Source organism: Aethalodelphis obliquidens, unplaced genomic scaffold (genome assembly GCF_003676395.1).
Source record: "Aethalodelphis obliquidens isolate GAN/ISIS:26980383/991018 unplaced genomic scaffold, ASM367639v1 scaffold7, whole genome shotgun sequence".
NCBI classification, from domain to species: Eukaryota; Metazoa; Chordata; class Mammalia; order Artiodactyla; family Delphinidae; genus Aethalodelphis; species Aethalodelphis obliquidens.
The window spans coordinates 32,744,220-32,887,123 of record NW_020837951.1 but is presented as its reverse complement, the minus strand read 5'-3'; the positions used below and the strand labels follow the sequence as shown (position 1 = coordinate 32,887,123).

Sequence of the window (142,904 nt, the reverse complement as noted above, 5' to 3'; positions counted from 1 at the left end):
TGTCTGAAAATGCTTCAGACACAGACCGTGGGAGGTCATCTGGCCCAGAAAACATGAATGAGCAGACCATTTCCCGATCCCACAACTCACAAAGCAGTCATTTTTAGGCACTCCAAACTTTGGGATGGCCTTTCTCAGATAGAATGGAAAAGTACAGTCTTGGAAAAATCTGTATTCCTATGAAGATTTTAAAAAGAAACAATGATTCTTTTAGTCTAAAAACTAAATGTACAACCATGAGGTAATTCCAGAGCAGAGGACCCCTGAGACACTGAGCAGCTAATCCCAGAGGAGGTCATGGTCGTGGCCACCAGAAGAGCCAATGCTAATATTTGCTTTCCTTCCCAAATAAGCAGCCATCTGAATGATTCTGAAAGTCACCCCTACCCCAGACTTGCAGATGCAGCTCCCAGCAGGCGACTGCCCAACTGATGTCTTCGTGCTGGGCCTTGCTGCGCCCACCCAGGGCTAGCCCCTCCCTCATCTGCTCTCTGTCATCTTCCTCGAAGCTGGAGCTAGCGGGTACCCTGCTTCTTCCCGTCAGAAAGCATCCATCCTCATGACCAGGCTCTTCGCTGGTGTGCAAATGTAGGACTTCCTTTGACTAACTCCGGGGGGATGGAGCAGCTGCAGGAGGAAACCTGTGACTCTGGGCCAAATCCCTGGTCCAGATCAGCCCCCTCCGGCAGCTGGGAGGAAGGTGCAGCGTGGCACAAGGAGCACAGAGTCTGGAGTCAGAGTACCCGAATCTGAATGCATGTTTCCAGAGAGATCTGTCTCCTCATCATTAATATGGGGACAACACACTAACATGGGGACCATGTGGTTGTTGCAGGGGTGGATAATATAGATGGTAAAATGCTTCAGAAATTCTTAGGCTCTATTCTAAAAAAAAGAGCAATTTTTGTTATCTTTCCTAGTGACCAGCATCCACCCCAGAAAAGGTACTAGTTAACTCCAGGGCTCTTACAAGGAAGTATACACAGGGCCATGGAACCAAGTGTCTAATTTTGCCTTTGAAATACTATTAAGAAATGATACTGTGTTTTGGTTTCAAAAAATATGTCTCGTTCCTTTAAGTGTTTAAGAGTCTAATTTGCTGTGGGCCAGGGCCTTCTCATGCCAAGACCCTTTGACAGAAAAGAGTGTGTCACCTGGCCCTAGTGCTGGTTGCTAAGCAACCTTCTGGTGCAAATGAATCACTGACAGTCTAGTCTTACCCCAGGAAGCTGGGGCAGCTGTGCCTGATGCCCAGTGACCCTGGGCTGGTCCTTTCCTCACTCCAGGCTCCAGTTTTTGCATGAGTATCAGAGCAACTCCAGGGACCCTTCCATAGCCCAAGGAACAACCACAGTGGGGGTGGGGAGGGTGTCACAAGGACAGTTACAGCCTCAAAGATATCCTGTCCTGCAGCTAATGCAAGGGAGAGAGCTGGGGATCTCCAAGGCCCCGATGCGGGGTGGATTTCTGGCATTTCACAAAAAAAGCTGGGACCTAATGTTATTCACTTAATAATCTGTCATTATTAGTAACACAGCCTTTGCCCTTGCTGTTGTCCTACCCGAAGGCTCTTCCCTGAGAGGCCGCATGGAACACTTCCTCAGCTCCTGCAAGTAGGCTGAACTCTCACCTCAAGGGGGCCACCCAACGGCCCTATTTCAAACGATGGCCTGTATCGCCCCAACTCCACTGCTCCCACACCCTCCACCTCGCCCCTGTTTGTTTTCTTCCCCACCATGGTACTTCCATCTACCGTACTATGTAACTTATTTTATTTAATATGCTTATTTCCTGTTTCTTGGCTGTCTCGCCTACAGAGGCCAGCGTCCTCAAGCGCAGGGATTAGGTCTGATTTGTTTGCTGGTGCCTAGAACAGTGCCTGGTACATAGTAGGCACTCAAGTACTTGCAGAGTAACGGAATGAATGAATGGTCAATAAAAATCCATTTTGGTAGCTTCCACTCACTGCTCTTTATGTGCCAGGCACTGGGGTATGTATTTTACAGGCATTATCTTACCACAGCTCATAGGACCTCACAAGGTAAGTGCATTTATTATGGCTGTTTTATGAAAGAGGACACTGGAGTGCTGGAGGGACAATGAATACAACAAGGTCGCCCAGCCACAAAGTGGGAGAGCTGAGCCTCAAACCCTGGTCTGCTCGATGGGGAAGTCTGCTCGTAACCATGACCCGGTCCCATCAAATAGAATGACTACGGTAACAGGGGTGAGGCAGCTGCCAGCATCTCTCACGTGCTCCCTCTGGGCTGGGATGACCTCACTTGATTGTTACAGCAGTCCTGTGAGGCAGGGGGTACTCCCGTCACCCACTTATGGATGACGAAACAGAAGCTTAGAGAACGCAGGCAGCTGGTCCAAGGTCCCTTGGCCAGCACAGGCAAGGCTGGGTGGATCCTGGTAGAGGGTGACCTTGGGCACACCCACCACTGTGTCTGCCCCGCCGCACCTTGAGGAGATGAGGGCATCGCCTTCCCAGGGTGCCAGGGCAGTCCCTAAGGAGGCACGTGGGGAGCTAAGACCCCAGAACGCCGGCTGGGGGAAATCTGAGGAAGGAGGAGAATAAGCAGTACGAGAGGCACAGCTCAGTGGCTACAGGCAGGGTGCAAGTTACAGACTGTCGACTTCTAGGGTGGAGGCCTTGAGCGAGTTGCCTGATCTCCCTCACCTGCAACATGGCTGAAGCCAACCTCCCCGGGGTGGGGGTGAGGTAAGAGTCTGCCTATTGGCAGAGCAGGGACATGAGAAGGCAGTTCCCGTCCCGATCTTGGCTACAGAGACAAACGGAACCAAAGCCTTTAAAGGAGGGCAGCAGCCTTGCGTCAAGGAAAATACCCTGTGTGAGGCTGGAGCCCTACCTTCCAACTGCAACTCTTCCCCAGGGCCTAACACTGAACTGCTATTACATTCTAGCCCAAGGGCTCACACCCCAGAGGCCAGCTTATTTTCTGCTCATGACCACCTGGTAGTTGTCATTAACCCCATTTTACACAAGAGGCAAAGGAAGGCTCAGAGAGAGTTACAAGCATGCCCAGCTCCCAGCGGCCCTACAAGTGCTCCAACTGGGCGGAGTCACATCCCCGTGCTCTTCCCATGGATTCCCTCGCCTTCTGAGTGTCACTCAGCTTCTAACCGGTATGTGACCTTTGACCAGCCTCTATTCCTCCCTGGACCTCACTTGTCCAATCTGCACAAAGTAAAGAGGTCTCCTGGCTCCAGATAGGCTTTCCTAAACTTTACTTCTTTTTCCTTTCTGTTTGGCGTTCTCTTCATTTTCGCCATCTCTCTGTTGTTACGGGGTTTTTCAACATGTTTATTTCAGAGTATTTTGACCCGACAGTGTATTTCTAATAAGCATTTCCCAAATGTGCAGCATCTTTTAATTGATGGAACTTTTTTTTAATTGACCATTTGAATTTTTTTTTAATTGAAATGTAGTTGATTTACAAAGTGATTGACAGGACTACTGCGTATTCTTTGGATGGTTCAAACCTTTCAACACTTTCAAGTCTTTTTAGCCTGTCTGTCTGATGACCTTTTCTTCCAATTTTTACCTTTCGGTCCTACGTGCTCACATGCTGCAGCCCAGCCTTACAGCCCAGGTCGTCTCAGGCCTGCCACTGAAATCAGAGCATCACAGACAGAGGGTATTGAGGCCGTGTGACTCTGCATTACACAATTCTACTGCACATGATGAACTAGAGGTTTTGAAACATATGTCTTGTAGCAGATTTGCTAAGGATTGTTTAGACATCTCTTTAAGTGCCAGAAAGATGGCAAGTTTAGACATCTCTTTAAGTGCCAGAAAGATGGCAAAAAGAAAAAAGAAACAGGATACACTAATAGGTGTTGAAAAAACACAACAGAAAAGGAGGCTAAATTTTATGTGAATTACTCTCTGGGCACTGGTCATTGGCAACTGAGGTTAGGCACACTGTTCTAGAGCAGGGGTTGCCAAACCACCTCTGTGCCTGTTTTTAGAATGATGGTTTTCCTGGTCACAACCCCACCCACTCCTTGACATATCACGTAGGCTGCTTTCATTCTAGCAGAACTGAGTGGTTACGACAGAGATTGTGTGGCCCACAAAGCCTAAAATACTATATTTATTATCTGGTCCTTTACAGAAGTGTGCTGACCCATTCTAGAAGGATCTTAGAACCTCCTGCACCAGAATCATCTGGTTAGGAAGGAGGGGCCTTGCTGTGCAGGTTTCCAGGCTCTTCTGAGAGCTACCAAATCACTCTCTGGAGGGAGGGTGGGCCAGGAACCTGCACGTGGCAGGCACCCCTGCCTGATTCTCCCCCACGGCACATCTTAAGTCCCACTACCCCGCAGGCTGCGATTTCCACATGCCCTTCTGTTTGGACACCCCTCGGCGTTTGCCATTTAAACACAATCTGGGGTCCTCTGTGAGGCCATGGCGGGACGAGGGGGTAGTTTAGCGGTGGCGCAGCCTGACCTGTCTTGGGTCTGACAGTGGTCAGCGGGTCCAGGTAGTCTGCAAGGTCCCTGTACTTGCGGTCAAGTGCGACCTCGAAGGCGGTCTTCTCCAGCACGCTGAGGTGGTCCGGGTTGGCCCCCTTCTCCACCAGCTGCTGGGCCGTGCCAAGCCTCCCGAGGAGTGCTGACAGCATCAGCGGGCTCCAGCCCACAGTGCGGGCCGCGTGGTTGGGGTCTGCACCCCACTCCATCAGCAGACGTACCACAGCCTCATGTCCGTGCTGGATTGCGGCCATCAGGGCCGTGACGTCCAGGAGCTCGTCCCTGCCGTCCCCCGCCTGCTCGCCTGAGGGTTTGTGATGGTCCACAAAGGCACCGGCTTCCAGGAGCAGCTTCACCACGCCCAGGTGGCCACCCCGAGAGGCCACGGTGAGCACACTGGCCCCCAGCCGGTTCTGGGCATTGACATCAGCCCCGTGATCCAAAAGGAGGTGTGCCACGCTCACATGTCCAAATCTGCCAGGAAGATGGACAATTAGTGACACTCAACATGGGGCAGTGATGAGGAGACAGCTCATGTAATCATTTAGTTATTAACTATTGAATCATTAACTATTAAAGTTGTAATAGCTGCTTATAATCAAAGGCCTTCTTCTGCTGCCAGGCACTGTGCTGGCCCTGCATACACACCATCACAAAGGCAAGCCACTGCCCTGTCTAGTTTCCAATCCAGCTCTGCCACCCACTAGCTGCATTACCTGGAGAAAGAATTTTAGCTTCTTCGTGCCTTCATTTCCTCATCTCTAAAATGGGGATATGATTATATCTACTTCAAGGGCTGTGGAGGATTAAATGAGTTAATATATATAAATATAAAACATACATAAAGCACCTAGAACAGTGCTTGACCAAAGGAAGCACCACATAAATGTTAGCTATTACAATTGTAATCATTTAAACATTTTACACCACACAACAGGCCAAGGTCACCCAGCTGGTGAGAGGTGGCCACAGGGTCAGAGCCCAGGTCTGTCTGAATCCTGCTGCCCTCCCGCTTTCCCCTACACCACGCTGCTTCCCACATCGCAGAGAGTTCGTGTGATTCTGCTTCAGAGCTGGGTAAGCTCCCTCTCTGTGTTCTCATTCCCCACAGGCAGGGCCCATGTCTGACTCACGTCTACCCTTCCCAGCCCCAAACACACATGCACAGAAGGTCCTTCGAGATGAGACAGCGGACCCCATGCCAAGAAGTGTGGCGTAGCTGTGGTCAGCAGAGGCGGGCGGGGGCACCTCTCGCCAGAGGCCTGCTGCCACCTTCTGGCTGGAATGTCCCCTGCTGGCGGCTGAGAATCTGATCTGGGCCAGACCCTCTCCAGGGAAGCTTGAGCGACTGCCTGGCTGGGACGCTGGGGAGACAGACACGCACCCACCAACTCTAATACCAGGAAGAGGAAAACAGATGCCTTTTCCCAGCAAAATTTCTTCCTTCGTCTGCCGCCAGAGGGCAGAAGAGTTCTGTTTTGCAGCGTTTGGGGTTGGCGCAATCTTTCTGGGCTCAGAGCTGGAAGGAGCCTTGGACTAAAAGGAAAGAACAACAAGAAGAAAGGGGCCGGCGGCGCCAGGTTTTACAAGACCATAATGCCGGCATGAGGTCTGCATCTGCGAGGCAGCTTTTACAATGAATCTCTTGTGGCGTTCCCCTCCTTTACGGAAGCGGTTTTGTGCTTCTTCTAAACCCAGGGCCTCCCTCCTCCCTGTGGAGGCAGAGCCAAGGTTGAACTCTGTTTTGAACTTACAAATACCTTCTGGGATGTGAACCTGAACAGCACCGGGTCACTCAGCCTGCGGAGCTCGGAGGGAGAGCTTGGTGAACTGGCTTCCCCAGCTGCAGGGGAACTGGGCCTGTCTGGCCTCTTCTCCAAGAGTGGACCGAATCTGGCAAAAACGTGGAGAGCTGCAACCCCAGCCTGTCTCCCTGCCCATTCTCCATAATGATATTCCGCAAACCTAAATCTCACGGCCACTCCCCCACTTCCCGAAAAGGCCTGCCAACTTTGTCAACCTTACTTCCTCCCAACTCCCACACTGTACTGCCACGCTCACCTGCACTCAGCAGTTATACTCCTCCCATGCCTCTGCCATCCTGCCTTTCTGACCAGAGTACCCTCCTGTCCTTGTCTACGGGTCTAAGCACACCCGTTATCCTGCTGCAGGATTCAGCTCAGATCTCACCTCCTCTGAGCAGCTTCCAGATCATCTCCCCACATCAGTTCAGGTGTCCCTCAATTGAACACACACAATCCCCTGTCCTCACCCCTCCTGATGTACCTGGGCCCTCCTTCTATAACTGTGTCTTCCTGTTAGACTGTGCACTCTCCAAGGACAAGACCCACAGTGGAGCTCAGTAAATTTTGTCGAATGAGTGAGTGAATGAACAGTTGGCATAACCACACAGAGGCTGGTCCCCAGACAGGCAACAGAAATGGCCGAAGAACTGGTGTATCCTCCGTTGGAGTAGATAACTTTAAAAGATTACCCTATTTAGGGACTTCCCTGGTGGTCCAGTGGTAAAGAATTCGCCTTCCAAGGCAGGGGACGCAAGTTCGATCCCTGGTCAGGGAACTAAGGTCCCACATGCCGTGGGGCAACTAAGCTCGCGCCCCACAACTACTGAGCTCTTGCGCCTCAACGAGAGAGCCCATGTGCCATAAACTACAGAGCCCATGCGCTCTGGACCCCGCACGCCACAACTAGTGACAGAAAACTCGCACGCCACAACTAGAGAGAAGCCCACACGCCGCAAACAAAGACCCCACATGCCACAACTAAGACCCAACGCAGCCAAAAATATTTTAAAAATTTAAAAAAGATTTCTCTATTTAGTTATCAAGCATGAGATAAAATCTAGCATAATCCCTGACAGCAGATAACAGATAAAAATCCTGTTTTTATCTATTGGATTTTAGTAAGCCCTGAGATAAACTGATAATGCCTATTTCACAGATGAGGAAACTGAAGATTACAATGGAAAGCAATAATCCAGAATCTCTCAATTTGGAAGCCATGGAGTCAAAACTTGAACCTAGACCCTAAAATCCCAAAGCCCACTTTTTCTGGTAAAACAAACTCACAAAGGAGGAAAAGCGCTTAATTTGAGCAGAAATGCTGACACTTGGAATGCTTTCTGAACTCGTGAGTAGCCCAAGAGGTCATTCAATTAGGCTGAAAATATAAAAGGATTCAATGAAGGCTGAGATAATTTTGTGGATGCTAAGCTTCTAATAGGTAATTACTGAAGATAGGGAAGCTCAGGGCTTTCTGAGCAGCTGCTATGATTACCAATTAATTTCAGCAATTAACACCTGTATTGAAAGACCTGGCACACACTCCCACTCTCAAAGCACTGGGCTGAGAGGCCAGCTCTGCCACGCTGGCAGGCGGAAAAGTGAAGGGCAGAAGAAGGAAAGTAAGGAAGCCAAGGGTGAAATTAGAGCCAGAGTAAACACCATATAAGCTGTCCCTTTAGTGTTTAGCAAATTTGGCAAGTGGCTTCCTTGTGGCCAACACCAAGAGGAAAATGGTGAGTTACAGGATTCATGGCTGAGAGCAGAGGCTGGGAGCATAGGCTCTGGAGCACCTGCCTAGGTGTGAATCTGACTCTGTCTCTTACTAGCTGTGTGGCCTTGGGCAAGTAACCTAACTTCTCTGAGCCTCAATTCTTTATCTGTAAAATGGGGAAGGCAACAGTACCTACTTCCTCAGATTCTGTGTGGCCTGAATGAGTTAATTCATTTGAAGTACTTAGCACAGTGCTTGACACAAACTAAGTGCTCAACAAAGGTTATCATTTTAAGAATAGGAAAAAAAACATGAATGAAACCATCTCTGATGCTAAAACACTCACAAGAGACCAAAGTGCAGTCCAGGCACAGGGCCTCTGATGGTCCTGATCCAATGACGAGCTTTGGAACACAGAGAGCTGGGAAGATAAATAGATGCTCACTTCATTGAAAGTGGTGGCTGCCAGGAGCACCATCTCTGAGGCCTATCTACTTTCAAGGAGAAAGAGCACAGGACTGGAACGTGTCGGCACACAGCCACGTGCTTGGCCGTCCTGACTCAAGGGTCAGACAAACTGTGTATCCTTTAGGAAGTCTCCCTACATATTATTCCTCAACACTGAGCTCTTGATGCAGGTTAGGCAAGCGAATGCTTGAGCACAAGCCAGCACAGACAGTCCAGATGGTCAGTATCACAAACTGATGTACAATAAATTTTAAAGTACCCAGGCCCTGTCTAGGCTCAGCTAAAGGTTGAGTCAATTCTCATCATCTCATAGGACTATCCCATTCTACCATAGTAAATTAGAGAGTATGTCATAGCTAACGCTTCCAAAATAGCACCTGTAAGATAAATGGAGGAAAAAAGAGGAACGTAATTAGTCCAGAGCCTTTCGATTTGCAAGTGACAAAGTCAGGACACTTGGACCACAAATTCCAGCTCTTTTTACAATACCAACTTGTAGAGAAGAAGGAAAATCCTCTAAAAATGTTAAATTATTAGTTAGCAGAGTTCAGCTTAATTCTTCTGAGTCTCCTGTCCCATCAAGGTTAAATTTCATTAGATGAAATTAATCAGATGACTTTGACCATCCTGCAGAACTTGGTTAGCAGCAAAAAACTGGTGATCAGGGTCTTTGAGACACCCTACAGCAAACCAGGTGCTGCAGACATAAATCTCACTCAGCAAGGCCCCCAGGGCTCACTAAGGGTTCCTCGGTTCCAGGTGGGAGTTCAGAGATTAGGTGCGCGTCAGTGGCTCCCAAACCTACCATGTGGGAGAATCGTCGCCGGGGAGCCTCGTGTCACACAGAGTCCCTGTCCCTCCCCTGGGTCTTCTGAATCACAATCCCAGAAAGGGAACTCAGGGATCTGATTTGGAAAAGCGTCCCAATGATTCTGATGTACGGCCAGGTTTGGGTGTCACTGACAAAGGTGACCAGCTATAATGTGGGAGTGGTGGGCACTACCGCAGAGGCCTGCCCAGGGCTGAGAGACCAGAGAACAGGGGGGATATCATGGCAGGCTTCCCAGAAGAAGCTAAGCTGGGAGGAAGTGGGGGCTTCACTCACTGAGGGGAGAAGGGGAAGAAGAGGTTTCCAGTACCTGGTTGTGGTGAGGACTCTGCGGCTGGACTCCCCAAATCTGCTGACTAGCTGAATGCTCATGAGCAGATTTTGTAATGTCAAATTCTCATTCATAAAGTGGAGACGAAATTTTTGGCACACAGTAAATGCTCAATAAACGTTAACTTAAAAAAACAAAAACAAAGAACATGCAGGGAGACACAAGAGAAGGCCTGGATGATATCATCTTGGCCTGAATTTAGGAAGCCAGGGGGAAAGAAGAAGAGAGGATTTGGGAAGAGGTCCGAATGTGAGAGCCTCAAATGCCATGGTAAGGGCTCTGACTAGGGGAGCTATCACAGGAGAGGCACAACCAAACATTCATTTCAGAAAGATCTGGAAGCTCTGCAGAGGATGGATTACAGAAGGCACACCTGGAAGAAGAGACAGCAGTGGGAGGCCACTTATAAATGTGTGGCCTGGACTAACGCAGAGGGGAAGAGAGATGCTAAGGCCTAGACGGGTACTTGGTTGAGGACCTACCTGGAGTTTTAAAGCCTGGAAGAGTGGATGGGGCCACTAAGAGAGACAGGGAACCTCAGAAGTAAGGCCCATAGCCCAAAAGGTTTTATGGGCACCCCAGACTGCTCCGGGCAACAAATCAAGCTTCTTAAGACAAGGAGTCCCAACACACTGATAGGTGCATAAAACACTGCGTTACCCATGTGAATGGGCAGCCCAAGTGTTACAACTGGGATGCGTTACCTAGGTGTGTTTACAGACTGAAATAAATACCCAAGGGCTAAGGAATGGTTAAGCAAACCACAAATGGTTAAGTAGTGCCCATGGATGGAATATCACACAGCAGTGGAAAACGATATATTTAACGACGGAAATAATGCAGAGTAAAAATTTTCCAGAAATACAAATTAAACTAGAACAACCATGTAACACTTGGAAATGAACTCAGAAATGAAATATAATCGGGTCACAATGAGAAGATTATGGGTAAGAATGTTGTGATTTCAACGCCTTTTAGAAAAACAAATGGCTCATACATATGGAAAGATGTTTCATTTCACTCAGTTTAACAAATGCAAGTCACGGCCACGCTGAGATATTTTTCACTCATCAGACACAAAAATTCAAAAGTTTGATAATATACTCTGTTGGAGAGGCTGCAGGAAAAAAAAGGCACTCACATACACTGCTGCCAGGAGGGTAAACTGGTTAATACTACTGTGGTCAACAGAATAATGGGCTCCCTAAAGATGTCCACATCCTAATCCCCAGAACCTGTAAATATGTTAGGTTTCGTGGCAAAGGGGAAATTAAGGTTGCAGATAGAATTAAGGTTGCTAATCAGCTGACCTTGAGATAGGGGAGATTATCCAGGTGGGCTCAGTGGAATCACAAGGGTCCTTTAAACGTGGAAGAGGGAGGCAAAGGAGGCAGAAGATGTGATGACGAAGCAGGGGTTGGAGTGATGTGATTGCTGCTGGCTTTGTAGTAAGTTGTTACAGCAGCCATAGGAAACTAATAAACCTGTATGGAGAGCAATTCGGCAATATCCATCAAAATTACAAATGACTTCTGTTCCCTCCTTGGGGAATTTCTCCAAGAAACTGGGTGGGACCTAAGTAGTTGGCTGACAGGAGTGAGAGACTTCACTGTATATCAGAGTTTCTTTATACCAGAGTTTCAAGTCCGGTTCATCCTACTTCCTGAGTACATCTCAAACTCATTGCTTTGCTCTCACACCGCCATCTCTGCTCTGGTCCAGGACACCAACACCTCTTCCTGGATTGCTGCAATCCCCTCCTAACCAGCCTTTCCGATTCTAGCTCACCCCTCCAATCCATCCTCACGGTGCAGTGAAAGTGATCTTTGAAAACATAAATCTCATTCTGTCAGTTGCTCTGCCTAGAAACTTCCATTACTTCCCAGTGTCCTTAGGATAGCTCACCTTTCGCAGCCTTGCCACGGTGCATCTCCCACTACTCCCAGGCTCTCCCAGCCACAACATCGTTCTAGCAGTCCTACCAATGCCTATTTCACTTTGGTTTCCAAACCTTTGCACGGGTCTCCTATCACCCCATTCCCACCTTCCACTTCTTCCGTCCAGGTCAATTCTTAGGTATCCTTAGGTCTCGACTTGAATACATACATCATCCTTACCAGAAACCTTCCCCCGCTTCCTGAAACTGAGTCTGCTCTCCAAAAGCTCCCCCAATTTTCCCCGTGAAAGCTGTTCCTTTACCTGGCCTACCCAATGGCATGTGAGCTGCTCCAGTGGGAACTTTACCTGGGTACCGCAGCATCCCGAACGCCAAGCTAGGGTTGGTAGGTAGGTTCTTAGAAAACCCTTGTTGCCAGAAGTAATAAATGGACATCACTAAGGTTCTAAGTCTCTAAGATTCTATTTGCTGTCTCCAGATTGTGTTTTGAAAGGCCAATGTTTCTAAGATTCGGATTTTACTTTATTAAAAAGAGCGTCCACTTCTCGTCGTATCCCAAGCTACTCAAAGTTTACCATTCCAATTCTCTCGAACCAGTCCTTCACTCTTTACCTCCCGGGGCATCTGCGGGGGGCCACCGGGCAGGTCCGGCCGCCTGAGCCCGCCCGCGCCCCGTGGGCCGCTGGACACCACCCCGGATCCCCCGGCGCCCCGGACCCCTCACCTGGCCGCCTGCATGAGCGCGCTCCAGCCGTAGTGGTTGCGGCTGTTGACCGAGGCGCCGCGTCGCAGCAGGAACCGCACCAGCTGCTCATGGCCCCCGGCCGCGGCGAACTGCAGCGCCGTGTTGCCCGCCTCGTCAGAGCAATCTACGGGCACCGGCGCTCCGGCCGCCGACCCCGCCCCGGGCCCGGACGCCTCGGGCCCCGCCGGCTCCGCGCCCGCCTCGGGCTCCGCGCCGCGCTCCGCCGGTTCCGCAGTCCCCGGCTCCAGCAGCCGCCGCGCCGTCTCCGTGTCGCCCTGATCGCAGGCGCGCAACAGCAGCTGGAAGGCCGGGGGCAATCCGCCCTCCCCCATCGCGGCCAGCGGCCCGCGTCCGTCTGCGCCGCTGAACCAGCCGGCCCCGCCCCCGGATACCGCGCGCCGGCGCCCCCTTCCGCCCGCGCGCGCGCCTACTGTGTGCCGGCCGCGTGAGGAGGGCCGGGCCGCGCGCCTACTGTGTGCCGGACGCGCGCCCAGGGCGAGGGCACGCCTCAATCGCCGGCGTCGGGGGCGGGGGTGGGGGCGGGGGCTGGACAGCGGGTTCCGGGAAGTTTCGAGCTGCGTCCGCCGCCGAGCTCCCGAGGTTACCTTTGCGTTCTGGGCGCCCGCTTGCGGCCCTCCCCGCTGCTCCGGATACTTCCCGCCGCGTGCGGAGGTCCGAGCGGCCGTCCCAGCCCTCCTCACGTTGCGAGCTCCCAACCACTGGGCCAGGGTCTGAGTCCACGGGCTCACGGGCCTGGCCTGTGGCACGCGCCGCTGACCCCTCCGGCACCCGGCACTAACCTGGCGCCTCCGAAATGGTCGTTGACTGAATTAAGGAACAGATGCGTCCACTCTGTCCTCGCAGAATGTCCTGCCGGGCCATCAGTGCCATACTTGTCTGGGACGGGCGTTAGGCCTACAATCACCTCCTGTACCTTCATCTCTTTTCGTCAGTGGTTCTTGAAGCAGCACCGTCTGGGACATTTTACAAATGAACATTTTCTCATCCCACCCAGACCTACTGAATAGGAAACCGAGTATGGAGCCCAGCCACCGGTATCTTAGCAAGTTCTCCAGGTGATTCTGAGGCACGTTAAAGTTTGAGACGCACTGTTTGATACTTAACAGCAGTGCTGTCAGCCGCGGGGAAGGGCCGAGATGATCACCCCCAATTTACAGAGGAGGCACCTGAGGCTTAAAGAGGATGTGTCTTGCTAAAGCCCACACGACTGTCGTGTGGGAGAGCTGTGACTAGGACCCAGGTCTTCTGACATATAGTCCAATTCTCTTTCTACTCTCAACAAGTATTTATTGAGTGACTACTGTGTGCCAGGCACTGTTTTAGGCCCCAGAGAAGATGCAAAATAAAATCCCTGCTGTCCTGGACCTGACAGTGGAAAGAGGCTGTAAATACACAAACAAGTAAGTAACTTGTACGTCAGATGGTGATGAGTGTTATTAAAACAATAAATAGAACATAAAAGAATCCAAGTAAATGGGTTAGAGGATGGGATGTTATTTTATAATAGGTTGGGTAGAAAAGATATCACTGAGAATGTGACATTTGCAAAGAGACCTGAAGGAATTGAGCAGTCAAGTTATGCTAACATTTGGAGAGAGTGCAATCCAGGCGGAGGGAAAGAGAAAGATTCTAACGAGAGCAGCCCTGCCAGCCAATTGCTTTACACTACGTTCTCATCGCGATAACAGACTTAACATTCTGATCTGGGGTAATTGGTTTCCACAGACTGTGAGCTATGGTCCCAAAGCCTAGCAAAAAGCTAGACATATGGTAGGTGCTAGGTCATTTAACTTGACTGTTAAATGACTAAGTCTAGTATATAGAATTATAATACAGAACAAAACTTGATGAGGGCATGAGGAAGGAATAAGGGTCATGGCTTTGGCAGATCAAAGATGGTAATGCCCTTCGGATATGGACCGGCAGGGCTGGAAGATAAGGTCTTCTAGGCGAAGGGTAAAATGAGGAAAAGTCTCGAAAGTACACAGGGTTCAGGCTGCAAAATGCTTCAGTGCTAGAGATTTATTCTGTGAGTAATGGAGAGTCATGGCAAGTGTTTGAGTGTGTGAGATTCAGTAATAGAGCTAATCATTTCGGCCATGTGGGAGGTGGCATATCTCAGAGATATTGCGGGTTCGGTTCCAGACCACTGCAATAAAGTGAGTCATGCAACTTTTTGGTTTCCCAGTGCATGTAAAATTTATGTTTACACTATACTGTAGTCTAGTAAGTGTGCAATAGTCTTTAAGAAAACAAACAAGGTAAATACCTTGTCAGATGGTGATGAATGTTATTAAAACAATAAATAGAACATAACAGAATCCAAGTAAATGGGTTAGAGGATGGGATGTTATTTTATAATAGGTTGGGTAGAAAAGATATCACTGAGAATGTGACATTTGCAAAGAGACCTGAAGGAATTGAGCAGTCAAGTTATGCTAACATTTGGAGAGAGGGCATCATCTAAGCCCTCAGCAAGTTGTAATCTTTTTGCAATAGTGACATCAAAAATTACTGATCATGGATCACCATAACAGATATAATAATAATGAAAAGTTTGAAATATTGCAAGAATTACCAAAATGTGACAGTGACACAAAGTGGGTAAATGCTGTTGGAAAAATGGTGCTGGTAGACATGCTCCCTGCAGGGTTGCCACAAACCTTCAGTCTATAAGATGCCACATCTGGGAAGCACGATAAAGGAAAGCACAATAAAACAAGGTGTGGGGAATTCCCTGGTGGTCCAGTGGTTAGGACTCCATGAGCTTCCACTGCAGCGGGCACAGGTTCAACCCCTGGTCAGAGAACTAAGATCCCGCTAGTTGCACAACCAAAATAAATAACTAATTAATTAATTAAACAAACACTGTCACTCATTTCCACATTTGGCTCTGTTCATCACAACAGAGTTGAGGATGACTTTGTTTTGAATGTCTAATGAAGACTTGGTTCCTTGAAATCCTGAGCAATTGCTTCCTTGTCTTATTGTATTTATTCAGGTGTCTTTTCTTATATTTTACTAACTAGTTGTTTCACTGTAAAAGTAATATACATGGTAAAAAAAAAAATTCCAACAATACAAATGGGCATAAAGCAAAAGCCTTTTTCCCTCCTCCTCCACTTTCCCACTTTCCCAGTCCTACTTCCCATAGGTAACCAATATTCACATTTATTTTATCTTTCCAAAAATATTTCATACATATTTAAACATGCACACCTACTTATAGGCATTAATCAAGGTTCTTGATTGCAAGCAGCAGAAATTAACCCTCTGGATAATTTAAGAAGAAAGGGGATTTAATACGAGGTTTTGTTCATAGCTCACAGATCCCACGGGGCCAGAGAACCAGCCCCGGAGGCCCCACAACCAAGAACAATGTCCCAAATCATGCCAGGCTGCACCCTATACCAGGATGGAGTCTGCACAGGCCCATTTTGGTGTCACCAGCTTCAGAGCCCAAGGCAGAGATGGGAGCATCTGAATGGCCTGGCCAGGTCATGTGTTTTGCCTGGCAGAAAGGGAGTTGGGAAAGTGCATTTCTAGCTTTTTCAGCATGTATAATGGGAGGTAGGTTCCATTGTGTGTGCTCCAGAAGGTAGGAGACTCTCCAGCATAGGAAGGGGGTTCCCATGCTGGGCAGCCAAAAAGGATAACAAATGTCTACTACAAATATTCCCTCTAGAGTGGATCTGTATTGCTTACACCTGTCCTGCCTCTCCTACTTGGGGAAGAGACACCCTCTTTCTCTTCGGGAGCCTCCTTCCCCCACTCTCAGTCCACGTGGTTCAGTGATTAGCGTATGTCCAAGCTCATTCCAATTCCTTCAGTGCAGGATTTTTTGTTAAAGGTTGTCAGCTGTCAGGACGTCATAAGCCAGGCTGGGGCTCGCTCTGCCCCCACTTGAAGACAACCTGCCTGAGAGTGAAGCCACCACACAGAAGAGCAGAGACAAGTGATAGAAAAAGATGGGATCAGAACCCCCCCACCCCCATTCTTTTTGGTTAGGTTTGTTTTGAGCAGGGGATGCAATCCAAGCCTTAACAAATGCATATTTTACTATTTTACTTTTTAAAGAAGTGGGTTCCTACTATGCATGCTATTCTGAATATTCCCCCGCCCTTTTTTCATTAAATAAATGGCTTGGGCGTCTTTCCATGAACATAGATCTACTGCATCCTTTTTTTAAAATATATATATATTTATTTTCTTTTTGGCTGTGTCGGGTCTTAGTTGTGGTGTGCAGGCTCCTTGTTGCCAGGCGCGGGCTTCTCTCTAGTTGTAGCACACGGGCTCTCGTTGTGGCCCGAGTGCTCAGTAGTTGTGGCACGTGGGCTTAGTTGCCCTGCGGCATGTGGGATCTTAGTTCCCCAACGAGGGATCGAACCGAGTCCCCTGCATTGCGATGCGGATTCTTAACCAGGGACGTCCCTACTGCATCCTCTTTAATTGTTGCATGTAACACCATTAAGCAGATGTACCGTAATTTATTTAATCATTTTTTAATGATGCACAATTAGGTTGTTTCCAGTTTTCTGCTCTTATAAAAAAAATTCTGCATTGAACAGCACTTGTAGCAGTCAGGTTCCCAGCAGGAGACGGCTGGCACATTTGGCTAAGGAAATGAGGACCATTTACTAAAGAACTAATTACAGGCACGTGGGCAGTATTTACTAAGAGTTACAAGGGATGTTGCAGTACTCAGAGGCTGGCAACAGTAGGGAGCCATCACCACCCCAGGCCTGAAGGGGGAAAGGGAGAGAGCAGTTACTGGAATTCTGCAAGAGAGAAAACTGGAGAGATCTACCTGATAGGAGTTGGGCCTTTGGTAGAGGGATGCAGCCATCCTATGGCAACCCAGTAGGAAGCAATCCCCAGAGGAATAAAAACCTCTGACCTCATCCTCCTCCTGCCCTCTGATCTCTTGTCAATGCTCCTCATTGGCCAAACATAACTGTTAGCCTGAGGTTCAGAGCCTACTGATGTGGCCCTCACAGTCAGCCTCCCAGGGAGGAGAGACTGAGCAGGGCAAACAAAGATTCCAGCACCTTGCTGCTCAAACTCTGGTCCCTGGACCAGCAGCATCAGTACATCCTGGGAGCTTCTTAGAAATACAGCATCTTGGGTCCACCCCAGACCTATTGAACCAGAATCCATTTCAGCACCATTCCCGGGTGATTTGTGTGCACAAAGGTTTGGAAGAATGGATCCAGCACATCTTTATACATAAATCTCTTCTGCAAGTGTATCTACAGTCTTATTATTTATGAATTCTCTTCCAGTATCTTTTCACTGATCCCTATGTTGGTTTGGGTCCTCTAAGAATCAAATGCCATAATGTTTTTTTTTCCTGGGAGAAATGCTTGTGTAGGATAAAGGTGGAAGGAAGAAGAAAAGGGAAGGAGAGCCTTCAGACCCAGATACAGGTCTGACAACTGGGAAAAGAGAGTGGAAAGGGAGGAGGCTTGGGTAGGAAGAGCTTCAGACTGCCCTGCAGTTCTGGGAATGACTCGACCAGGCTGATGGGGAGTCCCCAGGCAAAGGGAGTCTGCTAAGTCTTCCTGCATCAAACAGAAATGGCTGGGTTCTGGTGTCCCTCCCATGCTCGGTCACTGACTGGGAGAAACCAGAGGAACTGTAGCCTCAGCAAGAATATCACGGAGGACCCGAAGGCATAGCAGCTAGAGTCTCTTAGTCAACTGTTCTCCCTGCAGCAGTTTCTCTTGAAGGGCCATCTGAATGGTGTACCTCCATCACCGACACAATCCCTGTTCAACCAACATTAACTGAGTGCCTCCTGTGTGGCAGACATTATGTGTGTTGGATGATAGGGACACAGCCCCTGGCCCCCAGGGAATCCCACGTGATTGTGGAACAGGGTGGTCTGTGAGCTTTTGTTATCAATTCAGAGGAAGGTTTCAGAGTTTGAGGGTGTCACTGACAGCTTCATGGGAGAGCTTGACCACAAGTTGGGCAGAAAAACTGGGTGTGAGTTGGGTAGTTGTAGGAAAAGAGAGGAAACAGGTTGGAAAGGAGGGACAGGGGGATCAGAGACTGGTGCAATGGATTAGAAAGGAGGTAAGGAGGGTTTGGAAGTAAAATAATCTCTAAAGAGTATTTATTTACCTTAAAATATCTTCCTAATAAGATGATGATATGTGTTGTAAAGAGTTCCAATGTTGTAGAAATACAGAATGTAAGCTTCTTGAGATCAATGGCTCTGGGTGTTTACCATCATATCCCTTGAACCTAGTACATTGCCTGCCAAGTGGTAGGTAATCAATAAATATTCGTTGAAAAAAAATGGAATGAAAATGAAAGGGCCAAAGAATCTCACTAATCAGAAATAAATATAATATGGTTAATGGTTTGGTGAATATTTCTTTAGAGTTTTTCCTTTTTATATATTAGTGTATTTTACTCAAATAGGATCATACTATCCATACAGCTCTACAACTTGATTTTCTTGACTTAACAACGCATCTTAAACACACTTGTATGTTAAACACTTAGAATTAATGTCATTCTTGTTAATGACACTGTGGTATATTAGTGTATGGATGTGCAGTACTTCATTTTATAATCTACTATTAATGGATATCTGGGTTGTTTCCAACTTTTTGCTTTTATATACAATACTGCAGCGGACCCCGACCTTTTTGACACCAGGGACCGGTTTTGTGGAAGACAGTTTTTCCACAGACTGGGGTGGGGGGGTACAAGGAGGATGGTTCAGCCAGTAATGCCAGTGATGGGGGGCAATGGGCAGATGAAGCTTCATTTGCTTTGCTTTGCTTTGCTTTGCTCGCTGCCTGCCGCTCACCTCCTGCTGTGAGGCCTGGTTCCTAACAGGCTGAGGACCGGTACCGGTCCACGGCGGTGGGGGGGTGGGGGTGGTTGGGGACCCCTGCAATACTGCGATAAGCTTCCTGTAAGCTTGTCTCTTGAGCACTTATGAATCTATTTCTGTTAGATAAATTCCTAGATGTGAAATAGCAGAATCAAAAGGATACGAACATTAACATTTCAAATAAATGTTGCCTAATTGCTTTCCAAAAGGTTGTACCAGTTTGCATTCCTACTGACTGGATAAGAGTGCCTGTTTATTCACATCCTTGACAACACTGGAATTAATAACCTTTTTAATCTTTGCCAATCTGATAGGTGAAAAAAATATTTTGGAGTAAGTTTAGTTTGCATGCTTTTTAAGTAGAGAAGTTGAGCATATTTCGATACATTTATAGACCATTTTAGATCTCTTTTTTGTGGGAGCTGTCTTCAAATCCTTTGGTCATTTTTATTTCTGTTTGTTCTTTTTATTTCCCTGTTGATTCACATACTGGGTAAATGTCATCTGCAAATATGTCTTTCTGATTTGTCTTCTGTCTTTTGAGTTTACATTATTTGGGGCTTTACAGAATTTAAAAATTTTTATGTAGTCAAATTTATAAATCTTTTCCATAATGGTCTCTGGGTTTTTTCATCCAGTACTTTCATCATTGGATTTTCTTACTTTTCTTTTCTTACTTTGACATTTCTAGATCATTTGGAACTTATTTTGGTGTAAGGTGTAAAGTTGGCATTTAACTTTATTTTCCCAAATGTTTATCTAGTTGCCCCAATCATTAGTTGAATCAGCCATCTTTTCCCCACTAATGTTTGAAGTACCACTACCGTATAACTTATTAAGCTCTAAAAGGGATGTAATGATCCCCTGTGAAGGGAGCTAATATGACAAATCAAAAGTGCCTTCTACGGAAATCTATTTGTTGGTTGAGCAGCAGATGAGATGGTGTGGTCAAAGAACAAGTTATCTCCTCAAACTAACTAGAAACCCAAGGAGAGGACAAGTTAGTCAATTTGGGAAGAGGTATGAAAAGAATTAAGGTCCCAGCTGGATTTGCCCTCTGTGGATACCAACTTATCATCATCAATAACATTTACATAGTACTTACTCTGGGTAAGCAGAGTAACTCCTGTTACTTTACCTCTGTTAACAAACTGTTGTAGCTCCCAGGTGGTACCAATGCTGCTGGTCTAAGAACCACACTTTGAGTAGCAAAGCACTAGTCATCTTCCATTTGCCCTTGCAGAAGCTCTTTCCACCCTGCTTTGTGTCCAGGGAGGCTGTCTGTGTGGACTACATCGCTCAATCCTTCCCAAAGCCCTACTCTGGTACTGTCATTATCACCACTATTTTATACATGAGCACATTGCGTTGAAAGAGGTTAAGTGACTTGCCTAAGGCTGCACAGCAGTCTGTAATGGGGCTGGGATTTGAGCTCAGGCAAGCGGGCTGCAAGGCTGTGTTCTTACCCACGAGGCTAAGCTGTCTTTGGTCTTTGGTCTCACAGCAGCCTGCCATTGAGGTGTGTGGTAGGAAATCCTGAACTAGGGGTCAGGAGGCCTGGCCCCAGATCCTTGTTCTGCCCCTTGTATGTTGTGTGACCTTGGATAAACCACCTCACTTCTCTGAGCCCAAGTTTCCTCAGAGAAGAAACCTTGCAAGATTGTCAGTGGGTAAAGTGAGATGCTAGCAGTTTACAGCACATATAGGTGCTCAGTAAGTGACAGCTTGTATCCATTACCTGGCACTTGAACCCAGGTCTTGTAAGGCCTAATTGCATCACTCTCTTCTCTGCAACTAAGCCTCTGTTGGGAAGCATTCCAATTTGGTAAGCCGATCCAAGTTGTAATCCTTGTCTGTTTTCTAATCTGACAGTTCTTAAATGTGTTGGGTGTTTGGACAGAGGCCAAAAGGCACAGCTCCAAGACTTTCCTATCACACCTGCCTTCCAGCGCCAACCAGTGGACTCTGTTTTGTGCATGGAGTCACCTCCCACTAGTCTATAGTCTGATAGCAGCAGCAGTTCCGGGTAGGAGCTGCTTTGTATGGTTCACCTCAAACCCCATCCCCCTCCTGGAGCCCTGGGGGAGCTGCTCATGGAAGGGCCATATCCTCCAGGGAGGCCAGTAACCAGAGGCTGTGAATTGAAGCAGATGGCAAGTTAGATCCTACTCTGCCTGAGCCACCAACTTGTTCAAGACCGCCTCCCCACTCTGTGTCTTAGGCTCCCCATCTGTAAAATGAGAGAATCAGACCAGACTTATGCTTCTTAACTTTTGGGCTGTGGTCCCTTTGAAAATAGAGAATATTTGATAAAAAGCTTTGGACTAGCTTACCAGTTTACATATTATCTTTCTACAGGAGATACAAAACTATTCATTTCCCTGAGCTGGGCAGCAGCAAAGGGAGTTCCAGATTAACCTAAAGTATGATTTCAAATCACTGATCTCACTTTAACATCCAGGTATCCGTGTAAACATAACTTCTTCAGAGAAACCTTCCTAAACCCCTAAACTAAACCAGGTTCTACGAGTATAAGTCCTTTTAGCACCCTGCAATGCTTCTTCAAAATATTTATCACAACTCTAATAAGTTATCTTTTTATTATCTGTCCATTCCGTTACACTCTCAGCACCATGATGTCAGAAGTATCTGTCTTGTGACAGAGATTCTCTCCTTGACCAAATTCTAGACAGGTTCCTCTGAGCTTTCATCTTGACTAGGGCTCAAACTTGGCCTGTAAAAACTACAGACTCTCAACACAAATGATTTCATCCACCCGCCTCCCCTCACCTTAAAAGACTTAAACCCTAACATAGTTTCCAAGACTGCGACACTAGCACCCCTTAAGTGCCTGCCTGAGAAAGCTGAAGACTACCCAAACAATTTGCTGTTTGCTCTGTCCAACACCTAACCAGAGGCCCCTGACCACCCTTTTTAAGAACATTTACTGAAAAGGGCTTACAATTGTGAATCCTTTCTCTGTCCCTTTGAGATGTGTATGTATCTCCTACAATTCAGGAGTATCTTTCTCAAGGACCTGAAAGTCATTCCTGTATTTATTTATTTAAGTTTATTTATTTATTTATTTTTGGCTGCATTGGGTCTTTGTTGCTGCACACGGGCTTTCTCTAGTTGTGGCGAGCGGGGCTACTCTTCGTTGCAGTGCGCAGGCTTCTCATTGAGGTGGCTTCTCTTGTTGTGGCACATGGGCTCTAGGCGCGCGGGCTTCAGTAGTTGTGGCTCGCGGGCTCTAGAGCGCAGGCCCAGTAGTCGTGGCTCACAGGCTTAGCTGCTCTGCAGCATGTGGGATCTTCCCGCACCAGGGCTCGAACCCGTGTCCCCCTGCATTGGTAGGTGGATTCTTAACCACTGCACCACCAGGGAAGCCCCAGTCATTCCTTTAAAATGCGATCGTCAGGAAGGATAGGGCCTCTGTCTGCCGGTCTCAGTGGGAGGATAGAATCCTGACTTTGATAATTGCAAGCCAACAGACATATCTGGGCTAATCAGCATTTATGCTGACCAATCCTTTGTAATTTTTCATTTCCTCAACTCTACTTAAAACTCCCAGTTACCCCTATGCAAATCAAAGTTGAATCAGTTCATACTGGACCTCCTTCCCTATTGAAATGGTATGTTACCGATTCAAATCTGTCTTTCCCATTTAACTAGTATGCAGCTTTGTTTATCATCGACAGTTGCTCATTGTAGCTTGCCTAGTCTGTAGCACAGTACCTGGCACATGTTTAGATGCTCAGTAATATTTCCTCTTGAAATATGTTGATTAAAATCATCCAGTTGTTCCAGTTATCTACTGCTGTGTTACAAACCATCCCAAATCGTCATGGTGTAAAACAACAATCATCTTATTATGTTCATGGGTTCTGTGGGTCAGGGATTTGAAGACAGCACCTCTCTGTTCTGTGACATCTGGGGCCATAGCTGAGATGGCTTGAATGACTGGGGAGGAGCCACTTTCAAGATGGCTTCTTCACTCACCTGTCTGATGCCTGGGCTGTCTAGGGTGGCTAAAGGTTGGGCTCAGCTGACCCTGTTGACTGTATGTCTGCCTGTGGCTTCTCTGGCATGATGGCATCGGGATCGTCAGATTTCTTTCCTGGCAGCTCGAGGCTCCGAGAACAGCGGTCCCGTGAACAAGGTGGAGCTTCATGGCCTTTTATACCCAGCTTTAGAAGTCACAGAACTTCACTTCTACCATATTCTGTTGGTTGAAGCAGTTAGAAGTCTGCCTTGTTTCAAGGGAAGGGAGTATCAAAGAATTTTCAGCCTGGTTTTAAAATCACCGTACCATCAGAGTCAGATTTGGGGAGAATTCTCTTGCAATTAATCATCTGTATCAGTGAGGATTAGACTTGGCTGCCTAAGACAGAAAACCCATAGAAACAGTGGCTTCAATGAGATAGAAGTTTATTTCTCTCTCACTAAACAAAGCCTGGAAGGAGGCCAGCAGGACTGGTTCAGTGTCCACAATGTTAGGGAACTGGACTCCTTCTGCCATGGTGTTTCACCATTCTCAGTGCATGACCCAAGGTGATTGCTTGAGCTCCAGTCTTCATAGCCATAATCCAGCCAGCAAGAAAGAAAGGTAAGGAAGTTTCCTTTAAGGACATTACTCAGAAGCCCTATTTGACACCACCACTTATAGCCCATTGGTGGCACACTTAGTCACTTGGCCATGCCTAGTTGCAAGGAGGGCTGGGAAATATAGTCTTTATTTTGGAAGACAATGGGTCCAGAGAAACAAACACATTTTTGAAAAGATTCTAGAGAAGGAAAAAGAGAAGATTGGATATTGGCAGACATCTAGCAGTTTGTACCATACCTTTTTATTCTGTTCTATTTCCTGTTCTGCTACTGTTCAGCTGTGGGCCTGGACAACGTACTTCCTTTGGCCTGGTTACCAAGTCCTCTGGTAATTAGAGACGAGGCTTCGATGATCTAATAAGGAAGCTCAAAGGATTAAGCAAATAAATGTGTCAATGCTCTGGTTTCAGGGAGAATAACTGGAGCCCTGTCCAGTCAGCCTCCTTTTTACTTTCCTGGATGCTTTTCCCTTGGGATTTCTAGGAGCAGATTCTGAAAACATCCAGACTGAGTTGCTGAGGCCCTTCCAGCAAGAAGACCTAAAGAATTCATGTTTGTTACCTTTTGGGAGTAACTTTTCTCTGCACTTAACCGGGCTGTGCCCTCCATCAGGTACTTCCCCACTGAGTTCAAACAGGTGCCTACTTAAGTGAGTGTGAGACACAAAGCCAGCCATGAATTGAGCACTTACTGTGTCTGACACTGAACCAACTTCTGGGATCATAAAGTGACCACAGCCCATACTCTTAATCCTTTACATTCTTTTTTTTTTTTTTTTTTTTTAACAAGGCCAGAGTATGAAGGGCTGTAACAAAGTATGATGGTGATATGGATTGAATTGTGTCTCCCCAGAAGATCTGTTGAAGTCCTAATCCTTGATACCTATGAATGTTACCTTATTTGGGAATAGGGTCTTTGTTGATGTAATCAAGTTAAGATGAGATCATTAGAGTGGCCCAAATCCAATGACCAGCGCCCTTAGAAGAAGAGTAGAAGGGACACAGAGACAAACACACTAGAAGAATGTCATATGACCATGGAGTCAGAGATTGGAGTGATGCATCTACAAGTCAAGGAATGTCAAGGATTGCTGGCAACATGAGTAATTAAGAGAAAGGTATGGAACAGATTCTCGCCTGGAGCCTCCAGGGAGAATGTGGCTCTGCTAATAAGACTTATTGCCTCCAGAACTGTGAGAGAATAAATTTCTGTTGTTTTTAGCCACCTAGTTTGTGGTAGTTTGTTATGGCAATTCTCGGAAACTACTAGACATGGTCAGTTTGATACGTCAGCTTGGCTAGGCTTTAATCCTCAGTTATTCAATCAAACACTAATGTAAATGTTGCCATGAAGGTATTTTGTAGATATGGTTAACATTTACAATCAGCTGACTTTAAGGAAGGAGATTGTTTAGGTGGGCCTGATTTAATAAGTTAAAGTCCTAAAGAGCAGAACTGAGATTGCCCTAGAAAATAAGAAATTCTGCCTGTGGATTGTAGCTTCTGCTTATGTCAGAGAGTTTCAGCCTGTCATTCCTGATGACCTGCCCTATAGATTTTGGACTTGCTTCACCAGTCTCTGCAATTGTATAAGCCAATTTCTTGCAGTAAATCTCTTAATATATCTCTTCCTGCTTTTGTTTCACTTGTGGAACCCTGACTAATACACAAAAGGATGATGTGATCTTTAAATACGTTTACCTAAAAAACCATGGAATTGCTGAAGGCTTCATGGAGGAGGTGGCTTTTGGCAGGGTGTTGAAGGATGGGTAGGAGTTTGCTAGGTAGGGAAGGGCATTTCCAGCAGAGAGAACAGCCTATGCAAAGGCCTGGAGTGAAACCATGCCTCCCCTATCCCCCAGTGGTTGGGGGGATAGGCATTACAGAATTTGGAGTCACATTATGGGGGTCTCTCCAGTCAAGCTGAGGACTTCGGCACTTGTCCTGGAGGCTAGGGGTTCTCCTTTTTTTATTCTTTGTTCTTTTATTTCTTTATTTTTAAAAATTGAGATATAACTTTCATAAGTCAAGCGCATGGGTTTTAAAGAAGAACTTGATGAATTTTTACATATGTATTTATCTATGTAATCCTCACTAAAATCAAGAGATAGAATCAGGGCTGGGATTAGGGTGAGGTGAGTGAAGTGAGCTGTGCAAGCACAGGGTTAGATTTTCTGCCTTTAAAATTTTGGTATTTTGTTGTCATGGATTTTTTGCATTCATTTTGATTTTGAAAAATATTGTTTATTTTGATTACTGAGGCTTATTTGGCCCACACTTCAATTTTCCGCCTTGGAGAGAGCCTCATGCCTCACTCTAGTCTGGACCCTATTAAATATTTCCGGCACCCCTGTGGCTTCCTCATTCTCCCAATCCTCCCAAAGGAAACCTCTAGCCAGGAACCGGGCTACTTAACATGAAGGGATGGCCTGGGGTGTGTGCAGTCATGGGTGTGTTTGCGTGTTTTTCTGAGAGGATAGTTCATTTCTTTGATAAGTTTCTTGGAGGCGTCTGTAAAGTGAGGAATAAGAAACATTACCGACTAATAGGGAGCCAGAGGAGGGTTTGTTATTCAAGGGATCCGAGCAGTATGTCTTAGGTCGGTATGCCTGCAGGCCTCCATGAGATAGCCCGGTGTAAATTAGCCTCACTGTGCCCCAGTCTCCTCATCTGTAAAATGTACCTCTCTTATTGGACTGTGTAGGGGTCAGATGAGATAATGGCAGTGAAATTCATAGCGCCCTGCACAGCGCATTCGGCCGACATTTACGGAGCGCTTACGACTTGCCAGGCGCTGAGCTGAGGGTTTTACGGCCGTTACCTTTTTAATAAAGCACACAGCCCACCAAGAAGGTGCACGGCTCAGCGAGCCCTCCTGAGGACCCTGTAAAAGTTCGCCCCTTCGGCAGGCAGGAGGGGCGGGAAGGGGGCGGGGCGCAGGTGGGGCGGGCCGGGGGCGGGGCGGCGCGCCGGTTCCGGGATCCGGGTCGCTGGCTGCGCCAACGCCTCGGGGCGCGCCGGGCGCTGGCCGCAGCTGGCGGGCGCATGTTGGGGCGCGCGGCGTGGAGGCGCTGCCCGCGAGGGCTTCGGCGCGGCCGGGAGGCGCTGCTGGTACTGCTGGCGTTGCTGGCCCTGGCCGGGCTGGGCTCGGTGCTGCGGGCGCGGCGCGGGGCCGGGACGGCCGAGCCAGGACTCCCACGCACCCCGCGCTCTGGGCGGCGAGACCCGGTTCTGCCGCGGCCGCCGGTGCGGGAGGACGCTCTGGGCGCGCGAGGCGAGGCAGTGCGGCTGCAGCTGCAGGGCGAAGAGCTGCGGCTGCAGGAGGAGAGCGTGCGGCTGCACCAGATCAACATCTACCTCAGCGACCGCATCTCGCTGCACCGCCGCCTGCCCGAGCGCTGGAACCCTCTGTGAGTCCCCAGGTGGCGGGAGAAGCACCGCCCTCGGAGTCCCCGGGCCTCAGTTTCTGCAGCTGTGAAGTGGCAAGGTGGAACCGGGGTCTCGAAAGACCTGGGGATCTCGCGTCTTATTGAGTCACTCGGAAGTGGGCAGTGAAAGTGTTCATACTGCGGGGTGGGGGAGAAAGTTTTAAAAAATGAACATAGAAAAATCTCAGAAATTGACAAATCTGCAGACAGGTTTCAGATGAGACCCTTTGGGTGCCCTTCCTGGGTCCAAAGGCACCCCCAGTCCAGTTACGCCTGTAACGTCCTGCTTTGGCGAAGCTAAGGACCTGTGGGGTTCGAGACAGGCTTCATTCACTTACCTGTGTGCACCAGGGCCCATGAATCAACCAGGAGGGGAGGGCCCGCCTGGCAGGTGAGATGAAAGGTGCCTGGAAGGGCAAGTCGGAAGTCGCAAGCCTCCTTGCCCTCTCTCTGGTACTCCTGACCTTTAAGTGGAGGAAGTCAGGAAGGAGCGGCTGCTGGGAAGGGCTCCTTCTGGCTGTGGTCCAGCAGAGCTGACTCCTGTGGGTAACACAGTCCTGGAACCTGTGTGGTCAGAGGCCTAATTCCTATAGGAGCTGCTGTCTGGAGGGGTTGTACCCACTGCTTAGGTAAGAAGGGAACAAGCTGGCAGGTGGAGGATGGCCCTCCTGACCTTCTATTTCCTTTCCTCTTTTGGTAGGGATCTTCCAGGTCCCTGCTGGAGCCCCCTCCTTAAAGACTTTGAGGGAAAGAGGGCTCAGAGAGGGGGTTCTGGAGCCAAGTGGGCAACCTCCTGTATCTACCAGGCATCTGCCACTCCTCCCTGCTCCTTGTCCCTCCTGCTTTACAGGTGTGGAAATTGGCCCAGAGAGGTCAGGTGACTCACCCAAGGCCCCACAGCTGGAAAGTGGTGGAACTGGCCTTGGGGGACTGTGACCCTCCTGGCCCCCATGGTACTGTGCTGATTTCAGGATTTTAGGCAACTGCTCTGTGCGTCCTTGGTCAGAGAGAGCATGAATGTCTGCAGGAGGAGGCCCCACCTCTGCCCTCACTGGCAAAGTTTGAATGGATTTGCACCTAACTGTCTCTGCTGTTTTTCAGGATCTGCTCATGCCTAGCCTATGCTTTTACCTTAGGCATTTTTACTGTTTATCTTTTTGAGTCGAGCTTTGTTTGTTGGGGTTGGTGGTAGTTCCTCCTCTTCAGCCAAATGGCTGAATATATGTTTATCTCCTTGAAACACGAAGGGTGCTCACTGAGGCAAGGTCTAGGGGAAGCTTTCAGGTCAGAATCAGGGTTCAGACCCAGCTCATGTGAAATAAAATCGTGGCTCTTTTGCTCATCAGCTCTGTGATGTTGGGCAACTTATCTAGCCTCTCTGAGCCTCAATTTCCCTGTCGGCAAAATAGGGGATGAGTAGAAATAACACAACCTAGGAGTTAATAAAACACCTAACACCTGGGAACACACTGTGTACTCAGTTCTTATTAGTTTTTCCTGCCTTCCCTGTTGCCAACAATACACTCAAGAGGTTGCTTTTAAGAGTCGTCCAGGGATTGGTCATAAAGTTTTTCTTTTCCAAGTTCCAACTTCCTCTGTTGTCCCAGGTTGTGAAGTCTCTTTGAAACATTGTGGATGACCTGTGGGGCGTATGGTGTTCCATCTCCATGGTGACACAGCTGCTCTGTGTCCTATCAGGATTTGCTTATAGATCCTGCTATTGCAATGACCCTGGGAAGTTAATCCAAACCCAGCGTGATAAGGAGTGTGAATGCCTCCTGTCTTTAATTCCTACAGCAAGGCCTATTGGGTCATTCTTGCCTAGAGAGAAAGGTGAGCTCCATCTGTGTCGGTCTCAGCCCAGCCAGGCCTTGAGGTATAACTTAGATGTAGCCAGTAGTGTCAAGGCCTTTCACGAAGACTCACTTTTATTATAGTTCATACGGGCGTGAGGACCTAATAAGGTGTTGAGATTTAGCCTGAGAAACCAGAATGGCAGATTATGAGTTCACAGTCGGGGTCCTGGGTGAGGGGGAGGGTTAGAACTAATTAATAAGCAGAGGTGTGGTTAGGATCCTTGAATGTCATAGGAGGGAAGGTCCTGAGGGAGCATCCAATCTAACCAGAGAGGAAAAGCCATGCCCCCAAGGTAACACACAGATCTGGGGCAGAGCTGATCTAGAACCCAGATCTTTTATTCCATCCTCCCTTTTGATATGGAGGCAATTATTTATCTGTTAATTTTAATTATAAGAGCAATACATGTTCACTCTAGAAAAGTTTGCATATACAGAGAAGCAAAAAAAAAAGAAAAATCATCCATAAACCTACCATCCTGGGAAGAACCACTATTAACATTTTGCTGTGTATCCTTCTAGACTTTTCCAGGTATAGAAATAGATTCTGAAAAATATACACACGGGTAAGTGGGTGAGAACATATTCAGGCATGAGTATGTACAAAGGCCCACACACGTTTTTAACCAAAGTCTTTGCACTACAGGGGATCAGTGTGTTATCATAGGCAAGGGACTGTTTGGCTTGGTTCTTCTGGCATCTGCAAGCCTTGGTAGCTAATAGAGACACTTCGAAGTATTGGCTCTAATTCTTCAAGACTTGATGTAGACCCTGGCCCTTCTGTGAGGCTAATAATTCACATGCCAGTAGATTAGTGCATCGCTTTTTTTCTATTAGTTACGGCACTGAATCGAGGAGGAAAAGGAGGAGGGAGGAGGATGACAAGGAATTCTTGCATGGTAGTGTAGTAAGTATAGGGTTTGCAAAACTCTTTCACAAATATCGTCTCATTTGAGCCTAGTGAGGAGAGGGAACTTTCACTGTGAGATGGCAGCAGGCCAAAGTGGGGAGCCAGATAGCTGGGTTTGTGGCCTTGGGGAACTTTGAAAAATTATGTGAGGGATCTTCCCCAGAATGATTAAATAGAGTTTTGGTGGGTAGGGCCTAGGCTGAGGCTGATGTGCAACTAGTGTTGAAAGCTACTGGCTTAGAGCCTTTGGATTTCTCGCTCCGAAGATTAAGGGTGGGTGCTTTTGAGGCTGTGGGAGAATACCAGAATTAGACAAAGTGGGGATTGATAACAGGTCAAATGCAGATGAAACTCGTGGTGACATCACAGTCAGTTACAAGGTGTGTCACAAGTGATGGTGGGTAATCATGTACCAATACTTACATGAAGTTTTAGTTTTCATAGATAAGGGAAGCCTTGAGATAATCCTATATTGTTATTCTCATTTGCATTCTGACCTCTTTAGCAGGAGAGAAAGGTGGAGTGACAGCGCCCTTGGGGCTCTGCATTTCCACCGCACATGTATGGGGATGCCACGCATGTGAACATCAGCTGTTCTCTGCCACTGCCAAGGAGTTGTGAACCGCTGGTTAGAAAAGTGTGTAAATAATACACACAGGTGTTTGCATTTCCTGAACGCTTGCTCTGGTTTTAGCCGTATTAGTGCTATAGTTGCAGAGTGTGTATCCGAGTTTAAGGACTAGGACTTGGGTGCTAGGATGGCAAAGAGTCTCAAAATAGCTCTAAATAGGTAATTCAGCAAAAGAAAGTGTTTGTGTCTTGCTGGGGTTGGCAGGAGGGAGTTGGTTAAGATTTCTCTTTTTGCAGAGAGGTAGCCTGCTTGTCTGTTCTCTTACCATTACCTTTGGAGAAACATCACACATGGTGTGGAGATTAGACTGATGTTTCTTTGCTTCCCCGACAAGGTTGTAAACTGAGGCTATTTTATTAGTTTTTCCTAGACCCATCTTGTGGTTGTCAGAGTGGCGTCCTTTCTTTGAATCAGTACCTTAAGTCTACAGAACATGTTCCTTTTGGTTAGAGTTTTCATGATAACTTCTCCCATCCTTTTATTTTCACTTCTTCTGTGACTTAGCTTTTAGGCATGTCTCTAATTAGCATGTTGCTGGATTTTGTGTTATCATTAAAAAAAAAATCCTGACTCACAGTCTTTGACTTTAACTAGATAGTTATGGCCATTTATACTTACTGTGCTTACTGATACTTTAGTGTTTGATTATGCCATCTTACTTATGCTTTCTATTTGTTATGCTTTTTCTATGTTTTTTCCCTTTTTTCCATACTGCTTTTTGAACCCATAGAACCTTCTGGTTCCATTTTTCTCTCTCTATTAATTTGGCAGTTATCTATTTCCAATCTTTAGTGGTAAATTTGAAAGTATATATTTAACTGAAAAAAGTCTAAAGTTAATCGATAACTATGGATCCTAGAATGCTTTAACATTGATCACCTTCTTTCCCAATTTGTATGTCATTTTACTCCACTATTTTAATTCTGTCTTGCTTTTTAAACCAACACATTAGACATTTTTAAAAATGCAGTATTTGTTTACATTTATCCACACGTTTACCATTTTCTCTTCCCATCATTCTTTCCTGAATGGTCATCTTTGGATCTCAGAGATCTTTCTGGGATTCTTTTCTTCTTCCTGAAAGATATCATGTATTTCTTGCTGTAGACAAGGTTATTGTTGTAAACACTCAGTTTTATTTATCTGAAAATGTTTTTATTTTGCTCTTGTTCTCAAAAAATAGTTTGGTTGGGTATATAATTCCAGGTTGATAGTTTGGCATTTGAAGATAGTATTCCACTGTCCCCTGGCTTGCTCTTTGCTGTGAGATGTCTATACTGAGTTAAATTTGTCTGTCATTCTTGTTTCTTTGTCATTCATTTGAGGTCCTCTTTTATTTATTTAAGCATAGTCAGCATACTTATTTTATGCTCTGTCTGATACCTTTGATATCCAGGTTCATAGATTTCCTTGTTGTTCCTGTACTCCGAGGACTTCTTTTACTTTTTTGTAAGCTGATCCATGCATTTAAAAGATTTTTTTTAAGTATTTTATCAAGAATTTTTTGGGTGTCCTTTACCAAGAGGTGTTCCCAGATATTTTAAATCTTTCATACTGCCTTGAGTGGAAGTCCTATATTCACTTTAAAAAAAGACTTATTTTCTCTCTTAGTTAGGGTTCTTTGGTTGAAAGTGACTGAAAACTCAATGCAAACTGACTTAAATATAAAAGAAAATATATTGACTTCTATGACAGTAAAGTCTGAGATTAGAACTGGGTTCAGATTATTCTGGGCCCTGAATACAGGGACTCAACTGATTTCATCAGGAAAATGTTGATTGGTCAGGCCAGGGGCATGTGACCTTCCCAGAGGGGTGTGTATATGTGCATATGTATACACAAGTGTGTGCACACACATTGTATGTATGCGTGTGTGTGTGTGTGTGTGTGTGTGTGTGTGTGTGTGTGTGTCCAGCCCTGCACAAACCATACAGCTTGAGAGTGCAGGAGGCATGGTTCCTGAAAGAGCAAAGTGCAGTAAGATGAAGAAAGGAGAAAGCATTCTGGGCCAATAAAACACACCTATGTATATTATGACCTCCCTGGCCTGTTCTTCAAAGGATATGAATTTTCATTTTTTTAAAGATGTTTATGTGATAACCTAAATATAATATAAGAGAAGACCTGGAAGTATTTGCCGCACCCATTCATTCATATCCATAAAATACATAGACATATATTGTACTGGTGGAGGTTATGGTAGTCCACACCCAGTAGGGTTGTTTTGAAGGCTAAAGGGAATAATGCATGTAGAATGCTTAGCACGCTGCCTATCATGTAGTAGGCACTCAATAAATGTTACTATTATTACTAGGTATTACTAGGTATTTTCTGCAAAGCATGCAGAAAATACAGAGAAAAACACAGTTCAGCCCCTGCCCTTACAAAGCACATGGATTATACCAGAAAGTTAAGGAAAGGATGGCTTACTATGATTTAGCAGTGAATTTGGTTCTGAGCTCTCTTTTATCTCCTATGCAGAAGCGGAACCCTGAGTGATGCATAGCTGCCCTTGCTTAATGGAAGGATGCACAGCTTTTTATCACCCAGGAAAAGGGGAAAGTGTTTTTCCTGGATGCAAATTTAGAGATATTCAGGAAGGACATATTGAACTTCATGAAGGAGAATGCTTTTAAAGGATGTTTTATCTTCTTTTTTTTTCAGTTGAAGTATAGTTGATTTACAATGCTGTGTTACTTTCTAGTGTACATCAAAGTGATTTAGTTATATATATATATGTATGCTTTTCCATTTTGGTTTATTACAGGATATTGAATATAGTTCCCTGTGCTATACAGTAGGGCTTTGTTGTTTATCTATTTTATTTATAGTAGTTTATATCTGCTAATCCCAAACTCCTAATGTATCCTTCCCTCACCCTTTTTTCCCTTTGGTAACCATAAGTTTTTTATCTATGTCTGTGAGTCTGTTTCTGTTTTGTAAATAAGTTTACTAGTGTCATATTTTAGATTCCACATATAAATGATATTATATGGTATTTGTCTTTCTCTTTCTAACTCACTTCACTTGGTATGGTAATCTCTAGGTCCACCCATGTTGCTGCAAATGGCATTATCTTACGCTTTTTTATGTCGCTATAGTATTCCATTATATATGTGTGTGTGTGTGTGTGTATACCACATCTTCTGTATCCATTCATCTGTCGATGGACATTTAGGTTGCTTCCATGTCTTGGCTATTGTAAAGCGATATATTAAAGAACAAAGGAGAAAATATACTACGCCAACAACAAAAAAAGGAGAGGGCAGAATGTTAAATATTACTCAGTAAAGACATTTGCTATGGCAAGCTAAAGAAATGTGATTCAGCATTTTAAAAATCTTTCTTGTGATTATAAAAATGATGCATGTTCATTATAGAACTATTTTTTTTAAATAAATTTATTTATTTTTGGCTGAGTTGGGTCTTTGTTGCTGCACGTGGGCTTTCTCTAGTTGTGGCGAGCAGGGCTACTCTTCGTTGTGGTGTATGGGCTTCCCATTGCAGTGGCTTTTCTTGTTGCAGAGCATGGCTCTAGGCGCATGGGCTTCAGTAGTTGTGGCTCGCGGGCTCTAGAGCACAGGCTCAGTAGCTGTGGCACACGGACTTAGTTGCTCCGTGGCATGTGGGATCTTCCCGGACCAGGGATCGAACCCGTGTCCCCTGAATTGGCAGGCGGATTCTTAACCACTGCGCCACCAGGGGAGCCCTATAGAACAATTTTAGAATGCAGAAAAATATAAAGAATTAAATAAGAATCAGTGATAATCCCACTGCTCAGAGATCACCATTGTTAACATTCTTGGCATATTTCTTTCTATTGTTTACTGTTTATGTGTGAGTGCATGCACACACACTTTGTTGTTCGAAGAACTGACATGATGCTGTTTATAGATCTGTACCCTGCTTTTCTGATTAAACGTCAGAGAGTGGTCATCCTTTTTTTATTGCTAAATATTCTCTGAAAACATGGCTTTGGATGGCCATATAGCATTTCTTCATGCAATCATGAATGTTTATCCTCCGACATTTAAATTGTTTACAGAATTTCACTATTATAAATAATGTTACAAAGAAAAATTTTTACGACAAGCCTCCTTCAGGGTATCTCTGATTATTCACTTGGGTGAGAAATTCTTAGGTGTATTGATATGAGATGAATGAGAAGAGGAACATTTTAAAACTCTGAGTGTAGGGAATTCCGTGGGCCAGTGGTTAGGACTCCAAGCTGTCACTGCTGAGGGCCCTGGTTGGGGAACTAAGATCCCATATGCAGCGCAGCGTGGCCAAAAATAAAAAATGTTTAATAATAATAAAAAAAGAAAGCTCTGAGTGTATATTGCTAAATTGTTATCTTGTAATCTTAGAGCACACAAATAGCCCACCTGGACATTTGAGAACAGTGCCCTTGAACTTCTGGATTTTGCACAGCAGTGAAAACACATAAACAAAAACACTGAGGAGGGGCTGACATACAGTCCCAACTCTATTTGGTCAAACAGAGCTTGTCTTGTTCTCCTATTTACTCCCATCATGAGAAGAAATAAATTTTAATCCAAAACAATAAGGATGTGATTTCAAACTAAAGGACAGTTCGTTTAAATTGAATAAATTTCATGTTTGAAAACCTCATTGTCCTTATTTCTACTCATTTCTCTTTGGACTGGTGCATATGTGAAACTAAATTTTAGCTTTACCTTGTTTTTAAAGATAAAAAAATCTTAATTTTAGTTTCACAAAAACACATTTTTTTTTCATGTAGTATAAGCAGTTCTTTCTGATGCTTCTAGTGGGCTGTGGTGGCTTTTCTATGCACCCTGTCTAGTACTCAGAGAATATTAAATCCAGGCATAATTATTAATATTCTTATACATATATGTGTGTGTTTTCTTTTTGCTCTAACATATATTTGGAGGAAGGCAACTGTTTTTTGTTTTTGTTTTCATCAACATTTTTTTAATTAAAAAAATTTTTGTCTATGACTTTTTATTCTTTTAATTTTATTTTGTTCTATTTTATTTTTAAAATTTAAAAAAATTTCAGATTTTTATACAAATTTTAAAGGTTACTTTACATTTAGATTGATTACAAAATGTTAGCTATATTTCCCATATTGTACAATACATCCTTGAGCCTATCTTACGTCCAATAATTTGCACCCCCCCACCACTGATAACCACTGGTTTGTTCTCTGTATCTGTGAGTCTGCTTCTTTTTTGTTATATTCACTAGTTTGTTGTATTTTTTTAGACTCCACATATAAGTGATGTCATATAGTATTTGTCTTTCTCTGTCCGACTTATTTTATTTCACTTAGCATAATGCCCTCCAAGTCCATCCACATTGCTGCAAATAGCAAAATTTTGTTCTTTTTTATGGCTGAGTAGTATTCCATTGTATATATCTGCCACATCTTTTTTTTTTTTTTTTTTTTTTTGCGGCACGCGGGCCTCTCACTGTTGTGGCCTCTCCCGTTGCAGAGCACAGGCTCTGGACACGCAGGCTCAGCGGCCATGGCTCACGGGCCCAGCCGCTCCGTGGCATGTGGGATCTTCCCGGTCCGGGGCACGAATCCGTGTCCCCTGCATCGGCAGGCAGACTCTCAACCACTGCGCCACCGGGGAAGCCCTCTGCCACATCTTCTTATCCATTCGTCTGTTGATGGACACTTAGGTTGCTTCCATATCTTGGCAATTGTAAATAATGGTGTTGTGAATATTTGGGGTGCATGTATCTTCAAATTAGTGTTTTTGGTTTTTTTCAGACATATACCCAGGAGTGAAATTCCTGGGTCATACGGTAGTTCTATTTTTAGTTTTTCAAGGAATGTCCGTACTGTTTTCCACAGTCTGCACCAACTTACATTCCCACCAACAGTGTACAAGTGTTCTTTTTCCTCCACATCCTCAGAGGGCAGCTGTTTTGGTAGAAGTGGGAATGAGTGAGAAAGGAGAGGGCCTTGGACAGGGCCACTAAGATTGAGATACGTATAGGGCAGAATTGGCTTGGTGTTTGGGTACACCCTTTGCAACATTAAAAATTTTCTTTTCTTCTTTTTGTATTAAACTTTTAATTTTGAAAAATTCAAACCTAGAGAAAATTTGCTAGAATAGCCAAAATCCTCTATATCCTTCACCTAGACCCACTCATTATTTTGCCACATTTACTTAATTTTTCTCTTTCTTTATGTATCCTATAGTATTATATACATTTGAGAATAAGTTACAGAGATGATAATCTTTTATCCTTTGTTACTTCTGTGTGTATTTTCTGAAAACAAGGACATTCTCTCAAGATACCATGAAGGTAGTTATCAAATTCAAGAAATTTATACAATATCAGATGTTTCCAACTGTCCCAACTTTTAGAGCAACTTTTTTCTTCCTTACCCGGTATCTAATTGAGAATCAAGTAGGACATTTAGTTGTCCTGCCTCTTTAGTCTCCTTTAGTCTGAAATGGTTCCTCAGACTCTCATTGTGTTTTAGGACAGTCACGTTTTTTAAAAGAGTACAGGCCTGTTGGTTTATAAAATGTCAATTCAGGCCTGTCTGATAGTTTCCTTGCGATTTATTTCAGCGCATGTGTGACCATAAAACTTAATGACTTAAAACAGCAATAAACGTTTATTATTTCGCATAATTTCTGTGGGTCAAGGATTTGTGAGTGCGTTATCTGAGTGGTCTGGCTTGGGAGTCTCTCATGAGATTGTAGTCAAAATGCTACCCGGGTTTTTTGTCATCTCAAGGTTTGATTGGGGCTGTTGAGGCTGGAGGATCTGCTTTTAGGATGGCCCATCATATGCTGGAAAGTCTGTCTGGGCTGTCCTGGCTGTCAGAAGCCTCAGTTCCTCTCCACATAGATCTCTTCATGGGACACTTGAGTGTCCTCACTACATAGTGGCTGGCTTTCCCCAGATTGGATGGTCCATGGGAGGGAACAAAGAGGAACCTTCAGTGTCTTATGACCTGGTCTTAGAAGCCACATACTGTTACTCCTGCTGCATTCTGTTCATGTGTGGTGGTTTTAAAATATACCTACAAATTCTTTGATAGTCTTCCCTTTAAAATAAGGAGCCTAATTCTCCTCTCCTTGAGTATGGGCTGGACTCCCCACTGTGGAGCACAGTGCTAAGTAACCACTTCCGTGATTCAGAAGACCAGCGTGTCCAAGAATTCAGGTCCCACTGGCTAAGGCTGGTGGGAATGCCTTATCGCTTCAGGGCACCAGCGTGGTCATGCCTCCAGCCTACAGATGAAGCAGGCATGAGAATGTAAAGGGGGCTGAGAAGAGCCAGCCCCTCTCAGAGACTCTCAGATAAGCCTATTCATGTGGCAAGGCCACCCCAGTGATGGCAGAGCCTGGGCTGCTGCCTGGGTAGCCTCAGAGCCCTCTACAGAAACTGTCCTGGCGCTTAGGAAAAGGGACCTGGAGCTACTTAGAAGACCCTGAGAGGGATGAGAGGAGAAATTTCCTGTTTCTTGGTAGGAGGGAGGGCTGGTTGAGGAGAGGGGATGTAGGGATCTTCGTTTAGATTCTGATGGCCCACCTGAGCCTCCCGCAGGGTCAAAGGCACGAGCCAGAACCCTGTGACAAGATCGCACAGGGACACAAGGAGTTCAGCCAAGTACATACACACTTGCAGGCACTCTGAGAACTGTCCAGGCTACCCCGCCTCTCAGCCTTGTCTTTAAAATAGGAACAGTGAATGCTAACATAGGAAGAGGTTTTGAGAGTGAAATAAAGTGCTACATTTCATCAATTCTAAGGCATTTTTTCTTTCTTTTTTTTTTTGGCCACGTGGTGCAGCTTGTGGGATCTTAGTTCCCTGACCAGAGATTGAACCTGGGCCCTCGGCAGTGAAAGTGCAGAGTCCTAACCACTGGACCACCAGGGAATTCCCTCTAAGGCAGGGGTCCCCAAACCCCGGGCCTGTTAGGAACCGGGCCGCACAGCAGGAGGTGAGCGGCAGGGGAGCGAGCGGTGCTTCATCTGCTGCTCCCCATTGCTTGCCTTACCGCCTGAACCATCTCCACCCCCCACCCCCCCATCCGTGGAAGAATTGTCTTCCACGAAACCGGTCCCTGGTGCCAAAAAGGTTGGGTACCGCTGCTCTAAGCCACTTTAAAAAAAATATTTAAACATTTCTGAAATTAGGATGTCTCTTAAAATCAGAGCATTCTGCAGTTATGATTGGTAGCATTTGTCTTTCTTATTGGTTCATAAGAGAATGGTGTGTCTTCCAACCATTGGAAGACACACCATTAATTTTGATGAAAGCTTATAGACTGGAGATGTGATAGCACTAAGGAATTGCTAACTTTTAAAGTGTTACAATGATATTGTGTTCATTATGAAAAGAATCTTTATCCCTTAGATATATATATTGAAATATTTATGGATGCTGTGGTATGCTGGGTTTTGCTTAAAATTAGTCTGGGATGGGGGTAGTGGGTGAAGACAAAGATGAATCAAGACCATGTGTTAAGGACTACTGAAGTTAGGTGAAAGGGTCACAGGACTTTCTTATACTGTTCTCTCTACTTTTTGCATGTTTGAAAATTTTCATAATAAAAGGAGAAAAAAAGTAATAAGTTGTGTACACAAAAGGCTTTTCCTCTGCTTTTTGTGGGACTGGGTCCCTCATTATTCAGGCCTCATCCTAAGTGTCACCTCCTGGAGGGGCCCTCCCTGATTACCCGTTCTGTGATTGCCTCCATTCCCCCTTCCTACTCCCCTCTGTAGTTGCTCTCTCTTTCATCCCCCTCCTTTTCTTCATAGCACCCTAACTTTCTGAAATTATTGATATGTTTACTTATTTGATTATTATCCCCCTGATTGTAAGCTCTGGGAAGCAGGGGCTTTGCCTATGTGCCTGGCACATAGTAGGCGATGAGGAAATGATCGGTGACTGACTGATACAGGTCCCACTGCTACAGTGCCTGGCACGTGGTAGATAGTCAATAGATGTTGGTTTCACCCCTCACCCTGCTTGGTTCTCCATCTCTTTGATCTTGCACTTAGCTTATCTGTAAGACCTTCCCTTTCTGCCCCCGGAGGCTGGCCAGGCCTCAACATTTATCTTCTTCTCGAATTTCCACCCCATCCCTTGGTCTGGCCTTTAGCCAGGCCAGCCTTCAAACCCTGGTCCTTCTGGTGTCCCTTGTGGGTTTCTGTTCCTCCCCTATCTTGCTGTCAGCCATGTCCTGATTTCCAGGCACTGCCTACTCCCTGGGATGACACTGGGAGTTTGTCATCCATTACTCTGAGGAGAGAATTCTGTGTCAACCTGGAACCTTCTGTGCAAAGTAACAGAAAACCCTACCAAAGAAAGAGGGAGCTAAATGGTTCTTATCACTGCCAGCCAAGGCCTAACCCCAGAGAGATGGGTGGGCTCAGCACCCTCCTCGCCACGAGACTGCCTCAGAATGGAACGGGAGGGTGGGTGGTGGCAGTGGTATGGGGGCTAGGGGGTAGTCAGTGTTCTCTACAGAGCCCTTCCTGGAATGTTCACACATCCTAGCCATGGTTCCAGTTTATGTATTCAGTGCATCACCTTTGAAAGCATAGCCCCTGCTGGGATGCAGAGTAGGAAAGGTGCTGGGAGAAGGTAGGGGGAGACTCAAGTGGTGGTGAGTTCTGGAGCACGGAGAGTGACACCTGCTGAAACAGAGACGTGGGCAAGGTGCTGTAGGAGCAAGGAGGGGCGAGCACCTGCCCCACACAGGTGTCCCCAGACTTTTCCAGAGAAGGCGGGGTGAGTTGTTCTTGAAAGAGGACAGAGAGTGTGCCAAGCAGGAAAGGGAGGAAAGGGCGCAGTCTGAGCAAAGGCCTCAGTGGGATTGGAAAGGCATGGACAGATAGATGGGAGAGCTGTTGGGCGGGGAAAAGTGACAGTCCCCCTCCCTTCTGATTCTGCTGAGTTTGCATGTTGCACAAATCTGAAAATTGCTTTAAAGCTTAAAAACAGCATCTGCAGTTCAAGCTCGTTAAGTATTTAAAACCTTTTTAAAGAATCTGCTGGGTCTCCTAATGGAACACGGGGGACTCTGGAACATCCCAGCAGCTATTTGCCATTCCCCAGGGGGAGGCCCCAGGACCGTGACCTACGTCCCTTTCATCACTCCATCCCCAGCACCAGCCTGGGCCTGGTACATACAGTCAACAGTGGGGTCTTGATTCCTGAAGTTGTGTTGTGTTCGCAGGTGCAAAGAGAAGAAATACAATTATGATCAATTGCCCACGACATCTGTCATCATAACATTTTATAATGAAGCCTGGTCAACTCTCCTTCGGACAGTTTACAGTGTCCTCGAGACATCCCCAGACACCCTGCTAGAAGAAGTTATCCTTGTAGATGACTACAGCGATCGAGGTGAGCCCCTGACGTGGGCTCTTGGAAGAGCCTGCCCTTCTGTGGCTGTGCCTGGGAAGCGAGAGTGTGACGTGGGACATATAGAACAGGCCTGGAAGGACAGGCTTCCTGCACCCCTGTGTGGCTGGCCACTCCCCTCAGGGAGTTCAGAGCCAGGTGGGGGGAGGCAGATGTGATGGCAGAGGGCTCTACCACACGGTGTTATGGGACTCACCCCACCTGGGTGCTCAGGAGGGGATGGTTGACCTTAATCTTGAAGGCTGGGTTTGCAGACAGCAAAGGTGGAGGGAGGCGTTTCAAGTGGAGGGCACAGAATATGGAAAGGCTTAGAGGTGCAGTGCTGTGTGGACTGTGTAGGATCTGCAAGTAGTTCAGGAAGGATGGAGGGCTGGCTGCTGCAGTGAGTAGCAAGAGATGAACGGGGGTGGTTGGGGGGAGAGGGCTCAGGCCTTCGACCCGAGGCTGAGGAGTTGGGGCTTTGTCCTGAGGGCAGGGAGAGCCAAGGCAGGATTTCAAGCAGGAGACCAGTTTTGCTCTTTGGGGAATCCCTCTAGGCTGGAGTGTGGAGAATGGGGTACTAGGGAGCTCTGCAGGGAGGCCAGGGGGCTGTGGAGGTGGCCCAGGTAGGAGATGGAGGCTTGGAGTCGGGTGGGAGGGGAGGGCAGGGCAAGGGCAGGCGGGTGGGAGGAGGGGTACCCAGGAGGTGGCATCCACAGGCCCAGAAACTGGCTGAGGTGTGAGGCGGACCTTCGGGCTTCCGGCTTGGGTCTCCGGGTGAAGACCGGTGATGCGGTCCCAGAGCTAGAAAAGCCATTTAGGGCAGGAGGGGCAGGTCTGGCAGGGGAAGGGGGGCATTTGGCCTTGAACATGTTGAGTTTGGGATGAGATCAAAAAGGGGCAGCCTAGACAGAAGAACTGAAGCCAGGGAGAGGCATTCCATTGAAAGGGTGGTTGTTGTCCCTACAGACCTAACCAGTGACCTGGGATCCAGCAATTCACTGCAGTCCAAGGCTGGCCCTTTATGATTCAGTGAACGTTTTCTGAATGTGTGCTAAGGCGCTGGGGATTCCGTGGGAAACAAGACAAATCCCTGCTCTCATAAAAGTCACATTCTAGAGAGGTGGGTGGAGATGGTCAATAAACATATAAAGAACATAACATAATATATGCATCACATAGTACAATACAATATAACATAGCATACCATAATGGAACGTGATACTATACTACAGCACGAGTAGGAAGTGCTCTGAAAGAATACTGGGAACAGGAGAGCGAGTGGGGCTTGGGCACCAGGCCTACTCTAGCGGGTGGAGGTCAGGGAGGCCTCTTTGAGGAGGTAGCCTTTAAGCCAGAAGCTAGAGAGGCAGCGCAGTGAAGGTCTGGGGAGAGGGGCCGGGCTGGAAGCAGCAGGTGCAGAAGCTGGAACAGCAGCCATTCTCCGGGTCAGACCACCGGCTGGTGGAGGGTGACCTGGGGGATGAGGTTGCAGGGTGGGTGGGGCCAGATCAGGTGGGGCCTTGGAGGCCAATCTAAGGGGTTTAGCTTAAATAGGAGCCTGTTGGGAGCCGCCTGAGGGCTATCGGGAGAGCTGGAACGTCGCTAGGTCTTGGGGACTCAACTGTGCTGCCCTGTGGAGCAAGGCTGACGTTGGGGGTGGACACGGATGGAAGGGGGAGGGGCGTAGGGACTGCCATGGCCTTGCCTGGCTGGGGTTAGCCCTGTCCATGGAGCGGTAGTCAGCCAGCACATCTTTGGCCACTAGCTGACGTGAGGGCAGCTAAGCTGAAGTGAGGGGAAATGTCACGGCCCTGCAAGAGGGAGAGCTGTGGACTTGGTTGCTAGAGCCCGTTTCAAACCAAATCACCACCCCGGACCACCCATCAGGGTAGAGCCACTGCTTATTGGGCATCTGCTTCTTCAGGCTCTGAGGCTGGTCTGTCTGACTTCAGAGCCTGGTGTATAGGTCCTAATTGGTGGGTGTGCCGGGCTGTTCTCACAGAGACTCAAAATAACAGTGATTTACATGAGATAAAAATTGATTTCTCGCTCACATCACAAATCTGGGGTAATAGTCTAGGGCAGGTGTGGCCCCTCCGCGCTATTAGGGCCCAGCTCCTCCTGCCCTAAGTCTCCTTCTTCTCGAGGATGGTGCACTGCCTCTGTCTGCATAGCCCAGGCTGGGTCTTCACCTCCTGTTCACTCCCGTCAGCAGGAGGGTTTCAAGGGGACTGGGAGCTACACCTGGAAGTTGCCCTCAGTCCCACTGAGTAGAACAGTGTCACCTGGCCACACCTACCTGTGAGGGAGGCTAGGAACATCGTCTCTATGGAGGGTGTCCATGTGCTCAGCTGAAAAGCATGGGGAGAGTGAGTCTTAGGGGACAGCTGGCATTCCCCATGGCGGCAGGCAAGCCAGACTGGGGGTTGAGGCCTAGTGTAGCCTACAAGGTGCTGAATTCTGTGGTCAGGGGTCTTAGGCGAGCTTTACCATAACCCGTCATGGCACCTTGGGCAAGTCACTTGTCTTCTGAGCCTTAGTTTCTAATCTATAAATGGGTTTATCTACACTAATACCAAAGACTTGTGGTGAGGAATAAATGAGATCATGTGTAGGACAGAACCTCACGTAGCAGCCAGCTTATAGTAGGCGTGCATCTCCATTTCCTTTCCTCCCAGGGTTGTTTTAAATATGTCTGTGTAGACGCTGGTTCTGGGTCACACCGCATAGCCTAGAATCCCAACTCCAGCACTTTGCAGCCGTATAGCCTTGAGCAAGGAGCTTAACCAGTTTCAACCTTGCCTTCCAGCCCTGTAAAATGGCATAATAGTAGTTCTTACCTTTCAGGGTCATTGTTGAGGATTAAATGAGATGAAGGTGGCAGCTTGCTACGTCAGGGCCTGGCCCATTGCTGGCACTTGTTCAGCGATAACTTCTGCTTTTATGAACTATTTAAAAAACGGCAGAGTGCCAAAAACGTTTCAGAAGTGTATTCATTCAGAAGCAAATATCAGATTATTTTCTCTTTATGGGATCAAGCAGCTGCTCAGCAGACAGGAATACAGCCCAGTACAGCTCAGTGCTCCCATAAATGTAAGGCCAAGACTGTGGGGGGACAGGACTTCCCCTCCCCATCGTGGTAATTTGTAAAGTCAGCAGGATGCCCCTCTCAGCGTGTATTGGAGGTAAGAAGTCCTGCCCTGCCCCCTCCTCCCACCCTTCCTGCAGGGTCAGTCTGAGCTGATGAGGGATGTCAGCGCCTTCCAGGATTGGGGAAGACAGTTCAGGCAGACAGAAAATTGATGCAGACCAAACCCATCCTGAGTGCTGGGTGGCTGCACCACAGTTTTCCTGTGTGTTCCCTGGGCACTGCCACTAATTAGCTTTGCTTGGGAAGTCACCTCCCTTATTCCTGCCATTAGCTTATATGCAGTTATATTTAGGGTTGAAAAAAAATCAACCAATGAATGTTTTTTGTTTCTTGTTTGAGTATCAAGAGTACTTAGGGAAACATTTCACAGACAACAAAGCAACTGAGAACATTATACAAAGTTTTCCCATCACTGATGATTGAGGGGGACTTTGAGATGAAGCCCATGTTGATGTGGGGAGATTCTCTCATTTTTATTTTACCTGACTGGTTCTCACCTGCCTCCACCTACCCATCGAGAGGCATGAATCGGGACCTCTAGTCCCAGAGCCTGTGTGTGGAGTTGGGAGTCCTGGGGCCAGTTCTAGCTGTGGGCACATCCTTTCAACTCTTAAGGACTCATTTCCTCTCTTACAAAATGGGATAAGCATGTCCTCCTGACAAGTTTTGGATTTGTTTAACAAGGATGGGCAGCTGTGGAAGAAAGCTCTGGAGGCAGCGTTAAGCCTGCAGACTCGAGCCAGAGTCCCTGGGTTCACATCATGACTCCTCAGCTCGCTTGTCTGGGACCTCGGCACGTCACTTAGCCTCTCTGCCATCAATGTTCTCATTCATAAAATGGGGACAGTAGTAGTACTTACCTCATAGGGTTGTTATGAGACTCATGTGAGTTCTATGAATCACTTGGACTGTAATTAGCACAGCAGGCTTTCTCATGTTGGCTGCCATTGTTACTATTATTACTGTGTCAACTGAAACGTACTTCTGAGAAAATTTGTGTTAACGTATTATAAATAAAATTTATGTTAATATAATTCCATATAAATTAAAATTTTATGATGTGTTGCATAATTAACATAAATGAACAAAGTTTATATTAACACAATTTTTTGGAAAAATCGTGGTTGGATGGTTCTTGTGCTTTTTATTTAAATGTTTACAAGTCAAGGTAATTTTGGGAGGTAATAGCTTTATTGAGATACATCCACATGACACATTCACTCATTTCAGGAGTACAGTTCAATGTGCGTGTGTTTTGAACGGGAGCATTTGGTGGTTCTGGAATCCTCCACCTCAGCCTCCCTGGCCTTCAGGGGCTTCCAGCCTTGGTTCTGGGTGCGGTGAGCACGTCCCTGGTGCAGAGCAAAGGAGGCTCGTGTCTACTTAGTCTTCTTTTGGGGACAGGGAGGCCCTTCAAGGACGCGGCTGGGGATGTGTGGCGGTGACCCTCGGTGTCCCGCTTGCCTCCCCAGAGCACCTGAAGGAACGCCTGGCCTCCGAGCTGGCCAGGCTGCCCAAGGTCCGCCTGATCCGCGCCAACAAGAGGGAGGGCCTGGTGCGGGCACGGCTGCTGGGGGCTTCCGCGGCCAAGGGCGACGTGCTGACCTTCCTGGACTGCCACTGCGAGTGCCACGAAGGGTGGCTGGAGCCGCTGCTGCAGAGGTGCGTGGACCGTCGGTGGGGGGCGGGGGGGAGGCGGGGGCCCTGACCAAACTGGCATGAGAGGCAGGGGTGCTGGGCTCAGATGCCCCTTGGGCAAAGCCTCTGTCCCTGGTAACAGCGTGGTAACAGTCCCTACCTCCTGGGGCTGTGGAGGCCGTTAAATGACTTAATACACGGACAGTGCTTAGAACATGCCAGCATGTGGGAGGTCCTAGATGAGTGTTTGCTTTTATTACTGCTTATTATACACGTTTATTGTAGAAAACTTAGTATGATCAACCAAGAAAAAAATATGATCAGTCACACAGAATTGCACTCCTGGAGGGTATACATTTTGGTGTATTTCCTTCAAGCTGGGCTGACTTATTTATTACATGCAGTACCTACAATACCTACGGCCCACCCATGAAACTTTAAGGGACCCCCCCCCCAAAAATTTTATGTTAATTTCTTTTAAAATCAGAATGGAAAATGAATATCATAATAATGAATATATAATAATGAATCTAGCCTGGATTGTTTGTCTTTTTACCAATATAGTCATAAAATATTGTTTTAATATATTTTTTATAGAGTCATGAAAGCATAAATATGGCTGTGTCTTCAAGGATATTTCCCCTGCTGTCCCACAGTCTCTTACACTCACCTTCTCATCTACCCCTGGGCCTACTTTTGTTCTCTTCTCTTCTCTCTTTCCCTTTCCATCCTACTGATTCTGCATCAGGAGCTGAGCTGGCAAGCCCAGAGCTCCTCCGGGTGGGAGAGGAAAGTTTGGGGGGTCTCTGTTTGGTCCCCTCCCTGTGGAGTGGGTGAAGGGCTGGAGGATCAGAGTCTGTGCATTTGGCAAACTGCTCTCCCTTGGCATCCAACGCTTGGTTGTCAGGGTCTGTTTGAAAGAGCTAGGGACCCCCTCGCCTCTGTTCCTGCATGAGACTGAGCTCTGCTCTGCCACTTCCTGCTGTCCTGGTCCTTTGCTGCCTCTTTCTCCCGCTCAGCTCTGGTGAGCTTCACCCGCAGAAAGGACTCAGGATTCCTCAGCCCAGTGATGGACTCTGAGATTACTTAGAACATAGTGACAGCTAGGTGCTCACTCTGGAACCCGGACTAGTGAGTTCATCCTTCCCCCTTCCCCCACTGTGCATACAGAGGGCTGCCTCTAGGCCTGTCTAAAGTCATGGTAGGGGCACTTTTCCCCTTCAGCTGATTCATTAATGCCATCTAGAATTCCACTTCACCCCGTCCCACCCTTTGGAAAGAGCGAGGCAGCATTCCCCATAATCACATCCTTGCTCCATACCTGGAGACAAAGGGATTCTCCCCTGGTTACCCTTTAGAAATAACTGGGGAACCTTAAAAACTCCTGGACTATTTGGAGGGGTAGATCCTGGCCTTCTGGATGTTTCAGAAGCTCCCTGAAGACTTGAGGGTGCACCAGAGTTGAGACACTGGAGTGTAGACTGTCCCTCAGGTGGTCCCAACCAGGCACAGTTACCCCTTTCCTCCAGGGGCTTTTGGAAGTGGAAGATGTTTTTGGTTGTCACATCAACTGGGTAGTGCTCCTGGCATTTTATAAGCTGCTGTTGACATCTGGGGCAGAACCATTCTTTGCTGTGTAGGGCTGGACTGCACACTGCAGGATGTTTGGCATCCCTGGTCCCTGGCTCACAAGATGCCAGGAAACACTACCCAGTAACCACTGCTACTGGGCCTGCACGTTCTCTAACCATGATTTAGAATTCTTTACTCCAGTGCAGGCTCCCCCCGTTTTTCCCTTTCTTGCAAAAATTAGACTACCCATGGTTCCAACCAGCTGGACTGCAAGTCACAAGTTAATGATTTATAGGTCTCAAATTCTAGAGAACTGCCCCCAAAATGTAACCCAGAGAAATCTAGCATTCACACGTGGTTCAGTCTCAGCTCACGTTTCCTGGTGTGCTGTCAAATGCAAAGAAACACAGTCCGGAAGCCCCGGATGGCTGGGCTTGTAAGAATGATTGTGGAGAGAACTGCTGAAGACTACGCACAAGCTGATGCTTGCAAAAGGAAATTATCACATTTTCCACTACGTGTAACATTTAATAATAAAGAAGGTTAAAAGAAAAATATAGCAGTAGTTCCAGGTTCTCTGCCAGCCTCTTACAAACATTCCCGTAGGGAGTCCACATTAACCTATGAGTAGGTATATTTTTCCAGTGTAACCCATGAGGCAACAGGCTCTAAGCAGTTAAGTGACAATGCTAATGTTACACAGTAAATAAGAGGCAGGATTAAAATTTATTTTCTAACCGCAAAGCAGACCCTTTGGTCTGGGCGCATCTCTGTTCACAGGGAGATAATTATTTCTTGACTTGAAGATGTTTCATTTTAATTAAATGAAGAAATCTCTTGCAGTCTTGAAGAAACTGAAAATGTGCTTTCCGTTTTAAAATTTAGCTTTAATTTTGACATCATGACTTTCATAGAGGGATTCAAATTTAACCAGAATATCCCTAGATGGAATCAGAATATTAAAGCTGTGGGACTTTTCATATCAGGGCCAGAGTCCTAGCTCCCTGCCTCCCCCCACTGCCCAGCAGCCCCCTTTTGCTCACCTGCCAGGGCTGACTTGGCTGTAGACCCCTGGAATAAGAGAAGCAGGCCTTTCTCAGACAGGTGTTCCTCCTTCTAGTGGAAGGCCGTTCTGACTGTTTTCAGGATCCATGAAGAGGAGTTGGCAGTGGTGTGCCCTGTGATCGATGTGATCGACTGGAACACCTTCGAGTACCTGGGGAACGCTGGGGAGCCCCAGATTGGCGGTTTCGACTGGAGGCTGGTGTTCACGTGGCACGTGGTTCCCGAGAGGGAGAGGATCCGCATGCGGTCCCCCATCGATGTCATCAGGTCAGGGGTTGACTTCTCTGAGCACGCATCTGGCCAACTTGTCAGTGAAGGCCCTCAGGAGGGATGGTTAGCTGTTGCCTTTCTTTTCTTTTTCCAGAGTATTTGTTTACTTTTATTAAATATCATTGCTATATATGTGGATTTTATATTGGTGTATATATATATATTTTTTAAATTTATTTTAAAAATTGTGTTGAAATACGTATAACATTTACCATTTTAACCATTTTTTAAATGCACAATTCAGTAGCATCAGGCACATTCACAATGTTGTAGAACCATCACCTCTACATATTTCCAGAACTTTTTCATCAACCTAAATAGAAGCTCTATACCTGTTAAGCAATAATTCCCTTTCCTCCCCTCCTCCAGCCCCTGGTAACTTCTACTCTACTCTCCATCTCTATGGATTTCCCTATTTTATGTACATCATATAAGTGGAATCACACAATATTTATCCTTTTGTGTCTGGCTTCTTTTCCTTAACAAAGTATTTTCAAGGTCCTTCTAGAACTTCATTCCTTTTAATGGCTGAATAATATTCCATTGTGTATGCATCCACATTTTCTTTATCCATCTGTCTGTTGATGGACACTTGGGTTATTTCCACTTTTTGGTTATTGTAAATAATGCTGCTGTGAACAGCGGTGCACTATTGTCTGTTTGAGTGCCTGTTTTCAGTTCTCTGGGGTATATACCTAGGACTGGACTTGCTATGGTAATTCCATGGCTAATATTTTGAGGACACACTGTCAGGCTCCTTCTGAGCTGCAGGGGATGAGTAGACCTGGGGGTACAGGGTCCAGCTTTGGCCAGTGGGTGAGCCTGGGTCTGAGAAGAGAAGGCTCAGGCGGTGCTGGGTTGCCCTCATTCTTGAGGTGTTGAAGTCATAGTCTGGCTTCTTCCTCTCCTTCCAAGTTTAGCACCAAATGGGAGACAGATGTGGGAGTCAGGCCGGTGGAGGTTGGACTTCAGCTTTATCACTGGGGTATTGACCCAGAAGTGGTGTCGTAGATCTGCACCCATGTTTGGCAGCTGGCCTTCTGAATCCTTCCACCTGAGTCCAGGCCTTGAGATGACCCAGTGCTGCCTGGAGAGGAACAACTGTGGAGACGGTGTTGAGAGACAGGGCTGGAGAGGTGAATGGGGCCAAGTCATATCCAGCCTTGAAGGCCAAGGAAAGGGGTTTGGACTTTACTGTGGGTGTTCAGAAGCCACTGAAGGGATTTGAACTGGAAGTGACCTTATTTAGCCTGTTGCATTCTCTAAAGTCTGTGCTGGATGCCACATGATGGGGGGTGGGGGCCTGGAGGGGGTGGAGCTGCAGGCAGGGGCACCACTGGGAGGCGTTGCAGTCCTCCAGCTTAGAGATGATGGTGCAGGAGAAGATGGAGGGACATGGTGGACTCCAGAGACGTTGTGGTGGGAAAATTGGGAGGAATTGAATGGGAATGAGGGGAGGACGACTCAAGGATGACATGTAGGCTTCTACGGGAGCCCTGAGGGGCGGCATCCTGCCCAACCCCTCATTTAACAGGTTTGGAAACTGAGACACCAAGTACGAGGGATCATATCAAGCGTCACATATGCAGCCTGTGATGCTGACACAAACTGCCCCCCACACACACACGCATGCACGCACGCACACATATGCTCAGGGACACTGTGGCCAGCTATCCTTCCCCTCCCGTAATATCCCTGGGCCTCAGTTTTCTCACTTGTGAAATAGGTATGAGCATATCCACCCTACCAATTTCCTAGCCTTTAGGATGAACACACATGAAAATGCTTTGTAGCCTAGAACCTTCTCTTCCATAGTCTTGCTGTCCTGTTCTCATTGGCCCAGAGCTTGGAGTGCAGGAGAAGCCAATACTTTGTCAAGGCCTGGAAGCACTACTGGAGGATCTTAAAATTTTGAACTGTTAGGCTCTTCATGTTATAATTTCCCCATTTTTAAATTTATTCCTCTGCATCTCTGTGGTGTGTTGACGCTATAGCTTTCTGCGGGGGTAGGATGGAAGCCTTGGGCCATTTCTGAAACCAGTGCCGTCTCCTAGATGAACCTGGAAGGGAGAAAACAGGGCTGGCTGAGGCAGCAGGCCAGAGCTGGCCGTGTGGGTCCTGCAGGGGAGGCCATTCCAGCAGGAGAGGCTCAAGCCCTTGGGGAGCTTTAAGATGCCAGAGTGGCCTCTACTGGCCCATAAAGGACATCTGTGAGGGCTGCACGAGCAAGGCCACCGCACCCTTACTTCTGCCACCCTCTTAGAACCTGGTCTCTCTCTTCTCATCTCTCCTTGTTGTCTGTGCTCCTAGAAGTACAAGGCTTTCTCTCACCCTTAGGCCTTTGCTCATGCTCCTGTCTTCTCGGAGGACCATTCCATTCCTCTTCTTGGCTAACTTCCCTTTGTGCTGCAGACCATGCCTCCTCCGAGAAACTTAGCTCTACCCGCCCCCCTCCGCATCTCATGGCTGCTTCTGCATTCCCGCTGGGCCCTAGGTTGGCCTTAGTCATCCCACACCTTGCTCTGTGCTTGCCTGGTGAGATGTCTGTGAGCTTCCCCAGGGCAGGGGCTATGGGGCACGTCTGTGCCTCCAGCCCAGTTCAGCACCAGGCCCAGAACGTGAACTCAGGGTATGCTTATATGGATGAATGGACTCCAGACTTGTGGTGAGAAGGGATTCAACTAACTGTGATGGTTTCCTGCCACTTACCTTGAATTATGATTCACACGCTTCTAGGTCTCCAACCATGGCTGGTGGGCTGTTTTCTGTGAGTAAGAAATATTTTGAATACCTGGGGTCTTACGATACAGGAATGGAAGTTTGGGGCGGAGAAAACCTCGAATTCTCATTTAGAGTAAGTATTCCAGTCTTCTGTTTGGACTCATTCTTAACCTGTTCTCTTTCTCTCTGGGAAGGATGTATTTGCTAGGAGAGCCTGGTGGACTTTTCCTCCATATTGGCAGTTTATCCAACGATCCTCAAAGATGACAGTGGCACACATATCCTGTAATCACGCCTGTCTTCTTGTGTAAACTTTTTTAAAAAATACACTTTTAATAGATTTGGGGCTGGAAAGGGTCTTGCAAGTCTCACCTGGTTCTTTCCTCTCACTCCATAAAGAGGAGGGGCAGAGGCCGGAGGCGGGTAGCGACTGGCTGAAGGTCACTCACAGAGTGTATGGCAGAGACGGGACTAAAACACGGGTCCCTGCCTCCTGATCCCATGTTTTGGAGCCTTGATTTGCTTGACTGCTTGATAAAGTAGCCTTTTTATTTGGCACAGTGACTTTCAAACTTTGACACATAGAAGAATTGTTAGGGAAACTTGTTAAAAATGCGGATTAAAAGGCATGGTCTCTGGAAAGTCAGATTTGATAGATTTACGGTAGGGACTGGGAATCTGCCTTTTGTAATGAGCCCATCTATTGATCCTGCTGTATGTGATCCACAGAGGCCCCTTTGGGAAAGCCCAAGCATTTGGGTGGATTTTCTAGTTAATTGAATCTTGCATTTTAAGTATCAAAACCTTATGTCGATGTTCGTGCTTTTAAATGGAAAATTTTAAACTTTACAAATATTTTATATGGTTTCCTGCTTTAAGAGTTAATAAACAAGGCTTTGACTCTCCACTAAGGACTCACACCGCCCCCCCCCCCATTATAAGCACCAGATGCTGTCCTTGGTCATACATCCAGGGGACAATGGGGTATTCACAGCTGTTTGCCCCAGCATGAAAAGGCTTCAGATGACTCCACCTGCTGAGTTTTGGGGTGTGCTTTTAATGGTCTTTCTACCTCTTCCCCAGGTGTCAGGCTGCTCTGTCTGCCTCTAGAAGCTCTTCCTGTCCCCCTTCCAAACCTCTCTTCTTACTTGCTGCTTTCCTATCTTCTGTGGCTAGGAGACCAGGTAATCAGCCTGTGCTTTACATAATAAGTAAGTTCCCAGCGAGGTCCACTGTCGGTGCTCCTAGGAGTCAAGCGCATGCGCCTTAGTGCATGGACTTTGGGGTCTGGATTCCGATGGCTTAGTTGTCTTTGAGGCTGCTTTCTTGCTCTTTGACTGCATCCCGTGTCCTGAGTATCCTGGGGGAGTGGCCCCCTGCCCCATGGGGGGTGAGGCCTTGGCAGTGTTCACCGTGACCTCCGTGTGTCCAGCCTCCTTGCTCTGGGCATTGTGGACCTGCAGCTGACTTCCCGCTCACTCCCCACTCCACACCTCCTACCCGCTCTGTGTACAGATCTGGCAGTGCGGGGGGACCCTGGAGACACACCCGTGTTCGCACGTTGGCCACGTTTTCCCCAGGCAAGCTCCCTACTCCCGCAACAAGGCTCTGGCCAACAGTGTCCGCGCAGCGGAAGTGTGGATGGATGAATTTAAAGAGCTCTACTACCATCGCAACCCCCAGGCCCGCTTGGTGAGTTTCCCGGCCTGCCCACGCTCCATCTGGCTGCATCCGAACAACAGCAGCTAATTCTGTCCTCCTACCATAGTAGATCTAGTTCCAGAAATAGAGAGGAAATTGGGTGCTCATGACACTTGTATGGGAAAACTTTATTCCTTCACTTACAGTAACAACAGACAGCTGATTCTCACTATTCGCAGCAGTTAATGCTGCGTACAGGCACTGCAGTCACTGAATTTGGAACCAACTCTTGAGCCATTGCTCGTGGGGAAGTACAGGGTTAGAGTCCTGCAAACCTCTCGCAGGTGGACGTTTTTGTCGATCGATCAATACATAACTTGGTTTTATGTGTGTTTCTGTTTAAATAATTTATTTAATATATACTGTTGATTGGTTACATTGAACTCATGCCCAAGTGAAGCTCATACAATGCACCTATTTTCTCCCTCCAGCACATCATAGCCTTCTTGCCCTAGGAACACTGGACAGCACTTCAGCGCTACGCTTGGGGGCCATTTAAAACAGTGAAATCACCAACACAATGCAGAACAATCTGAAAACCGTGCCACTAAATAGACCATGAACAGGACACTTGCTTTCAGAACAAGAGCTGAGATGTGACCTCAGCTGGGAACATGCACGTTGGGTGACTGTCATGTTTTAGAATGACTGAAAGCGTGAAGACAGCACAAGTATTGATTTTGGGGTTACAAATACATTTTAGCAAAGAGCCTCACTGCCTCTGACACACCACCTCTGCACACCCCAGGACAGGGTTCCCACTTACCTGTGTTCACATAACTAAGGGGCCACGTGGAAAGACAAGAAGCTCTGTCCCAAGACCTCTTTCCTGGCCACTTGATGAAACTCTCTTCTTGTGAATCCTTACAGCAGCCCTTCAGGGTAGCTCTGAAATTTTCATTTTATAGGTGAGAACACTGAAGCTCAGAGAGAGAGTGATTTAAGGAACTTGCCCAAGGCCTCATAGCTGATGCGGGTAGAACTGGGTCCACCCCAGTGGATCTCTTTCTGCTCTGTGGAACCCTCGGGACCCTCACCCTGACCTCCCCTTTGGTCTCTCTCTGCCTCTGGGCTCCAGGGTCATTGTTTCCTCTCTCTTGCCCAGGGCTGCAGGGTAGAAACATCTGCTTTTCCCTGTCACCCAGTCTGAAACCCACAGATCCCTCTTCCTGATGGTTCATAATATGTTAGTAAGGGGGCACTGCATGCACCTTTTGTCTGAATGACCAGTGGCCATGTGTTGAAATGGACATTTGGTTGAAGATGAGGTCATAGTGACTCTCATCAAAGAATGAACTTCTGGGAAATAAGGAGAAATTGGAAATTTTATTCAAATGTTTTTCCTGTCATTACCATTTTGTTAAATGTTTAACTTGTCAAATTTTAATAGTTTAACGTCAGGGACAGTCCTATCTTTGCGCTCAGCATTGCTCTTGTGGTTGCACATTTGCTCTGCTAAATAGATGCTTGCTTTATTTAATAATTCAGAAGTTCTTAATCATTGGGGGCTTCCCTGGTGGTGCAGTGGTTGAGAGTCTGCCTGCTAATGCAGGGGACACGGGTTCGAGCCCTGGTCTGGGAGGATCCCACATGCCGCGGAGCAACTAGGCCCGTGAGCCACAGCTACTGAGCCTGTGCATCTGGAGCCTGTGCTCCGCAACAAGAGAGGCCGCGATAGTGAGAGGCCTGCGCACCGCGATGAAGAGTGGCCCCTGCTTGCCACAACTAGAGAAAGCCCTCACACCGAAACGAAGACCCAACACAGCAAAAATTAATTAATTAATTAATTAACTAAAAAAAAAGGTTCTTAATCATTGGTTTTGTCCATAAAACTAAACTTCTACAAGTATTTATTATTGCAGTATTTTGCTCTTACTATCCGAAGAATATATTTAGACTTCAATAGATTGGGCATATAAGGTTTTCATTCATAATTACCTCTAGAATACTTACCTATGTTTGGAAGTGAGTGTTCAGGTATCAGTGGTGAATCAGAACATTATGGCATACGTGTGCTACTGACTTGTTGCTGGTCTGTGATCACATGCTCATGGATGACACATGGGGCCAGGGATGCTGGTGCAGCCCCAGAATTCAGCTCCCTGTCCCATCTGCAGGTGCTTTGTGTTCTTCCTTCCTGTACCTGGCCACACCTCCCTGCAGTGAGAGCACCTGGGGATGTCATTGTTTGTGCAGCAGTCTCTCCTACTAAGATGCTGCAACTATGTCTGAGGCCATTCCTTATCCTCCGTGCACCGTGCAGGCTACGCACACAATAGGTGCTCAATAAAAGCTTACTGAGTGAGTGAGAGAGGGGCTTTGATAGGAAGCGCCGTGGCCTGCAGGGGCTCACTGTTTTGTCATTTTCTCAGGAACCCTTTGGGGATGTGACAGAGAGGAGGCAGCTCCGTGCAAGGCTCCAGTGTAAGGACTTCAAGTGGTTCTTGAGTACCGTGTATCCAGAACTGCACGTGCCTGAGGACAGGCCTGGCTTCTTCGGGATGGTGAGCGAGGTGGGCCCATGCTGGGCAGGGTGCTCCTGGCCTCCAGGTCTGATTGACGAACTCTGTGAAAGAAAGACCCCTTCATGGCGACAGCTGGCCTCTCCCACACCCCTCCCCCCTTTTCATCCACTGTCCTTCCTTCTCCCCTTGAGTCTCTGGGCCTCAGGTCCAGAATGTCAGCACAGGAAGCATCTCAGAATTGGTGAGTACAGCCTCCTATTTTACAGATGGAAACTGAGGCTTGGAAACTTAGTGTTCCCAAGTCCTATTTTTTTATACTAACTCCTATCACATGACTTCAAGTCTCAGTAACTGGACCAGTTACTAATTCCCAACTCAGGGATCCACAAAAGCAGTAGTAGGGAAGGAGAGTCACTTGTGTTATTTCAAAAAACCTGAAAGAAATGTTGTTGGGATGAGGTCAACTAAAATGTCCAGCACCTTTGGCTTTTGCTTGAAACTCCACCAACTTAGGGAGGCCTCTTCTGCTGTGTTGTGTTCATCAGAAGAGCTGTGTTCCATTCTGGAAGTCTTGATAAATACAAAGCAGGGTATTAGTGTCTTCATTTCAGTTAGCATTACGAAAATGTTCAAACATACAGAAATGCAGAGAGAGTGTGTAATGAGCCCTGTCCCTGAGATTCTACAATTACCAAGATTTTGCCTCTCTTGCTTTCCCTCTTCTCTGCTCCACTCTCCTACTGACAGTGTAATACTGAATGAGGTTTAAGATTTCTTGCAGCTCTATTTATTTATAAAATATGTTTCACTAAGGAAGTGTAGTCAAACATACTATGCTCTAAAGTCATTCAAAATCATTCTCTATGTGTATCACCAAGTTGATATAGTTAGCTTAATCAATCTGTTTTAATCTTTCGGGGTTTCTCCTTTTTTTTCTTCTTTTTTAGTTTTTCTTGTAGTTTCTTTGGTAGACCACATCTTTTGAACATAGGGAGCTGATTTGAGGTTGAGGTTCTTTGGTGGTCAAGAGTGGGGACAACTTGGCTTAATGACGTTTGAGTTCTTCTAGATATAAGATGCTCTGATTATTCACATCTCCTGTTCCCAGATTCCTTCACAAGCAAAGGGACATCAAGAGCATGCTGTTCTGTGTTTTATGAGCTAGTGGATTGTGGGTTCTTCTTTCTATATGGCTGAGTCTTATCCTCAGGACCAGGCTAGTCAAAGGTGGACAAGGGCCAGGGCAAGAGTGGGGTTCAGAAGGAGGTTCTTTAAACTCTCCAGAAAGGGATTTGCAAGATGTTTGAGTCTTTCTCTGGAGGCTCCTGGAAGGGAGGAGGAGCATGGAACCTCCCATGGTTTTTTGCTCTTAGAATGATTAAAGGGATTTAGATCCAAAAGTACCTTAGAGATGACATTAGATTAGGCAATGTTGAGTGATGGAGAGAGTACTGGACTTGGAGTCTGAGGTCCTGGATTCAAGACTCAGGTATCTCCGCTTACCTGTTGTGTGACTTTGTGTGTGAATCATTGGCTCTGTATTATGCTGTTCCTGTAATCTACAATGATGGACTTCTGATCTGTGGAATGCCGGGTCTCTCAATTGGGGTGTCCTTCGCAGATGTGCGATAGCAGGAGCTCCTTGGTACGTACGCAAGGTGACAATCCAGCTGTGTTTGGCCTAGTGCAGCTGTAAGGCTGCGCTAATGAGACATGAAGTGGTATGAGCTCTCAGGCCATAAAGAGTTCATCTCTCTGCTCCTCAGGTTTATCATCTTAAAATGGAGCTTATGATTCCTGCCTGTGGTATAGGATGGGAAAACACTTTTAAAACTAGAAATGGCAGGGGCTCTTAGCAATGAGTCCAGTTCTTGAGGCAGCCACTCCTCTTACTCCATTTACCCGCCCACACAGCCTTAGGTGGAATCTGGACTAAAATGCCTTTATGTTTTGTTTAGCTCCAGAACAAAGGACTAAAAGATTACTGCTTTGACTATAACCCTCCCAATGAACACGAGATCACAGGACATCAGGTCATTCTGTACCACTGTCATGGGATGGGTCAGAACCAGGTAGGTGCAGCTTCTTTAATAGATTGACATTCTCAAGCTCTGGGACAATGGACAATGGGACGCTCAGTGCTCAAGGGATCATTGGTGTGGGCCTTTAAAGAGGGAGATGAGGGGAAATCTGTGTGTTTTTAAAGCATTAAATATGTGACTTTTTTATTATAAAGGTAATATATACTCATCACAGAACATTTGGGAAATATAAAAAGTAGAAGCAAGTAGTAAATGACAGGACCCAGAGCGACCACCATTATAATTAAGATATATTTACTTCCCGTGTCTTTTTTTTTTTTTTAATTAATTTATTTATTTTTGGCTGTGCTGGATCTTCGTTGCTGTGTGCGGGCTTTCTCTAGTTGCGGTGAGTGGGAGCTACTCTTCATTGTGGTGTGTGGGCTTCTCATTGCGGTGGCTTCTCTTGTTCAGAGCATGGGCTCTAGGTGCACAGGCTCAGTAGTTGTGGCACACGGGCTCAGTAGTTGTGGTTCATGGGCTTAGTTGCTCCACGGCATGTGGGATCTTCCTGGACCAGGGCTCAAACCCATGTCCCCTGCATTGGCAGGTGGATTCTTAACCTCTGTAACACCAGGGAAGTCCCCCCATGTCTTTTAATGCATGAGCTTGGTATTATGTATTTTAAATAGTTGTTATAATGTCTACATGTTTTATAGTCTCTTATTTCCATTACTTAATCATACTTTACTTGTATTGTTAGACACCCTTTGAGAATATCATTCCTAACGGCCCCTTGATATTCCTTTGTGTGGCTATATTAATTACTGTTGAGGTAACTGATTCCCTTTCTCTCTGTTTTTGTGACTATAAATAACCCTGCCACTGACATCTTTGGTCAGAAAAAAAAAAAAAGAGGGAAAAAACACCAACAGATCTGCATTTCAGATGACTTACTCAATTAATACTTTTTTTCTTTACATCTTTATTGGAGTATAATTTCTTTACAATGGTGTGTTAGTTTCTGCTTTACAACAAAGTGAATCAGCTATACATATACGTATATCCCCATATCTCCTCCCCCTTGCGTCTCCCTCCCACCCTCCCTATCCCACCCCTCTAGGTGGTCACAAAGCACCGAGCTGATCTCCCTGTGTTATGTGGCTGCTTCCCACTAGCTATCTACCTTACATTTGGTAGTGTATATATGTCCATGCCACTCTCTCACTTCGTCCCAGCTTACCCTTCTCCCTCCCTGTGTCCTCAAGTCCATTCTCTACGTCTGTGTCTTTATTCCTGTCCTGCCCCTAGGTTCTTCAGAACCATATTTTTTTTCATATATATGTGTTAGCATACAGTATTTGTTTCTTGTATTTTCTCCATTCTGTTTCCACAATTTTGGGTCATCTTTACTATCATTACCCTGAATTATTTTTCAGGTAGAAAAACTTTCTTCTTGAAAGTTTTTTCAGGAAAGTAGACTGCCAGTTGCCTCTTCATTTGTTACGTCTGGTGGGTGCTTACCTTGCTCCTTCATCTGCTGTGTGTTTCTCTGTTTTCTCATTTTGCTTATCTTACTGTGTTTGGGGTCTCCTTTTCACAGGCTGCAGGTCCGTAGTTCCCGTTGTTTTTGATGTCTGCCCCCAGTGGCTAAGGTTGGTTCAGTGGGTTGCGTAGGCTTCCTGGTGGAGGGGACTGGTGCCTGTGTTCTGGAGGATGAGGCTGGATCTTGTCTTTCTGGTGGGCAAGACCACATCCGGTGGTATGTTTTGGGGTGTCTGTGACCTTATTATGATTTTAGGCAGCCTCTCTGCTAATGGGTGGGGTTGTGTTCCTGTCTTGCTAGTTGTTTGGCATGGGGTGTCCAACACTGTAGCTTGCTGGTCGTTGAGTGGAGCTGGGTCTTAGCATTAAGATGGAGATCTCTGGGAGAGCTTTCGCCATTTGATATTACGTGGAGCTGGGAGGTCTCTTGTGGACCAGTGTCCTGAACTCGGCTCTCCCACCTCAGAGGCACAGGCCTGACACCTGGCCAGAGCACCAAGACCCTGTCAGCCACATGGCTCAGAAGAAAAGGGAGAAAAAAAGAAAGAAAGAAAAAAATAAGGTAAAATAAAAAGTTATTAAAATAAAAAATAATAAAAATTATTAAAAATAAAAAATTAAAGAGTAATTTAAAAAAAGAAAGAAAGAAGAGAGCAACCAAACCAAAAAACAAATCCACCAATGATAACAAGTGCTAAAAACCCTACAGAAAACCCCCAAGAAACAGGACTTCCCTGGTGGCGCAGTGGTTGAGAGTCTGCCTGCTGATGCAGGGTCCACGGGTTCGTGCCCCGGTCTGGGAAGATCCCACATGCCGCGGAGCGGCTGGGTCCGTGAGCCATGGCCACTGAGCCTGCGCATCCGGAGCCTGTGCTCCGCAACAGGAGAGGCCACAGCAATGAGAGGCCTGCGTACCACAAAAACAAAACAAAACAAAAACCAAGAAACAAAAAACGGACAGACAGAACCTTAGGACAAATGGTAAAAGCAAAGCTATATAGACAAAATCACACAAAGAAGCATACACATATACACTCACAAAAAGAAAAAGGAAAAAAATATATATCTATATAAAAAAAAAAGGAAGTGAGCAACCAAATCAATAAACAAATCTACCGATGATAATAAGCTCTAAATACTAAGCTAAGATAAACATAAAACCAGAAACAAATTAGATGCAGAAAGCAAACCCCAAGTCTCCAGTTGCTCCCAAAGTCCACCCCCTTTTGGGATGATTCATTGTGTATTCAGGTATTCCAGAGATGCAGGGTGCATCAAGTTGGTTGTGGAGATTTAATCCGCTGCTGGGAGAGATTTCCCTTTCTCTTCTTTGTTCGCACAGCTCCCGGGTTCAGCTTTGGATGTGGCCCTGCCTCTGTGTGTAGGTTGCCTGAGGGCATCTGTTCTTCCTCAGACAGGACGGGGTTAAAGGAGCAGCTGATTCAGGCACTCTGGCTCACTTAGGCCAGAGGGAGGGAGGGGTACGGATGCGGGGCGAGCGTGAGGCGGCAGAGGCCGGTGTGACGTTGCAGCAGCCTGAGGCCCGCTGTGAGGCCCGCTGTGCGTTCTCCCGGGGAAGTTGTCCCTGGATCACGGGACCCTGGCAGTGGCGGGCTGCACAGGCTCCCGGGAGGGGAGGTGTGGATAGTGACCTGTGTTTGCACACAGGCTTCTTGGTGGCGGCAGCAGCAGCCTTAGCGTCTCATGCCCGTCTCCGGGGTCTCTGGAGCTCCTTTAAGCAGCGCTCTTAATCCCCTCTACTCTTGAACCAGGAAACAAACAGGCAAGAAAAAGTCTCTTGCCTCTTAGGCAGCTTCAGACCTTTTCCTGCACTCCCTCCCGGCTAGCCGTGGTGCACTAACCCCCTGCAGGCTGTGTTCACGCCGCCAGTCCTCTCCCTGCGCTCCGACCGAACCCCGAGCCTCAGCTCCCAGCCCCCACTCGCCCCGGCGGGTGAGCAGACAAGCCTCTCGTGCTGGTGAGTGCCGGTCGGCACCGATCCTCTGTGCAGCAATCTCTCTGCTTTGCCCTCCGCACACCTGTGGCTGCGCTCTCCTCAGCGGCTCTGAAGCTTCTCCCTCACCCGACCCCTGTCTCCACCAGTAAAGGGTCTTCCTAGTGCATGGAAACTTCTCCTCCTTCACAGCTCCTTCCCACTGGTGCAGGTCCTGTCCTTGTTCTTTTGTCTCTGTTTATTCTTTTTTTCTTTGCCCTACCCAGGTACGTGGGGAGCTTCTTGCCTTTTGGGAGGTCTGAGGTCTTCTGCCAGCGTTCAGTAGGTGTTCTGTAGGAGTTGTTCCACGTGTAGATGTATTTCTGATGTATTTGTGGGGAGGAAGGTGATCTCCACGTCTTACTCTTCCGCCATCTTGAAGGTCTCTCCAGAATTAATTCTTAAATGAAATTATAGGATTTGATGTGTAGTGCCACATTGCAAAGCGGTTTTTAGGGCAGTTTCATCAGTCAGGGCCCAGGTAGATCGGTCTGGGTTAAGTGCTGAACTGCAAGCTGGGCAGGGGAGCAAGACCTGGAAGTTCTGAGGACCATAACAGGACCCTGCCCGGGAAGCAGGCAAGCCTGCCAGGGCGGGCCCAGGGGAGGATGCAGGAGAGAGCAAAGCATTGGTTCTGGACCTTCAAAGCCTTGCTGTCCTAAGTAAGGTGTCAGACACTGGAGACGAGGGATGGGCATTCAAGTTTTCCTCCAACCTGGAGTCACCCCGATTCCATTTGAATATTATGCACCATTATGGTCAACAGTAAGCTTTCATAATTCGGACCCCTACAGCCTTAAAATTTTCAGGTTCTTCAACCCCCTTTAGAATAGCACTCCTCAGAGATGTCCCCACGTGGTACCATCAGCATCACCTGAGAGCTTAGAAATGCAGATTCTCAGATCCATCCCATCCCTCCCTAACCCACCTCTTGTCTTGACCAGCTTTCAGGGAGATTTGTTTGAGAAGCAGTGCTCCATATGCCTTAAGAACAGTCACCTGTGTCAGAATCTCCTGGAAGCAAGGGGATGGATCATGGTGGATGGGTGGCTGTGTGTCTTGTTAGAAGTGTAAAAGTACAGCTTCCTAGGCCCCATCTCAGACAGAAGGAATCCTCATTCCCTCTTTGGGAGTGGGGCCTGGAATCAGCATTTTTCCTAGGCACACTAGGGTAGGAAAACCATTGCTCTGAAGAACAAGTCCTCCTGTTAGCAGTCCTGTTGCCTGCTTGTGCACAGAACTTTTATAGTCTCCAAGGTATGGTTGCCTCCATTATATTTCAGGGGAAGGAGGAGGAAAGGAATGAAGAAAAGGAGAGGAAGTGGCTGGTCAAGGTCACAGAGAGCCCCTGACTGCTGGGACCAGTCCATCTTCTTTCCTGCCGTTCTGCAACAGCCTGGGGATAGGCACAGCGGGTGTGGGGTGACCCAGGAACCAGCCCCACCCTCACAATCTAGCAAACGAGAAGGATGAGAAAGGGCCCCTCCATTCATGCTTGCTAAGCACCCCTCCAAAGGTGCACGTGGTGCTCCGGGGACACAGGCTGGTGTTGGTGGGTGAGGGGAGAAGGCTGGATCCCAGCACCCACGCCCTGGTGACCCCAGGTTTTCATCCCTCTTTCTAAAGACTTCCCTCTTTGCACATCAGAGGGTAACTGGCACACGTTGGCCGCCCTGTTTCTAGTTTTTCGAGTACACGTCCCAGAATGAAATACGCTATAACACCCACCAGCCAGAAGGGTGCGTGGCGGTGGAGGCCGGAGTGGATGTTCTCATCATGCATCTTTGCGAGGGAGCCACCCCAGAGGATCAGAAGTTCATCTTGCAGGAGGTAAGGGAGCTGTCTCACGCCTTCCTTGCTGTCACTCCTGGTCCCATGGGCTTCAGAGGGGAGTCTGGAAGTAAAGCAAGTCCCTAGCAAGTCTCAGGGATGTGAGACTACATACTCCTACAGGAGACCAGGAACTTCACAGTGACCCCAAGGGATCCCATGGCATCCAGCACTCATAGCACTTTCCTTCTTTCCTCACTGTCCACTCCCTTTCAGTCTTCCTGTCCTCCTTACACTTTAAGCTGTGACTGGCTGGAATGGGAAGAGGCGCTGTCGCCAATGTGTTCAGAGATCATGTGGGGTTCAAACGAGTGAAACAAATTGCCAAGTGTGAGGACATGAGGTTAGATCCAAGTAGAAGCCACTCCCGTTGTCTAAGTCTCATTTTTCCCAGCTCTAAAGTGGGGACAATAATCACAGCCTTGTCTACCTCTAGTGAAGAGTAGATGTATGGCCAGAAAGAGTCTTTGGAAGCTGTAAAGCTCTATAGACATTAATTGTTACTTGTATAATAACCAAGAAAACCTCTCTGATGGAGTTGGTTCTCTATCAGAAGAGCCATTGTTGATTTGGAACTGGGTGTTATTTCACGCCTGAAAGGCACTACCTCTACCATGTTTGCAGTAAGCCCGTGGTGGGACTCATACACCAGTCATCTCCAAAGACTCACTAAAAAAGCACTTGAGGGAATAAATCCAAAGAAAATAATTCAGAAGAAAGAATTAGTTCACTTTTATGTCAATGGAAAACTTTCATTCCCAGCCTGGCCCCAGGGATAGAAAGATTCATCTATGCTACTTATAAATGGATTAATTCTAAGTATAATTAGAAGTTGGAATATGCTTTCCTGTAGAAAGTGTTATGATTAGCAACGAAATTTGCAGGTTTCCTGGAAAAACCAGGCACCATAGTGCTGTCTATGTGATATAAAAAATAATAGGGAAAAATATTTTTGTAAACCCCAAAAGTTTTGTCCTTCCCTTCTTTCTTCCAACTGGAAGCCATTGTAAGCCCTCAAAGAAGAATAATGCAAGATAGAAATCATGGGGCTTCCCTGGTGGCGCAGTGGTTGAGAGTCTGCCTGCCGATGCGGGGGACACGGGTTCGTGCCCCAGTCCGGGAAGATCCCACATGCCGTGGAGTGGCTGGGCCCCTGAGCCGTGGCCGCTGGGTCTGCCCATCCGGAGCCTGTGCTCCACAACGGGAGAGGTCACAGTGGTGAGAGGCCTGTGTACTGTAAAAAAAAAAAAAAAAGAAATCATGAAATTGGTTTGAAATGTCGTTAAAATTTTACCTTAAAAATCTTTAATTTCAGTGACCATTTAAGCAAGTTTCTTTAGAAGGGTGGGAGGAGGGAAGTTTTAATTATTTACTTTCACACTATTCTAAAGGCAACTTATGAGCACCTTTAAGGGCTTTCCAGATTAATATTATAGAGATTCTTTTGCATCTAATTTTATTTCCAAGGGTTCTGTTTCCCTGGAACAGGTATGCCACTTGTTCTGCCCTTTTGCTACTCAACCATGATGAAGTTCCTTGGGGCTGTACAGCTTACACCAGAGAGAGACAGAGGGAAAAAAATAAACTCCAGAACTTGGGGAGAGACTTGCCGAGTTAACTCAACAACAGCTGGGGAAAGAAGAAATGGGAGAGGCGGTAGAGAGGGTCATTGTCCTTCGGGGTTTGGGAATTGGCATTGTTTGCAGAACCAGCTTCCTCTCTGGTGACCTGTACCCTCACCCAGCCGGTCTGTGGCTGAGCTGGGACTAAAGCCAAGTTTCCAGATTCTCCACTTAAATACATAGGAGAAAGAGACTACCAGAGATGGAATTAGTTGACCTAAGAGAAGTGGAAGAGATTAATAAAGGATCTTTGGTCCTGGTTACCCTGAAGGAAAAGAACATCAGTAAGGGTGAGATATAGGGTCTGACCGATCCCAGAATGGCCAGCAGGTGGCACCATCGGCCCTGACGGTAGAGTCACGGACCCCATGAAGAGCTCCGGGGAGAGACAAGCATGACATACGTTTCTACACGCCTGGTCCTCTCTCTGCACAGACAGTCATGGGCTGCCTTCATACCTGCAGACACTCACTACTCAATAAATATTTCTGAAATAATAAAAATCACCCTGAGCACTTAACAACACATTTTAAGGAAAAGATACTTTCTGAGGAATTGCTTATAATTATCTTGAACACCCAATGTCTATTATCTTTTGTAGGATGGTTCTTTATTTCATGTACAGTCCAAGAAATGTGTTCAGGCTGAGAGGAAGGAATTGAGCGACGGTTTTGTACCACTCTTACGAGACTGTACCAACTCAGATCATCAGAAATGGTTCTTCAAGGAACACATGGTATGAAGTGTCACTGTACTACGGAGCCCATCTAGAGGAGATGGGGGGAGCCCCTGGACTCCGTGTTTAACAGACTTAGCTAAGCACAGAGACAGACACACCAAACACTTGGCTGCTCTTCTTTTCATAAGGAAATCATTCTGTGATTTGTGAAAGTGATGTTGGCTTTAATAAAAATGTGAATAAGCTTTGTACTGATTTTGAAAACTTTAAAATTGTTCCCAAATACCCTGTTTTCAAAGGGTAGTCATAAAATGTTAACTCTAGGTATTCAGAGAATTAAAAGCTTTAACTATTTTTCTATCAAGATGTATATTCTACTGTCATGTCTTTTTATTCCCCTTAGCAAAAAGGTAAATATTTTATTTTGGTATTTGAAAGGATTCCCAGGTATGAAGATGTTTGCATGGAAATTAGACTCATGCAATGTACTTTGCATAAATTGATAATACCTCAAACATTGGGTTAAGATTTTTCTCATTGTAGATAGGTGGACACTGGAACATTATATTGATTCCTTCAGGTCATTGAGATAATCTAAATTTATTTAATAAAGAATGCTATGTGGTTATGTGTTGCTGTCATAGTCAAAACTTTATGTTAGTCGAAGAGGACTCACCAAAGTTGAAACTTCAAGGGAACAATTTGATGTACTGGGCTAATATAAACTTCAACTGCACAGAGTAGACTTCTGACAATGCCTAGCTGTGGGATGGCTGGCTACTTTTAGTAATTACCACAATGACTTTAAAACATGTTTATATCATTCTTAATTTTTATCACACATTAGTGTCAGGGAGAAGTGTAATGCTGTATGTGAAATTCAGTTTTCAAATTTGTTCATTAATAATATTTGGTCATTTCAATCCATGATAGATTTTGTGCCACAGCAGCTGCTGCAGTTTCTCTTCATAATTCTGATTTGTGAACGATCCCAGATCTACTTCTGAGATCTTGTCAGCTTGATGAAGTCAATATGAGTGATTTTTTTAAAAAAAGCAAGAACATTGCCAATCTTTGTTTTTGCAGTCAGTCAGATGTGAGAGATGACACACATGTCTTCAATTGATTAAAAAGCATCAAATTTTGTCTCAGGCTCTTTTTTACACATTCCCCTTTGAGGGATGCAGTTTAACAATTAGCCAGGAACAAATCCAGTTCACCTGGCTTGGATCAATCTGATGCATCTTAACCACTCTGAACTTCAGTTTCTTCATCTGTGCAATGAGAATAATGAAACCAAGCTTGTGGGGCACTTGTGAGGATTAAATAACATAGAGCAGGTAAGGGCTTAGCTTAGTCCCTGGCATACAGTATGGGTTCATTAAATTTCTGTTTTCAAAAATGCACTTTATAAAATGTGAAGCACAGTAAACATCAGTAGGTGTTTATTCAAAAATAAATATTAAATAATTTAGTTATTTTATCTTTACAGGATTAAATAGCTCCTCAGCAGGCAGGAATACGATATGAACTCCTTCCAGCACAGCTCAGTTCTCCTGTAAATGTAATATGCTGTGAGGCCAAAGCTTCCCTCCTCCATTGTGGTAACTTATAAAGCAGGTGAGATGCCCCCTCGGCCTGTAATGGAGGTAAGAAGTCCTGCCCTGCCCCCTCCTCCCGCCCTTCCTGCAGTGTCAGTCTGAGCTCCATTGAAGGGGTGTCAGCCCCTCCCAGGGTATAGGAAGGCAGTTCAGGCAGACGGAAAATTAATGCTGATCAAATTCATAATGAGTGCTGGGAGTCTACACAAGCATTTTTGGGTGTGTTCACTGGACACTGCCGGTAATTAGCTTTGCTTGAGAAGTCATCCCTCTTACTCTCGCCAGCAGTTTCTACGGGGTAATTTTTAGGATGGAAGAACTACTAAAAATATTCAGGGTGTCCAGGAAGATATTTTCAGACTGTAAGGCAATTTACAATATTTTGAGGAATCTTCCCTTCACTAATGGATGAGGAATCTCAGCCTGGGTAGGTCTCCACCTGCCCCACTGGAAGGTATGGATTGGCCTCCAGTCCTGTTGTGTGGAGTCAGGATCTTGGGGGCCAGCCCCAGCTGGGGTAGGTTGCTTCACCTGCTAGCACTCATTTCCTCATCTGCATGATATGGATAAGAATGTCTTCTGTTAAATTCTCAGATATATTTTTTAGTTACTTTTTTAGCAGTTGCCCTAAGGGATTATATTATGCTCTCTGGATTTATTACAATCTTCTTCATTCTTAGTATTGAGTTAATTTGAGTAAAATTTAGCAAATTTGTATCAGTATAGCTCCTGTCTCCTCCCCTGTGCTATTATGGACATATATGTTATATCTATATGTTATAAACTCAGTAACAGAGTGGTTTAGGTCTTGCTTTAAATAGTAAGAGAAAAAGAAAAAATATGCACACATAATATACACACAGTCTCTTATATTTACCCATCTATGTACCATTTTCCATGCTCTTCATTACTTCCTGTGAATCTGAGTAACCCTCTGGTGTAATTTTCTTTCAGTATAAGGCCTTTCTTTGGTATTTCATCTAGGATAGATATGTTAGCAATAAATTCTCTCAGTTTTTGTTTATTTGGGAATGATTTTATTATGCTTTCAGTTTTTGGAAAGATAGTTTAGCTGGATATAGAATGCTAGTTGACAAGGATTTTTTTCTTTCAGCACAGTGAATTTGGGATTACACTACCATAGTGTCACCATTGTTTTGACTGAGAGGTCATCCATTAATCATTTTGTTACCTGTATGGGATGAATCATTTTTCTGTTGCTGCCTTTAAGATGTTCTCTTTGTCTTTCAGGAGTTTAAGATATGTGTAAATGTGGTTTGTATTTATTGTACTTGGAGTTCGTTGAGCTTAGAATGTAATTTAATGTTTTAAAAATCAATTTGGGAAGGTTTTAGCCATTATTTCTTCAAATATTTTTTCTGCCCCTTTCTCTGTTCTTCAAATTGGATAATTTCTGATGATCTATCTTTAAATTCACTGATTTCTTCTGTCAAATCAAACTATTGAGCTATGTAGTCATTTTATTCCAGTAGTCATTTTTTGTAGTCATTTTTTTTCAATTCTGAATATCCATTTGGTTCTTTTCAGTAGTATCTGTTTCTCTGTTGAGATTTCCTATATATTGACTCATTGTTAGCATATTTCCTTTAGTTCTTTAATTATAGTTTTCTTTAATTATTTGACTATATTTTTAATAGTTGCTTTGAAGCCTTTGTAACTTAGCAGCTTAAAACATTAAATATATTTATTATCTTACAGTTCCTGTAGGTCAAAAGTTTGCACGTGGCTCTTTTTTTTTTTTTTTTGGCTGCGTTGGGTCTTCCTTGCTGCATGCGGGCTTTCTCTAGTTGTGGCGAGCAGGGGCTACTCTTCATTGCGGTGCGCAGGCTTCTCATTGTGGTGGCTTGTCTTGTTGCAGAGCATGGGCTCTAGGTGCTCGAGCTTCAGGAGTTGTGGCTCGTGGGCTCTAGAGCACAGGCTCAGTGGTCGTGGCACACAGGCTTAGTTGTTCCGCGGCATCTTCCCGAACTAGGGCTCGAACCCATGTCCCCTGCATTGGCAGGCAGATTCTTAACCACTGTGCTGTGCCACCAGGGAAGTCCCTTGCACATGGCTTGACTGGATTCTCTGCTCAGGGTCTCCCAAGGCTTCAGTCAAGGTGTCCACCACGGCTGTGATCTCATCTGTGATCTCACTGATTGTTGGCTGAATTCAATTTCTTGAGGCTGTAGAACTGAGGACCTCAGCTCTAAAAGGCCATTTTCCATTCCCTGCCATATGGCCTTCTACACAACATGACAGTTTTCTTCTTCAAGGCCAGTAGGAGAGTGTCTGTTGCTGATTCTTATCTCTTTTAAGTTCTCACTTGATCTAGTCAGGTTGACCCAGGATAATCTTCCTTCTGTTAACTCAGAAGTCAACTGATTAGGGACCTTAATTACATCCAGGTAATTCCTTCTCTGGAGTGATATGCCATCATATTCACAGATCCTGCACACACTCAAGGGGAGGGGATTATATTCGGCATGTGTACCAGGAGGCAGGAATCTTGGGGGGTCATCTTAGAATTCTGCCTATCACTGTGCACCTTTGATCCCCAATAATTCACATCCCTTACACGCAAAATACATTCACTCCCTCCCAAGGTTCCCAAGAGTCTCATCTCATTACAGCATGAGTTCAAAGTCTAAATTTTCATCATCTAAATCTAAATCTCATCAGCTAAAAGTCCAAAATCTAAATCAGGTCCAGGTGCAGCTCATTTCAGTATATGCAGGTGCTAGGACACCGTTGCTCTCCATCTGTTACACTGAAGAGGCCATTTATCCACCCCAATACTCCCAACATACAGTGGTAGGAAGGCATAGGATAATGTTTATAGATATTCTGGCTCAAACAGGGGGAAATGAAAGTCAAAAGGAGTCATGGGTCCATAATTGTTTTGAAATCAGGTAAACATTTGACTTTTCTTGATTCAGTTTCAAGACCTGGGAATAATCGTGAGAGGCTTTTGGCTCTTCCCTCTGGGCACGTGGTTCCACCTTCTTGTCATCCTTACTATTTTATGAAAAGTAACACACGTTTGCAGCTGAGTTGTTTTGTGAGCCTGCTTCCCACCAGTAGAATTTTGGTTGTCCAACCTCCTCTTTTCATTTTGTTCTCTTTCTCTCTCTGTCCCATTTTGTCCAAGCTGACAGGATTTCTTTTCTTTTTTTGTTGTTTTAATATTTACTTATTTATATATTTATTTGGCTGTGCAGGGTCTTAGTTGTGGCATGCGGGATCTAGTTCCCTGACCAGGGATCAAACCTGGGCCCACTGCATTGGGATCATGGAATCTTAGCCACTGGACCACCAGGGAAGTCCCCCTAGCTGGCAGGATTTCTGCTGAGATAATTCTCAAGAACTTTGTGGTCTTTCATGGATTCACTGCTTTTCACTCCATTAGACAGAAGCCACATCCACTAGATCTTTTCAAACAAATCCCTTTTCTCTCTTGGCCTCCTGTTGAGAAGGCTGAGTGATAATGACCTTCAGCTTCCTGGATGCCCCTGGTGTAGTCAAGAAGATCCATGACATGCACACACTCTTGATCTCTTAAAAGGGCCCTTTGTGTGACTGAACGTTCTGAGCTTTTGATCTTTCTGAGGTTTTAACAAAAGATTGTACAGTCACACACTCAGTCTTTTCTCTATGCCACATTTTCAGTAGCCATTCTGATTTTTAGCCTCTTTTGCCATCTGGAGAGGCTGAAAATTTTCTAAATAATTCAGTCCTACTTAATTTTTGTATAACAGTTATACATATATAATGTTATGTATAACATTATACATATATAATCTCTCTCCTCTTTCATTTTACCATAAGCAGCAAGAAGAAACCAGGCAGCATCTTCAGCACGGCTTGGAAATCTCCTTAGCTATATAACTAGGTTCATCCCTTAAAAATTCTACATAACTGCTGGAGACGATTTTGCTAAGCTTTCTGCCACTATATAATAAGGATCTCCTTTTTCCACTTTCTAATAACATGTTCCTCACTTTCTTCTTAACCTTCACCAGCAGCATCCTCAACATTTATATTTCTGCTAACAGTCTGTTTAATTAAGGAAATTTAAGCTTTCTCTATTATGTGCTGCAGAATTCCTCCAGCTTCCTCCTACTGCCCAATTCTAAAGCTGCTCCTACATTTTAGGTATTTCTTAGAGTGTCATCTCACTCCCAGGTACCAAAATCTTTATTAGTTTTCTATTGCTGCTTAATAGATTGTCTCAAATATAGCGGCAAATATAGTGGTTCCTGTAGGTCATAAGTCTGGACATGGCTTAGCTGGGTTCTCTGCTCTGGATCTCACTGGCTGAAATCAAAGTGTTGGCCAGGGCAGCTATCTCATCTGGGACTTGGGCTTTTCTTCCAAGCCCACTGTTTGTTGGCAGAATTCAGTTCCTTGAGGTTGTGGGACTGCAAACCTCAGCCTCTAGAGGTCGCTTGCTGAGAGATTCTCCTGCTGGCTTTGAAGAAATCAGCTGCCATGTTGTGATGGGCCATGTGGCTGGGACCTGAGGTGGCCTATGGGAGCTCAGAGTGGTCAAGTTCATGTTGAATTTGTGGAATCAAAGACTCATCAGTATGATTATTACATTAATAACAATATAGACCATGCAGGTGCATTTGAAACTCTGGCTCAGGGATGCCCATCTCATCAGATGCCTACTTACCATTCCAGAAGATTCCTTTTTGAAAACTTGTAAAAATTCCCAAGAACCTGAACCTTCATTGCATGACAGTCTCCTTACACATGAGTTGGGAAGAATTTGTTTTATTTATATGGGTCGATTCTGGATATGTGTTAAAGGGAAATTTCCTGCGCTAACTAGCTTCCCTTTTCTCCTCCTATGAAAGCAGTACTTTTCACAATTTAATGTGCATGGGAATCACTTGACATCTTGTTAAAAAGTAGATTCAGGTTCAGCAGGTCTGGGATAGGCCTTGAGATTCTGCATTTCTCACAAGCACGCAGATGATGCCACACTGGATCAAATTTTGAGTAGCAGATTATTCAAGTGAGAATAAGAATGCAGGTCCTGGTTGCCTGGTCACTGGTGTCTATTCTCACACACACACTAGATGGTGTTGTCAGCTTAGGAAATATCACAATGCTTTAGTTGCAGGCATGTCTGTTGATCTAAAAGAATCCTCCAAATCTCAGGTCCATGGGATGCAGACCTGGAAGGCACCCAGAGATCATCCTTTGCCCAGTGGGTAGAGGTGGTAATGAGGCCCATGAGGGAAGGGGGTTGCCTGAGATCACACAACAAGTTAGGGACAGCGTTTTCTTTGTCAATACCTGTCAGTCTATGTAGTAATCAGTGTTCTAAATTTGGCCTGGGTGTGTTTTTCTTAAAGTGTTAAATTGGTACTCTTTTTAAAAAAGCTGTATCTTCAAATATTGGCTTGCTGTATTACATTAAATTATAAAAAGGAAAATTAGTTTCCTATCTTGATAAGAAGTTCTAAAGACTTTGCCACATGGTTTGTTGTATCATAGCCGCAACGTTTATTTAAGCAAGTGGGGTTGGAAATGCTGGCCTCTTACAGTCTCCTAATGTTTGTGAGATTTAATGCACTGTACACCAGATTTTTCACACTTATACACAACTTTAGAGTTTTGTTTTCAAGAGTTTTATTTTGTTTGCTCCTATAAAGTCAGCCGAGTGAGGATTGCTGTCTCCTTTTTATTTTCAGCATCTGCTGATAATAATAATAATAATAATACCATGAGTTGGGCACTGCTCTAAGCACTTCATGTAAATGAGCTAATTTAATGCTGAAAACACCCAGTAACGTAGGTGTTGGTCCTCCCCTCCCCTCCTACCAGCTTCCCCCATCCCCAATTTAAAGGTGAGGACACTGAGGCTCAGAGAGTGTAGGGAACTTGTCTCAGGTCACACAGCTAATCAGGGGCAGTGCTAGAATTGAACTCAGATGGTCTAACTCCAGAGCTCAGTTGTAACTGCTGGGACCTGGTACCTCCTGGAGGGGAGGGGAGGCGACTTGCCCAAGTCAGGCAGCTCGTACACCCTGGCCACAGCCCTCCCCTCACTCTTAGTCCAGTTACAGCACACTGCTGGTCATGGCACGAGAATTAATGAGAGTCTGTCCTGCTTGGAGAGTACAGGGGTCACAGCAGAGTCACGTCTCTGGGCAAGTGCCAAGTCAGGGAGCAGAGCCAGGCATAGAGCTCCAGGCTCAGAGCCGCTGGGGGCGCAGACCTGCTCCTCCAGGTGCCATTGTCCTGGTGGGCTCCGTTTTGCCCACACCCACACTCTGCCCTCTTTCTCTTTAAAACGAGGCAAGAGTAGGAAGGCAGGATTCAAGAAGAGGGTGGGGGGTGTTTCTTCAGTTTCCCCTTTGAGATTCTTGCTGCAAAGCCAAGGAGGCCCACAGTCCGTGGCCAGATCCCCTGCAGTTGCCCCATCCAGCACTTTGCTGTCTTTGGAGGGTTTAGAGCCCTTGGGACTGAGAGTTCTGTCCCATCTGCCATGTCATGATTGCTCTGTGAATCATCTCGAACCTTCTTTTACAAGGCAAGGGTCAGTGGAACTGATTGCTCATCAGACTGTTAAGATGGTTATTTCAGTGTCCTAAAAAGAAATTGCCCGATGGGTGTGTCTATTGGGCAGCTCTGGTTATTAACTCAACAGTGATTGCACAGCACCACTGGATTCTGACTGCCAACTGTTATAAAAAGAAGCAAGTTACTGGGTTATAGAATTTGCAGGGACTTTACAAGTCATGTGTTCAACTCCCTCCTAAGCAGGAGTCCCTCCTTGTCCCCAGCAGTGGCCAGCCAGCCCTAGCTTGCCCACTGCTGGTGCGGGGATTCTCCCCTCTTCACAGGTCATCCGTTGTGTTCTTGGACAACTTCTTACGAAGCTGAAATCTGTCTCTCTGTAGCCTCCTTATTGCTCTGGACCCCCCGCTTGGAGGCCACCCAGCATGTGTGCTCTCTCTTCCCCTCAGAGATTCAAGGAGAGAGGATATGTGTCTCAATCTTCTCTCCTCCAGGCTGTCAGCCCTCCCTTCTTCAAAACATCATTATGGAATGTGGTTTTCACTGGAGTTCTGTGAGGGAGTAAAGATAGACGCTTGCATTAAATCTTCTGCATTTAACCGAAGGTCAAGACTCCATTCCCCATCCCTGCAGAGAAGTCTCATCTAGCTCAGGACCCCCCAAATGCTCTGAGGGCAGTGAAACGACATTAGTGGGCTGTAGGGTGGGACAACAAGAGGGAGAGAAATGGTATAAGAGAAACTTCATTTTCCATAATAGGAAGTCAGTAATAATGGTCTAAAACTGAAAAATCGTGAGAAAGCAGGGCTAATGTGTTATTTGAAGTTCTGAGGCAAATACTGGAAGAAATTGCTGAAAATGTTGAGAGGAGGGGCTCTCTTGAGAGCCGGATCTGGGTAGGATTGGGACAGGGGACTGCTGATTTTATTATAAACCTTGAGTACTATTAGGCTTTTTAAGTACATGTACTTAAGCTAAGTGTATTTGTTGAAAATTATCTCTAAAAATTCTCCCAAATGGAGTCTGGGCTCAAAGTCTTGTTAGTAGGGAAACAATTAGGGGCCTAGGTTTGGCTTTATTTGTCAGGGTAGATTTAAAAGACATTGAGATATGTAGAAGGACAGACCTGGATATAAATTTGGTCTGGTGAACTTGCCAGCTTTGTGACTTCGGGCAAGTTACTTAAACTCTCTGAGCCACAGTTCCTCATCTGTAAAATAGAGGCAGTGCTAGGACCTAACTCTAGGGGGTTGTGAGGATTAAATGAGATGAGGCAGGCTCAGGGCACCCAGCAGAATGGGGGCTCAGGGGCCATTTCCTGGCCACAGATTCTCTGTTGCTCGATCCCAGAGATATCCTGAGGACCAGAGCAGCCGTCAGAAAAAACGTGTCTCAACTCCTGCCTGCAGAATGTTTGCTCTTCATAGAAGTCCTAGATTCAGTGCCTTATGGCAGAACAAACAAGCAGGAGTCCTTAATGGTTCCTAGTCCTCCTTCCCTCTCCATCCTCAAGGAAATTAGCTTTGTGTGTGTGTGTGTGTGTGTGTGGTACGTGGGCCTCTCACCGTTGTGGCCTCTCCCGTTGCGGAGCACAGGCTCCGGACACGCAGGCTCAGCGGCCATGGCTCACGGGGCCCAGCCGCTCCGCGGCATGTGGGATCTTCCCGGACCGGGGCACGAACCCGTGTCCCCTGCGTTGGCAGGCAGACTCTCAACCACTGCGCCGCCAGGGAAGCCTGGAAATTAGTTTTTTAACCCTTCTCCTCTCATAACTAGTTCATCTCTGGGAAAACTTTGAACCCAAGAGCAGCCGGGGGTTGGGGGTCACTTCAGTCCAATTTTTTGGCCATGAAGTGGGGGCACTGCTCCTCGAGAGCGGCCAAGAAGGGGGCCACCAGGCCAGTTCATCCTTTGTGCCTGTGGGTAGGGGACAGGAGCAATAGCCTCAGCCTCTCTGCAAAACCCTAGCAGGCCACGGGATTTGGAAGACTTGGGGAGCTTGTCCCGAGGTAGACTAGGCTCAGCTCACTCCTTTTGGAAGCAGAAACAGGCAAAATAAAACTGCCTTTTCTGGGTAGGATTCTGGACAGTTCTGGGAACTTGTCTGCAAAACAAATTGATTTATGGGGATCCAGCTGTGAGGAACTGTACAAAACAGGGATCAGAGGAGATATACTCCAGATGTGGCTTCATTAAGGTCAGGGGTAGAACAATGGAATTGAAAGACTTCCGAGGTCCATTGGGCCATGGAGACTTCAAGAAAGTATGGCCAAGGGCCTGTGGCTTCCAGCTGCTGATTCCGAGCTGTAAAACGGCTTTGAACTCATTCTGTCCAACCTCTTGAAACTACAGGTGGGGACCCCAAGGCCCAGAGAGGGAAGGGGCTTACCCAGCATCACACATGGAGGGGAGACAAGGCTGGACCCAGAAGCCACATCTGCTGCTGCCGGTACCAACATCTGTCTCATCACCCACCCCTGCCTCTCACTCCTGCCTTTTAGAATCCAGCCCAAGGTGGTTTTCTTAATCAAAAGTTGAGGGAAGACTTAACTCTGCCACACTCTGATGGTAACTTGCCCAGTGAGGAGACCAGGCTCACCCTAATGCTGGGGGGAAAGCTCCCTCCCCACTTCACAGGCTGCTGAGACCCTGGGTGACACCTTCTGTTGGAGCAGTCGGTCCCTGTGCTTCTGGAGCTGGAAGTGGTACTTTGTTAGGTGCCTGTTCCCTGTCCTCTGAGGGTGAGGGCAGGATGCCCTCCTACTGCATTGCCTGTATTGGGAATGAATTTCAGTTTTTTTTAATGTAGTTTTTTAAAAAATATTACAGCTATTATTTATTTTATTTGGCCATGCCTCAGGGCACGTGGGATTTTAGTTCCCCGACCAGGGATCAAACCTGTGCCCCCTGCATTGGAAGCGTGGAGTCATGACCACTGGACCGCCGGGGAAGTCCCAGATTTCAGTTTTCTGAAGCTTGGAAATGAGATTCACATTTGGCAGAATCTCAAATCAAGTCTGGTCTCCCACTTCTACTACAGCATTCCTGATATGTCTCTTTTTTTTTTTTTAATTTTTAAATATTTATTTATTTATTTATTTGGTTGTGCTGGGTCTTAGTTGTGGCAGGCAGGCTCCTTAGTTGTGGCTCGAGGGCTCCTTAGTTGCGGCTCACCGGCTCCTTAGTTGTGGCATGCAAACTCTTAGTTGTGGCATGCACATGGGATCTAGTTCCCCAGCCAGGGATCAAACCCAGGACCCCTGCATTGGGAGCGTGGAGTCCCAACCACTGCGCCACCAGGGAAGTCCCATCTTCTTTTTTTTTTTTTTAAACACTTTATTTTTTCCAGATTATTAAAAAATATATATGCTCAGCTGAAAATTTGGAAACTATGCAAGAATATAAAGAAATCACTTAAGTTCTCACAACCCAATGACAGCACCATTTGGAAGCATTTCCTTCCAGTCTTTTTTCATTATTACAATTCCTTTTATTTGGCTGGAATTGGCTCAGTATTAGCTTTTGCCAAATGAACGTGGTTCTGTCCTTTGGGGAAATGCAGAATTAGTCTCCTTCCTCTGCCTATAACAGGGGTGTAGATGTGTGACAACAATATGCACCTCCAGATTCTTCCCTCCTCTGGGAGAAAATTGCAACTCCATTTTAAATGCCAAAGTTTTTAACAGTTATGGTCATTGCCATTTATTAAGAGCGTGCTACTTAAAAGGCACTGAACTAGTATTTTCATACATTGTTTAATCTTCACAACAGTCTTACAAAGGAGGTATTTTCTAGCTTCAATTTATAGAGGAAGACACTGAGGCTCAGAGAGAATGGGTCCCATTTGAACTGATGGGAATTGAGTTCAGTGAGATTATCACCTCCCTTAATCTGGCCTTTTTATCTTTATTAATGCAGCCTTACTAAAACTGCCTCTTGAATGCCAGACTTGCAAATCACACCTTTACATTTGTTCCTGACAAATTTATCTCCTTGATTCTGGCCCACAAAGATCTTTTTTTTTTTTCTCTTGTGATAATCTCTCTGATGCAACATGACTCATGTAGAATTCCTAGCAATGATTAAAAAAAAAAGGAAAAGAAAGCCCTCCTAGCACATTGCCTGGCACATAGTACTCACCCAGTACCTGGTTGCTATTATTATTATATGAGGTGGGTGACACTGTTTGTTTGGTTACCTGGGTTTCCCTCTGTTCCCCACAAAACACACAACAATGTGCTAAAAGTAGCATTGTGCTAAGGAGGGGTCCAACCACCGTGGTTGGTCTCTGAGATGGCTTCTAGAACATCCTTCCTTTCTAGCTGTTGGCAGAAACAAGAAGCCAAGAAGATGCTCCCTTGAATTTGGACCCCTCTGTCCCATGCCTGGCCCTGCCCTTCCCCTGGGGTCTCATCATCCCACCCGTTGGTTGATACGGTAGGTCTGTCTTTGGTGAGAAGGGCCCCCTTCCCCCGACCAGCCTCCCAGCCCCTGACATGGCAGCCTGCCTTGCTGTTGCTCGTGCTGCTGACCCCTCAGAAGAGACGTTCCTTTTAGTGGGGTGGAGCTGTCAAAATGGATTTTAAAACATGGGTTGTGTTTTATTGTAATTTTTGGTTGTTTTCTAAATTTGGTCACAATCATGTCGTCTTGTTCTAAAAAGCGAGGGAGGAAGCAGCTGCCCCCTGGGAAGGCTTCAGAGAGGAGAAGGAAGGGAAGAAAGCCCTCAGGCTTCCCTGCTAATTGTTCTGCTTCCTTCCTGATCTCTCGAAAGCCCTCTCTGTGGGAGTAGAAGGGACAGATGTGGACTTGAAGATGCCCGCATGGTCTCCCTGACCTGGGAACTTCGTGGAGGGCAGACTGTCACCGGCCCCTGATGACACTCACCAAGGCTACTGGCCCCGTACAAGTGCCAGACAACACAGACCCTGTTCCCACCTGGACCCAGGAGATTATGATTCAAGGTGGAAACAGAGAGATGGGAGGAGCCTGAAGAAAGGGCTGATCTCGTCTTCCTCAGAGAGCGGTGACATCTGTGCCATCCTGAAAGGCTGAGCAGCCTGTGGATAGGTAGGGGGAAGGCGGTCCAAGGGGAGGGCAGCCTGGCCAGGAATGGTGGGCAGTGGTGTTACTGGAATGTGAGGAAGAGAGGCTGGGAGGTGAGGCCAGGTCCTGGCAGGGTCCACATCTTGTGGGGGGCTTGGATGCCAAGCTGAGGAGTTTAGAGGTCATCCTGGAGGCAGCGAGGAAAAATGGTCTTTGCAGTCAGGACAAGACTGCAGCTGGCCGAGGGGCAGCTTCCTCCCATTGCATCATCCTCCCTTGAGTGTCCATCCCCCAGAGCTGCAGATTCTATCACATTCTGTGGTTTGGTTTCTGTCCACAACGCTGCACTGAACTACCCCTGCCAAGGTCCAGGACCTCTTGTTTGCTAAATCCATTGATAAGTTTTCTTCCTCATGTTCCTGCATCTCACCATTGCATTTGGCCTGGTCCACCCCTGTCTCCAGGCATTTTCTCCTCCTCTCCAGGTAGGCTCCTGGCTACCACATCTCTTAGTTCTCCACTCAACCCAGACTTCTGTGGGCTTCCTTTCCAACATCCTTGAGCCACATTCCCCAGGATCCTAGGGGACCCTTTATGTTCTCCCCCAGAGATCTCAAACACAGATGTGGCTTCAATGCCAACGGTTACCTGTGTCCATCAGTTAGGAACTGTATTCAGCTGCAAGTATCAGAAACCTGAAAAACAGTGGCTTAATCAAATTCAAGGCTTTATTTTTGTTACATAAGAGGAAGTCCAGAGTTAGGCATTTCAGGGCTGATTTGGTGGCTTTGTGGTGCTGTTAGGGATGGTGCTCATTCTGTCTTCCCATTCAACCATGCTTAGCATGTGCCTGTCACCCTGTAGTTGTAATATGCTCCCCCACCCCCCACCAAGCATTTAGTGTGTCATCATTCAAGGAGAATGAGAAGGGTAAAGAGCAAAAGACCTGCTAACTGAGTCCGTCCGCCATTAAAGAGCTTTCCCAGAAGACCCTTCCTGTTTCTGTATTAGTTATTGCCACAGTAACGCTCTGTAACAACGACCCCCAAACTCAGCTGGCCAGGCTCAGCTGGGCAGCACTCCAGACTTGGGCCAGCCAGTCTTGGTCTAGGTCAGTTCCAAGTGCACTAGTTCTGGAACCCAGGCTGAACAAGCAGAGATGAGCCGGGGAGGATTCTTCTCATGGTGAGTCATCAGAGCAAGCAAGCCAAACTGCACAAGCAAACTTAAGGTTTCTGCTTATTCCTTCTGCGAACGCTCCAAAGGAAGTCATGGAGCTAAGTCCAGCATCAGTGGGTGAGTACTCACCCTCCATCCCCAGCGGCAGAGGAGAGCACATGTTTGTGGAGTAATATCCACATTCACACGGTCTCCGTCCAGTCCTGTGTCCTGTCACCCCTTCACTGAACAGGAGGCCGACAAGTGTGGGCTTTTTGGCTGGCACTTTGCCATCCTAAACAAACTCAAGGTTTTGATGGTGAGGAAGGAGGGAAGAACGGAAATCTGGTAGGCACACTTTGGCAGGACTTTTTTCAATAGCTGTGTCCCAGGAACTACCAGGTAAAAAATAATGAAGTTAGAGAACACACTGGCTGGCAGTGACACTAGTGACATTTATTATCCTTGGGAAGCCACCAGGACACAGAGACAGGCCATACCACAAGACTTATGTGGCCACCGAGTCCCCTCCTCCTGTTGCAACATTTCACAAACCTCCCTTATTTGGTGCTGTCATAAGTCCCACTGCACGAGGGCATGGGAGAACATTACCAGCAGAGGTGGGAGAAGTCATCGACGTCATCCCCATTTGGAGTTGCTTGTCCTTCTGTCTCTAGTGAAGTGCTGGCCTGTGTCATTCCCAGCACATGCTCATCAGCCCTGAAGGGTCCTGGCTCTGTCACATCGTGGCCTGGCACCAAGACCTGGCTTCGATCTCTTGCCTTTGCTGTATCCATAGCTCAGATAGCTGTCAAATATATTCAGGTCCTAATATCATAGGGAGAGGAAGGTGCAAAGCATCTAAGACAAGAAGAAAGAGCTAGAGCTGTAAGATGGAAGCTGGGGCATTGCCTGCCTAAGGGCTGCAGCGGCTGTCCCACCACCAAATCCTGAGGAGCAAAGGAAGGAAGAGACGTTCACTAGACTGGATGTGCTGTTCCTGAGACAGGGAGCCCAGAATGGTTTCCAAAGCCCACGGCATTACTCGCCCTCTTAAGCCTCTCTCTTGCCATGTACACACTGGCAACTCGCACATCTCCCCCCCAGCCTGGGTCTCTCCCAACCTGCTGCCCGCTGAGCACTTCCCTCCGGCTGTCCCATCCACCCTGAAAAAACAACACATTCTACCCTGGGCTCGTCATCTTTTCTTTCCCCAACCTGCTATTCTTTCTCCCCTGCTGTCCACAAAGCTGGAAAGATGTGGTTTGTCTCCCTGACCTCTACTTCCCTTTACTCTGGCAAGAACCCCAGTATTTCTTTGGGATCCACCCTTGCCCTCTTAGTCTCTGTGGTCTGTATGACTCCAGCAAAACTCATGGATCTAAGACAGTTAACACAGCCGTAGCGATTGGTTCAGTGGTGAGCATGTGACCTAAGATGGTGAATCTCAGAACTTTCATGCAAATGCTAGGACACAAGCTCTCATTTGTTTCTGTTAGATTTAAACCTGGAAGGATATAGCTCCGAGAGGTGCTGGCTGGCAGCCACCTTGTGACCATGAGACTGGTGACCATCTTGTGACAATGCAGGAGGAGCTGTCAAGACCAGAGTCAGCGCAGAGTACCTGAGTTACAAGAGATGGAGAGAGAATATACTGATGATGTGGTTTGAGTCCCTGGATCCAGGTGGGCCTGAAATGATTGAGATCTGCCCTCATGTTGTTTAGTCATATGAACCAGTACACTTTACTTTTCCTCTTTTTAAAGGTCAGTTTGATTAGGTTTTCAGCCAATTGTAACCAGAAGTGTTCTGCTACACCTGTTTCACTGAATGGCAGCAGCACTTAACCAAATAAGCCAGAAGCCTGGGGTTCACATTTAGATTCACTCCCCACATCCAAGAAGGCTCAGCCCTGGGCCGTCTCTTTAGTTTCCTTCCTGCATCCCATTGCTGTCGCCTCAGGTCAAACCTATGGTCCTCTCTTGCCTGAGCCATGGAATAAACAACCCATTGAGTGGCCTCCCTTTCAGCCTCAGTGTCTCAATTTCTCCTTCCCACTTGGCAGAGTTGTCTTTCTAAAAGCTAATCTGACTATGGCATGGTATTCAACCACTCCCCAAGCTCTGTTCGTTCACGTAAAGAATGACCTGGTCCCAGCCTGCTGCCAGTGGCCTGGGCAGAGTGGGTGTGACAGCATGCGGTTGCCAGAGCTGGCCTTTGGGGCCTCCTTCCCTCTTCTTGGTGCCATCCCACCCTGGCACCATCAGCTGAGTGTGGCACAGAACTGCTCAGATGGGCCAGGCCCACAAAACCAGTGGAACTTAAAGGTCTGAGGGAGCAGCCGGGAGGTCAGGCCCCTGCTGCCCAGCTTCATAGAACCAGATCTCTGACCTGTGCCCAGGACTCTGGGTGCCAGGCTTCCCCTCTTCACTTACCCATCCAGCTTTACTGCCCAACCAGCCCCTGGCTACTCGAAGCGTGAGCCATGGACCAGCAGCCCTGGCATTGCTGGGAGTATATTAGAAATGCAGACTCTCAGGCCCCAGCCCAGACCTACCGAACCAGAATCTGCATGTTAATACTCTCACTGGGTGATTCTCAGGCACACTGAAGTCTGGACAGTCATTAAGGCTCCCTCCAGGTCATTCCCTGGGCCTCAGGACTGGGACAGAACAGCAGTGAGGTGTAGACAGAGGCATAGAGCTGGAAAAATCCAGCTTCCTTATCCCTCATCCCTGGGGATGTTTGTGCACCTACACTGGGGCCATGGGATCTTAGAGTGGGCAGGGACCCTGGAGGTTCCCAGTGACCAGCCCACTGAATCTTGCTTGGATCACAGACACCTTTGAGAATCTCAAGGAAGCTATGGCCCCCATCTTTAGGAGAGCATGCATGTGTATGCACGTGGCTGCCCTGCACACAATCACAGCTGACGGCACACGCCCACAGGAGCCTCCAGGTAAAAACTTCTGCCTTAGAAGAATCCTTTCTGTAGCATCTCCAGCCTTGTTGAGAGCCCTGCAGGCTCTCACCACCTGCCACACCTGCATTCCACTCTGGTTACCCCCTTTTCTTGGAACTGGTTATGCTTCCCAGTGACTTCTTTCCACTGCCTTGTCCTGCTCTGCAGAGTCACGCGGAGGAGGTCACTTAGTCCTCCTCATGACAGGGATGAGAAGATAAGGAGTTACATCTACCAGAGTTTGCCCTTCTCCACAATGTTCAGCTGTGGTTCTTGCCATATAGGATGTGACATCCAGACGCTTCCCAGCCCATCTTGGCCCCAGATATCCTCTGTTTCTCAGTGTTCCCATTAAGGGCTGGTCCCCAGAACACAGCATTCCAGGTGCAGCCTGACCAGCCTGGGGAAAGCTGACCACTCCCCCATTTGTTCTGAACACTAGCTCTGGGGACAGACATACAGCAGCAGATACACTGAGCTGGGGTTCAACTCAGACCCCCAGATCTCTCGTAAACACCTGCGTGATCTCAGCTTCCTTTTGTTGTAGGAAAAAATGGGGTGCAAGCGGAGGGTCACGTCCCAGGTCTTGAGTGAGTCCCTGGGGTGGGCTACCAAGTGAGGGTCCTTGGCTTCGAGTAGGAAAGAATTCAAGAGCGAGCCATAGTAAAGTGAAAGCAGGTTTATTCGGGGAGATACACACTCCCTGAATGCTCAGAGCGTGGGTCATCTCAGAAGGCAAGAGCGGCCCTGAGAGGTACACATTCCATATACAGAATGTGGTATGTCTCAAAAGGTGAGACTGGCACTGAGGTGTGGGTGTGGTTAGTTTTTATGGGCTGGGTAATTTCATAGGCTAATGAGTAGGAGGAATATTCTAACTATCTTGGAGAAGGGGCAGGGATTTCCAGGAGTTGGGGCACTGCCCACTTCTTGACCTTTTATGGTCAGCCTCGGAACTGTCACGGCGCCTGTGGGCATGTCATTTACATATGCCAATGTATTACAATGAGCGCATAGTGAGGCTTAAGGTCTGCTGGGAGTCGAGTCTTCCACCAACTTGGAGCTAAATAGGTTCTAACCAGTTTTTGTGGTATCCTGTTCTTAATGGTTGTGTCATTCTTTTAATGGTTGTGCCCTGCCCCTTTCCTTCCTGTCTCACTTTCTCTCTTTCTAGCATTTGGGAGAGTCTAAATTGAAATCCCAGGTTAGACCACACATTCAGGTTTCTGTCCTGTTCCTTAACTGCCCTCAGTGCCCTTGCCCAAAGGCATTTCCACCCCCCACCACACCCCACCAGCCTCAGTTTCCTCACAGGTTTGTTGGGATGGTCAAATATGTAATGAAAATACTGGGGCTTTGAAATATGGGATTTTTAAAAATCAATTTATACTTTATTTTTGGCTGCGTTGGGTCTTCGTTGCTGCGTGTGGGCTTTCTCTAGTTGCGGCGAGCGGGGGCTTCTCTGTTGCGGTGCACGGGCTTCTCATTGCGGTGGCTTCTCTTGTTTGGAAAATGGGCTCTAGGTGCGCGGGCTTCAGTAGCTGTGGCACGTGGGCTCAGTAGTTGTGGCTCGCAGGCTCTAGAGCACAGGCTCAGTAGTTGTGGTGCACGGGCTTAGTTGCTCCACAGCACATGGGATCTTCCCAGACCAGGGCTCAAAGCCGTGTCCCCTGCATTGGCAGGCAGATTCTTAACCACTGTGCCACCAGGGAAGTCCCTGAAATATGTTTTTTAAAGTTTCTGTTACTTGGTATTTTGGAAAAGATTTCTGGTTGTTTCCAAAATCCATTTCCCCTTTCTTTCATAGGAATAGAACCTTAGCACACAGACGCTCAGCTTAAGACCATAAATCCTGGCCTGCCCTGTGTTAAGTGTGGCCCTGGGAGGTGAGGGGAGCGATGCACTCAAAATGCAGTCATGCTCTTCAACGGAGAGTGTGTCTTTCCTTGCCCTCTGCCCCTGCCCTGGCTGTGGACCTGGTGGTGTGCCATTTTGGAGCACAAGTATGAGTACAACACCCCTGGAATGGCAGAGCAACAAGATGGAAGGTGTCTGGGCCTGTGATGACTTCAAAGAGCAGCCTCCTCAGACTCAGGACGACTTTTATGTGAGTGAGAAATGAACTCCTATCTTCTTTAAGCCACTGTTATTTGTGGTGCTCAGCTCAACCTTATTCCAGCCTGATGAATGAATTTTCTTGAGGCGTGTTAATTCTAAGAGGCAGGTGTTGGCTTCAGATCAATAGGGAAGAGTTAGGGACTTGCAAATACCCTGAAGAAACCTGTATTTCCCCCTTTCTTTCTACTTTTTTCCTTCCTTTCTTCCATTTCTCTCCCCCCCCATCCAGTTCTCCAACATTTAGTGGGTTATTCTTCTGTACCAGGCCCTCTACTTGGCACTGTGGTTATGAGATGATTAAGGCACAGTATCCGCCGAAGCCTAGCAGGGAGTCAGATATAATGACTAATTGTCCTCCAAGTCCAAGTCACAAGATTACTGTGAAGGTGTGTACAGGGTGATGGGTGAACCCAGCCACCACTTTGCCTTGGCAGGTGGGAAGCAGGGGGCCTGAGTTGGTCCATGAGGGTTGAGTTGAGGTTCTCTAGAAAAAGAAGGACTTGCTTTGCTGTTACTGCCTTGTGAGAGATCAACTTCCTTCTGACAAGCCCTGAGCAAGGAAGAGACAACTGCTTTGCAAACAAACACCTCATATATTATTTCCTCTGTTCTCCTCACATATTTCATCTCCTCCCCTGAATGATATGCCTCCCTGTGTCACTTAATTTCCACAGGAAACTGGAAAAAGCAACATCTGTCTAAATTTCCCCTAACTTGCTCCAGATTTCCAGGGTCAGAATGTGGACCCTGGGAGACACGGTCTCTGTGGGGTCAGAGGTGACAGCCCCAGAACTGGTGGACTCCCGCCGAGCCCCTGTGGCAGCCGGGCCGCCCCGGCGCCAGTTCCCTGCGCAATACAGATGTTCTGCTCGGCAGGGCTTTCACTGGGAGCATAATCAGTGGCTGAGGGGGCCCGTGGAGAGGGGAGTGTAGGCCTCGTTCCCACGGGCTCCTGCCCAACGTGGTTCCTGAGTTTTCTGTTCCTGGGAGAGCGGGTGGCCAGCAAATGCTCCAGCTCCCACACCAGTTGCTCCAAGGAAGCAACTTCCTCACATGGCCCCAGGCTGCCCCCAGCCATGGGGACATTGTTTTGTTCACAGCCCAGTGGTAATGGCATTTATTTAGGGGACACTTTCTCTTCTGCTACCCACAAGGAAGCAGCTCTGAGCAGGGGAAGGAGCAGAGATGAGCCTCTAGGGATCAGGTTACAGCCCTTGAAAAGCCACCTTCTCTCTGAGTCTCAGTCTCCTTACCTGTAAAAGAAAATGGGTTGGTCGAGGTGGCATCCAAGGGCAATGCATGGCGAAGGTGTGAATTTTGGAGGCCAGCAGAATCCCACCTGTGCCACTTGCTGCGCTCGTGGTCCTGCCTGGGTGGCCTTGCACCTCGCCAGCCTTGGTTTCCTCATCTGTGCATTGGGGAGGTGGGACCAGGGCACCTCAAAGGGTCCTCAGGGCTTCATAATGATGGGAGCGTCTGCCTTTCATAAGGAAGCTGAGGAAAAGGGTTTTATTCTCTCCTAATGGCAGAATATTTCTAATTCTGTGCCTGGTGAAGATAAGCAGGGTCATCTCAAAAGAACTGGCCTCCATGAGTTCCCCTTCTGCCCTCTGCCCCCCACCCATGAGTCTCTGCAGATCAAAACACTATTTTTCTAAAGCAAGAATCAGATGACTCTTTGGGGCCTCCTCCCAGGTCTTGTAGGATCCAGCCCTCAGACACCGCCCACACTGCTCTGCCCTCTCACTTTCTCTGGCCCCTTTCAGGCCCTTAAGTGGTCCAGCTGCAACCTCCTTTGGCCCTGGCCCCAGTAGTGGTGCCAAGGGGTGGCTGGGGGTAGCTCCTCCAGAGTCTTCCTCTGCTCCTCCAAGGCCACTCCAAAATCCTTTATCTAGGTAAAAACAGGGTGCTGTTGGTACAGGACCATGCCACATTCCCCAGGTTGCCCTTTCAAGATGCCGCCCCCCCAGCAGGCCGCCACTACAGCGTTTTCTCTGCCTGGAGCACTCCTCCCCCTCTTTCAGATCTTAGCGTCGCCCATCACTCCCTCCAAGTGGCATTCATGCACATCCTGCTGGTCCCCCCTCGCTCTCCTCTCTCATAGCACCTGGTCCTTTTCTTCAGAGAACTCATCGCATTTGTAACTACACAGGTATCTTGTACTTACCTGCTCAATGCCTGACTCTTCCACTGAATTATAAATTCCAGGAGGACAGGGGTCATGCAGGTCTTGCCATACAGTTGACCCTTGAACATGAGGTAGGGGGCGGTTAAGGGAGCCCATTCCCTCTGGGGTCGAACATCAGAGTAAAACTTTACAGTCAGCTCTGGAGTTCCACATCCTCAGATTCAACCCACCATGGATTGTGTAGTTGTGTAGTATTTATAGAAAAAAATCTGCATATAAGTGGACCTGCAAAGTTCAAACCCATGCTGTGCAGCGGTCAACTGTATTCCCATTGCCTAATACAGTGCCAGTAAATAGTTGACTCTCGATAAACAATTGATGAATGAGTGAATGAATGAATCGCCCAGAGAATCTAGAACTTGGTGGCAAAATGATGACAATGGGAAGGCAAATGGTTGCAAGTGATGCTGTGGTACCTGCAGGCTTGAGGCACTAGGCTTTGGCACCAACACTGTGGGTACAGTCCTGGCCTTGACACTTGGGTCTCTGGGAGGGCAAAGTCATTTTTCCTCTCAGCCCCAGGGAGAAGAGTGTCTTGAGAAAGATAGGAAGGTCCCCTGTGTTGAAATGTTTCTGAGAGGTGCGGGGAGGAAGCAAAAGTCTGAGACATGTCTATTGATTCCGCCACAGGTTGTGGTGACCTTGACAAGAACAGTTGCAAAGGATTGAGGAGTCAGAAACTAGACTGCTGGGGAGTTAGCAGGAGGTGAGGAAGTAGAAACTGTGACTTAATGACTATTTCTAGACATTAGAACAGGAATGGGAAGAGAGGTGACATTAGCTATTTCTTATCACACAGGATCACATCAAAATCAATTTGGAAAAGTTTCTGAATAGTAAAAATGATTCATTTCCTGGATGGCTAGCAAAATATGATGCCTCAACTCCTTGTCTTACTTCTCTCAGAAAAGTAGGATGTCAGAGTTGAAGGGATCTCAAAGGCCGGCTGTTCCAACACAATCCTCTCATTTGGTAGATGAGGCGCCTGAGACCCAGAGAGGGGCAGGGACTTGCCCAACGTCACACAGCAGTTGAGGGTCAGAGCCAGATTTTAAAGCCAGGCTTCTGTAGGCCCAGGCTGAGGTTCTTTTTCATATTTCATGTCTTTCTTTCCTCTGTCCTTTCCAAACAGTCTTTATTGGCTCCAGGAAATGGGGAGGATAGTTATTTTTAGTTTATTCAAAATGAATAAAATGGGTAATTTTTTTTCCCATATATCAGATCCAAAGTATGTCTTATGTAAGAGCTAAATGGGATGAGAAATGGTTCCACAGTGAGAACAAAAATTCCTTTGAATATTAAAAGCTCCAGAGTGAACTCCAAATGGGCCCAAATGACTGGGACCAGCTCCTAGCCTAGCTGACTACAGAAGGCTGTGCAGGGCCGTGCGTGCGTGTGTGTGTGTGTGTGTGTGTGTGTGTGTGTGTGGTAGAAGGCTCCATCTGTGGGGTGTGATTGCCTGAGCACCAGGACAAGCACCACAAACCTCCTCAATACCTCTTTATTATTATGATTATTTAAAAAATATTTTTAGAGCAGTTTTAGATTCACAGCATAATTGAGCAGAAGGTACAGAGATATTTCCCATATACCCTCTGCCCCTACACATGCACAGCCTCCCTCACTGTCAGCACCCAGCATGAGAGTTATGCATTTGGCCCTTGAACAATATGGGTTTGAACTACATGGGTCTACTTATGTGTGGATTTTTTCAATAGTACATACTATAGTACTATAGGATCACCAGATATGGAACCACAGATAACAGAGGAAACTTGGAGATGGAGGGCTGACTATAAGTTATACTCGGATTTTCAAATATGCACAGGGTCAGCTCCCTTAACCCCTCCGTTGTTCAAGGGTCAACTGTATATTTGTTGCAATGGAAGAACGTACCCTGACACATCATTATCACCCAGAGTCCATAGTTTACATTAGGGTTCACTCTTGGTGGTGTATGTTCTAGGGGTTTTGACAAATGTATAATGATGTGACCCTGCACCTTCTCAATACCTCTTTATTATTATTATGGTAAAATACACAAAAAAATTTACCATCCTAACCATTTTTAAGGGTACAGTTCAATGGCATTATTCACATTGTTGTGCAGACATCACCACTATTCATCTCCAAAACTCTTCTCATCTTGCAAAACTGAAACTCTATACCCATCAAATGCTAGCTCTCCATTATCCGCAGCCCCTGGCAACCCCCATTCTGCTTTCTGTCTCCGTGACTTTGACACTTGAGCTCTGTCACAGAAGTGGAATCCTACAGTATTTGTCCTTTTGTGTCTGGCTTGCTTCACTTTAGTCCCTCTCTGCATGTGCTCCCTGCCCCCCAATTCCACCGTTAGAAAGCCTTACCTCTGGCGGAGGATTTGATTCTCTGCTGAGGAGGGGCACACGCCCTGGGAAGAAAACACTTCAGGCGTTACTGGCACTTTTTCTTTAATGCCAATCAGTGGATGATTTCTTGAGAGCAGGTTTCGATGGGGGTAGGGTGACCCTGGTTGAAAGCAGTAGGTGAATAAGAGGGAGAGACATTAATGACAGAGAAAAAAGTTTTCCTGCCTGAAACAAAATGTTGTTAGGATGATTGTAAATGAACCTGTATAATTGTTTTTATAACATAGCCACCACCTAAATTTATGTCTCTGGGTCTGTTGGCCTCCTGTCTTGCTCTGACTTAATTCCTTGGGGTGTCATGGCTGAGGCGCCCTCTAATGGCTGCTAGTGATAATCACCATAATACCTTTGTGTTTGGTTGCAGTCTATAAATTAGCACACATTTTTTAAAATTTATTTTTTTGATTGAAGTATAGTTGATTTACAATGTTGTGTTAGTTTCAGGTATACAGCAAAGTGATGCAGTTATATATGTATATATGTATTATATATATATTCTTTTTCAGATTCTTTACCACTGTTTGTTATTACAAGATATTGAATATAGTTACCTGTGCTATACAGTAGGTCCTTGCTGTTTATCTATTTTTTAATTTCTATCCATTTATTTGATCAAAATGGCAGTGGCGTGAAGTAGTTAGAATAGGACTTATTGTCTCTATTTTTCAGGTGGGGAAACTGAGGCTCAGTGGGGTAGAGGGACCTTCTCTATTTGTTGGTAGAACTGGATCAAGAACCCAAGTCTTTAGTCCAGGGCTCTTCTCATGGCTCCACATTTTGCTGGCATTTATTAACCTAAAAATGTCTAAGGATAACTGTTATTTGCAAACGCATGGTCCTCTCCCCACCCCCACCCCCAGCCTTCCACTTGACCCAGTCCTTCTCCAAGAATGATGCGTCGCCATCCAGATGCTCAAATTAGAAATCCAGGAGTTGTCCTTGATATTTCCCTCTCTCTTGCACCATATCCAATCTTCAGTTAAATACTGTGGTTTTTAATTCCTAAATATGTTTTCAGTATACCCACTTCTCTGCAGTTCTGAGCCCCCATAGTCTAGGCCTCTATCTCTCGCCTGGAGTTGGCCCTTTATATTGTTATTGCTGTCCTTTCTGCTCACCTGTTCCTCTGCGATTTCTTGGGAAATGTGGATTTGAACAATGTTAATCAGGTTTCTATGTTACAGGATTTCTCTTTGGTATGACAGTCATGGTCACAGTGACTCTTCAGGGTGAGGGATCAAGCATTTTGCAAGCCCCAGACTTTCTTGGTCATTCCTGGACTCCTGCAGTCCATTCTCCCAACTGAAGCCAAAGAGTTTTCTGCTAACTGCAATCTTGATCGTGCTGCCTGCCCTTCCCATACCTCTCCTGCGACCCTGGCCTTTCTGCTTCTCTGACATGTGTAGGACACACTGTCAGTGCCCCACGCAGACCCCTTCTCCAGTCTCCTGCATCCGTCTCCAGCTGCAGCAGCAGCGCTGACTGCTGACACCACAGCTGCCTCTTCCGGGGAGCTGTGCAGGGAGGTCACATTCCCCCACCCTCCACAAGCATCTACCAGGGAGGTCACATTCCCCCACCCAGGGAGGTCACATTCCCCCACCCTCCACAAGCATCTCCTAACCATGATCTGGGTGGGTTCACAAAAGGCCTCCCACCCTGACCTCGAGGAGAGAAACTTTGCTGTGCAATTTATGCTCCCGAGCCAGCTGTGGATCAGGAACCAGTTAGACTTTACCGGAGAGCACCTCCGCGTTCTTGTTCTGCTTCCCTCACTCCTTGTAGGTTTTTCCTGTCCAGCACTCCCTGGATACTTCCCTCTGTCAGCCTCCACCCTTCAGGAGCCCTCCCTAAGACACCAGCCGCCCCTCAGCCACCAGATGGGTCCTCGCACACTGTCCCTCACTCCCGTGCCTCATTCTCTCATAAAGCAGGTCTGTCTCCCCTATGGCGCTACCAGTTCCACCAGGGACCATGTATGTTTCTGTCCACAGTTCCATCCCCCATGCCTGGGAGGTGCTCAAGATTTGCCAAATGAAGTTAGAAAGCATCATAGATATCCAGAATGCCAATGAGAAATATTCATAAAATATGGCAGGCAGCAAGTTAACATCTAGAATATATTAAAACTTTTACCAATAAGAAGAGGCAAATGTATTAATACAAGAAAAGAGCATGATCGGACAATTCATGCACACAGGTGGAGATGATTGCTACATCCATGGGAAAATATGTTAATCAGAAAATAACAAATTAAAACAATAGTTGAAAGAACACTTTTTGACTACTGTGTTACCCAAGGTTGATTCTTAAAAGAGCATCATGCTGATGAGGGGAGGAGGAACCAGGCATTCTCATACATGGCTAGTGGGAAGATAAGTTGGTACCATGTTAGAATATAGCTCCCTAGGGCAGAAAGTTTGTCTCATTGTCTGTGGTCTCTTCAGTGGCCAGAACCATGCTTGGCACTGGGCACCAAATTAATATTTGTTGAACAAATAGAAGGCAATTTGGCAATATCTATCAAGAACCTTAAGTTCTTCATACCCCTTGGTTTAGTAATTTTACTTCAAAAAGAGACCCTTAGAGAGTAGGACAAAGATATTTGTATCAAGACATTTTACACATTCGTTTATAAAATCAGAAGACTGGAAACAGCCTGAGTGTCCACAGCTTGATGACTAGTTAAATTAATTATGGCACATCCACGCTGATCAATCTGATATAAATGATAAAAATGATGTATTTGAAGAATACTATGTATGTAGGATTAAGCTACTGACAAATGCTAAATGAAAAAATAATATAAAATTCTATACACAGTGTGACCTCAATTTTTGTTACCAAAAAAAAAAACCTGAGTTGTTAATGGTGGGTTATAGTGATTTTTATTTCTTTGTTTTTCTCCTTATTTTCCAAAATTTCAACAGTGAATATGTATTACTTTTATAGTCAGAAAAAAAAGCTTTGAAAAAGGGATCGTGGTTAATAAAAAAATTGTGGGCATCCAGGAAAAGTAGAAATGACTAGTCATCTTATTTTTCCCATTAATACTTCATAACAGATGATTTTATGGTGGGTTAGGGAACATAGCCCCGATTGAATTAGTCTGGTTTTACTTAGACAACAATGAGAAGTAAATTTCATGCTGTTGGAGACACTTGGTATTGTTGTCATGTTCTTAGTATATATTTTTCCATGACCTGGAGAATCTTAAAAATATTGGCTCCACTTTTTAAAAGAATTTTGCAACTTGTGTGACTGGAATTGATTTCTCCTGTGGCTCCTCGGATCTGTAAAAGGCATCAGAAGGCCACACGCTTGTTGACCTTTATTCTTTGCCTTGGCTAGAGAATTTCCCTATGGCTGGCTCAAGGTTTTCAAGAGGAAGGCAATTAAATGACCTAGCACAATTGCCTGCATTCTCAGCCCTGACCTTATCTTGATTAGGAGGAAGTGGATAGCTAGTTGTTCTAAATTTAGAGAATAGAAGAGAGCCAGATGTTTGAGACTGTCACGGTGGAGGAAGCCTTAACCCTTTAGGGCGTTTGTCCCACTCACCACTTCTCAGATATCTGTTTGTGCCCATCTTGACACAGAACAAAGGAGTTTTGATTTCCATTTTCCCCTTCCCCAAAATGTTTTCCTGGCTTCTAAGTCCATGGCAAACCTCATGCTAAGTATTGAAAGGACTCAGACCACATCTGCTAGCTTATTATTATTATTATTAGTTTTGGCCGCATAGCACAGATTGTGGGATCTTAGTTTCCCGACCAGGGATTGAACCCAGGCCCTCGCAATGAAATTTCCGAGTCCTACCCACTGGACTGCTAGGGAATTCGCCTGTTGGCTTATGTTAAACCTTCATCATCTCTAAGATCAAGTCCAGGATTCAGAGCCTGGTAGTCAAGGCTCTTTACCACCTGGCCGCTCCCTCCTTCTCCTACCATTCTCACTACAGAGAGAGAACAGCATTTAAGAGAGCAGACTACAGGCAGTTGACACAGATTTGGCCCCTAGGATAGTGGGGAGACAGACATGAAGAAGGAGAGTACATTCATCTGAGAGAGATCTGGGTTTGAAGACCAGATACGCCTCTTACTAGCTGTGTGATCTTGGGCAAGTTATTTCACGCCTCTGTGTTTAGTCATTTCCTATTAAAGGGGGATAATAATAATAATATTAACAATAATGATAATATCAAATCCATAAGGTTTATATGAGCCTTATTATCATCATCACTGCATATAAGTAAAGCACTCAGTACAATGCCTCCCATATAGTTAGTACCTAATACACACTAATTCTCCTTTTCTCTTACTCATTCACTTGGAAAAAGTTTGCCGAGTTCTGAGTAGGTGCTGGAAATTCAGAAGGGGATAATGCACAGCTTGACCCCAAGAAATCCATATTTTAGTGATGGAGACTCAGTGGGAACAGGCCAACATAACCCAGCTGCAGATATCACATTCCAGAAACCCTGGTCTCCTTCCCTTTCCCAAACACACCATGCACCCTTATACTTTGTGCCTTTGCTCACCTGTTCCTTGTGTCAGAAAAGCTTCCCCTCCCTCCTCTGCCATTTGAAGACTTTCAAGATGCAGCTTAAATGGCATCAACATTGTGAAGCCTTCCTGACACCCAAATTATGACCTCGCCTTTGTGTCCACGGTGCCCTGCACAAACTTTCTGACTCTAGCCTTCCCCTTCTGTCAGGGCTGGTCAAATAGGAACGTCTCCCAATAGACTGGGAGCCTCTTGAAGGCGAGTATATGCTTGACCCATTTCCATATCTGAACGTCAGCACAGGGCCAGGCACACTGTAGATGTTTAAGAAGTGTTTATTGGTTAAATGAGTGAATGAATGAATGAAAGGGCACCTGACATCATAGGAGAAACTGCTGCATTGACAGGGGAGACGAGGAGGAAGGATGCTTCCTTTCTGCTACAGTATTTTATCTGCTCTGCAGATAGTTGGGTCCCTCCTACTAATTCCATCTATGGACAAGGATAAGTTTACTTAGTCATAGGAAACTTGGAGAAGGTCCATGTCCTCAGCAGTGTCTGCCTGAGGAAGCTGTCCTGAGTGTGGCTTTCAAATTTCAGACATTGTCAGGAGCATCCTGAAAGGGTTAAGACCTTGTCCTGTTGCTGGTCTTGTGCCATTCCATTCTCTTTTCACTGTGTGGGAGACTATTTAATTGGAAGTGCAGTTGCTAAGGCCAATAGTGCAACAGAAATAATTGGGTGTACAACCACATGTGCTTTCAGGACTGGGACACAGAAATTTAATTTAATTCTAGTTTCCTCTATTTGTTGGGTAATCTAGGGATGACTCCTTCTCCTTTCTGGACCTCATCTATTAAATAGTGATTGTAGGAGGCGAGAGTTAGGGTGGTGAGACATTACTCTCTAAGGTTCCTTCCGGCTCTGATAAACCATGTCTGTAACTTACATGTTATCAGGTTGACCAAAAGCCCACTGACACTGAGTTGCTGGAAAGTGATGTGGATGGAGTTCTGGGAGAGTGTCCCAGTCCTTGTGAGTTCATGACCATGGTTTAGGAACCAAAAGCTCAGAAATGCTCTGAAACCACAGATGGCCAAATCCACCCACTGGAAGTTCAGTACATACTGGCTCAAATTTGTAAACTAAAACCAGAATTTTTTGAGTTGTTGGGAGTATGCACGGCTAGATATAACCTGGTAGTGGGTGTGTGGGTTGGCTCATCCTAATGCGGGAGGCCTTCTCTGGGGCCAGTGCCGTCAAGTGAGGAGGCATCTCCCTGGCTAGCCCACCCTGGACATCAGGATGTAAACATCCCTATAGTGAGTCTTATTCAAGCACCAGGTGTTAATGATACCCTAAGGGAATTCTTTTAACTCACTATGTTATAGAGGCAACAACAGGGTCAGTTGAGAACTGAACCCACTGTCGGCTGTGAATTGCAGTATACACTTTTTAAAAAACTTGAGATATAATTCACATACCATAAAATTTACCTCTTTAAAGTGTACAGTTCAGTGGTTTTTAGTATATTCACAAAGTTATGTAACCATCACCACTAATTCCAGACTATTTCACCACCCAAAAAGAAACCCCATATACATTAGCAGTCACACCCCATTCCCCTCTCCCCTTAGTCCTCAGCAACTGCTAATCTGCGTTCTGTCTCTATGGATTTGCTTATTCTGGACTTTTCATAAAAAAGGAATTTTATGACATGTGACCTATCATGTCTGACTGCTTTCATTTTAGCATAATGTTTTTGAGGTTCATCCATGTTGACTGTATACTTTTTGAACAAGTAAAATCTATATATGCATATCATCTTTCAGCTAGCGTAGAGGCAAAACTATGGTTAGAGTTTGGTGAGATCTACCAGCCCATCTTCATAGATAAAGAACCAGGCTAGCTAGGTCCTCCTTACTTTATTATTCCAGTTCCATTTTGGCCTTTTTAAAGAATTATGTATATAGATCTTTAAAATTGAGTCAAATTGGTTGATATTTTCAATTTTTGTTTTTTATTTGCTGGCAGGTTTAAGTATTTTCCCAACCTAAGATTATTTAAACATGTATATGTATTTTCTTGTCATAGTTTCATTTTTTCATTTATAACTTTAATGCATCTGGAATTTGTGAATAGTGTGAGGTAGGCACCTAATTTTAAGTTTTCCTATATGGTTAGCAAGTTGTACCACCAGACATCATTTTCTAATGATTTGGAACCAATAGCATTAGCTTCTGCTACTTTTTATATATACTTGGGACTGTTTAGGAGCTTTCTTTTCTGCACTAATCTGTCTTTTCTTCAGCTGCTAGCATACTGTTAAATTTCTTGCCCTTTTATGATACAATTTAATATTTGTTAGGATGAGTTTATATTATCACTCGTTTTAAAGCATGCCTAGTTATTATCATACATGTATTATTCTAGTTTAGCCTTATTTGTTAAAATGACATATTTATTTTGTGTAATGTGTATTGCTATGTTATCAAAAATGTTAAATTCTGCCTTAGAGAACAATAGAAACAAGCAGCTGTGTAACATATTATAGATAAAGTTAGTAAAGCATGTATGGGCTGAACATAGATGGGAAGGACAGAAGGACCAAGGAAGCACTAAATATTCATGAGGTCTGAGACGTCAAATATGTGTGACAGCTATAGCAGAGCTACAATGTGAGAGCCACCTTGGTGATGACTGAGCAGAGAGCAAGAAGGTCTGGGTCTCTGGAGTCCTAGAATTGCTGCTACACCAGCCTGGTCTGCTCCCTCCAACTTAGGCGAGAGTGGAAGACACTTCTATTTTGTTTAAGCCATGATTACATGAAACGAACATACCCTCACTGATATCACCCCTAATTTCATTTTTGTTTTTGGTTGTCTGGCTTAGGATTTGCAGAACAGTGTTAATAACACTGATGGGAATGGATATCCTTCTTGTTACTTATGTGAATGGAATGGCTCATTAAGCATCCCACTGGCTTTGATTTTACATAGAGTACATTTGTCACTTTAGGAAAATATTCTTCTCTCGATGTTGATGATGATGATGATGGAATGTTGAATTTTCTCAAGTGATTTTTGTCACCTATCAAAAAAATTATGTGGTATTTCTGCTTTGCTATATTGATATGATGAATTAGACTAATACATTTTTCTAAAGTTGAAACATATATGCCACTTCAATTTTTTTCTCTATCTCCTCTGTTCTCTTCTTCTATATGTAGAAGCTCTATTGCAGCTCTTGGCTCTCCAACTTTTCTTTCACCATTTTTATCTCTTTAACCATTTCCTTTGAGTTCTGGGAGAATTGTTCATGTTTGCCTTCTGATTTCTTGCTCCTTAAAGTGTGGTCCAGGGACCAGTGCATCACCTGAGAATTTCTTAGAAATGCAAATTCTTGGGCCCCATCCCAGACCTACTGAATCAGAATCTGCATTTTAACAAGACTCTTAAGTGATTTGTGTGCACGCTAAAATTTGAGATGTGCTGTAAGATCGCCCTTTCCAAGTTTCAGACTTTCCCCACTTATTACAGTAGTTTGATGATTTTAGTGTAAATTTGAAAGGAGAAATTCAGTGTGAGGCTTTGGGTCACTATTTGGGACCAGAATCCACAGGCTCTTTGTGACAAGATGTGGGGAAGGGCGGTCAGCTACTGTGTGTGATGACATGAAATGAAAATGACATCCCAAAGGTCATCAAAATCACCACCAGGCATCATTAACCCAACAAGAAAGGATCCTTGTGTTGCATTTCTGAAGGGCAGTGTGTATCCCCTAGAGGGCTTTGCCCACACAGTTCTTTGACAAATTGATAAATGCCAAGTCGTATCCACATGAAAATCTCTTGCCCCGAGCTTATAGAAGAGGAAAGGAGGGGTTCCAAGAGACTGGTTTGGTGTCAGGCATGAATTTCCCTCTTTTCTTGGTGAGTAGAAGAAATTTCTACGGTCACTGATGTGCTTCAGGACCCCAGCATTGTGCCTGAGAGCTGCCTTGGAGGAGGTGGAGTATTCACAGACCTGAATTATATGAGTATTAGCATGTGGAAAGATTTCCCTTAATTTTTTTTTAGGAAAAAATTAATTGAATAATACCCAGTTCTCATCAGTCATGGCAGGATGGGCAGGAAAAGTCTTGGTAAGGCACAAAAAGCTATTGAAATGATTCTAAAGAACAAGAATCTTTAGGACAAATTGGCTCATTCTTTATTGCTGTCAAACCCTTTATTCCCTGGAGATGGTTGAAACAATACCAGTACATAACTCTCATTGTGGAATTAACAAACATCCTAGTTTTCTTAATGGTTTCATGAAGTTATTGTCTCAACAGGAAATTCTGGGCATTGTCACACATTCTTCTTGTTTATTAGTAGTAATAATAACTCTTTGCATCATAAATGGGCTCTAACCTTATAAGGCTTTTCCCCACAAAGTAGGTCATTTGGTCTTTCCTGAGAATCCCATGAGACAGCAGGGTGAGTAGGCGTTAATGTGCCTATTTCGTAAAAGAGGGAACTAAGGGTCCAAGGAATTAAAAAACTTTCTTAAAGGCATGATATACAGTAAATGGCAAACTCAGGCCTCAGACTCCTGTTTTCTGGCTTCAGGGGAGATCTCTAAAGCACATATGGCCAAGTGTCTTTCATCCTTAAGCTTCCCCGTCTACTCAGTGATTTCTGCTTCTCTGCAGTGCCTGTACATATACGAAACATTGAGAACAATCTCCGTCCATGTGTAAAGTTCACTCTCTGCAGTTTTATGTTGAAATGCAATGTGTAACTTTAGTGAGGTTACAATCTTCAGATTAGATTCACATGGTCAGACATCTCTGGTTCTCTGTACACTGTTTAGATTTCCCCCACTTATGGCAGACCTTTGTTAAACTTCTGCTAAAGATCCACTCCAGTCCCAAAGAAGGTGAGATTCATTACAAATCAACAGGAACTGTTTATAAGTTATTTTTTTATTCCCTAAATTTGATTCATCTCAACTGATGGGAAGAGTAAAGTCATCTTATTTCTGCTCTTCTATAAACTATGCTTCTATTCCTCATCTTTCCATTAAAGAACTTACCAAATTTCCCTTATGTTCCATTTATTCTCCCTTCATATGTTCTCTTTGCCTAGAATACCCTTCCCTTCTTCACTTCACCACATTCACCGTTCTTATCCTTAAAGGGACCCAGCTCAAAAGCTATTCCTTTGTGAAGCCTTTTCAAACCCAAAGTTAGACATACGTGCTTCTAAAAGCAATTTGAATGTATCTCTGCCATACCACGGACCTATCACAGTCTGAAATGTACTTAATTTAACTCCATATATACTGGAATTTCCACTAGATTTGAAGCCACTTTGGGGGCAGGAGTGACATCTTATTCCTCTTATATCCTCTGAATTTGGAACCTGACAACTGACAGGGATTCACTAAGGGTTGATCCATTTTCCTCCACCTGCTGGCTTTAGTGCACTGGGAATTCTTTTTGACCAGCTATCACTTTAGTTTTTACAGTCTAGGTGACAGGAAGGTCTTGAAGGAGGACTACTCAAACTGAGCAAGAATGAGCTATAATAGCTGATCCTTTTAAAGGACAGGAGGTACACTAAACTTGATTAATCTTGGGTTCTGTTCCTTTATGTCTCCCAGGTTAGAGCCATTTTAGTGTAGAGTTCTTTTCATCAACATCCTTCATGATTTTGTCCAGGACCAGTCCACCTTGAGGGGTTCGGCATTTTCTTTGGTACTAGGGCATTTTTTCCAACTCCTTCACAATTAGGGAATTAATACTCAGTAGTTCTCAACCTTGGCTGTACATTTTAATCACTTAGAGAGCTTTAAAAAACACTGATGTGAAATGTTCATGGAATTCCCTTAAGTCTTTTGCTGAGTACTAAGCTGTACATGCACAGAGTGAGACTCTGAGAGACTTGGCAGGAAACGGCTACTGGAGGGCTACGAGGTCAACAGAGATTTTGGTAGTCTCACAGCACTGACAGATACTGGATTTCTGACTAGCCATATTAGAGAGACATCACCAAATACTCTGGACATTCAGTTGAGACCCCAGAAAGGCTGTGCCTTTCTGTCTTTAAAATAAAGGCAACTGCCTGCCAGAAAAAAAAAAAAAGAGACTCTTTAAAAGGAGATAATCTAGACTCTCAACATCATATCCACAATGTCCAGAAAACAAACAAAAATTACTGGAAACATGAAGAAGCTGGGAAACGTGCACAAAACTAGAAGAAAGAACAGTTAGCAAAAACAGGTTCAGAGGTGATAAGATGATGGAATTAATAGATAAGAACTTTAAAATAGCTATTATCAATATGTTCAGTAAAGGAAGAGATGGACATAATGAATGAACAGATGGGGGAATCTCTAACAGAGAAATGGAAACAAACAAGCAAAAAAACGGAATAGAAATTTTAGAACCAAAAAATGTAAGATCTGGGGACTTCCCTCATGGTGCAGTGGCTAAGAATCTGCCTGCCAATGCAGGGGACACGGGTTAGAGCCCTGTTCCAGGAAGATCCCACATGCCACAGAGCAACTAAGCCCGTGCGCCACTGAGCCCGCACTCTAGAGCCCATGAGCCACAACTTCTGAGCCCGTGTGCCACAACTACTGAAGCCCGTGTGCCTAGAGCCCATGCTCCGCAACAAGAGAAGCCACCGCAATAAGAAGCCTGCACACTGCAATGAAGAGTAGCCCCCACTCACTGCAACTAGAGAAAACCTGCACGCAGCAATGAAGACCCAATGTGGCCATAAATTAATTAATTAATTAATTTAAATATACATATATATATATAAGATCTGAAATTTAAAGATTTGCTAGATTGGATAATAGCAAATTGGACACTGCAGAAGGAATAAAGAGCAATGGAAAAGGTAAATATATGGACACAGTGAAAGACTTTTTTCTCAGTACTTCAGCCACGTGATTGAGGTCATCATCAACTGTGAGAAGTCACATTAGTAGAATGTACCCTTGATACGATGTGATGAGAATGATACTTTATCTCTGTGGTCTTCTTCCTTAGAATTTATAACCCAAGTCTAATTGTGAGAAAAAACACCAGGCAAATCCCAACTGATGACATCCTATAAAATACCTAATACTCCTCAAAACTATCAAGGTCATCAAAAACAAGGAAAGTCTGAGAAACAGTCACAACCAAGAGGAGATTAAGAAGACATGATGACTAGATGTAATGTGGTATTGTGTGTGGAATCCTGGAACAGAAAAAGGACAGTGGATAAAAACCAAAGAAACCTGAATAAAGAGTAGACTTTAGTTAAGAATAAGGTACAAATAATGGTTTATTAAGTGTAGCAAGTGTACCATACTAATGTAAGTGTTAATAATAAGGGAAACTGGGTTCAGGATACGTAAGAGCTCTCTTTACTACCTTTACAATGTTTTCTGTAAATCTAAAACTGTTCTAAAATAAAAAGTTTATTGAAAAAACTAAACTGACAATAACAAGTGCCGACAAAGATATGGAACAACTGGAACTCTCATCCATTGCTGGTAGGGATGTAAAAATTGCATCGTTTGGAAAACAGTTTGGAAGTTTCTTATAAAGTTAAACCTCTACTTATGGTATAACTCAGCAATATCACTCCTGGGTATTTAACCAAGAGAACTAAAAACATATGTCCTCACAAAGACTTGCATGTGACTGTTTATAGAGGCTTTATTCAGAATTACCACAAACTAGAAGTGACCAAAATGTCTATCAACTGCTGAATGGAGAAATAAATTGTACACATCCATACAATAGAATACAACTAAGTAATGAAAAAGGAAAGGGCTACTGATACATACAAAACATGAATGAAAATCAAAAGCATTATGCAAGTGAAAGAAGTCAGTTCATAAAAGAGTACTATATCATTCAATGTATTCAATGTATGCAATTCCAGAACAAGAAAAACTAATCTAAGGTAGAAAAAAATCAGAACAATGTTTGCATCTTGAGCTCTGGGGAGTGGTTAGGAAGGGGCAGCTGGGAACTCTCTGAGGTGATAGAAATGTTCCGTATCTTGATAGAGGTGTAAGTCACATGGGTATACACATTTGTCAAAACACATTAAGAAAGCTACAGTCATCAAGACGGTATGGTACTGGCACAAAAACAGAAAGATAGATCAATGGAACAGGATAGAAAGCCCAGAGATAAACCCATGCACATATGGACACCTTATCTTTGATAAAGGTGGCAGTAATGTACAATGGAGAAAGGACAGCCTCTTCAATAAGTGGTGCTGGGAAAACTGGACAGGTACATGTAAAAGTATGAGATTAGATCACTCCCTAACACCATACACAAAAATAAGCTCAAAATGGATTAAAGACCTAAATGTAAGGCCAGAAACTATCAAACTCTTAGAGGAAAACATAGGCAGAACACTCTATGACATAAATCAAAGCAAGATCCTTTCTGACCCACCTCCTAGAGTAATGGAAATAAAAACAAAAATAAACAAATGGGACCTAATGAAACTTCAAAGCTTTTGCACAGCAAAGGAAACCATAAACAAGACCAAAAGACAACCCTCAGAATGGGAGAAAATATTTGCAAATGAAGCAACCGACAAAGGATTAATCTCCAAAATTTACAAGCAGCTCATGCAGCTCAATAACAAGAAAACAAACAACCCAATCCAAAAATGGGCAGAAGACCTAAATAGACATTTCTCCAAAGAAGATATACAGACTGCCAACAAACACATGAAAGAATGCTCAACATCATTAATCATTAGAGAAATGCAAATCAAAACTACAATGAGATATCATCTCACACCAGTCAGAATGGCCATCATCAAAAAATCTAGAAACAATAAATGCTGGAGAGGGTGTGGAGAAAAGGGAACCCTCTTGCACTGCTGGTGGGAATGTGAATTGGTTCAGCCACTATGGAGAACAGTATGGAGGTTCCTTAAAAAACTACAAATAGAACTACCATATGACCCAGCAATCCCACTACTGGGCATATACCCTGAGGAAACCAAAATTCAAAAAGAGTCATGTACCAAAATGTTCATTGCAGCTCTATTTACAATAGCCCGGAGATGGAAACAACCTAAGTGCCCATCATCGGATGAATGGATAAAGAAGATGTGGCACATATATACAATGGAATATTACTCAGCCATAAAAAGAAACGAAATTGAGCTATTTGTAATGAGGTGGATAGACCTAGAGTCTGTCATACAGAGTGAAGTAAGTCAGAAAGAAAAAGACAAATACCGTATGCTAACACATATATATGGAATTTAAGAAAAAAATGTCATGAAGAACCTAGGGGTAAAGCAGGAATAAAGACGCAGACCTCTTAGAGAACGGACTTGAGGTTATGGGGAGGGGGAAGGGTGAGCTGTGACAGGGCGAGAGAGAGTCATGGGCATATACACACTAACAAACGCAGTAAGGTAGATAGCTAGTGGGAAGTAGCCGCATGGCACAGGGATATTGGCTCGGTGCTTTGTGACAGCCTGGAGGGGTGGGATGGGGAGGGTGGGAGGGAGGGAGACGCAACAGGGAAGACATATGGGAACATATGTTTATGTATGACTGATTCACTTTGTTATAAAGCAGAAACTAACACACCATTGTAAAGCAATTATACCCCAATAAAGATGTTAAAAAAAAAAAAAAAACACATTAAGATAAGTAGTTAAGATCTATAAATTTCAGAGGTATGTAAAGTATATCTCATTAAAAAAAAAAAAAAGTAAAAGTGCTGATATCTATGTCCCACCCCCAGAGATCCTTATTTTGGTGGTTTCAAATGGAAGTTTTTGGGTTTTTAAAGTCTCCCTCAACCAAGGTTAAAAACTTTGATTATAGGTACTTGTCTAATGATAGGATCCTTCAGCATTCCTGTTTGCCATGTAGATTTCTCTCTCTGACTTTGATGTGTAGATCATGGACACTAAGTGTATGGATTTACATGCTTACCTGATGGTCGGGTCCACCTGGGGATGGCTAATTGGCAAGCATCAGGATGCCAAAAGGCCCAAGAAGAAGATAGGATCAGGATAGAGTTTCCTGAAAGCCCCCCCAGCTCTTCTCTTTCTGCCTCTTCTGAGAATGGTCCTGCTTATTCAGGGAGTGGATTGTTACGCTGATGGGAGAGGTAAACTGGAAGGGGACCAGTGGAGGTATCATTATGGGGCAGGGGGAATTCTTATTCCATAACAATTTTGGAAAATTTTCTGTCTTCAGTTAGCTGGTTTCACATACACAACAAGGTCCCACTGGATTCTGTAATCCTGACCTTCATCCTGATTTTGTCCTCTTGGTAACTTCGGACAGACTATAAAAAGAGAGAGAGCAGGACATGCCCATGTGTTGAGCACATGCCCTGTAATCTGCTGGAACTTTGCTTCTTCTTTCCACTTTGGGGTTAACACTGTAACTATATAACTTTCCTATTAGCTATTTTTCTTCTTTTGAAGCTGACGGGCAACCCACTAACATTTTTAGGGCAAAAAAGCTTCTCTTAAAACTATCCAACATTAATAAAACTGTATAATAAAAGCTGAAATGATAAATCCTAACAGTTATTCCATGGATGCTCTTTGTCTGATATGTATTTCAGAACACATGGCCAAAGTTTCTGAGAGGTCTCACTAATAACTAGAACTTTGACTAACAATTTCCTCTAGGGTGCACCAACAAATAAACACATAGACTTAGACACTCACAATTGAAAGGAATTTTTCAGGTCACTAGCCCAGCCCTCTCATATAGTGCCTGAAGAGCTGCTAAGTGGTACCCAGTCTCTGCTTGCACATGTCCCCGAACAGGGAGACTTATAAGACAATCAACATACCTGTGAGCAGTTCCAACAGCAAGTTTTTCCTGGTGTGAAGCCACACCTGCTTCTCTGTAACTTTTGGCCACGGAGAACATTGGATCGCTTTTTCTGTTTGCTCTCCATGAGCCTTTTCTGCAACAAGTTAAATATCTCCAATTGCTTAAAACATCCCTCCTATGCTTTGAATTTGTCTGCACTCACCAGCTCGCTTTCCCTTTCCCTCATGAGTCCTGGTCTATTTCCATTCATATCCAACACAATTCATCTGAAACAATGTCACTTGAGTGCCGTCTCAGTGCCAGGCGCTAGGCTTTGTGCTGTGGGGTAGACAGGAGCAAGTCAACCTTGGCCTTGTAAGACAGAGAAGGCTTGTCTGCAAAGGCCCTAGAAAACAGGCTGTGATAAGGGGCAGCAGAGAGGGACAAGTATCCTGTTTTCCCCCCAAATCCTCAGGCTCTCATCTTTTCATAAATTTATTTATTTATTTTTGGCTGCATTGGGTCTTCATTGCTGCATGCTGGCTTTCTCTCTAGTTGCGGCAAGCGGGGGCTACTCTTCACTGCGGTGCGCAGGCATCTTACTGCGGTGGCTTCTCTTGCTGTGGAGCACGGGCTCTAGGCGCACGGGCTTCAGTAGTTGTGGCACCTGGGCTCAGTAGATGTGGCTCGCAGGCTATAGAGCACAGCCTTAGTAGTTGTGGCGCACGGCCTTAGTTGCTCCGCAGCATGTGGGATCTTCCTAGACAAGGGATTGAACCCGTGTCCCTTGTATTGGCAGGTGGATTCTCAACCACTGGGCCACCAGGGAAGTCCTCAGGCTCTCATCCTGCAGTGCAGCACGTTTGCTAAAATATATGACTGTGCAAGCTCAAGGCATGATTAGAGTAGGCTGCTCATCAAATGTTTGATGAATGCAAGTCACTTGACTAAGTCTCTGTGTTCCAAATTCCTGGGAGAGAGTGTGATTGGCCCAGCTTGGGTCAGAGGTCCTCCTGGCTCCATCACTTGTCTGCAGAAGGGGCTGCATCCACTGGTATGAAAAGCCACACTTTCTGGTCTAGGAACAAGGAAAGTTCCATGAAATATGGGCATTTTCTCGATTTTATAGCTGGAGAAACAGATTCAGAGAGGTGAAACGACTTTGCCAAAGTTACTACTTGTTAATGGCAAAATTGTGTTTGAATTCTGGGCTGCCAATTGACTCCCTGCATTTACTCAGCAATTCTTTCTGGAACTTGTTTAGTCATTCGCTTATCTATTCATGTATTCATTCAACTAGAACTTCTCTGGCACTAACCACGGGCATGATGTGAGGGCAGCATGGGATACAGCAATTAGTCACATAGATGTGCCAGAGGGACACCCGTCAAGAGCATAAAAGAGAATTCCTGCCCTGCTCAAACACACGGTTTTACTGGAGAAAGGAAACATGTGGACACCACAAATTCAGGCATTTTTGCATGAAATGACTCCAGGAGTGACTGATATTTCAAGGCCTAGAAGATGTCAGAGCAAAGAGATCTCTGAGGACCAGGGTGGTTGAAGAAGCCTCCTATAGAGGCGGAACTCTGAGTAGGTGCCTGCGGATAAAGAGAGAAAGAAGGAAGAATCCCAGTAGGCAAAGAGCTGTGCTGATTCTGCCTCTGAGTATTGCTCATTTGTATCCACTTCTCTCCATTCCCCACTGTGCCCTCCCCTGGTCCGAGTCACCAGCTTCCCTTACCTGGACACAGCAAAAGCCTCCCTACCTGGACACAGCAAAAGCCTCCCCAGCAGATCTGCCTCCCCCTTGCCTTGTTGTCCACGAATCCATTTTAAAATTCAATTGCCAAAAACTTCAAACATATCAAAAGTATAGCAAACAATGCAAAAGTCACAAGATACCCACCCTTTTGACTCAGTAGGTATTAACATTTCACTATATTTGCTTCAATTCTGTCTTGTATAGAAATATAAGATGATAATTTCAGCTAAATTCCTACCCTACCCCTTAACCCTCCGTCCACAGAGTAAATATTATCCTAATTTTGTGTGATGAATTCCCACTGTATTTTTATATCTTTTCTACTGATGATCCACAAACCACAAAGTATTAGGTTCATATCCTTTTGCAAGTTGCCTTTTTCCCCCACTGCTCATTATATTTTCAGATTTGTCCTGATACATGGAGATCCGGTTCATTCATTTAACCATCGAGTAGTATTCCAATGTATAAGCAAATTGCACTTTACCAAGTTGTCCGTCTACAGATGCCTGGATAGGTCATTTCAACTTTTTTACTATTACAAATGGTATTTCAGTGAATATCCTTACATAGACATGCCTCACACATGTCTCTTTGGGTAGGAACCAAGAAATGGAGTTGCTGGGTTAAGAATACCCACGTCTGAGGGGATCAGATTTAAAAAAAAAAAACAAAAAACAAAAAGGAATATCCAGACCTTCAACTTTACTAGGTGTTGCTTAATGGTTCTTTAAAACAGTGGTTCAGGTTACAGGTATACATCCCATTATATGTGAGTATGGGAGTTGCAGTGGCTCCACATCCTCACAGATGCTTGGTATTGGCAATCATTTTTTAAAAAATCTGATCCCCTCTTTCCATGGCAGACAGAGGCATCTTCAAAATCATGCCTGACCACGTCCCTTCCCTGCTTATAATCCCTCCAGTCCTCCCCCACTGCTCTCTATGCATACCACCAGAGTCTTGCTCTGCATAAGCTAGTCCATGGCCACTTCTCCAGGCTCACCTCTCCATTCTCTCCTACTCCAACATGCATGAGTGCACACACACACACACGCACGCACACACACATGCATGCACGTGCTGTGGTGCAGTCGAACCAAACCATGTTTGTTCATGTCCCCTAGCCTTCTATTGTCTTTGGGCCTTGGTTCAAGCTATTCCTTCTGCCTAGAATATTCTCTCCCTCTTCTTCAGAGGGCTGATTCCTACCAGATCTCAGCTTGATATTTCATCCTTTGGGAGGTCTTTGCAGGCATCCCAGGGCTGAATGGATGCCTTTCCTCACATTACCCCAGCACCATTGGCTTCTGGCATCGCAGTTCGCAGTGCACTGTCTGATAGTTGCCTGTCTATTACTTCCCTGACCCTCTAGACTGTGGACTTCGTGATAGCAGGGCCTGTGTGGAGCTTCCTATGGGAGTGTGCTCTGTGCCAGCCTACCTATTGAATGGATTTGTTAAATAATCCATGGGCAGGAGACAGGTCTGGGTGGAGCAGAGGTGGCAAGGTGGGGGGCAGTTGGAAATCAGACTGGAGAGGAATTGCGGCCCTATCACCTTCATAACCCCAATTTCCAGGAAAGGAAACAGAGGCTCAGCCAGGTGACTGACCTGTCTAGAGTCATGCATTTAGTAAGTGACAGAGCAGCTTTGATTCCCAGTCGTCTGACTCCGTGTCCAGGCTCTTTCTGCTGCCCCTCAGCAGCAACCAGTGGGAAGGAGCCAGTAGAAAGGGATGGACAGGGCTGCCAGGGAGGGAAGGCTGAGCAGGAGAGGGAGGCCTCAGGATCTAGGACGCAGGTGGAAGACTTGGCTCAGCAGATATGGCCCTGGATCCTCTGAGCCAGCAAGGAAGGAAGAACATTGGGCCAAATTTCCAGATCAGATACTTGTTCAGACCGTCCTGGGAGACTTGGGTGGGCCGGCCCTTCTCTGGGGAGGAGCAGACTTGTGGAAAGTAACTCAGCATCTCCCTCGGCACCCACCCGCCCTGAGTGGCCTCTTCCTGCTGCATCAGGAGAATGATTTCTCAAGGTCCCCTCTGGTAAGAGGGAGACCAGAGCCAAGGACAGCTGGGAGGAAACAGGAGCCTAATGCAAACAGGCAGGAGCTGGCCCAGGGCCTAGGGCCCGAGCGGAGAGTACACGGGTCAGGTTCAGAGACTCCATCCAGTTATTGCGTGTCTAGAGGAACTCACGTTTGCAAGGGCAAGTGGACATCGGTAAAACAGGGACAATAATACCCATGCCTCGTGTGAGTATGGTGGGGATTAAGTAAGGTGAAATATGTAAAAGGATTAGGGTAATGCTCAGCACATAATATCACTCAATCAACTGTAGGTATTACCTTCTTACAGGGTTGTTGGGAGGAATGAACAGGATTATATGGTGGACAAACCTGTAAAACTGTGTGAGTGTTGGTGAGCAGTCTTTTTTCGTCAGCAACTCGATAAATGAGTGTGGACGACGTGGGACATCCAGTGGACAGAGAGAAGGGGTGTGGACTCGAGTGACCAATCACCCTCCTCCGTTCCTTTGGTTTCTTCACCTGACATCTGCATCGGAGACTACACGAGTCAGTTCTGGAAACTGCTTAGAGATGGCACAGTCCAATCCTCCAGCTTCACACAAGGGAAACCAAGGCCTGCAGGGTGGAAGTGACTTGTCCAGGGCTGCAGACAAGGCATCCCCAACTCAGATCCAACACTGCTCCCTCTGTCCCCGCAGTTCAGCCCAAGCTCAGGACATGGCTCTTTCAGCAAGGTCAGTGGTTGGCTGTTCTTCCACATTGTCCACACCCACCCCTAAAGTCAGCGGGGCTCCTGCCAGCTCTGAGCACCTCAGTCTCCAAGAGCCCCCTGCCTTGATCACCCTCTTTCTATCTTCCCATAGAGGGCAGTTGAAAGTAATTGAAAGCTACTTCCATCTCTGTTTTCCCCTGCAGAGCTCTCCTTCCCTGGGCCTCTCTGGGAGAGCTCGGGAGCAGGTCAGCGGCATGTATACACCTGCTACCTTACCCAAGGTTCCTTCAGCATTGGGCAAGTGCAAGCATTTCCCTTCCCCTCAGACAGAGTCCCCTCCCTCTTTGCTTTTTAAAATGACACCGCCGACCACACACACCTTGCCATTGAACTTGCCCATCTGGCACACACAGAAGCTCATTCTGAAGGACCTTGAGTATGTGTTCCTGTTACACAGGTGGGATTTCTCTACTGAAAAACAGTTGCAGGAGAAAGCAGATAACAAAATTCCAGGCCTGTTAAGAGCTCATTTGACCCCAAGGACAGGCTGATGTCTGAAAGGCAGATTGAGTAACTGAGCTCACATCTTACCAAACCGTTTGGATTTTACTTTCTGGGTAAAAAGTTATCAGTCTGTGGCCACCACAGTTACTTTGAAGACATGGACCATTCTTATTGCCTCTGGAAGGAAAGCCCCCAGTCCCTGCATCCCATTCCCCAAAGTAAGGAGCACCAGGCCTCACCCATCCTTCAAGCCAGCAGAGCTGAGAGGCCAGCGTAGCACATGCTTGAAGAAATGGAAGGAGGAAACTAATAATATTTGTTAAGAACTTGCTATGTAAAGATGTGGTCTTAGGCCTTTTACATATACAAGCACACCTGGGAGTTATCTCGGGTTCAGTTCCAGACTACCACAATAAACAAAATTTTGAACTAAAGCACATTACACAAATTTTTTGGTTTCCCAGTGCATATAAAAGTTATGTTTACACTACACTGTAGTCTAGTAAGTGTGCAATTGCATTATGTCTAAAAAATGTACATACTTTAATTAAAAATACATTATTGCTAAAAAATGCTGACCATCGTCTGAACTTACAGCAAGTTATAGTAGTAACATCAAAGATCACTGATCACAGCTTGGTGCTTTGTGACCACCTAGAGGGGTGGGATAGGGAGGGTGGGAGAGAGACGCAAGAGGGAGGGGATATGGGGATATATGTATACGTATAGCTGATTCATTTTGTTAATCAGCAGAAACTAACACAACATTGTAAAGCAGTTATACTCCAATAAAGATGTTAAAAAAAGATCACTGATCACTATAATAAATATAATAATAATGAAAAGGTTTGAAATATTGTGAGAATTACTAAAAATGTGACATAGGGACTTCTCCAATGGCACAGTGGTTAAGAATCCGCCTGACAATGCAGGGGACGTGGGTTCGATCCCTGGTCCAGGAAGATCCCACATACTGCAGAGCAACTAAGCCCGTGCGCCACAACTACTGAGTCTGCAGTCTAGGGCCTGCAAACCACAACTACTGAGCCCATGTACAACTACTGAAGCCGCATGCCTAGAGCCCATGCTCCACGACAAGAGAAGCCACCACAGTGAGAAGCCCGTGCACCCCAACAAAGAGTAGCCCCTGCTCACTGCAACTAGAGAAAGCCTGCACACAACAAGGAAGACCCAACGCAGCCAAAATTTAAAAAATAAAAAATGTAACATAGAGACACGAAGTGAGTAAATGCTGGAAAATGGTGCCAACAGACTTGCTCAACGTTGAAGGGTTACCACAAACCTTCAATTTGTCAAAAAAAATCATACCTGAGAAGTGCAATAAAGTGAAGTGCAATAAAACGAGGTCTGCCTATAATATTATATGTGTATGCATTTGCATACAACAGCCCAGGGACAGAAAGCTTTACTGTCCCTGATCCCCAGAGGAAGAAAAGGAGGCTCAGTTGCCTGATGGCAAGAGTAATGGAGATCAGATCTGAACGTTGAACTCAGTCCTCTCTGAGATCTCTCCATCCTGCCTTTCTGCACAGTGATGACACCCGGAAAAAGTTGGTGCTGCCTTTTCAGAGCTGACAACACTAAAGGCCCTTGGAGCTGGTCTGGCCACCAGGAGCTTTCTGATCTCCCTGATGCCCCTCCTGCCCTCCAGTCTGTCCGGTTGATGTCAGCTGGAACAGTTGGAGGGCTGGCCCAGGCATCCAGAGGTGAATGCCCTGTCCTGGGCCGAGGGCTACTTGTTGGTAAGAGAGCAATGCTGCTGGCTCTCTGGGAGGGGAACCGACTGTGAACCTGGCTGACAGGACGTGCTGGCTGCACAGGTTTGCCTGGTATTGGAGCCAGTGTGGTTGGTCGCAGGGAACTTGATGAAAATAATCAGCTGCAAACTGCTCAAAAACAAACAGACTCCGATCCAGAGGTTTGAATAACAGCCCCCTCAGCCAGATGGCTGCAGGAGCCTTGCCAGGGAGAAAAAATGATCTCCCACCCTGAATTTCCTCTTTGTTCCGGACCCTGCTCTCTTTGGACGTCATTGGCTTCCCGCCCCTTTCATGCACCAGACACCCAGAGTCTTGTGTACAGGGAGCTTAAGGAAGCTTTCCCGAGATTAGGACTTGGGGACAGGGAATCCAGGCAAAGAAGTGGCTTTCTTGTCCCAGCATGAGTCACCCTAGTTCACAGCTGTCTGCATGTGGACCTGGAATGCTGCTTCCTCCTCCGAGGACACTCCCAAGAAGCCCGGGACCCTTGTGGGTGCAGAGCAGGAAGTCATAAGCAGGGCCGCTTTGTGTGGGGCAAGCCCTCTGGACACCCTAGTCCTCGCCAAGAGACTGTCATGTCTGAGCTATTGAAAAACTGAATGCTAGCCTGTTTCCACATTAAATTGCAACCACCCCTGGAGCTAAAGGTGGCCAGTGTGTCCTGCCAAACTCAGCCTCCCTATGGCTCCAGTAAGAGCATCGATGTAAGAGTAAGGCCGGTGTGGGTTTGAATCCTTTCTCTGCTACTAGACATCTTCTTTGACCTCTCTGAGCCTCAGTTTCTACATCATTGAGTTTTAGTGAGAATAATAAAGAAATTATATTTTCAATGCATGCAGCACAGTATCTGGCACATAGCAGGCACTCTGTAAACACTGGTTTCCTCCCTCCTAGCCCTCTGGTCCAGAGCTTTTTAGTACTAATTTCTTCTATTACCCACTCCTAAATGCTTTCACTGATCCATAATCTAATACTTCATTCTTGGCTTTTAGCAAAGTTGCAGGTATAATCCTGGCAGTGTATAATTACATGAAGTCACATCAGTCTTATTTAACTTACAAGTTTACTTAGAACTTTCCTACCTCTATAAGAGGTAATGACATTTTAAAAAAATCTTAACAAACAAGTCTATGAATTTGTATTAAGATTATCAAACGTATTAGTCAGGGTCAGCTGGATTTTGCTGCAGTAACACACACCTCCCAAATATGAACGGCTTAAAACAGCAAAAGTTCATTTCTCCCTCAAGCTATAAATCCACTGTAGGTTGGTGGAGTCTCTGCCCAACACTGACCTCTCTTAGATACTCAGGGTTCATCATCTGGAATGTTGTTGGCCCCTGCAGCTGGGGGAGACGATGAAGAGTTGCTTAGCACTTAGCAGAACTGGAACGCCTCAGCCCTAGCACACTTCACTTCACATTCGTTGGCCCGAGCAAATCACATGATCTCACTTAACCTCAAGGCAACAGGCACATCCAATCCTATTGTGTTCAAGGTGGGAGATAATTGATGAACAACACTACCGTCAAGCACTTGGAAGCTCAATGTTTTAAGAAGATTGGAGGAAACGCTGCAGGCAGGCAGAAACACTGAAATTCCACCCCTGCCATCCACCACTAGGGATTTGCTAGTCATTTGAAAAGTAGAATGTGCCCAGACATTTGCATAAAGAAGTTCCTTTTGTTCCTCCCTTCATTCTATTTCCTTGGTCCTCAATTTCCAGTGTGCATAAGAATGATTTGACATTGCATAACGTTGTATATACAATCCTAAAGTGTTTTCGAAGTGTTTTAAACATAGGCAGTTTTCCCTGTCTGTGCTGAATTTAGAACCTGACCTATTGAGGATGTGACTCTGTAGTATTTAATTAATACTAGTGCCTGACTTCATTGTTTTTTTAAAACCAGTTTATTGAAGTGTGATTGACATACAAAGAGCTGTACAACGTAATGTACGCAATCTGGTGAGTTTGGAGATAAGTATACATCCATGGAACCATCACCACATTCTATGCCATAAACATGCCAATCACTTCCAAAAGTTTCCTCCCACCCTGTTTAACTGCCTGAGTCTCATTGTTCCAATGTTTCATTGCTTTCTCCTCTTCTGTGCTTTACTTATGCTCTGAGGGGCCATTCCATCTCTGAATCCAATTGCAATTAATATTTTTTTTGATTTTGTGTATGTACTTGACAATAAGAGTTTATAAGAACTGATCTGTACCCAAAACTCTAAAAAAGTCTTCTACATATATGATGTCATTTAGTGATTCTCACCATAACCCTAAAGAATTTGTTTAGTAGTGGAACATTTCCATTCTACTGATGAGCTAATGGGAGCTCAGAGAGGCTGAGTGACTTGTGCAAAGACACACAGTGCATATGTGTTGAGGTCAGGTTTTTGAACTTAATTCTGTCTGCCTTCAAATTCCGCAGGGCCACTCTGGGCACACAACGTTCCGGAACTTGGACATCCAGGAATTCCTGTCAATTAGGCATTTATTCACAGAATAAACATTTCCCTGAAGAGCTCTCCACAGCTGGCCAATCGCATGGCCCTGCCACATTTCGATCTAGGTGGTGAGATGCCCATTTGTCTTTGAGGTGTGACGCGTGAATTGAACTGTCAGTGTGTTATATGTGTGTGTGTGTAAGCTGGGTTCTGTGGTGGTGGGGGTTGTGTAAGCCTTCCTTGATGTGCAGGGTCACCAGATAAAACACGGACATCCAGTTAAATTTGAATTTCAGATGAACAACAGATTATTTTTTAGCATAGTAAGTCTGTCCCATGCAATATTTGGGACACTTATACTAAAAAATAATTTGTTGTTGACCTGAAATTCAGATTTAACTGGCACCTTGTGTTTTTATTTGCTAAATCTGGCAACTCCATCTACAGGCATGTGTGTCTGTATAAATGGGCTTACTCGTTTATGTCTCATGTGCACCTGAGCACGTGTGTGTCTGTGCCTGTGTGTGTCTGTGTGCCTATGTGGGTCTGTGTGCATGCGTACCCCCACTGTGGAGGAATCAGCAGATGGTTGGGAACAAACAGCTCTACCACCCAAAAGCTTATCTCCCACCAGGCCAACCCCACTGGAGCAAGCGAGGTCAGGATGGGCCAGGGAGCTTGGACCTTCTGCTGAGGGCAATGAGGAGCCATGGAGGACTCTAGGCTGAGGAGGGGCAGCCCTGGATGTGTGCCGGAGACGTCCCTCTGGCTGTGTGGTGGAGAGGGCCAAAGGGGAGGGAGGCCTTGGTGAGAGAGGACGAGGATCTGGCCTCAGGCCTTGGCAGTGGAGATGGAGGGAAAGTGGCCAATCGTGGGACTTGTTTAATGTTTCCGCTGGGGCTGAAGGAGGGAGGAGTTGGCGGTGACACTCAGCTTTCTAGCTTGGACATCGGATGGACTGTAGGCTCCTTGAGGGTCTGTCTTGCTCCCTTCCTCCTTCTCAGTGTCAGGCATGGTGCCTGGCATGTAATGGATGCTCTCCGGGTGTTAATGGCATGAACACATGCGTGCAGGAATGAGAGAAATGGGAACCCAGGAGGAGGCGGGGGAGGAAGGGAAGGTCTGGGAGGTAGGCTGACCTCAGGTACTTGGGTCTGAGGTGGCAGTGGGACTTCCCAGGGCGACGTCCAGCAGGCAGTTGGCCATATGGCCAGCTTAGGAAAGAGGTCCAGGCTGGAGAAGCAAATTCAGGGGGTATGAGTGGGTGGAAAAGGTATGAAACCACCAGCTGGGATCAGCTCACTGTAGGACACAGTGAGGAAGGAGAGGGCAATGGTGAAAGGAGGAAGCTTGGGGTACAGCAGCATTTAAGGAGCTGGAAGCAGGAGTCTGAGAGGGTCAGTGTTTCCCCCTCACTGGGCTGCTGGCTATTAAGTGAGATACCCATGGCCTGGCAGCTCCAGGAGGGCCAGGCAAGGGTGATAAGTGGGACATTTAATGGGCACCAGCCAACAGGTGCCAGGTCTTTGGGCTCCCAGCTATGCTGGAGTCAACTCTGGAGTAGCTGGATCTTAGGGGAGTGAGGGGAAGGAAGGGAGGAGGGCCTGGGCAGCTGGGGCAGGGAGGGGGCACTCGGAGGCTCAGGGCAGCTGCTCTGTAAAACAGAAACATGGAAATATTTTAACATGTAGGACAGTTATATAGGGATATCCTGGCTGCATGTCAGCCCTGGCGACTGACAGTATGTATGTATTTCATTCCTGGCTGTGGCCTCATGTTAGAATAGCGCCCAGCAGTGAGTAAATGATAGTTCACATCAGGTCCTCACACAGTGCCTGGTATATAATAGGCTCTCAATAAATGTGCTTCCCAGTCTTCTTTTCAGGGAGTAAAGACGCCTCCATAGTAACAAGGAATTTCCTCCTCTGAGCACGATTTTTCTATTTTAGGGAATCAGATTTCCTTCCACTTGGGAAGACCTGTCTTTTCTGCCATTGAATTCCTGGGAATTTCAAAGGCACCAGGCTGCAAGCTCACTGTGGCTCACGGCACAGTCAGAGCCCAAGCGAACAATGGCCTGATCTTGAGGGACAGTTCCAGTCAGGGTCACCCTTCTGGTAGCTTCCCCTTCCTTCCGACACAGCTTAGTCATCTGTCAGGAACCAGGAGCTTCTCCTGGGCCTGGCACATAATCTGTGCTGTGTGTTTGCTGTGATTATTTTTGTTATTACTGTCCCTGGGCCTGGTGTTTCCTCAAACTGAATCTTCTCTGTGACTCTAAAGCTTAATTTATTTTATTTTATCCAAGCTTCAGACTAATACCTCGATGGCTGTGGATCCCCAAACAGGGTCATTTTGCAGCAACTAATTCTAACACAGTTTCTTTCTGGTGATTTTTAAACACTCACACCACAGAGGAAGGTAGGCTTCCTTCAAGAGCTCACTTAATTTAGATAAATATTTGGCCTTGTGGATATACAAACAGTCCTAAAATGTACCTTTTCCTAGGCGTAGGGTCTCAAAAGGGTTTTCAGGATTCAACGCATATTCATTCAGTTATCAATTTGTCCACTTAGTTGTTCCCACTGGAATGGCAACGAGGGTAGAGCTTTTTGTCCGTTTTGTTCACAGTTGTAAACCCAGAGTCAGAACAGTGCCTGCCACATCGTAGGTGCTCATGGCACATTTGCTGAATGAATCAGTGAGTGAATGAGCATCTTCTCTGTGTCAGGATACCCGGCACTGGAAAGCCAGATTAGGACACAATCACCCTGCTGTCCACGAGCTTGTGGTCTTGTAGAAGAGCTCTCCACTTCCCCCCAACATCTGAAATTCAAAGCAGTTCAACACAACTCCCCGTGAGATATGTAAACACCCTGTACTGGTCACAGAAGCCTAACAGGAGGAATGACACTGTTGTTGGGAATGCCAGTGAAGGTGTCCTAGAAGAGGTGGCATTTGAGTTGGGTTTGATTTCCGCAGGAGGAGTTGGCAGAAGGGAAACAGGATGAGCCAAGGTCCAGAGAGGGAAACGTTGTCTTAGTAGAGGAAGTTGCAGGAAGGCAACCTGGGTTGTGTAGGTCACTGTATTATAAGCTCCAGGAGGGCAGGGGCTGTGTCTGTCTTGTCCCTTGTTACATGACGCTGCAACTGGCACATAGTAAATTGTAAACTGTAGCTTAAGAATGAATGAGTGATATGAGAACGGAAAGAAAAGATGGGACCTAGAAATCTTCTTTGGAGGTTTGTTCAGCACCTGCAATGGGTTTCATTGTCCCCTTCCATCCTGTGTAGATGCTCGTGCCTAGAAGGAACCTTAAGTTCAACCCCAGGCACCTCTGTAACACCCCACCAAGGGGTCATGTACTTTTGGTTGGTATGCCCCTTAGTGATGGGGTGCTCACTCCCTCCCACACAGCTGGCCCCTCTTTTGTGTACATCTGATTGTTAGAATAACCAGCCTTACATTGACCACACAGAAGCAGAGGGATGGCAGGGAAAGACCACTGAACTTGGCTTGGCTCCTGGCCCTGCCACGGACTTGTGTGGTCCCTTGGGCAGGGCTGGTGTAGCCAGTGATTACAAGTTGTGGGCTCTGGTGTCTGACAGTTACTTGATGTGCAAGTAAGCTTAGATAAACTAAGCTTCTCCTCTGTGCCTTAACTTTCTTATCTGTAAAATGGGGATAGGAATAATAGTACTTTCCTCATAGGATCTTTGCGGGGATCCTTCTCAGTACCTTATTAGCAAATTAGTAAGTACTCAACATAATTAACCATGATTTGTAGTGTTATCACCTCCTTTCTGCCTCTCAGTTTCTTCCTCTGTATAATGGAAGTTAGAACTCCTGCCTTGGATGTCTCAGGTGGTATGTTTGAGGAGCCAGAGAGAACGGGTGAGAGGCATCCACAGAAGGGAGGGTTGTGTGCTCTTCCCACCAGCTGTGGTGTTTGCCATGGGAGACCTCACCACATGGCTGGCCCCCCACATCACTCCCACCCAACCCAGAACCCGAGTTTTCTCTCCACCTTTGGTGGCTAGGTTTCTGCTTCTTGCCATCCCATATCTCGACTTCTAAGATGTATATTTAGAACAGGCCTCTGCAAGGAGCAGAAGGAGGAAATGAAGGAAAGGAAACAGGCAAAGTTCTCTCTCTCAACAAGTCCTTGGGGGCCTCAGGACTCAGGCCCCTTTGCAAAGCAGGCTCGCCCAGCCTTTGAAATAACCACTTCCTTCTCTCTTGACCTTTTCAGATCAGAGAGGTGGGAGGGAGTGTGGAGGTTCACTTCCCAGACGTGCTAAACAGGAGGCTGCAGGCTTTCCTCTGATGTGCCCCACTTGTCCAGGGGCCCTGCCTCTGGGAGACAGGGCTCTGGGCTGTGGCCGCTCCTCCTGGGGTCTGCATTGGACTTGCCAGTGGCCCAGCTGCCACTGAGTACGCAGGTTTCTTTGAAGAGGTTTGGCTGACCTTCAGCAGAGCTGAGGTATTGTCAGAGCTGGAAGAAGTGTTAAGACTTCAGGGCAGTAGTTTCCAGGCTGGGGGTCCCTGGGTGTTGGGTTCCTGGGACTATGTCCAGTTCTTTCAAAATCCTAAAAGAGAGGGTCCATAGTTCCTGTGTGAGGGCTCATAGGCTCCTAATAGTGTCAGGTGTCTCCGTGTTTCTGAAGTCAATTCAGGGTGGTCCCTGTGCACCCTCGTGTTTGGAGAAAATAATAACAGCTTTTTATTGAGCTTCTCCCCTGCCAGGAGCTGGACGAAACCCTTCACACATCGTCTCAGTGATCTTCAACCTGGTAAGGTGGGTACGCTTATGGTTCCTATCTTGCAGATGGAGAAACGGAGGGTCAAAGGGGCTAAGCAAGCTGCCAGAGGCCACACAGCCAGCCAGGATTCCAATCCAGACAAGCTGGTTCCCAGCTCCACCCTCAACCACTAGGAATAGTCTCCTGGAAGCTCTGTTACGTGTCTCTGACTATCACAAAAGGGGCAAACACATTCGTCATTACTCAGGAAAAGTACCGGCAGGGAAGATTTTTGGATGCAAGCACTCGACGTAGGAGGAATAATAACAGAGGTAGTGGGATAGTGCGAGCCAGACACCTTGTGTTGTAGAACTAAGGCCCAGTGAAGTGAAGGTCTCGCCCAAGGTCTTCTTGTGAACTGGCAACTGGGACAAGAACTTGTTTTATTTCAAGTGGACTCCTTGGGCCTAAATCTAGAGGGACCTTGGCTAGCCAGGAAGCAGGCCAGCAGTGGGTTTTTCCTGAGCTAATGGCTCATACCTTTGATGGCATCAGCCTGTGGCTCTGCCGGGCAGAGTCTCTGAGCTCCCCCTGTCCCAGCAGGCTGCTCCCTGATATGGGACTGACCACAAATCCTGACTAATTGTCTACCAGTCCCCACCTGCCTCCCACCAGCTGTACAGAGCTTTGGCCTTGCCAGACCACAGGGCTGCTGAGTGCTGGTGGGGGCCAGTGGTATTCGTCTTCAGCAAACTCTTCCCTCATCACCTCTGTGACTTCCAGTTCCCTACTTGTGCACGTACTTTACAGTTCGCAAAGTGCTTCCACATCTATTAGTTCATTTGAGACTCAAAGCTGCTCTGGGAGCTGGGCAGGGCAGGGATAATGTCCCATATTATAGAAGAGGAAAAGGAAGTTCCAAGAGGCAAGTGCCTTGTTCAAGGTCACACGCTCAGCTAAGAAATTTTGGAGCCAGAAGTTGGAGCTGAGTCCACCCAAACAGCCTCACCCCTTTAAAAAAGAGGAGTCTCAGGGAGCAGTGATGAGCAAGGTGCTAAGCTGGGTCCTGCAAAGCACTTTATATATAATTAACAGCATCACCATTAACCATATCTTTCTTTCCATAGTACACAAATACAAGTACCTCAGTTAAAACAGTTAAACCTGTATCAACTAAGATTCCAGTCCTGCATTCTGAGAACTCATTATGTGATGCAAATACACAGGTGTTCAAGTCAGAAGTGGTTTCTGTCTCACTGTCACCCTGGAAAGACAGTTCATCACCTGGGTCTTGGTTTCTACAAGTGGACAGAAGGTAATGATAACACTTACCTCGCTTCTTATAAAAACGAGTAGGACCATTACATACAAATTTCTTTCTTTTTTTTTTTTTTTTTTTTGCGGTACGCGGGCCTCTCACTGTTGTGGCCTCTCCCATTGCAGAGCACAGGCTTCGGACGCGCAGGCTCAGCGGCCATGGCTCACGGGGCCCAGCCGCTCCGCGGCATGTGGGATCTTCCCAGACCGGGGCATGAACCTGTGTCCCCTGCATCGGCAGGCGGACTCTCAACCACTGCGCCACCAGGGAAGCCCCCATACAAATTTCTTTTATGAAATTTTTATATGACTGTTACACATGACAATGAATTTTCATAAGCAGGGAAGGTAAGAGAAATTTACATCTATAAGCTAATGATTATTAAGTGCTTCCTGAGTAATTTACATGGCTCATGCCATTAATTTGAACAATGGCCTTTAGGAGGCTAGTACCTTTATTATCTCCACTGTATACATGAGGAGACTGAGACGCAGAGATTTTAAGTAACAGGTAGCAAATAGCAGAAGCAGGATATTAAATCTTGGTAATTTAGTGCCAGCAGGTAAGCATTTTAACTGCCCAGGTGCCTCAGAATCACCTGAAGGCCTGGATAAAACACAAATTGCTAGGCCTCACCCCAGAGGTTCAGATTCAATACGTGTGAGAATTTGATTTCTAACAAGTTCCCAGGCGATGCCGACGCTGCTGGATCAGGGGCCACGCTGTGAGAATCCCGTGCCACACAGAGCTCTCCTGGCACTTCCTGCCATACAAGTGGCCAAATCAGGACCTCTGAGGCCTGTTTGCAAGGTTAGCTGGACATCCATGCACTAGATACTTGATTTATGTCACAAGACATATGTTATGCTCATGGACAAAGTAGACGTGGAGGCTGAGGAGGTCCTGACTCCTTCAGAAACCAAGTTAGAGAAGTTGCCCAGTGCCTGATGGCCCTGCAGTTGCCAGAATCCTTGTAGCTGTGGCTACTCAGGTCCTTCCCCAGAGTTGACCAGGGGGAAGGAAGGCCACTGACTGAGGAAGGCACAGAGAACAGATTCACGGGCTGCTTCCTTGGCTTCCATCAGTTTTGCCCTTTAAGCTGGTCACACTCCCAGATTTCAGAAATCATCTATGAATGGAGAGATAAGGCATAGCCTGTGAAAAGAGAAAGCACAGACCGAGAAGATTTAAATTTAATTAAGATTAATTAAATTTATGTTTTTGAAAAGGAATAAGAAAAAGAACTTTAGAAGAATACAAGTATTTCAGAAAATAGGGGTTGAGCCAAAAGCAGGGGTCATGGGCAGAAGAGAGTCAAAAAATCAAGACATATGGATATCCAATTGTTCCGGAATTCTATATATTGAGAAGGCCATGCTTTCTCCACTAAACAACCTTTACAGCTTTGTCAAAAATCAGTTGTCCAACCCTCATAATGGGAGAAAATATTTGCAAATGAAGCAACTGACGAAGGATTAATCTCCAAAATATACAAGCAGCTCATGCAGCTCAGTATCAAAAAAAAACAAACAACCCAATCCAAAAATGGGCAGAAGACCTAAATAGACATTTCTCCAAAGAAGATATACAGATGGCCAACAAACACATGAAAAGATGCTCAACATCACCAATCATTAGAGAAATGCAAATCAAAACTACAGTGAGGTATCACCTCACACCAGTCAGAATGGCCATCATCAAAAAATCTACAAACAATAAATGCTGGAGAGGGTGTGGAGAAAAGGGAACCCTCTTGCACTGTTGGTGGGAATGTAAATTGTTACAGCCACTATGGAGAACAGTATGGAGGTTCCTTAAAAAACTAAAAATAGAACTACCATATGACCCAGCAATCCCACTACTGGGCATATACCCTGAGAAAACCATAATTCAAAAAGAGTCATGTACCACAATGTTCATTGCAGCTCTATTTACAATAGCCAGGACATGGAAGCAACCTACGTGTCCATCAACAGATGAATGGATAAAGAAGATGTGGCACATATATAAAATGGAATATTACTCAGCCATAAAAAGAAACGAAATTGAGTTATTTGTAACAAGGTGGATGGACCTAGAGTCTGTCATACGGAGTGAAGTAAGTCAGAAAGAGAAAAACAAATACCGTATGCTAACACATATATATGGAATCTAAAAAAAAAATGGCTCTGGTGAACCTAGGGGCAGGACAGGAATAAAGACACAAACATAGAGAATGGACTTGAGGACACAAGGAGGGGGAAGGATAAGCTGGGACAAAGTGAGAGAGTAGCACTGACATATATACACTTCCAAATGTAAATTGATAGCTAGTAGGAAGCAGCTGCATGGCACAGGGAGATCAGCTTGGTACTTTGCCGACCACCTAGAAGGGTGGGATAAGGAGGGTGGGAGGGAGATGCAAGAGGGAGGGGATATGGGGATAAACGTATGCATATAGCTGATTCACTTTGTTATACAGCAGAAACTAACACAACACTGTAAAGCAATTATACTACAATAAAGATGTTAAAAAAAAAATCAGTTGTCCAAACTGAATAGCCAAAACAATCTTGAGAAAGAAGAATAAAGTTGCAGGACTCAAACTTCATGATTTCAAAATTTACTACAAATCTATAGCAATCAAGACTGTGTGGTATTCACATAAGGACAGACGTATATATAAGGGAACAGAATTTGAGAGTCTAGAAAGAAACCCTCATATTTATGATTAAATGATTTTCTGCAATGGTGCCAAGACCGTTTAATGGGGGAAAAATAGGGTCTTCACCAAATGGTATCCGGACAACCAGATATCCACATGCAAAAGAATAAAGTTGGACTCCTGCCTCACACTATATACAAAAATGAAGTCAAAATGAATGAAAACTATAAGACTCTGAGAAGAAACATAGGGGTCAATCTTTGCACCCTTGGATTAGGTAATGGGTTATCTCTCCATTTATTTAGATCTTATTTAATTTCACTCAGCAATGTTTTATAGTTTTCAGCACAGGTCTTTAACATCTTTTGCAGATTTATACCTAATTATTTCATATTTTATGCTATTATAAATGACATTATTTTTACATTTTAAATTCCAATTTTTATTGCTAGTATATAGAAATAAAGTTGATTTTTGTACATTGATTTGGTATCCTGCAGCCTCACTAAACTCACTCCTTAGTTCTAGTAGCTTTACTGTAGATTCCATCAGATTTCCCCATAGACAGTCAGGTCATCTGTGCATAAAGGCAGTTTTACTTCTTCTTTTCCAATGTGGATGCCTTTTGTTTCTTTTTCTTGCCTTAATCAACTAACTAGAGCCTCTGGTACAGCAAAGAATAGCAGTGAAAGTGGACATCCTTATCTTGTTCCTGATCCTAGATGGAGAGGGGCATCTTATAGTAAGTACGATGTTAGCAGTGGGGTTTGTGTGGGCCCTTTGACAGAAGGAGGAAGTCCTCTTCTATTCCCCTTCAATTCTTAATTTGCTGAAATTTTCATCAAGAATGGATGTTGGATTTCGTCAAATGCTTTTTCGGTATCTACTGATACAGAAAATACAGTGATCACAGATGGGAGAGGGTCCAAACTCAAGAGTGGCCTCTGTTTCTCTCAGAATGAAGGAAACAGGGAAGAAAGGGCCCTGCCCAGTGAAAGGAGCCTGTCTAGGGGAGCTGGGCTTGCCCCACCTCTGCTCTGCACCCCTCTCCTTGCCTGGCATTCCTAGAGGTCAGATCCTGGCCTGCGAACTCCAGAACCAGTGCTCTTTCCTCTACACCAAACTGTCTAAAGACTTTGACTCTGGAACTTTGAATGGTCAAGGCCCTGAAGATGGATGGCCCCTCAGTAATATAAAATAGTAGCAGCCATTTACAGAGCACTTTTGGAATGTCAAGAACCAGGGCTGGGTCGAGGGTGAGGTAAGTGAGCCATCTCTGGATGCAGAATTTAAGGAGGTGTCCGCAGGACTGTAGGCACCTCATTCGCTTCACCCTAATCCCAGCCCTGCAAGGAACAGTGCTAAACACTCCACTTGCATCCGTTCCCTTAATCCTCAAAAGAGCCTACAGTGGTAGGCTATTATTCTTATTTTCGCAGAGGAAACAGAGGATCAGAGAGGTGAAGTGACTTACCTGAATGATAAGTGGCAGAGCTGACTTGGAAGCTCTGAAAGTCTATTCATGATCCGTCTGTGCTCGTAATCAGTAGTTCTCAACTCCAGTGGATCAGAATCTCCTGGAAGGTTGGTGAAAGCACTGATGGCTGGGCCCCATCCCAGAATTTCTGATTTGGTAGGTCTGCTGTGTGGGCAGGGGAATTTGCATTTCTAGCAAGCTAGTCCAGGGACCACATTTTGAGAACCACTCATTAAATCTCCGGGGGCATGAAGATTCCAAGAGTAAAAGAGAGAAGTATGAGAAAACACTGCCAGATCCCTCTGGCTTTGAGAAAGGAAAGAAAGCATCCATCTCCCAGGACTGGACCAAGAGTTGCCATGTCATTTCTGGGCGTGTGTTGGAGTTCCAACCCCATTCCAGAACGCCTTCCACAGAATCAATGAGCACTTACGAGTCGAACTGAGGGATGAACTGACCAGTCGTGCCGGGACCTCTGCAGGGGCTTATTCATCCAAAAAGAATGCCTGACATTTATTCTGAACAGCGTCTTTCTATAAACCCTCAATTCTTGTGGTACCAAATGGCATTTTTTTCCTAAATATATTTCGGATATTTTCTAATTTATTCTTAGACATGTGTATCAGAGAGACATGGTTCATCAAATTTTTCAAGCCTTTGAATAAGGGCCACCGCAAGATAATGGGGGGGGGAACCAACACAGAACGATTCATCATGTTATAAGAAAAGCAGACTCAAATGAGGCTTGGCCAAACCTCCAAGCTTTAAACACGTGACAACATTCCAGAGTTGACCCTAGTTTCTGAGGGGTTAAATTTTTCTTTAATTTCCCAAATCTTTGGACCCCAAGACCCCCATTCAGCTGCACTTGGCCCTAAAGTGCAATAAGAAAAAAAGCTGATTTTATTCATTCACTCGATCTTTATCAGGAGTATCACAAGGAATTCTCAGCACTGCGGCCCACTGGAGTCACTCGGGGAGCTTCTAAAAATCTCTTTGCTCCTCGCCACATCCCAGACAAAGCACGTCAGATCTCTAATGAGGCTTCTGAATCTTAAATATCTGCCTTGAAGTGAGACCCTTGCTTAGAATATGGAGACAGCTACTGCCCAGGGCTCTGATTGGAGGGGTGATGAATGGGGAGTGAACTCCTATTTGTTAAAGGTCTTCTGATGCCACTTAACAACCCTCTGAGACAGGTATTATTACTGTCTCTACTTTGTAGAGGACACACTGCCGGTCAAGGAGGTAGAGTGACTTGCCCAAGGTGGCACAGCTGGAACTTAGCGCCAGGCTTCGATCCTTCCTCCTCGGGAGGGAGGAAGGAGGCGAGAGTGCCCGTGGCAGCCACTGCTTGCCCCCACCTGCTCAAGGCAGCCCTTCTTTGTCCGTCCTACCTGGACCCCTGTGTCCGCTTGGAAACAGTTCATGATCTTCTCCAGTTTTGAGACCTCTGTAGCTAAAGGTCAAGGACAGGACTGTTCTCCCACCCCTGCCCCCCCAGGACTTGCTGTTAGGTGGTGGATGACAGGGGCCCTGCTGGCTTCTCTCTGGGACTCTGGCTTCTGGCATCCCCTCCTTTCCTGTAATCTGATGAGTAATCAGCAGCTGAGGTCACCATGTGTCCTCTCACAGACCAGGGCAGGCCAGGGCCCTGGGTGACCTGGCCAAGCATGGCTGGAGCTTGTGCCTCATGCTGCTCCTAATGTATGCACAGCACCCGACAGCTTTTCTGCCCAAAATGGGCTCTGATATTTGTAATATGAAATATATATTTGATCTACATCCCCATTTCTGGCACAGAGTTCCCCAAACCCTTGGAATTTCCTGTGCTGAGAGGGATAAAGGTGTCTTTTGTTGTGTTAATGAAGTGACTTTTAGACCAGCACCTAAGAATGGGGGCTGGTTGCCAGTTGGAACTTTCAGTCCCACCTCCAGACCCCTGGGGAGGGGAGAGGGGATGGAGGTTGAGTTCTATTGCCAATGGCCTATGATTGAAGCCTCCATAAAAACCCAGAAGTATGGGGTTCAGAGAGCTTCAGGGTTGGTGGGGAGAATGGTGCACTCCCAGAGGGCTTCGATGCTCCGAGCTCCACACCCTTTCCCCTGACCTTGTGCTATGCCTCTCTTCCATCTGGCTGTTCCTGAGTTATATCCTTTTATAATAAACCACTGATCTAGTAAGTAAAATGTTTCATGAGTTACGTGAACTGCTCTAGCAAATTAACCGAACCCAAGAAGGAGGTCGTTGGAAGCTTCACTCTATAGCCAGTTGGTCGGAAGCACGGGTGACAACATCGACTGGCAACGGCGTTTGAAGTGGTGGGAGGGGAGCCATCTTGTAGGAGTAAACCTTTCACTGTGTGATCTGCTGCTAGCAGTGTGAGAATTGAGTTGAATTTTAGGACACCCAGGTGCTGAGACCTGCTTGATGGTGTGGGGGAACCTACCCCTCCCAACACATCTCCACCTTTGGGAACTGGTACCAGAATCTTTAAGGCATCAGACAGCTTCACTGGTGCATCTCAAGGTAAGATCTTTATCCTTGCTTAATTAATGACTGAGGAAACTGAGACTTTGATTGGGCACAAGGCTTGAAGCAGCCACCTGGGACCAGGGCCAGGTCTCCTGTCTGTAAGAACCTGTTTGGGTTTCTAAGTCCCCCACTGTTCAGGTTCAGGCCTTCCTCACCCCCAGGCTCCTGTGGCATCCTTTCCACACCAATGTCCGATGCATCCCTCCAAGGCACAGCCTGGCTTGTCCCTTCATTCAGCAACCTTAAATGACATTGAAAACGAACACCTTTTTTTATTATGGAAACTTTCAAAGAAATGCAGAAGAGGACAGTATAATACCACCCTTCCCCCCAACTACCAACTCCTTATCTCCTTTCATCTTCACCCCATCCACTGCTCCCACCACTCCATATTTTTGGGAGCAAATCCCAGATATCGTATCATTTAATCTGTAAACATTTCTGTAGTTATCTCTAAAAGATAAGGACTTTAAAAAGTATCCACAATACCATTATCATCTTTAACAAGATAAACAATAATTCCTTAAGATAAACAAAAGCCCAGAGTTCAAATTTCCCCTAAGTCTCTTGAATATTGTCACTGCAATTCATTTGTTTGGATCAGGATCGAAATAATGCCCAATTATTCCAGTGGGTTGACAAGTCTCTTTAAACCTCTAGATTCCCCTTCCTTTTGTTTTTTTCCTTGTAATTTATTTGTTGAAAAAAACTGATCATTTATCCTGTAGAGTTAGTGTCCCACACTAACTGGATTTTGCTGTTTGCATCCCCTGTGGTGTTGTTTAACATGATTCTCTGTTCCTTGTATTTTAAAGAAAAAAATCTAATAGGAAAAATAATGATCTAATGTCACTACCCTAATAAAACTATTTTTATTCCTGTCTGTTCTCCTTTGATCCCTGTTTACATGCATATAACCTTTGGTGTTTTTTTCTGTTTAACACCACACTGTAAATATTTTCCATGTTTCTATGTAAAACTTTCATAATTAACATTCTTAATAGCTACTTACTATTCCAGAGTGGTGTTAAGCCTTAGTCATTTTCCTACTGTTGGACTTTTAGGTTTTGTTTATTTTTGTCACTCTGATAGATAATAGTAAATTTTTCATGTCTCTAGTATAGTTATTTCTTTAGGGTAGATGAATGCCCAGGACTGAGACAGGGGTCCAAAACGGATGAATGGTTTTATGTATTCTGTACATATTGACAAGGTGCCTTCTCAAAATGTTGTACCAATTTCCATCATCACCAGTGATGTACACACGAACTCCACCTCTATGACTTTGCACTGCCTCCTCCCCACCTTGAACCTGGGCTAGCCTTACTGATTGTTTGACCAATAGTATATGACAGAAGTGATGTTCTGGAATTTCCAGCCAGTTTGCAAGAAGTCTAGGCCTCTAAATGCTTGCTCTGGGCCATGGCAGCTACCATGTAAGAGCTCCAATATACCGAGGAGACTGCTGTGCTAGAGAGGCCTGGGTAGGAGCTGTGGTCAACAGATCCAGCCCAGTCCAGGCTGCCAGCCTCTCCAGGCATCGGACACATGAGGGAATCTTTGCATCCTCTAGACTCATTTGCTAGCTGAGTACCACTGAGTGCCCTCAGATGCCATGAAAAGCAAAAGCATTTCTCTGCTGAGCCCTGCCTGAATTCCTGACCCATAAAATTGTGAAATACAATAAAGTGGTTCTTGTTTTAAGCTGCTAAATTTTAGGGTAGTTTGTTATGCAGTAATAGGTACCAACAGGTGTCTTTATGCCTTCCCCCTTATTTTTCTTGTGTCAAGAACTATGTTCCTTTGATTTACACTTCCAGTTTGCATTTTCCCAGGGATTTGGATTTGGATTCGTGTGTTTTTTTTTTCACCTTTGTAAATTGACCTTGTTTTGCCCCCGAGCAGAATTTTGACTCTGGAATCACACTTATATAGTGAGTCAGGGACCCTGCATGTCCCCCCTCCCCTCAACCTCATTGGGACATGTGATCCTGCTAAGGAGATTTCTACCTGAATGACCTGGAGTTTCCTTCCAGTTCTTCCATGATTCTAAGTGTCCTGGATGGTGGAGGGAGAAAATGAGATTTGTTTTCTAAACCCAACACCCATATCCACCTGATCATGGCATATCGAGTGCTGCAGATGAAATAAAAACTGTAAGGAGACACTAAGCATCATCTCAGTGCTCCTTGACAAGAAGCCCCTTGTAAGTAGTTCCATAGTAACCTGAAAACATAGAAATAAAAGAAGCTTTAAACCCTGAATGGTTTCTGCAGTAATATAATTTGGACTTTTCTGTGCCTTAAACAAAACTATATTTTTATATATGCTTTTTGCATATATTTTATATTTATTTCATAAAACATGAAACCATTCTAAAGACACGATATTTGGGCAATAAGATGGGCAGTTTCTCATCTTAACTTACCCCCTAATCTCTACTCATGCTGTTTCTTCCTACTTAAAGCATTAATAGCATCTATTGCCTTTCTATTTTTTTTTTTTTAGGGATTGAACTTTTTTTAAAAAAGAAGAGATATAATACTATTAGAGAAATTTGAAAAAAAGGTAAATATCCATAATGCTACCACATTGACACAGTGACAAGTACATTTTTATGTTCCCTGCTTGTTTTTATAAATCATGTGTGTGCAAATATTTTTCCAGACTTTTTTTTTACGTAATACTTTATCATAAGTATTTTCTCTGATCCTTCATAAACTTCATACCATCATTTTTAATGGTTATAGAATATTTATTCAAGGCTTATACCCTAATTTATTTTATCATCCTCCTCCCCCTTTTTGAATATTTGGGCTGCTTCCAGTTTTTCACTAAGCAAGTCTTTGATGAGTATTTTTCTGCATATGGTTTTTCCATATTTCAGGGTATTTTCTTAGGCTAGCTTCCCAGAAGGGGATTATGGAGTCATAGTGTATGAACATTTTTATGGCTCCAAAGTATCTTTTGAAGAAGGTAGGTGTTCCATTTCATGAGGTTCACCAACATAAAAGAGGAAATTTGGCTTCAAAAAAATCCCGTGTAACACATCTATGTAAAAATATGGGCAAAGAGAGGTTCTAATAGTTTTCTAAATTATTAAAGCGTGCCCTGCTTAATTTAAAAAAGTTACTTTTGATTCTGTTTGTTTTCGATGAGAGTCTTTGCTAAGATGTTTTACACTTCGGAGCTTTTCTAAAAAGAACCCACAGAGCACAATTTAACCTTTTCTTGATGACTCATGTGATCAGTATAACCATCAGCCATTTCCCTGGGCTGAATACCGGAGGACTTTTAGGAATTTCTCAGGTGGAGAGGCTACTCGCTCCTTCACAAGACAGCCACAGACCAGGAGCTCTTCTAGAGACCTACCCCAGTCTCTAGTTTCACGGCTCTGCACTGAGTCTCTGGCTACCTGTAGTGAGCTGCTGCCTTCTCAGACACAGACTTGTCTGGCCAAAGACACCAATGCCAGCTCTGATCTTTCCTCTTTATTCACAGCCCACAGGCAGCTATTGGAATTGGGGGCCTGAAGGACCAGCTCCCACCAAACAGCAAGGCACCCACATCAGCAATCATCCTTCTTGGCAAATATTATTTGTGAAGCACAAATGTTGAGGTGGTGAAAATTGCACGTTGGGATTTCCTTGGACTTGCCGTTGGAAACTTGCATCTCCCACTGAAGTCCTGTGAAACTCCTGCAACTTCCCACGTGAAGGTGAAAAACTCTCAGTTGTCTTTTCGTGTATCCCCCGGATAACGAGGTAGGTGAATGGAGTTCTGAATAAAACCTGGGTGCCTAACCCAGGTGGTGGTGGAGACAGTGAAATGTGAGTGGAATATGCATGGGCGGCCAGAAGACCCAAGTTGAAGTTCCAGCTCTGCCCTTCATTACCTACTGGCCTTGAGAAAGTCAGTTACTTAACCCTTCTAAGTTTCAGTTTTCTCCTCTCTGAAAGGGATAATAAGACATGCCCTGCCGCCTCCAGGGTTGTTGTGATAATGACATGAGATAAGTGGTAAGGAAGCCATGAAAGCCCCTACCTACGCAGATCACCATAATCTTATTTAGATTGTAAGAATACAGACCTGCTCAGGCCAGAGCAAGCCAACATTTTATTTTGTCAGCTTTCTGGTGGGAAAATATATGATGTTTCATGCGTCATTAAGAATGAGAGGCCTGGCAGGGCTGGGATTCCCAGAGCATGAAGCAGGTGTGGGGAGTATTCGAGGGGTTGTCTGAATCCTCGGTGGCACTGGGGTGCTGGAGAGAGAGTGAGATGCTTTTCTCAAGAGCTCTACATGTGAGAAAAACAAGTTGCAAAATCCAGGATATATATATGCTTTTCCTGTCCATATAGGAAGGGATTATATAGGGAGGGACTGTCCATGGAGAGGCAGGGGGAAGGCCACATTTTTCTGAAAGTGGTAGCATTTAGACCATTTAAAGTAATATGTTGATATGATGGTTGTTAAGAGTGTGGTAAAAATATTAGAGGAAGCAGCTGGAAGAAGGGATCAGTTTGTGACTGACCTTAGTGGTCAGGAGGTGTCAAAGGGTGGCTGGGTATCCCACCAGCCAGTGTCACAGCCCCACCCATTGAACCTGGCTCTGCCCTCAGCCTCCCAGGTGGCATCTACTCTTGCACTTCTTCCTCCATATTAGAACCTGGTCTGCTTGCACACAGTGGCAGGGAGGTTTGGGATTGATTTGGAGAGCCAGGCTGCCCTCTGCCATAGGTGTCAGGCTGTAGTTCAAAGAAGGTGAGAAGTATTCTCTTAAAGCCTTTCAGCCGAGTTCAGGGTCCTCAGCCCTACCCTGCAAAAGCTTTTGAATGGTCAGATCCATCTGTTCCCACTGTGGGGAAATGCAAAACACATGGGCCGCCTGGCTCAGAGCAGGGTCCTGTGAAAACCGCACACTTCAACGATGACAATTGTTTGTCTCTCTTTGGGCATCTCTTCGGGAGACAGAGCAAGACAAGTTTAGCTCATCAGAAGTCACTGGGGCTTTCACTTTACCCTGAAATTTACTAAGTCAAGTGGTGTGGGTGAGAGCAGACAAATGATTCTTACAGTAAGGGTCCCTCTATATTCCCACCGCTGGTGCTGATTAAGAGTTTTGAAATGATTACATCCTAATATGGGTTTTGGCCCATTTGTAGGTCATGAAATCTATTTAGTAGGTTTTGACCAGCCTCTTTTTTTTTTTTTTTAATTCAGTGGACTAGCACAGAATAGAGTAGAAAATACCTGAGCTCATTACATGTAATAAGTGCAAATACTGTTGCATGAAACTTTTGTTTCAGAAGTATGTGTTTATGGGATTGTGAGACCAAGCGTCTTGGTCAAAAAAAGTTTGAAAGTCACAATCTGCTAGTATTTCTCAGTGTGGGCACAGTTGGTACTTTTGCTGGGCTATTTATTTGTTGTATAGACTGCCTCTTGCATTGTGGAATTCAGCATCCCTGGCCCCTGCCTGCCAAATGCCAGCAGCATCCCCATTCATTGTGACAAAAGAAACTTCCTTACTTGGACACCCTCTAGGGGTGCCATTGACCAAACACTTGAACCTATAGGGTTGAGTAAAGAGGAAGATGCAATCTATTGCTGATTCAAGACCTCTCCTGCGGATTTGCAGTCAAGGCCAACAGAGCCAGAACCGGAGGCAGTGAGGCACATAAGTGGGGAGAGAGAGGGGCTGTATTTTTTGGAAGCTGTACCACTTACTGACCACTCTCAAAAGCAAGGTGTGGCCCTACCCTCTGGGGACATCGGTCCTTAGTCAGTGATAAAGCTCCTATCAGTTTGGGCAGATTTCACATCCTGCCCTCTCTGGCTTATCACAAAGACACATTTATCAACCCTCATCCTCCTTGAGACAAAAATAGCAGTTAACTTGAATACTTCCATCTTCGCCACACCCTTCTTTACAGATATTGGGGAAAGGACAGTTATTATCAGATGTATTGATGAGGGATTTGGGGTAGGATGGAAGGCAGACAGCCCCCAGGAGAGAGGTTTGCACACATCCTCTTCAACAGGCCCCCTTCTCTAGCCAAATGGCAGGCAGGGGATCCCCTGGTTGTCTTATTTCTTTGAATTTGCACAGCAGAGATGGATTAGATTGGATTTGGGATCATGTGCAAGGTCCCTTCCATTTCTGGGCTGCTTTGTTTCCAAAATCTTGGATTCTAAAGGCCTTAACTGAACAGAATGCATGATCTCTTGCTCTTTCAAGGGTATGGTAAATAGGAAAATCCATCCAAGAGAGGTCTTGGCAGCCTGTCTGAGCTAGAAACTGCAAATGCATCACTGTGGGGGATTATATTTGAACAGGAAAGTGTCCTAAGGCAAGAAATGCCAAGATAGAGGTCAAGAACCAGGTGCTGTGAGAAATATAAATGTGAAACTTTAGGCCAGTGGCAATGAAACTTCAGTGCACGTAAGATGGACCAGAGGAGCTTCATAAAATTCCAGTTCCCTGATTCTACCTGCAGACATCCTGATTTGGTAGGTGTTGAGTGGAGACTTGGAAGCTATGCTTTTAACATGTTCCCCATGAAATTATTCTGATGCACGTGGGCCACAGGTTAGGAAACACTGGTCTGGACTGGGGCTGACTAATGCTGATTGGCAGAGTGACTGAGACTTTTATCCTTTAAGGGTCTGTTCTCTTAGCTGCCTTGACTATTTCATTTGCTCATTTACCATCATTATGGAATATGGAGCCACCAAGAAATCCCCAAGAAATTACCTGAGTTCCTCTCTGACCCCATAAGGTAGTCACTGTTAACACTTCTCATGGTAATCAGAGTTCTTATCCCCGCTAATACAGCCACTGTTTTCTTTGTCTGCTGGCTCTCTGGCATGAAGAACTCAAAGTAACCAGGTGGTACTCTCAGCTTCAAGTTTAGTGGCCTTACTATATCCCTTGGAAGGATTCTTCCCCTGCAAATCAGCACCTCTACCCCAAAAGAACCTAGGGTTTCAGTGGATCACTGGAAGAGAGAGAGAAAGGGCTCAATCCTAGTACTATCTCTTGATTCCCAGACCCAAGTATTCTAGCTACTGGGGACACAGGACCATACAGTGACCATGGGTTCCATGTTCTGGAGGACAGTGCCACAACCCTGCACTGTATTGCCCCTAAGCTGATGCCTTAGCTGAGCCTTTAACAGGCTATTCCACCATTGTATTAAGCTAGTGGCTTCTGGGTGATGTGGTAATGCTAAAACCAGTGGGTTCCTTGGTCATTCACCAATTTTCACACCTCTTTTGCCATAAAATGAGTCCCCTCATTTGAGACAATGTTGTACGGGACACCACACTGATATATCAAGCATTCTGCTACTCACTGAATGATGGTGCCGGCAAAGGTACTTGGTCAGGGAAGGCAAACTCATATCCAGATAGGTATCGATCCTGGTAAGGAAGAATTGCTCAGGAAGGGTCCGAAGAAATCAACTCGCCATCAAGTGGCTGGGCGGCCTCTTCGAGGAATGGTACTATTTTGAGGGCTCTGTGTCAATCTCTGCAGCTGGCAGGTTGGCCATTCCACAATGTCAGGAGGTAGATCTGCTTCAGAAGGATGGGGCCCCTGTTCTTGAGCCGTGTTTGCCTAACATTTACCCTGGCCATCACTGTCACTCTCCTTAAGGCTCCACCATGTCAGCCCTGGGGTCGCCAGGGCAAGAGGCGAGCTAACGTCCACAGGATGAGCCACTCTGTCCACCTGGTTGTTGCATGTCTCCTCTGTGACGGATGCTCTCTGGTGAGCATTGTGAGATACAAACACCAACACATTTTGTGCCCATTCCTCTATGTAATCACATGATACTTAGCTTCTGGCAGAACCTTTGTATTAGCTCCCTGACTTATGAAAAGGTCTAGTGGAAGTCCTTGAAACTACCTTCCTTTTTCTACCTCCTAGAGTAAATCAGAAGCAATACCACATCCCAGCAAGTATTGCAGAGTTTAGAGCTACTGTTAACAGTTACATGGTGCAGGGGTAGTGGGTCCCATTGTATTTCCACGAATTCTCCTGAATGGCCTTTGAAAAAACCAAATGGATTGTGGTGGATAATAGTGGATTGCTATAAACTTGGCCAGATGGTAGCCTCAATTGAAGCTGCCATGTCAGATGTGGTAGCTACTGGAATATATCAATACAACCTTTGACACTTGGGATGCACTATGGTCTGGCAAATGCAGTCACAGCCTCTATGCGGGGGGAAATCAAAAGCAATTTGCTTTCATATGGCAAGGAGAATAGTCCAGGTTCATTTTTTGGCTCCAGGGCTATGTTAACTCTCCTGTTCTCTGTTATACTATAGTCCATAGGGGCCTTGTCATCCTAATATGACACAGATCATAATGCTGGTCCCCTATTTGGTAACATCATGCTAATGGGACCTGGTGAGATGGACGTGACAACCACTCTAGGAACCCTGTTAAGATCATGAGTGTGAGAGATAAACTCCACCACCTAGCTTATCCTGGGTCACTCAGGTGTTAGTCTTAGGTGCCTCTTTGGTATTAGGGAGTAAAATCCTAGGGAGCAGAAGTGAAGAAAAGAGAAGTGAGGCAGGGAAGGAGGAAGAGCCAATGAGAGGCATTAGATGATTGATCACTCGGTCTTGTGAGAGCATCTCTCAGATGGCGTATAAATGACTTTCTCAGGACAGTGCATCTGGTTGAAGAAAGGAGAGAAATGTATTTGCTGGCTTCCATTGGCTAAATATTTGCTTTGTGTGGTGTTATTTCTCCTGCACTTCCAGGTTGCTCGGGCTGAGTGGATTAGGCAGTGTGTCAGAGGTCAGCATCTGCAGGGAGGCCCTGGGCAGGAAGGGAGAAGTGCTCAGTGTGGGTAAGGGGCAAGGGGCTGTGACGGGGATGGGGACTCTGGGTGTCTAGACGTTCCCACCAAATGGGAAAGGGAGCCCAGGTTTTTATCCTGTCAGCCACTGGTTGAGAGCAGCTGGGGGGTCAGCACTGATTCCCTAGCACTTCCAGTCCGCTATGCTGTGGGCAGAGCAGGCTCCAGCAGCCAGAGAAAATGCTCAGGTGAAGGGAAGCAGTTGCTGGCAGCTGGATGACCTTGCCTATGGTGCACATAAATGATGGAGGCAGAGGGTAGGGACGGGCACTGGCAGTGGCATCCTCCCTCCTTTTTTTTCTTGTCCTCTTCCCACTAGGATTGTCAGATTTTCATATTCATCTCTCATGCAGAACAAATCAGCTCTTAGTAGCCCATGGTCTTCCTTGGCATAGCCAGACACATCAAGGTGCTCATCAGAACAAAAGCATCCTCCGTGGAAGGCACGTGTGGGGTTACGCTGTCATTGTTTTCTCTTGTTTACCCAAAGGGCAGCCCTTTTCTCTGGATATTCCAGTTAATTCTTTTCTAGTCAGCTAGTTAGGTCTATTCTGCTTTTTCTGCTCCTGAAACCAGATGAAGATGCAAGCTTTGAGTGTCTCCTGTGAACTTCCCCACCACAGCTCCTCACGTGTCCCCACGTCTCGAGGAAACATGTTCAGAAAGACATGCGCTATGTTCTTCGTAACTTCTTCCTAAACCACAACCTGGGATGCTTCTCACTGATTTTTGTGCCCCTTCCAGCTGCTTGAGACAGTCTGGAGAATGCTTTTGGAGATTGAGTTTACTGGGACAGTTGGGTGGTTTATAGGAAAATGGAACAGCCCGTTAATTTAGTTGAGTCCTTCAAGAGCTGGGACATAGATCCCCCCACCTCCACACGTCCCGATCTCGCAGATTGTACTAAAGCCGTGGTAAACAATTTAGACCAGCTCCAATATGACACAAAACTTCCTCTTGGCTATTTCTACAACTTCATATTGAATAGAAGGAAATCGCTTAAACCCTCAAAACACAGTCTGGCAGGAGGCGAAACGTCTTGTTTGGCATCCTGCCCCCATCCCTCCCACACCGGCAGCTGGGACCATTTGGTCCCCCTTCAGCTCCCAGGCCGGATGCCCTCCCTGTCCTCCATCAGTCTGAGTTCACAGTTCCCACCTCCAGGCCCAACTTTAAAAATGAGAGCCCTGATTACCTAGGAACATGGTCTGGCTTCCCAGGTGAAATAGGTACAAAATTAACAATATTAACATGCATCCATTTCCAGTCATTTGTAGGAAAGAAATGTGCTATGGGGACTTATATCTTTAGATTCTAGTGAATTAGATATTATCAGATACTTACACAGAACCAACAAACCATGAAATGTGCACAAACGACTTCCCTGTCAGAATAATAAAGGAAACTGCTGCTTTATGCATATGTATCTTGGACTGATAAATTGGACCACAGTCAAGCCCACCAATCAAAATACAGCTATCCTTTCATCCATCAGGTAACATGCATAACTGAGGGGGACCAGGTTTTTTCATCATGGCATTTTAGTTTTCATTTTTTCAATGTGGGTATTCTTAATTTGTATATTAAACGTGTAGAAATATGTTCTTCCACATCTTTCTTGAAACATGCTCCCCTTCTCTATCTATTTATGTTTTCCCCCCATTTCTACCTGAGATATGAATGCTCAATCTCTTCCACTTTTCTCTTTCTTATAAGAAAAGGCAGAGTGCATATGTGATGAGAAATGGCAAATGATTCTTAGACTTGGTGTTGGGGAACAATAGGGATGGTAGGGATCATGGCAAACTGGAGAACATGGCCTTGACTGAAGGCAGCCACTCACTTTTCATGCAAATCAATCACTGGCACAGGGAATGCAAGCCCCATGTTGCCAGGTTTTCCAAAAATTTAAAAAGAAGCCAGAATTCTGGATTTTAATGTAAAATCAACTAATTATCAAATATATTGCTAACTAATTTAATTTGGAGGTTGACACCAGGCAGGCTGGACAAAACATACCTGTGGGACAAATTGAGCCCACTGCCACCAGTTCACAACCTTTGGTTTTGAGCATCAAATAGAACAATAGAACTATTATATAATCATAGTTGATGTGGCTCTTTCGAAGCAATATAGAATTCTAGTTCTTTTTTTTTTAACATCTTTATTGGAGTGTAATTGCTTTACAATTGTGTGTTAGTTTCTGCTGTATAACAAAGTGAATCAGCTATACGTATACCTATCTCCTATAGTTCTAAGAAAATCAGTTACATTCCCAGTCGATGTGGTACTTTATAAGCAATAAAAGATATAGAACTAATAAGGCAAATTCCTTATGGTTAGTAATTCATAATAAAATAAGGTATGTCCAGCACAGCATGGCTGCAAGTGGGAGAAGAATTCATATTCACAGAATAAGAAAGAAGCCTAACCGTTTTGTTAGAATGCACTTTGCCTTTTGTGTTAGCTTCATGGGGGGCCATCCTAGCTCTAGAGCTGCATTGGCTGCTTTTCCCCTCCCTCCTATTTGCACCCCCTCTACCCCCTGCAAACCCTCCATAGACCCCAGAGTCTGGGTTAACTTCACTACCAGGCTGAAGCCTCTCCTGCCTTCTCCAGACCATGCTGGTTTTTCTTTCTTTTTTGAAGACTGTGTGCATTAATCCCAGAGCTGACCCCTCACATCTGTACAGCACTTTACAGTGGACAGAGCACTGTGGCATCCAAGTGATTTCATCGACATTCCAGCCACCCACCCACAGCAGGATCATTACGTCCATTTTATAGATGAAGAAATAAAAAGTCACACAAGGATTTGCCCAACTTCACTCTGTAGCTAGGGCCAGAACTGGACTGGAATCCAGGCTCCTGACCCCAGGCCAGAGCTCCCGCTGGAGCCCTCACTGCCCATGCTGGCATTAACCCCTTCATGCATGAGTGCACCATTATCTCCAGTGCAATTTTGCTTTCAAGGGTGGGGAAATGGGTGTAATCCTCTTGTTCACAGACAGGTAGTGTGATGGAGTGGTGAAGAGCATGGGTGTTGGTACCTGTCATGCACTAGCTTGGGCACATTTTAAACCTCAGCTTCCTCATCTATGAAATAAGGATCATTGAAGTATCACCTATCCAGGGCTGTTGCGGGAATTGATTGTCATGAGTAAAGCATTTAGCACAGGGCCAGGACACAATCAGCACTCAATAAATGTTAGCTACGATGTCCATCCCCATCCCATCTCTGCAGGTGGTGACTTGCCATCTAGAAAGGAAAACCAGGAACTGACCACAGAGTCACAGCCCACTGTGGCTATTGGTGCACCAGGAAGAGACGCCCCTGGGCCTGCCTGGCTTCAGAGCTCTCCAGGTCTCAGCTGATCTCAGTGGTGCCTCATCTCCCCCAGATACCTTACACTACTGGGCCTGGTGGTAATCACAATAATAAAAAGCCACCGGGCTTCCCTGGTGGCGCAGTGGTTGAGAGTCCGCCTGCCGATGCAGGGGACACGGGTTCGTGCCCCAGTCCGGGAAGATCCCACATGCCGCGGAGCGGCTAGGCCCGTGAGCCATGGCCGCTGAGCCTGCGCGTCCGGAGCCTGTGCTCCGCAACGGAAAAGGCCACAACAGTGAGAGGCCCGCGTATCGCAAAAAAAAAAAAAAAAGCCACCATTTGAGGGTTTAGCCAGTGCCAGGCCCTGTGCTAAGATCTGTAGAGGTGGAATAGTCTGCCCTCTGCTCCCTCCCCGCCAACCATGCACACTACCCATGTGTGCTTCTGTAGGCTGAGGCTGGTTCTTCTGTCCCCGATCATCACAGTGCCTGGAGTGGTATCTCACCTAAGAATTGTGTTCCTTCATTCGTCCCCTGTTTATTGGCATCTCCTACTGCCAGGTACTATTTTAGAAGAGAACAAAACAAATATAAATTCTTGCCCTTCTGGAGCTTACATTCTGGTGGTGGAGGATGGTGGTGCCGGCAAGGTATAAAGAGGAAAACCTTGCAATAGTAGATAAATTTAAAATTTTTATTAGGGTTCTCTTTGCTGCGTTTATTTACATGAATCACTTATGCCGCCCCAAGGGGGCCATTCCTGGGCATTCAAGGGGGTTGTGTGTCAAGCGTGCAGGGCGAGGCACAGCAGTCAGGAGCCCAATCCAGCTGTGTGAATTTGGGACATTCACTGCCTCTCTCTGAGCCTCAGTTTCTTCGTTGTCATTTAGGGAAATCAGAGCGATTCCATCCTTTCTGGGCTGGTGAGAGGATTTCATTGGCCCGTAAAGAGAGTGCTTTGTCTGCGAAGCAGCCCGGACAGGCACAGACGTGAGGGCCGGAGGGAGCTGCCCTCTGACCCACAAGAGCGCGGGCGCGGGGCTTTTCTCGGTTACACAAGGCCACCCGGGTGGAAGCCACGGCTGGGGGGCGCGCATCTGTCGAGGGGGTGAGTGGCGTGGGGAGGTGGTCAGCGCGGCCAAGAGCCACGGGACGTGAGTGCGCCGCTGCGGCACTGCCCGAGGTGGGGCGCGGCGCGGCGCACGGGGGACCGCAGGGCGCGGCAGAGTCGGGTTTCAGAGCGCGGGTGACTCAGGGCGCGGGCCGGATCCTGCCCACCGCTGCCGTTGCCGCTGCCCCTGCCCAGCGCCGCCTTTGTTCCCGGCAGGAAGGGCGAGCGGCCCGCGCGCAGAGCCCGTCGCCGTCCTTAGAGCTCGGTGGCCCGGTGCCCTCGGAGGCTCGCGGAACTGCGGGATGGCGCAAAGGTAGGACTCGCTGCCCCGCGCCCCGGCTCCCCCCGGCCCCTCCCGGCCGCCTCACTTTCTCTCTCTCCGCCACTTCTCGCAGGAGGGACACGCAGTGTTGGCGCCTGCTGTGGCTGCTTTCCATCTCCGTGCTTCTCCCCGCTGTCACCCGGACCCGCTCCGCGACAGGTAAGCAGCCCGGCCCGAGGGTGGCACCGGCTACCTCCGCACCCGGGGGAAGTTGGTTTTGGCTGCGGGCGCGGCTGCGGTGCGCGCCTCATTCCTGGACATAAAAGGGAGTCCTCGCCTCTCGGTGCGCACTGGTGGTTCTGCCACGGCTTCCCCGGGCGCTGCCGGGGGTTCGAGAGGCGAATGGGAGTCTCTGGGCGGCCGGAGCGGGTGGAGCGCTGTCCGGGCACCCGAGGTGTCTGAGCTAGGCGCAGCCCTTCCAATCTTGGGCAGAGGGGGACTTTGGAAGCCCAGTGACAGCGCCAGCGGTTCCGCGGGGACAGTTAGCTCCAGCTCACCCAGGGCCCGCGCTCAGGTCGCGCGTGCTGGCTGGCTCATTGTAAGGGCAGAGCTGGTGCCCTCTCTGTACACAGGTGCGGAAGCACGACTGCCAGCTGAGACACCTGGTGCTTTGCCGCGCAAGAAATAACGGGACTGAATTGCCCTGATGCCTAACTTAGCCCTGAGTTACCTGGAGAGTCCCATCCATCGTGGGCAGTAGCTCCATGTGTGATGGGAAGAGCTATGGACTGGGGACCAGGGGATCTGGCACCTTCTGTTCCCAGGTCTCACTTTCCCCGCCAGGACCCAGAGGCGGTTGCATGACTAGTGGAGTCTGAGTTAAAACAGTTTTGAGTTAAAGTGTGTTCAGGCTTCCTGGGCTTGAATTGTGGCTGTGTTAGGTGCCATTGGACAATGAATTTCACCACTCTTTGCCTCAGTTTCCCCATCCGAAAAAGGGGAATACTTAGACGACCTTTCCTCCTAGGAATGCTGTGCAGATTAAAAGAGATATTAGAAATAATATGCTTTCCACACCATGGCACATACTGGGCACAAAATAAGTGATCGAAACTATAGGTTGATCCTTGCAATAGCTGTGTTAGAAAGCAATGCAGACATTTTTACAGAAGAGGACACTCAGGGTGAGAGAGGCTTAGGAACTGGCCTGTGCAAAAGGCAGGGCTTGGGTGCCAAGGTCTCTAGACTCTGGTCCTTCCCTGCTCAGCCCTTTCTCCATGCAGTTTTGCAGGAGAGCTACCACTCTCCAAATAGTAGCCTCGGACTGCTTTTGGATTTAGGAGATTAGTACACAGTCTCCATAGAATAAGTGTGCTGGGAGACAGGGTCTGGGGTGGGGGGGAATGAACACAACCTCTGTCTCTGTGAAGGAAACTGAGGACTGTCGAGTGGCCATGGTTAACTCTTCGTGTGCTGAAGGAAGCCTGGGACAGCCCAGATCCTTGCCTCCTTGGGAGCAAGACTCAAACACAATGACAACTTTTCCTGCCAGAGCATCCAGCCTGGCATTTCTTGCAGACCAAAGGGCAGCTGGAGCACAGTTTTGGCTTCTCAGCACCGTGGCCCGTGTCGGAACGTTGCAGTTTTGCATGTAATATGAGGTACTGCCAACTCAGCGGCAGAGGGCAGCTTCAGGTTCTGTGGTCTTTGTGAACTCTGCTGCAGCCCCACCCCCAAAATGAGGAAGGTCTGGGGAAAGAAAATTTGGTGTTTCTTTCTCCTCCTGCGTTTGTAGGCTGGCTCTCTGGATGCCAGGTCAGGGCTGTTTTTCTAACACAGAGGAAGTCCTGTGCCTATCCTTAATGTAAAAAGGGAGTGCCAGGAAACCCTCAGGAGAAGAATGAATGATTGTAGTGTTTTAATTACTGGCTAAACTTTTGGTTTTCTCTAAAGTTAGGAATACCCGTTACTGATGGGTGATTGATGGATATTCAGTGTCCCTCGAGGGGAGAATCTTCCTAGACCTGAAATATCCTCTTGTAAACTAAATCTGGCATGAAGTTTAATAAGGCTAACACTTGTAAACCACTTCATATGTGTGATAAGTTCATCCTTCATTCACTCAATCATCACAATCACTCCAGGAGCTGGGTACTGGGACTGTGCTTCAGATGAGGAAACGTGGTCCAGAGACCCCAGGCTTCTCAGCTCCTGAGGGTTTTCTGGCTCACCCGGTTTAAAGAGACCCTTGTCAGTTGGCCCCTTATCCCTCGCATCAATCCTTGTGCTCCTAGTGGGTGAGGGCTGAGCTGGTAAAGTTACAGTGTCACTGGAATGCCTGCTCTTTTAGAAGATAAGGAAGTTGTTGTGAGACGGGGGCAGTGGTGTCATAACTAATTTGTTCCTGATTACAAAATGTTAATATGTGCAAATGATCTACTTTTCTTTAAACTGTTTTATTGTGAAATATAACATCTATGCAGAAAAGTGCGCACAAAAATACAGTCCCATGATTTCTCACAAAGCAAACTTTCATGTAAGTGGGTCAAGAAATGGAATAGCCCCCAGAAGCTCTCCTGTGCCCCTTGGCTGTGATTTTTCCCTCCCTCCCCTCAGAGGTAACCATCCCCTTGACTTTTATGGTGATTCCTTCCTTCCTTTTAGAAAATAATGTTAGTACCTAAGCATGGATCCCCAAATTCTGAAGTTCAGTTTTTCTTTTTTTTTTTGAGCTTTATACATGTGGGGTGTCTCCTTTGGTGTTTGGCTTCTTTCCCTGAATATTAAGTTTTGAGATT

At 45.9% G+C, this 142,904-nt stretch overlaps 3 protein-coding genes and 2 long non-coding RNA genes across 11 annotated transcripts in view; 3 read left to right on the top strand and 2 right to left on the bottom strand.

The window, feature by feature from the left end:
* The window catches only part of ANKS6 (ankyrin repeat and sterile alpha motif domain containing 6), a 53,920-nt gene extending 41,170 nt beyond the window's left edge, over positions 1–12,750 (bottom strand). Inside the window, exons 1-2 of one of the 2 annotated variants that reach the window (XM_027105391.1) lie at positions 12,269–12,750; positions 4,481–4,977 (exon numbers count right to left, since the gene is read on the bottom strand). In XM_027105391.1, the coding sequence (XP_026961192.1) occupies positions 4,481–4,977; positions 12,269–12,621 (850 nt within the window). In that variant the 5' untranslated portion in view covers positions 12,622–12,750. The remainder of the gene's footprint in view (positions 1–4,480; positions 4,978–12,268) is intronic. The other variant, XM_027105393.1, reaches the window with a different exon arrangement.
* A 14,052-nt stretch (positions 12,751–26,802) lies between these two features.
* Positions 26,803–66,381, top strand: GALNT12 (polypeptide N-acetylgalactosaminyltransferase 12). 4 transcript variants are annotated; one of them, XM_027105387.1, is made up of 10 exons: positions 26,803–27,174; positions 40,794–40,963; positions 45,587–45,776; positions 48,471–48,656; positions 51,396–51,513; positions 52,896–53,072; positions 55,454–55,585; positions 57,505–57,618; positions 62,789–62,935; positions 65,159–66,381. In XM_027105387.1, exons 1-10 carry the CDS (start codon positions 26,810–26,812, stop codon positions 65,297–65,299), a joined length of 1,740 nt encoding a protein of 579 aa, XP_026961188.1. In that variant the 5' UTR covers positions 26,803–26,809; the 3' UTR covers positions 65,300–66,381. The 4 variants fall into 4 exon arrangements, with proteins under 4 accessions (XP_026961188.1, XP_026961190.1, XP_026961189.1 ...); XM_027105389.1 differs by lacking the exon at positions 52,896–53,072 and having other exon boundaries at positions 26,807–27,174; XM_027105388.1 differs by lacking the exon at positions 62,789–62,935 and having other exon boundaries at positions 26,807–27,174.
* Positions 66,382–76,694: 10,313 nt separating this feature from the next.
* On the top strand, positions 76,695–101,853 carry LOC113619903 (uncharacterized). The gene is made up of 4 exons (XR_003432582.1): positions 76,695–77,808; positions 78,146–81,260; positions 84,345–84,644; positions 100,802–101,853. It is a non-coding gene; the product is annotated as an uncharacterized LOC113619903 (long non-coding RNA).
* Positions 84,219–112,797, bottom strand: LOC113619904 (uncharacterized). Of its 2 annotated transcripts, XR_003432583.1 has the most exons (5): positions 104,603–105,080; positions 89,210–89,351; positions 86,823–86,902; positions 85,909–86,546; positions 84,219–84,254 (listed from the first exon to the last, which is right to left on the bottom strand). It is a non-coding gene; the product is annotated as an uncharacterized LOC113619904 (long non-coding RNA). The 2 variants fall into 2 exon arrangements; XR_003432584.1 differs by lacking the exons at positions 84,219–84,254; positions 104,603–105,080 and adding an exon at positions 112,652–112,797 and having other exon boundaries at positions 84,643–86,546.
* Positions 112,798–139,436: 26,639 nt separating this feature from the next.
* COL15A1 (collagen type XV alpha 1 chain) overlaps positions 139,437–142,904 on the top strand; it is a 106,326-nt gene continuing 102,858 nt past the window's right edge. Inside the window, exons 1-3 of one of the 2 annotated variants that reach the window (XM_027105384.1) lie at positions 139,437–139,841; positions 140,061–140,157; positions 140,240–140,325. In XM_027105384.1, coding sequence (XP_026961185.1) covers positions 140,147–140,157; positions 140,240–140,325 — 97 coding nt within the window. In that variant the 5' untranslated portion in view covers positions 139,437–139,841; positions 140,061–140,146. Of the gene's footprint in view, positions 139,842–139,906; positions 140,158–140,239; positions 140,326–142,904 lie in introns of those variants that run through there. The other variant, XM_027105386.1, reaches the window with a different exon arrangement.

Bases quoted from the DNA above. Each gene is read 5' to 3' on its own strand.
- GALNT12 (XM_027105387.1), top strand. From the start codon at position 26,810: ATGTTGGGGCGCGCGGCGTGGAGGCGCTGCCCGCGAGGGCTTCGGCGC. The intron at 57,619-62,788 runs GTAGGTGCAGCT...CCCTGTTTCTAG, and splicing joins ATGGGATGGGTCAGAACCAG to TTTTTCGAGTACACGTCCCA. The intron at 62,936-65,158 runs GTAAGGGAGCTG...TATCTTTTGTAG, and splicing joins AGAAGTTCATCTTGCAGGAG to GATGGTTCTTTATTTCATGT.